This window comes from Pelodiscus sinensis, chromosome 15 (genome assembly GCF_052426305.1).
Source record: "Pelodiscus sinensis isolate ZL-2025 chromosome 15, ASM5242630v1, whole genome shotgun sequence".
In the NCBI taxonomy this organism is placed as follows: Eukaryota; Metazoa; Chordata; order Testudines; family Trionychidae; genus Pelodiscus; species Pelodiscus sinensis.
Window position 1 is genome coordinate 42,895,145 of NC_143066.1, and position 140,326 is coordinate 43,035,470.

General features: G+C 48.1%; 3 protein-coding genes across 8 annotated transcripts; 2 read left to right on the forward strand and 1 right to left on the reverse strand.

Moving 5' to 3' along the window:
• The first annotated feature begins 13,205 nt into the window (after positions 1–13,205).
• KDM8 (lysine demethylase 8 (putative)) lies at positions 13,206–32,565 on the forward strand. Of its 5 annotated transcripts, none has more exons than XR_012896225.2 (9): positions 13,207–13,366; positions 14,327–14,934; positions 18,418–18,584; positions 19,893–20,025; positions 23,043–23,084; positions 25,562–25,711; positions 25,952–26,070; positions 32,039–32,131; positions 32,227–32,271. XR_012896225.2 is itself a non-coding variant. In XM_075899954.2 (8 exons), the coding sequence occupies exons 2-8, from the start codon at positions 14,398–14,400 to the stop codon at positions 32,389–32,391; spliced, it is 1,287 nt and encodes a 428-aa protein (XP_075756069.1). In that variant the 5' UTR covers positions 13,210–13,366; positions 14,327–14,397; the 3' UTR covers positions 32,392–32,565. The 5 variants fall into 5 exon arrangements, 3 of the variants coding, with proteins under 3 accessions (XP_075756070.1, XP_075756069.1, XP_006123337.1); XR_012896226.2 differs by lacking the exon at positions 32,227–32,271 and adding an exon at positions 26,716–26,957; XM_075899954.2 differs by lacking the exon at positions 25,952–26,070 and having other exon boundaries at positions 13,210–13,366; positions 32,227–32,565.
• Positions 32,566–33,592: 1,027 nt separating this feature from the next.
• On the reverse strand, positions 33,593–80,626 carry NSMCE1 (NSE1 component of SMC5/6 complex). Of its 2 annotated transcripts, XM_075899957.2 has the most exons (8): positions 80,462–80,626; positions 75,838–75,981; positions 45,609–45,730; positions 44,165–44,242; positions 40,183–40,329; positions 36,007–36,123; positions 34,886–35,006; positions 33,593–34,428 (listed from the first exon to the last, which is right to left on the reverse strand). In XM_075899957.2, the coding sequence occupies exons 2-8, from the start codon at positions 75,953–75,955 to the stop codon at positions 34,343–34,345; spliced, it is 789 nt and encodes a 262-aa protein (XP_075756072.1). In that variant the 5' UTR covers positions 75,956–75,981; positions 80,462–80,626; the 3' UTR covers positions 33,593–34,342. The 2 variants fall into 2 exon arrangements, with proteins under 2 accessions (XP_075756072.1, XP_089625473.1); XM_089769347.1 differs by lacking the exons at positions 75,838–75,981; positions 80,462–80,626 and adding an exon at positions 66,937–68,099.
• A 2,414-nt stretch (positions 80,627–83,040) lies between these two features.
• IL4R (interleukin 4 receptor) lies at positions 83,041–107,746 on the forward strand. The gene is given in 10 exon segments (XM_014573719.4): positions 83,041–83,251; positions 95,577–95,718; positions 96,300–96,469; positions 98,924–99,081; positions 100,852–101,008; positions 101,816–101,915; positions 103,545–103,623; positions 104,215–104,300; positions 104,396–105,867; positions 105,870–107,746. Coding segments are annotated over 10 exon segments (2,559 nt in total). The 5' UTR covers positions 83,041–83,091; the 3' UTR covers positions 105,905–107,746.
• Positions 107,747–140,326: the final 32,580 nt, after the last annotated feature.

A 140,326-nucleotide genomic window follows, 5' to 3' on the forward strand; every position in this document is an offset into this window, starting at 1 on the left:
AAAAGATGGACCAGCTGCTTTGCTCAGGCAAGGACTTGAGGACCACCCTCAGGTGGTCGGCATGTACACTCCACCGTATCGCCGCCAGTAGTATACACCTTATTACCGTCAACAACCGTTCTCATATGCAACTGCTAGATTCAGGCAATTCGACCAACAATGGCCTAGGCAGCAACAACAGAGGCGAAGACCTCAAAATAAGAAGGCACCAAATCAGCAAAACAACTGGCAGTCTGCAAAACATCCCCTTTTCGGGGACCCATCTCACGAACCTTTCTTAAAGGCAGAGGTCATCCATCTGCTTAAGATTGGGGCTATAGAGAGGGGCCCAAGGAATTCCAGGGCAAAGGAGTCTATTCACGTTATTTCCTCACTGAGAAGAAAGTGGAAGGGTGGAGACCAATATTAGATCTTCGAGGACTCAATCGATACTTATGAAAACAACAGTTCAATATGGTCACACTGGCTTACATCATACCAGAGCTCAACACAGGGGATTGGTTCATGTCCCTCAACTTACAGGACACATATTTTCATGTGACCATACGTCTGGCTCACATACGTTTCTCAAGATGCCTGGTAGGTGAGGAGCATTTCCAATACAGAATTCTTCCCTTCAGCTTCTCATCGGTGCCACGAGTTTTCTCAAAAACACTAGCAGTAGTCGCAGCGTGCCTTCGCTGTCTCGGCGGCATAACTTTTCCCTAGCTGGATGACTGCCTCATCAAGGCTCCTACTATGGAAGAGGCATCACGGGCCATCAACACCACACAGGATCTATTCCACACTCTCGGTATCATGATCAATCTTGCAAAGTCGTCCATGACTCCACAGCAGTCTCTCGAGTTCATTATCACTCGACTAGATTCCACCATGACCAGAGCTTACTTGCCCCCTCCAGATTCCAACAAGCCTAGAGCTTGTGCTAATACTCTCCTTGAGTCACAAAACTTCGGTACTTACCTGCCTGAGGCTCTTGGGCCATATGGCCGCTACATATGTGGTACAACATGCAAGATTGCGTCTCAGGGGTCTTCATTATTGGTTGAATTCGATCTACTGCCCGGGCAGTCACGAACTTCACAAACTAGTTTCCGTCCTTCCCATGGTACGGGAATCCCTAAAATGGTGGAACACCACCACAAATATGTTTACCGGCATCCCCTTCCAGCGCCCACAGCCCAGCATACAAATAACAACAGACGCATCCTTACTGGGCAGGGGAGCCCACCTCGGGGACTCTTAAGTTTAAGGACATTGGTCTCCTCACGAATCTCTCCAGCACATCAACTTCCAGGTATTAAGAGCAGTATTCAATGCCTGCAAAGCTTTCCTGTCCAACATTCAAGGCCGCAACATTCAAGTTCTTTCGGACAACATGACGGCAGTATATTATATCAACCGCCAGAGCGGTGCTCGTTCACAATCCCTTTGCGCGGAAGCAACACGCTTATGGAACTGGTGCATCCGGCACAGTATTTCCATCACTGCAATGTACCTACCAGGCAAGGACAATATTATTGCCGACACTCTCAGCAGGTACCTCATCCACAAACACGAATGGAAATAGAACCATCAGATAACTCAAAAACTTTCAAAAAACGGGGACATCCCACCATAGGCTTATTCGCAACATATCACAACACAAAGTGCCCCTTCTACTGTTCAAGAACAGGCATCGGACAGAACGCTCTGGGGGATGCCTTCCTCAGAAACTGGAGCCAGCAGTTGCTCTTTGCGTTTTCCCCCAATTCCTCTGATTCCCACGGTCTTGCAGAAAATAGACAGAGACAAGGCCAAGGTCATTCTCGTAGCTCCCTTCTGGCCCCGCCAAACATGGCTCCCAACCCTCCTCGAAATGTCCATCGGTCCTCCGTACCATTTACCGGACCGACACAATCTTCTGACACAACAGCAAGGGAGAATTGTACATTCACAGATCCACAACCTACATCTCACGGCATGGCTCCTAACTGGTTGCAACACAGAAATAGCATGCTCCCAGGAGGTCAAACATGTAGTGAAGGGACTCGACACGCCGCACTTACCTGTATGAATGGCGCCGTTTCCAATCCTGGTGCCACGTCAATAACCTCGATCCCAAATCCCTTCCTCTCCAGCACGTCCTTGATTATGCCCTGCAGTTACAAAGATCAGGTTTATCACTTCCTTCAATCAAAGTCCACATTGCAGCAATCTCAACTCTTCAGCCCTTAATACAGGCTTACTCGCTATTCTCTCATCCAATGACTAAAAGACTTTTTAAGGGACTCGCAAACTTATATCCCTCACATAGAGAACCTGCAGACGTGTGGGACTTGCAGCTAGTCTTACAGTCCCCAATGGGTCCCTCCTTCGAACCAATGGTAACTTCTGACCTGCCAATGCTCACCTTGAAAGTCACCTTCCTGCTGGCTATCACCTCTGCATGGAGAGTGGGGGAGCTCACTGCTCTCTCGGTCACACCACCGTATACACCGTTCACTAACCAAGGACTGGTACTGCGCCCTCACCCCAGCTTCCCTCCCAAGGGGAGCTCGCAGTTCCACATCATGCTCCCGATCTTTCGCCCTGAGCCGCACTCGTCTCCACAGAAATCTCAGCTGCATACCCTGGATGTCTGACATGCCCTTGAGATCTGCTTGGAGAGGACACAAGCTTTCCGCAAATCACAATATTTGCTATTGTCCATGGCTCAGTGCTCCATAGGCCAACCCCTCTCAGCGCAACGTATTGTTGCCTCCTGCATCTCACGTTGCTTCTCATTATAAAATAAGACCCGGCTTGTTCACTGAGGGCGCATTCAACAAGAGCAATGGCAACTTCAACAGCCTTTATCAAAGGGTTCTCCCTACCAGACATCTGTAGAGTGGCTACATGGTCATCTAATTTCACATTCACAAAACACTGTGTTATCAACGCTTCGATTCATGACTCAGCAGTAGCCTCGGCAGTCTTGTCCGAGGCACAGAGGTCGTAACTCTGATACTCGCCTCCGTAGATCAGACTACTGCTCTGACGTCACCTAGAGTGGAGCACCCATAGGGACCACTCGAAGAAGAAGTTACTCACCTTGTGCAGTAATGATGGTTCTTCGAGATGTGTCCCTGTGGGTGCTCCACGTCCTGCCCTCCTCCCCACTTGGGAGTCTCTTTTTCTGTTTTTCAGATATTCTCCACTTAGGAGGAACTGGCAGGAGCTGGGCTGCGCATGCTCAGAGTCGGCTCGAGCGGTGCGTGCCTCCTGCTGCACATGCGCAACCTGGCCGGACCACTGCTGAAAAATCTCTGGTCTGTGGCGTGGGATGAGCCCGACACCTAGAGTGGAGAACCCACGGGGACCACTCAAAGAACCATCATTACTGCACAAGGTGAGTAACTTCTTCTATTTTCATCCATTTTAACTATTAAACACTACCAACCTGAACAAGTTGTTTTTCAAGAAAAAATGAACCTTTCAAAAGTAATTTGTAAAGGTCTGTATAACACTTCTAATAAGGACAGTTAAGCAATGTAAAAAATTGAAATTAATTGCACAATTAATTGCACTGGTAAATGGTATTCTGTTATTGTTTATTTAAATATTCTGGATGTTTGCTATATTTTCAAATATACTGTTTTCAATTGCAACACAATATAAGGTGTACAATGCTCACATTATATTTTGATTAGAAATACTTGCACTGTAAAAAACAAAATCATATTTTTTCAGTTCACCTAATACGAGTGCTGTAGTTTCATCTCTTTATCATGAAAGTTGTATTTAATGTACTAAATTAACTGCATTAGTCCTACTTCTTCTTCCATCAGTTGCTCAAACAAGTTTGCAATTAGGGTAGAGATTTAGAGGGCTTGGTGGTGGGGGTCCTGTGTGCATGGAGTTCATGGGGGAGTGAGGGAGGAGGGGTCACTGATTAGCGTGCTGCTCCCTGCCTGCCCAACCCCCATGCCTCTGGCCCACCACACAAACCCCAAGCCTCACCCCTCTCAACTACAATGCATAGCTACCTGCAGCCACAGGAAGTTTCTGGGGCTTGATATATGACTCAGACACAGATACCATGTGCAGGGAAGGGGCAACTCCATCTCTGTCCTCCTTCCCCCACCCCAGCTGGGACTAACATCCCTGGGTGGCCAAGCTTCCCAGCCTCCCCTTCTCCCAGCGACTTCCCTCTCTCCGGCTGCCTGACCACTGGAGGGGCGAGTGAGCGCTGGCTAGCGCCGTTTCTCTTTGCTTCCCCACAGAAACCATCCCCTGCAATGAAGCAAACGTATTCTGCGGAGAAGCATTTCTCTGCTACACACCAGGTGCCCAGAACTTCCACAGGAGTAAAAGCGGAACAGGTGTTCGCATGTCGCTGCTGTAGCCAGCATCGCAAGACATTCATGTGCCAGATGTGCTAAAGCAGGAGTTCTCAAACTTCATTGCACCGCAACCCCCTTCTGACAACAAAAACTGCTACCTGGGGACAGAAGCCTAAGCTACCGGAGCCCACTGCCCTGGGTTGGGGCCAAATCTTAGAGACCCCATTAAAGTAGATCCATGAGAACCATGTACTGGAGAGTCATGTGTTGCTTCATGCGTCAGCCACCATTCCAGAGGGGACAGATCTGTGCTGATGACAAGTTCTGCTCAACAGCAATCCAAAGCAGAGCAAACTGACACATTTATTTTCATGATGTGAGTCAGATGTCACCAGCAGAAGGCGGATTTTCTTTTTTGATGATTCAGGTTCTGTAAGTTCTGCATAACTGTTGCTCTTTTAAGACTTCTGCAAACATGTGCCAAACCTTATCCCTCTCAGATTTTGGAATGCACTTCCGATCTCTAAATTTTGGGTCAAGTGCTGTAGCTACTTTTTGAAATCTTACATTGGTACCTTCTTTGTGTTTAGTCAAATCTGCTGTGAAAGTGTTCTCAATAAACAAGCATGTTCTGGATCATCATGTGAGATTGCTATAACATGAGATATGTCAGGCTCTGAGTAAAACAGAACAAGAGACACACTTCTCCCCCAAGGAGCTCAGTCACAACTTGAACTAATGAATTTTTTTCAACAAGCATCTGCAGCATGGAAGCATGTCCTCTGGAATGGTGCCTGAAGCAGGAAGGGGCATATGAACGTTTACCACACCTGGCACGTAAATATCCTGCAACGCCAGCTACAAAAATGCAACGTGAATGCCTGTTTTCACTTTCAGGTGACATTGTAAATAAGAAGCAGGCAGGATGTGCTCCCAGAAATGTAAACAAAACTTGTCTGTCTTAGCAACTGACTGAACAATAAGTAGGACTTCTGACTCTAAAGCTTTGCATTCACAATAAAGAGATTACGCTATAGTACTTGTAAAAGGTGAACTGAAAAATACTATTTTACAGTGCAAATATTTGTAAGCAAAAATAATAGAGATCACTGTACACTTTGTGTTGTGTTGTAATAGAAATCAATATATTTGAAAATATAGAAAAAGATCAAAAATATTAATACATTCAAGTTAAATTAGCATTCTATTGTTTAACAGTGCAATTAATCACAATTAATTTGTAATCTTTTTTGAAGTAATTGCATGAGTTTGCTGATTATTGACAGTCCTACTTCTAATAGGCAACGCGAAAATTATGCTCCTAAATATTTCACCTAGCTTCCTGGGTAGCTGCACAATAGGAATTAATAAGCCTCTACATGGCAGGTATGAAATATCACATTCAAAAGAGCTTTTACCTTTAAAAAAAGGTCCTGATTCTCACATGTTCAACTATCAAATAACACAAGCCACAAATCCAAGATCTGTATTGACAAATAACAGCACATTTATATTGTTCTGAATACAACTTATGTATTTCTACTGCAGTTACCTGCAAATACCCTTGTACTAACTGCTAACAGGTTAATATGCAGGCTTCAGAGGGGTAGCCAAGTTAGTCTGGAACTGGAAAAACTGAAAAAACAGTGAATAGTCTTGTAGCACTTGAAAGACTAACAAAACATGTCGATGGTAGGAGCCTTCATGGGCAAAACCCACTTCTTCAGATATGTGTTGTTAGTCTTTCAGGTGCTACTAGACAATTAGTTGTTTTTTAAGTTTTTCCAGGTTAATACACTGGAGAGTTAAATATTTCATGAGAAACAGTATCAGAAATGTACAAGACAAACCCAGTAAATAACCAAATCCAAGAATATACCCTACTCCTCGGTCAGTGTGGGAAGGAAGGACTTGGACTACCAAGGGTCAAACTTAGATAAAAAGCAGGTAAGTTCCCTTCAAGCATCTACTATTGAAGTCTGGTAACATCGTTAATCCTAAATCAGACCATACAAACACGGGGAAATACTAAATGGTTATGTAAATGGTCTCAACCCCAAGTGTTGATGAGGGGGTCCGTAGCCAGCAGAAAGCTATCAACCTACATTTTCTTTAAATCTTCTAGCCTCTTCCCTTTAGCAGGAGGTGATAACCTTGATCGCATTTCTAGCAGCCCAAAATGCCCTTGTTTCACTGTGAGTGGTTTCAGATGTGTGAGAATGTGACTATACGTTTGCCAGCTTATGGCTGCCCCTGCTGCTTAGCCAAAGGGTTTAGCTTAAGAAGAGGCCTCAGACTGTCACAATGAGAGAAGGCTCATAACACAGGCAGACGGATTTTGATTCTTTGTTTTTATATCCCTGAAACTAGCTAAGTGATAAGAATACATCTAAATTCTTATTAATATAAGAATGGCCAGACTGGGTCAGACCAAAGATCCATCTAGCCCAGTATCCTGTCTTCCAATAGTGGCCAATCTCAGATGCCCCAAGGTATAGGCCTTACAGGCAGGCATGAATCTCTATATCCTAATATGCCTCTTTTATTTGCTATTTATCAATTTTTAAAAACTCATTCTCTTTTCTTAGGTTTTAAAATATTCTGTACTATCACTCCAATTTCCAAGAGTTTACAAAACTGTTTTTATCAAGGCCGTGTTCCAGTCTCCTTTGGTTTCTCTTATTTTTGGTATTTAACCTCCATTTGCCACGTGCTATCCTCGTTCAGGCCTTAACTTGTTTTATCTCATACTTACTTTTACTGTCCAGGGTCAGGCTCATTAGCAGAGCTGTATCAGTCCCAGGACTAGAACAGAATAGGGTGCCACAGGTCATCACTGAAAGATATTGACAAACCTATAGTATAGCTGTTGCAATCAGGACTGAACTGTATTTAGTTTAGGATTTTAAACTATTAAATGAATTAGCATAAACATATTTTGCCAAAGATGTTTTTAATACTTTAGTAGAGAGGTACCAGAAGATTGGAATTCAACAAATGCTGTACCTGTCTTTAAAACAAGAATGAAAAGAGATTTCTCAATTACCCTCCTGTAAGTCCTTAATGAAATGACAGAAAATAAATTGTCTTAAAAAAAATCACTGAACATCTGAAGGGTAACATTCATGAGACATAAACAGCATTGAGGGATTATAAATCTTACCAGACAAATGTGATTGCTGTTTTCTGAAAGAACTGCAAAAATTAATGGTTGAAAGGATCACAGTAGATGGAATATATTTGGATTTTAGTAAAGCATTTGAGACTGTGTCTTGTAAAATCTTACTAAAAAAAATAAGTGGCATCAGTCTGGATATTTCACAAAGACAGAAAAATGACAGAACAACTATAAACACAGGGAAATAATAAACAGTCGTGTATGAAGTATGGAACAGATATCTAGTGAGTCTACGAGGATGACAGGTAGTTCTCATTTTATTTAACATTTGCACTGATGATCTGGAAGAGGGAGAAACCAGCATATTATTAAAGTCACAGATATACTGGGACAGCTGCAAATACAACAAGGGCAGACAAAGGAACCTACTACTTTTTTCATGACCACATGATAAACAAAATCATGGCCATAGAATATTAACCTAGTTTGAGAAACAAAATGATTTTCTACCCAAAATGCTTCTCATCAAATCCAGATCACACCACAACTTGTGGCTAAGAGCTCTCTTTATATTTTGAAGAAACAATTGTCCAGATTAGAGTTTTTTTCTTTTCCAAAAAATCCTAAATCAAAGAGATACAAGGGAGATTGAGGAAAAGATGGGGGGTTTCTTGCAAACTGAATGACTTCTTTTGGGTATGTTTATATGATTTGAACTTCTATGTTGCTCTGAAGTAGTTACATGCACCTGCATTTACAGCATTACGCTCAAATTTCAGTCTGTTAATGGATATTTTACCTATTCTAATGTCTAAACAGGTTCTACTTATGCCTTTTAGGAAACATTACAATATAGAACTACCCAGAAAAAGGATAGGATGGATGATTTAACTGGGCTTGGTCCTGCCCTCCAACCCTAAGATTCTATTAATAGGTGGCTAATGAAATTCCAAGGGATATGATTGGTGTGGAGAAAGTAAATAAGGAAGCATTATTTAGTCCTGGTAACACAGGAAATAGTGCTTATGTGACGGCGCGTTGGGGGTCCCCCGTCTCCTGCACCCCGAAATGGCACAAACAGACTGCACCAGCCGGTGGAGTAGAGGAAGTTTATTGCCTCTCCAGGATACAGCACAGCACAGCACAGATGTAATCTGGTCACAGAGCTGGGCTAGGATGCCTCAGGCCCCCTTGAGATGGGGGAGACTGGGCCCCTAAACTCCAGCCCCTTTCCCTAGGCTGTCTCCTCCATGCTCCCAGCCAGCAACTAACTAACTCTCTTCCAGCCCTGCCCCCCAGCCAGGGCAGCCTCCACCTTCCTTTGTCCCTCTCCATGGGGGGTGTCTGGTTCAACCAGTTTGGCATCACCTTTGCATAGTGAGGTTTTCCCTGCTGGGTCTTGCTCCAAACAGCAGAGGTCACCACAGCCCAGCAAGTACCCCCACTACGTCACAGCTTACCAAATGAAATTAATAAGCAACAGATTAAAAACAACCAAAGGAAGCATTTTTTCACACAATGCACAATAGGGATGTATTGTGTATTTTAGTAATCGTTTTGTAATTACATAATTACTAAAATACTCCCCCAGGCCAGCAGCTCCTGGACTCACTTTCAGTGAGCCCCCTGCCAGCGTAAAAGTTGCTTTCCGCACAGACTGGCTTCTGCCTGTGGCCTCCCAGTGCTGCCTCTGATACAGAGACAGCAGCAGCAGCAACCCATCCGCAGGGGGCCTGAACTCCATGTGGGCAGAGACTGAGCTAGCATCTCACCTACCCCCCTCTACACTGCTGCCTCGTTAGAGCAGAGGTGGCCAACTTGTGGCTCTTCTGGAGTTAACATGCAGCTCCTTGCTCAGCCACTGACTCTGGGGCTGCAGCTACTGGTGCCAGCTTCCCAGTACTCAGCTCCCGGCTCCCCCTCCTGCTGTGCCCCCTCTCCTTGCTCAGGCACTGACTCTGGGGCTGCAGCTACTGGTGCCAGCTTCCCAGTACTCAGCTCCTGCCCCCCCCCCCCCCCGCTGTGCCCCCTCTCCTTGCTCAGGCACTGACTCTGGGGCTGCAGCTACTGGTGCCAGCTTCCCAGTACTCAGCTCCTGCCCCCCCCCCCCCGCTGTGCCCCCTCTCCTTGCTCAGGCACTGACTCTGGGGCTGCAGCTACTGGTGCCAGCTTCCCAGTAGTCAGCTCCTGCCCCCCCCCCCCGCTGTGCCCCCTCTCCTTGCTCAGGCACTGACTCTGGGGTGTAGCTGCTGGTGCCAGCTTCCCAGTACTCAGCTCCTGCCCCCCCCCCCGCTGTGCCCCCTCTCCTTGCTCAGGCACTGACTCTGGGGTGCAGCTACTGGTGCCAGCTTCCCAGTACTCAACTCCTGGCTCCCCCCCCCCCTGCTGTGCCCCCTCTCCTTGCTCAGGCACTGACTCTGGGGTGCAGCTGCTGGTGCCAGCTTCCCAGTACTCAGCACCTGGCTCCCCCCGCTGTGCCCCCTCTCCTTGCCAGGCACTGACTCTGGGGTGCAGCTACTGGTGCCAGCTTCCCAGTACTCAGCTCCTGCCCCCCCCCCGCTGTGCCCCCTCTCCTTGCCAGGCACTGACTCTGGGGTGCAGCTGCTGGTGCCAGCTTCCCAGTACTCAGTTCCTGGCTCCCCCCCCCCCTGCTGTGCCCCCTCTCCTTGCTCAGGCACTGACTCTGGGGTGCAGCTGCTGGTGCCAGCTTCCCAGTACTCAGCTCCTGCCCCCCCCCCCCCCCCGCTGTGCCCCCTCTCCTTGCTCAGGCACTGACTCTGGGGTGCAGCTACTGGTGCCAGCTTCCCAGTACTCAGCTCCTGCCCCCCCCCCGCTGTGCCCCCTCTCCTTGCCAGGCACTGACTCTGGGGTGCAGCTGCTGGTGCCAGCTTCCCAGTACTCAGTTCCTGGCTCCCCCCCGCTGTGCCCCCTCTCCTTGCTCAGGCACTGACTCTGGGGTGCAGCTGCTGGTGCCAGCTTCCCAGTACTCAGTTCCTGGCTCCCCCCCGCTGTGCCCCCTCTCCTTGCTCAGGCACTGACTCTGGGGTGCAGCTGCTGGTGCCAGCTTCCCAGTACTCAGCTCCTGCCCCCCCCCCCCCCGCTGTGCCCCCTCTCCTTGCTCAGGCACTGACTCTGGGGTGCAGCTACTGGTGCCAGCTTCCCAGTACTCAGCTCCTGCCCCCCCCCCCCCGCTGTGCCCCCTCTCCTTGCCAGGCACTGACTCTGGGGTGCAGCTGCTGGTGCCAGCTTCCCAGTACTCAGTTCCTGGCTCCCCCCCGCTGTGCCCCCTCTCCTTGCTCAGGCACTGACTCTGGGGTGCAGCTGCTGGTGCCAGCTTCCCAGTACTCAGTTCCTGGCTCCCCCCCGCTGTGCCCCCTCTCCTTGCTCAGGCACTGACTCTGGGGTGCAGCTGCTGGTGCCAGCTTCCCAGTACTCAGCTCCTGCCCCCCCCCCCCGCTGTGCCCCCTCTCCTTGCTCAGGCACTGACTCTGGGGTGCAGCTGCTGGTGCCAGCTTCCCAGTACTCAGCTCCTGCCCCCCCCCGCTGTGCCCCCTCTCCTTGCCAGGCACTGACTCTGGGGTGCAGCTGCTGGTGCCAGCTTCCCAGTACTCAGCTCCTGCCCCCCCCCCCCCGCTGTGCCCCCTCTCCTTGCTCAGGCACTGACTCTGGGGTGCAGCTGCTGGTGCCAGCTTCCCAGTACTCAGCTCCTGCCCCCCCCCCCCCGCTGTGCCCCCTCTCCTTGCCAGGCACTGACTCTGGGGTGCAGCTGCTGGTGCCAGCTTCCCAGTACTCAGTTCCTGGCTCCCCCCCGCTGTGCCCCCTCTCCTTGCTCAGGCACTGACTCTGGGGTGCAGCTACTGGTGCCAGCTTCCCAGTACTCAACTCCTGGCTCCCCCCCCCCCCGCTGTGCCCCCTCTCCTTGCCAGGCACTGACTCTGGGGTGCAGCTGCTGGTGCCAGCTTCCCAGTACTCAGCTCCTGCCCCCCCCCGCTGTGCCCCCTCTCCTTGCCAGGCACTGACTCTGGGGTGCAGCTGCTGGTGCCAGCTTCCCAGTACTCAGTTCCTGGCTCCCCCCCGCTGTGCCCCCTCTCCTTGCCAGGCACTGACTCTGGGGTGCAGCTACTGGTGCCAGCTTCCCAGTACTCAGCTCCTGCCCCCCCCCCCCCCGCTGTGCCCCCTCTCCTTGCTCAGGCACTGACTCTGGGGTGCAGCTACTGGTGCCAGCTTCCCAGTACTCAGCTCCTGCCCCCCCCCCCCGCTGTGCCCCTCTCCTTGCCAGGCACTGACTCTGGGGTGCAGCTGCTGGTGCCAGCTTCCCAGTACTCAGTTCCTGGCTCCCCCCCGCTGTGCCCCCTCTCCTTGCTCAGGCACTGACTCTGGGGTGCAGCTGCTGGTGCCAGCTTCCCAGTACTCAGTTCCTGGCTCCCCCCCGCTGTGCCCCCTCTCCTTGCTCAGGCACTGACTCTGGGGTGCAGCTGCTGGTGCCAGCTTCCCAGTACTCAGCTCCTGCCCCCCCCCCGCTGTGCCCCCTCTCCTTGCTCAGGCACTGACTCTGGGGTGCAGCTGCTGGTGCCAGCTTCCCAGTACTCAGTTCCTGGCTCCCCCCCGCTGTGCCCCCTCTCCTTGCTCAGGCACTGACTCTGGGGTGCAGCTACTGGTGCCAGCTTCCCAGTACTCAACTCCTGGCTCCCCCCCTCCCCCCGCTGTGCCCCCTCTCCTTGCCAGGCACTGACTCTGGGGTGCAGCTGCTGGTGCCAGCTTCCCAGTACTCAGCTCCTGCCCCCCCCCCGCTGTGCCCCCTCTCCTTGCTCAGGCACTGACTCTGGGGTGCAGCTGCTGGTGCCAGCTTCCCAGTACTCAGCTCCTGCCCCCCCCCCCCGCTGTGCCCCCTCTCCTTGCTCAGGCACTGACTCTGGGGTGCAGCTGCTGGTGCCAGCTTCCCAGTACTCAGCTCCTGCCCCCCCCCCCCGCTGTGCCCCCTCTCCTTGCTCAGGCACTGACTCTGGGGTGCAGCTGCTGGTGCCAGCTTCCCAGTACTCAGTTCCTGGCTCCCCCCCGCTGTGCCCCCTCTCCTTGCCAGGCACTGACTCTGGGGTGCAGCTGCTGGTGCCAGCTTCCCAGTACTCAGTTCCTGGCTCCCCCCCGCTGTGCCCCCTCTCCTTGCTCAGGCACTGACTCTGGGGTGCAGCTGCTGGTGCCAGCTTCCCAGTACTCAGCTCCTGCCCCCCCCCCGCTGTGCCCCCTCTCCTTGCTCAGGCACTGACTCTGGGGTGCAGCTGCTGGTGCCAGCTTCCCAGTACTCAGTTCCTGGCTCCCCCCCGCTGTGCCCCCTCTCCTTGCTCAGGCACTCCTAGGCGGGCTGCTTGCAGGCAAAGCTGCTGGGGGGGAGCCAGGACCAGGAGGGGGGGGCGCTGGGCGGGAGGGCGGCAGGGGACCGGGGGGGGGCAGCTGACGGTTCCGTGGCTCGTCGGCAATGTGCATCGCTCAGGGGGGCAGAGGCTGCAGCGCGGGAAGGGGGGGGCGGGGGGCAGCGCTCAGCCGCCCCGGGCACTAGCCCTGCCCCCCCGCACGGGCCGCAGGGGGAGTGCACGGTCCTGACCCCCGGCCTATCGGGTCACCGCTGAACAGCCCAGCCGTTAACCGGCGGAACGCTCTGTGGGAGGAGGCTGTGTAGGCCACGCCCCCGTGGGGGCGGGCGGGGCGATGGGCGGAGCCTTCCCCCAGCGCGCGGCCCGCTCGCTCCCGCCCCGGCCGCCATTTGCCTTCGCCGCGCCCAGCTCGCGGGCCCGCGGCCCAGCCCCTCACCGAGCGGCTCCGCCCACCCCGCCCCCAGCTGGGCGGGGCAGGGGCAGGGGGCGGGGCTGCGCAGGCCCAGTGGATGCGGAACTCGCGAGCGGCGGGGCCCTGCAGGCGGCGCGCGGAGGGGCGGGCCCGCGCTGAGCTCGTGAGCCGGGGGGCCAGGAGGGGGGGGCGCTGGGCGGGAGGGAGGCAGGGGGGGGCCAGGAGGGGGGGGGGCGCTGGGCGGGAGGGAGGCGGGGGGCCGGGAGGGGGGGGCGCTGGGCGGGAGGGAGGCGGGGGGCCGGGAGGGGGAGGGGGCTGGGTGGGAGGGAGGGGGCAGGGGGCCAGGGAGGCGGGGGGAGGGGGGGGGCGCTGGGTGGGAGGGAGGCGGGGGGGCCAGGAGGGGGCTGGGCGGGGGGGGAGGGGGCTGGGCGGGCGGGAGGGGGGGGCGGGGGGGGGGGGGAGGGGGCTGGGTGGGCGGGGGCGGGGGGGCTGGGCGGGAGGGGGGCGGGAGGGGGGGGCCGGGAGGGGGGGGGCTGGGCGGGAGGGCGGGGGCGGGGGGGGCCGGGAGGGGGGGGGAGGGGGGGGGGGCTGGGTGGGAGGGAGGCGGGGGGCCAGGAGGGGGCTGGGCGGGCGGGGGGGCGGGGGGCGGGCGGGGGGCGGGGGGGCAGGAGGGGGGGGGGCGCTGGGTGGGAGGGAGGGGGCAGGGGGCCCGGGGGGGGTGGGAGGGAGGGGGGGCGCCGGGGGGGCGCTGGGTGGGAGGGGGAGGCAGGGGGCCAGGAGGGGGCTGGGCGGGAGGGAGGGCAGGGGGCCAGGAGGGGGGGGGCGCTGGGTGGGAGGGGGAGGCAGGGGGCCAGGAGGGGGGGGCGCTGGGTGGGAGGGGGAGGCAGGGGGCCAGGAGGGGGCTGGGCGGGCGGGAGGGAGGCAGGGGGCCAGGAGGGGGGGGGGGGGGGCGCTGGGTGGGAGGGAGGCAGGGGACCAGGAGGGGGCTGGGAGGGAGGCAGGGGGCCAGGAGGGGTGCTTTTGGGGCAAGGAGGTGCATGGGGCTGGGACATTCTCAGTGTGACACTGACTGCGTTCCACTCTGGGCCCCTTTGGCTCTGGTAACACTTGTGTTTGCTTATAGGAGCTGCAGGGCAAAGGAACCAGCCTCTAATCCCAGCTGGCCAAAAGCAGTGGTCAGCCCTAGGGGGATTCATGTCCCAACCCAGCTCTCCTGGTGGCCTAGCCACGAGCGCCAGCCCCACTGCAAATGAAGGCCCTGCAGAGAATGCCGTGTGGGCAGACATCAGGGCCTTGCTGCCCAACACGAAGGAAGACCTGAAGTTGGACTTCAGCGAGAGAGTGGAGGAAAGTGTCATCTCATTGCTCCAGCAAGCTAGAGATCTCCTCTATGGAGCTGGAGGTCTCTGCTCTGGAAGCACAAGGGAAACCTGCTTTCGAGTCAGTGAGATCATACTAGATTACACTTGGGAAAAACTTAATATTGGGACTTGGAGAGACGTGGACAAGGACTGGCGACGCGTGTATTCTTATGGCTGCCTTTTCAAAGTGCTGTGTATGTGCAATGAGCAAGATGCCACTGCAGATACAATTCGGGTCTGTGACATGGGACTGCTGATGGGAGCGTCCATCCTGGATAACATCCTGGTTAAGGTCATTAATGTTCTACAGAAGCATCTGACACTTGGGAAAAGGTCTGCTGAAGAGGACACACAGGAGTCACGCAGAAAGGTGATCAATGTTCTTGTCCACCACTGTGCTCTCTACAGAGAGAATAGGAACTAGTGATCCTAGCAAACTATTGCACCCCAAATTTCAGGCTGGGTTAAGGAGCCACTCATCTTGAGAGGTAAATCACGTAATTGGGCCTCTCTTTCTTGGGTAGAAGTGGACATTTCAGGCAGCACAAATGAGATGAGCTTTCCAAAGGCAGAAGATACTTTTCTGCAGCCCTTCTCTTTTGTTAACATGGAATTTCTCATCCTGTTTTCTCTGTTTATTTGTAGATCTAAAGGTAGCTATTCTGTCCTATTTTGAGATCTACTTTTTACTTGTCTCTTATCCCCTGGTTTCCCAATTAATAGGAGGTCTCTGTCACACTTTTGTGGCCTCTTCCATTCAAGAATTTCAGTTTTTGCAGCCATGAAGGAATTGATCCTCACAGGCCCTATAAATAAGTAGCATAACCATCTGTGCCTCGGTTTCTTCATCTGGAAAACAGATCTATGATATGGGTTCTTGAAGCACTTAGGTGTATACTGATGAAGTTTTCTATACAGCAGGTTCTCTCTGGGCATTGCATATCACCAGGGCTCGACAAACCGTGGCGAAATCCACTCAGCAACCCCGCACCGCACATGTGCACACTGCCAGTGAATGGGGTGACCGGCTGAAATCTACTCACCATGGGCAAGTAGATACATGGATTTGTCGAGCCCTGCATATCACTGTGGACAGCGCATGGTGCACCCAGATCACTGAAAATACATTTAACACTAAAACTGAAGAGAATGCACCCTTTAATGATTTGAAAGACACTTCAGGATGTTGCAGTGCCTCAGGGTCACCATTTTCAACATCAGTTATCATTGTAGATGCAGAAGGTATAGAGGATTGGGCTGAAGCTGTAATAACCCGATGGCACACCTCCCATAGAGGCGGCAGGATGGGGATGGAGGGAGCAGCAAGCACCGGTTCCTGAGGAGATGCCTGCCTCCCCACCAAGCACCATCTGAATTAGAGGAAGCAGTGCGGGGGGACGGGAAGGGGAGGTATAGCTAAGAACTGGTGCTCACATGAGCACTGGGTCCTGCCTGCCTCCCCCACATGTAAATGAGGAACTGCTGTAAAGTTCAGCGGTTACACATTTACTAACATAAATGCACTTTAACATCCCTAGTTGGGAGTCAGGTCTGTGAGGTGTTTTTGTTTTGTTTTTTTCTGCTTCTCACTGGTGTATGACCCACTGACCAAAAAAAGGTTCCCACCTGTGCAGTAAGGGCTGCAACCTGCATGAGCTCTCAGTGCAGCTTGGGGATTTCCTGCTCATTTTACATTTTTTTTTTTTTTTTTTAATTTTTGGTGACCAGCTGAATCTCTTCCTTCTCTGCTCTTGTTCCTCTTCCATGCCCTGGTGCTGAGGGTAGCATTGATGACAGCTGGCGGACTGATCTCTGCCGACTGCAAGGAGCTGAGACACACTTTGGACTGTTTGCTTGGCAAGCAACACAAAAGGGAAGTCAACTTCCCACCACACTCACTGGTATGCCTGAAAATCACAGAACCATAGCACTGGAAGAGACCTTGAGAGGTCATCAAGTCCAGCCCCCAGTCTCATGGCAGAACCAAGCACCATCTAATGCTCTCTGACAAGTGTCTGTCTGACTTGCTCTTAAATATCTCCAGGGATGGAGATTTCACAACCTCCCTGGGCAATTTATTCCAGTGTTTAACCACCCTGACAGGCAGGAAGTTTTTCCTAATGTCCAACCTAAACCTCCCTTGCTGCAGTTTAAGCCCATTGCTTCTTGTCCCCAGCTGACCCCAGGCTGCATGCTGTGTTTCAAAGGGGCAGCACCACATGGAGCCCAGGGGCTGGCCCCAGTCTCCATGTGGGGCTGCTACTTTGACCCACCTGCTCCACTCCACCCCCTACCACCTCTCTCTGATAGAGGAAGCAAGGTGGGGGGAACAACTAGTCGACTAGTCTTTCATATTCCTAGACAAAACAAGCCCAGTTCCTTCAATTTGTTTTTTAGACCTTTAATAATTTTGGTTGCTCTTCTCTGGACTTTGATTTGTCTATATCCCTTCTGATAGATTTGTCTATATCCCTTCTGGTGCCCAGAACTGGACACAATACTCCAGTTTGAGGCCTAATCAGTGCAGAGTAGAGCGGAAGTATGACTTCTCATGTATTCCTCCCTGCACTCCTGCTAATACAGCCCAGAATTATGTTTACTTTTGTTTGTAATAGTGTCATGTAGTTGATTCATATTTAGCTCATGGTCCGCTATTACCCCTAGATACAGGTTTTATTAGTCTATAAAATGCTACTAGACCATTTGTTGTTTTTTTTCTGTAACACACTAACTCAGCTATCCCCTGAAGCTCCTTCCTAGACAGTCACTTCCCATTCTGTATTTGTGAAACTGATTGGCTTTTCTTAAGGGTTTATCTCCATTATGCCAGTGCAGCAATTGATCCACTGACCATCAAATTATGTCGTTAGGTGCAATAAATCAATTTCCCAAGCACTCTCCCCTGGACACTGGTATTCCTCCAGGACATGCCTAGTATCCCCTGTTGACCTTACCGCACATAACTAACTGGGGGTATGTCGACTTCAGCTAGATTAGATCGACGGCGGGAGTTACCGTATTTTCCGGCGTATAAGGCGACTGGGCGTATAAGACGACCCCCTATTTTTTTAGTTAAAAGATAGGTTTTCGTCTTATACCCCAGCACCCCTCCGCCTCCCCGGCTTTGCTCCCGGTGTCCCTGGTCTGCTGGAGACGGTCCCCAGCAGACCAGAGGCACCGGGAGCAAAGCCAAAGCAGCGGCGGGGTCCCGCGCCTCTGAGGCTTTCCCAGAGCAAAGCCTCAGAAGCGCGGCACCCCGCCGCTGCTTCGGCTTTGCTCCCGGTGCCTCTGGTCTGCTGGGGACCGTCTCCAGCAGACCAGGGACACCGGGAGCAAAGCCTCTGAGGACGCCCCGGCAGCGGGACAGCCTCAGCGCGCCTGGGCTGCCCCGCCGCCTGTATACCCAGCGTATAAGACGACCCCCGATTTTTGGGGGATGTTTTTTAACATCAAAAGTCGTCTTATACGCCGGAAAATACGGTAGTCTAGACTAGGACTAAGGGAAGTACTTTGCATTTATCCTTATTGAATTTCATCCTATTACCTCAGACCATTTCTCCATACTTATGGGCCCTTCTGCCCTGAGAGAAGCTAAATTTCTGGCTCCTCCAGCCATAGGTGCTTAGGCTATAAAAGGAGTTTACTTTCCACTCCTGGGTATTTTGGGAAGTTTTTGTGCTTTGGAGGTGTTCTGAGGATTTTATCCCCATTCAGCTCAACTGTAGCTTTCCTTGTTTGTTACATCTTCAGTTCCAGTGATTTCAGCTGGGAGAGACTAATGCTGTTTTTAACATACATGTTTTCTGCTGCCATAGCAAGCAGATTACTTTATGTTGTTAAATCCCTGTTACAGAAAATCCGGAATGACCAGCCTGCTGTTCCAGTGATAAAATCAGAAGAAATAATCCCACTGCTTCACTGCCCTTCTCTAGAGCATTTCAGAGACAATCACATGACTCCACAAAAGCCTGTTGTCCTGGAGGGAATTGTTGACCACTGGTCATGTATGAAGAAATGGAGGTGAGGGCAAGAGCTTAAAAACAGCTTTATCCTTTGGCCTGATTAAATGAGCCTGTTTCCTGCACCAGTTAACTCAAGCTGAGGATAACGTATGCCTCTGTAAATTACGAAATGCCAGCTCCCATGATTCCTGCTAGGAACATTATCTTGCTGAATAATTTGCTCTACTTCTGGAATAATTATATTTTGCTAACAGTACTTGGGTGTAACAGCTCCAGCTTAGAAACTTACATCCAAATAGATTTTGCTTTGCTAATGACAGAATAATGGTAATTAGATGTTGGAAAGACCTGGTCTGTCGTTCACTCTGTCTTTTGGGGGGCCTATACAGGGAAACCCTCTTTGGTGCATTTTCTGGTGCTGTACATCAAAGCTGGACATATACTGCCAAAGATTCTCAGGATTATTCATTTGAACTTGCTTCAGCCACATCTTTTCTTTCTGTAAACATTCACATGATCAAGATTTAGCGAAAAATACTTGGTGAAAGTGAATTTCAAAGTTTCATGTACAAGAATTATTGGAAATGAAATCGTTCTTTCACAAGCATAAATATTAACACTGGAAATGCTTCCAGGTTGAGCTTGTGACTTACTTGAACATTCAACTGAGCAATGCACCTAAAATTTCAGATGGCATATAGTGAACATTTGTTGCCAAAGCATGATTATAGAAAAAAATAAACACAACTCTCAAATGAATTTGAGGAAACCTTTGTCTGCTTGCTGATATTCCACAAGCATAAACAGAAGCTACTTCCACTGAATAAATTATGGTTCGTTATTCACTCTGTACTCTTTTAACTGGTGTTCTCTCCTCAAAGATGTGTTCAAATAGGAAGCAAAGGGTTTTTTTTTTTAATTGAAGAAAAATTGTGGCATTAAGATGTTTACAAACCTCACTTCTTATTCCTTTGCTGCCTGCATCCTTGGTGTCTCTGGTTGGCTGGTTTTGAGAGCCGAGGCCTTCTCCGTATATTAGTCTTGTAAATTGCTTACTAGACTTCAGGTGCTGTGTAAATAGAAAATAACGAACAACAATGTTCCAAGCAATGCAGCTTTCACCTCTCCTCTTAGGGATACTCTATCTGGAAAAGGGGTGTTTTGGGAAATGTTTACATGTCATCAGGTATATGCCCGACTGAAATGCTTCAGATTCAAAGGAAAAAAGCAGCTGCTCTGTGATACTAAAGTTCTTTGTTCACAATACCCCCTCAGAAAATGGATTTCCCATCTGACATCAAAACTAAGAAAAATAATGAAAACATTAAAGCTAAGATTGAAAATAATGGAACCTGCTTTCTTCCAGTGTGGATTATCTCCGCCAAATTGCCGGCTGCCGCACAGTCCCTGTGGAAGTGGGTTCCCGCTACACTGATGAGGAATGGTCTCAGACACTCATGACTATCAACGACTTCATTGACCAGTATATTGTTACCAAGGTCTGTTACAGTCACATTGTTTTATCTCTAGACAAAGTCTGGGATTGGACTGGGGAATTCCACCCTAGACCCATTTGCAAAGGATATTCGAACAGAATGCTGCTTGCAGAATAGTCCCAAAGTGCAAGGCTCACCCCCAAGGGAGGCACAGAGGAATGTTCATGCAGGGGCAGCTGAGGTCTGAGCTAGCCCCCTAGGGGCAAGAAGAGAGCACCACCCAGCTCTGCTTCTGGGCCCAGCCCCAGCTGCTGGCCATGGCTGCCAGCCCCATGCCTGGTCAAGGTCCCGCCCCTGCTCCCAGCCGTGTCCTTAGTCTCCTCCCCCTTATCCCCACCTCCAGGAGCCTTGACCCTGCTTCTGCTTCGGGGGGGAGGGGCAAAGAGGTGACAGGGCGCAAGGCAAAAAGTGAGTATGGGCTTTATAAACAAGACTGAATCATGATGTCTGAAATACTTTCAGGAATTGAAAGTTGCCAGTTTGCATCAGTGAATGCTTTCTCTTTTTCTGGACGTTAATGTGCAGCAACTGGAATTTAAGAGCTTTCCTAGGCACTGAGCTGGGGACTTAAGAGCACCCCTCTTCTGGAACGTGTCTGTTACTTGCCTGTTGAGCTGTTTGAGAGTGTCAATTGGACTATCAATGAACAATCTAGAACTTTGCCTGTCTAAAGGGTGAATCCCTGGCCATAGAGGGGATTTTACAGGCCAGCTGGTTTTGATCATTGCACAAATTCCATCAGGAGACTCCTCCTGTAACTGTTCTTTGTGCTCTTCGCCGCATACTTGCATAGTTGCTGCCCCTCCTTCCCATAAGTCTTGTGGGTGACTTCTGAAACTTGGAGGGTGCTAGTGTGACCAGAAAACAACTCCTCCTTTGGCCATATTCATTGGCGTTACAGACAATAAGGATGTGGCACTGGAGAGGCCTCAGATGGTTCCTGCGTGGGTCCCATCTCTGAAGCTTCCGTTACAAGTAGAACAAAGATGATAGAAAACCACTTGCCATTTTTTCCCCCTTTTTTGCTTTCCATCTTTGACACAGTCATTCTGTCTCAGATGGCGACTATATTCTACTTGCTTGACCCAGTCTAGTGCAGGCAAGGAGCCTTACACCAAACCTTATAGTCACCCCAAAGTTCCCTCTAAGATGCATGGCTACGCGCCCACACAGTATTTTCTGAGCCCTGTTCAGAGGTTCAAAGCTACCCTCCCGTGAAGGCAGGGAGTTCAGCTGACTGGTGGGGAGGGCATCTGTAAACAGCAGCTAAACGCTGCTGAAGAGCTCCCAGAGCAGAAAAGCAGCTGAGATAAGGCTGGGGGGAGGGAGTAATTAATTAATTGGCTTGGGAGAAAGTCAGAGGGGAAGGAGGCTTGGAGAGAGACTGAGGCAGAAACCCTGCAGTCTCTTCAACCCTCCTGGGCTGGGAAAGGGGAGGTAAGGGGCTGACTGCATGGGGTTGGTGGGTGCTGGCATGGGTGCAGTGAGGTGGAGGCAGTTTGTTTGGGGTGTCCTGACTCGCTGCAGTCCTGTCTGTTAGGCTGGGGTGGAGGGAGGAGGGGAAAGCAGGCTGCACTGGGGAGATGTCTAGGAGGATATTTGCATGATTACATTTCAAACAAAGTTTACATAGGTATTACTGGCCTAAGATAAGAAAGAAGAAGATACTTGTCACAGAATTTTTTTGGAGTGTTGCAGATATCTAAAACTGAACTTAATGATTTTTTAAAATCCTGCGTTACTAATTAATACTTGGTAAATTCTATTGCTTTAAGGCCGGTTCTGTGTTATGTGGTAGAGTTCTGGATCTTATGAGTCAGAAGTAGCAAATACTAGGTGTAATTATAGTTTTGTAGAATTAAACCTTATTTGCAAGCTCTTTGAAACATGCATCTGTCTACAAACCCTGAAGCCATTTGTTCTGGGGCTTCTATTCTTCCTCAAGCGGAAGAAGGCTAATTCCCTACCTTTGTAGTCACTAAGGGTACCTCACAGCAACTAGACACGGATGTCTTGTCTTAATATATTTTTCCACATTTGTATTAGTGGTGCACATCCACATACTACCTCAATATTGGTGTTACACCAATAAGAAATGTCAGCCTGCCCAAAAGAAAATGCAACCCACCCAAGGGTAGAAAATGTTAGCGGGACACTGGTCATCAGCACTGTTCCTCTACTAAGATTATGGTGCTTTGTGAGATCTGATCCAATTTCACTGCAGTCCCACAAGGCACATGAAGAAATGAGGCAATAGCTTAGATACTAAATGTCCCTGTACTGTGGCACAAGCATCTGGACCAGAAGTCTCTCAGCTGGAAGGACCATGTGACATCGTATCTCCAGCCAAAGTAGTCAATTATTATTTAGTTGACTCTAGTGCAGGGGTGGGCAAAAGGGCCAAGCAGGTGGATCTGGCCTGCGGAGGCCCTGCTGCTCCGCCAGCCCCAGGCCAATTAGGGTCTGGGGGCGGGGGAGCGCCCAAAGCTGCCTCCTGCCCTGCCAGGAGCACGTGGTGCTTTGAAGTGCCGCACGCTGCTCACAGGGTGGGGGGGGGAGAGTGGAGGAGGCTTCATGTGCTCCCCAGGCCAATCAGGGCCAGGGGGTGGGGGAATTGCATGAAGCTTCCTTCACCCTGTGAGGAGCCCATGGCATTTCAAAGTGCCACGTGTGCATCGCAGGGCGGGACGAGGCTTCTTGTGCTCACCCGCCCCCAGGCTCTGTTTGGCCTGAGGGTGGGGGAGTGTGCCAAGCCTCTTCCAGGGCACGGGTGCCTAGTGGGAAGGGGGGGCAAAGGTGCTCCCCCATCCCCAGACCAATCATGGTCTGGGGGTGGGTTGCCCCACTGCTTCCCATTTAGGCCCCACCCCTTCACTCATTTTTTAAGTGGGCCCCAGGCAAAAATTATTGCCCACCTCTGCTCTAGCAGTTAGGAATAAATTATGCCAGTAATTGACTTCACTTAAGTAACTTACATACATGTATTCTATAAATCGTTATTCTCTCTCCTGTAATTCCAGAATAACATTGGATACCTTGCCCAACACCAGCTTTTTGATCAGGTAAATCTAAAAATGAGTGTTTTTTTAGCTTGCTGTAGAGACAAGGTAATATCTTTTATTGAATCAACAATGTTGGTGATGGCTAGTCTGCACTAGAAGCACTACATCAGTGCAGCAGAGCCATAGCATGGCTGGTGAAGACACTCTCTGCCTTTCAGATAATTTCTCCAGTTTGTCCAGATCATTTTTAATTATGATCTTATCCTCCAAAGTACTTGCAGCCTCTCAGCTTGGTATCATCTGCAAACTTTATAAGCACACTCTCTATGCTAATATCTAAATTGTTGATGAAGATACTGAACAGAAGAAGTCCTAAAACAGATCTTTGTGGGACCCCACTTGTTATGCCCTTCCAGCATGACTGTGAACCAGTAATAGCTACTCTCAGAATGATTCTCCAGCCAATTATGTACCCACCTTATAGTAGCCCCATCTAGGTTGTATTTCCCTAGCTTACTAATAAGAAAGTCATGCAGGACCATATCAAATACTTTACTAAAGTTTCAGTATACAACATCCACCACTTCCCCCTTATCCACAAGACTTCTTATCCTATCAAAGAAAACTATCAGATTGGTTTGACATGAGTTGTTCTTTACAAATCCAAGCTGGCTGTTACCTGTCACCTTATTATCTTCCAGATGTTTGCAAATTCCTTAGTTATTTGCTCCATTATCTTTCCTGGCACAGAAGTTAAGCTGCCTGAGCTAACATGAGAGGTTAAGGAAAATAATTTTTCTTGCTCTTCCCTGTAACACCGTTTTAGATAGTTGAAAGCTGTAATCATGTCCCCTCTGCCTTCTCTTTTCCAGACTAAACAAACCCCGTTCTTTCAGTCTGCCCTCAGATCTTGTTTTCTAGACCTTTAATCACTTTTGTTGCTCTTCTCTGGACCTTGTCTGTAGTTGAATAGCTTTCTGCTGCTCTGCTAAGATGCATGCATTACTACCACACTGACTCATGCTTAGAATTCTCATTGCCCTGTTTTCTCTCTTTCCTCTGGATTTTGGCTTCCTTCACCTTATGCTTTCTCCACTTACATTGTAAACTCTCAGGCCAGGAACATTGTCTGTACAGTGCTCAGCGGCGTGGTGTCTTCATTGAGTGCAGCCTTTGCATGCTGTCACAATGCAAATAATTCATGAGCAGGCCTCAGCCCTTGGGTGGGCAATAATTTTTGCCTGGGGGCCACTTCTGTTTACAGATGCCCCGGAAGGGGTGGGGTTACCCACCCCCAGACTATGATTGGTCTGGGGGTGGAGGAGCCCCTCTGCCCCCCCTTCCCACTAGGCACCCATGCCCTGGAAGAGGCTTGGCACCCTCCCCCACCCTCAGGCCAGTCAGGGCCTGGGAGCGCGGGAAGCCTCCTCCCGTCCTGTGAGGAGCACGTGGCACTCTGAAGTGCCAGGGCAGGGCGAAGGAAGCTTCACGCAGCTCCCACTGGCCCTGATTGGCTTCCAAGTGCTTCCCGCGCTCCCCCCAGCCAGTTAAAGCCTGGGGCAGAGGAGTGCCCAAAGCCTTCTCCGCTCTGCTCCCGCCCTGCGAGTGGAGCCGCAGAGGGGAGAAGGCTTCGGGCGCTCCCCAGGCCCTAATTGGCTTGGGGGCGGGAGAGCAGCAGGGCCTCTGCGGGCCGGATCCACTTGGATCTGGCACACGGTGAACCTTTTGCCCACCCCTGCCTCAGCCCATGAGTAAAGATACTTGTGACAGTTATGGGAGAGGAAGGAGATGGGAACAAGGGAAGAAGGAAAACAAATAGTATCAGTAAAAAAGTCCTAAATGCCGCAGGGAAGTGGAAAGAAAAACGAAACCTTTGGGCTACATCTACACTGCAGGCTTCTTGCACAAGAACTGTTTTGTGCAAGAGTTCTTGTGCAAAAATTTTTGCACACGAGCACATCCACACTGCCATGTGCTTTTGTGGAAGAGATGTGCCTTTGCGCAAGAGCGCCCATGGCAGTGAGAACGCTCTCTTGCACAAGAAAGCTCTACTGGCCATTTTAGCCATCGGGGTTTCTTGCGCAAGAAACCCCTGTTGCCTGTCCACACTGCCCTCTTGTGGAAGAGCTCTTGCGCAAGAAGGCTTATTCCTTGTGGGGAGAGAAATAACTCTTGTGCAAGAAGCCCTGTTTTCTGACGCTTTACTGTAAATTTACTTGCGCAAGAACACACATGCAGTGTAGACACTCCAAGTTTTTGCGCAAGAACAGCTGTTCAGTGTTGCCTATTCCCAGCCTCTGAAAGACGCTAGGAACACCATTCCTGCCCATATTGGCTAATACAACAGCTGTTGATAGACCCAACCTCCATGAACTTATCTAGCTCTTTTTTGGAACCCTGTTAAGGTCCTTGTCTTCACAGCTTGGCTGTGCATTGTGTGAAGAAAAACTTCCCTTTGTTTGTTTTAAGTCTGCTGCCTGTTAATTTCATTGGGTGAAATTAATTTTATTTGTGATGTTGTTGGTTATTGGAAGTAGATCCCAGAACTGAAACAGGATATTTGCATCCCTGATTACTGCAGCTTGGGGGAAGGAGAAGAAGATGACATCACCATTAATGCTTGGTTTGGTCCAGAGGGAACAATCTCACCTCTTCATCAAGATCCACAGCAAAATTTCTTAGTCCAGGTCTGTACACTACTTTTCTAATGACTGCTTAATGCAAGTGTAACTAACGGTATAGCTAGAATGTGCATACGTCCTAGAAATGAGGGTAGCTAAAGGTTTGATTGATAAGTGGCATGTGTGAATAGCTTATTATGTCTCTGTGTTCACCACCTTTGCATCTCAACATCTGACAGCTGTGAATAAAAGTATGCTGTCAATGGCCTGCAAGGAAGGAAAGCATTATTTATCTCCATTTTACAGGTGAAGAACTAAGACACATAGAGGGGAAGTGAGTTTTCCATGGCAGAGCTGGGAAGAACTCATCAGATTCCCTCAAGCTGAGATATTATCCATAAGAGCTTCCTTATCCTCTCTACGAGGTAGAGTTTTGAGTTAATTTATAGCAATAGTGCAAATAAAACCAGCAGCCCTGATTATTTTATTAAATAGTCCACAGGTTGGCAAAAGGGCCTCCGCAGGCCGGATCTGGCCCATCAAGCGAGTTGATCCAGCCTGTGAAGGCCCTGCCGATGCCCCCGCCCCCAGGCCAATCAGGGCTTGGGGATAGGAAGATCACATGAAGTCGCCTCCCACCCTGCAAGGGGCTTAGCTGGCGGTTGACTCTAAGCATGGCGCTCCTTGCAGGGCGGGGGGCACGGAGGGAGACTTCACGTGTTTCTCTTCTCCAGGCCCTGATTGACCTGGGGCAGCACGCGAAGTCTCCCACTGCCAGAGACACAGGTACCTAGGGGGAACCGCCAGCTGTTCTCTCCAGGAGGGGAGAGAGAAGGAACAAAGACTTTGCACACTCCCCCACCCCCAGACCAATCAGGGTCTGTGGGTGGGAAAGCACAGAAGTGTCCTGGCCCCGCCCCTTCTACCTGAGGCCCTGCCCTTTCTGGGGCAGCCCGGGGCCACTTCAAAAATTTCTGAAGTGGCCCCCACTCAAAATATTGCCCACCCTGGAATAGCCCTTTGTACTTACATGAAAATTCAGTGTGTAAAGGGCGTTCTTCTCCCCGTAGGTTTATTAATGTGCCATCAGAGTCTCCAGTCCTGAACGAGCATGACACACACACGTGAAGACATACTGTGTGCCCAGAGTTTACAAATTTAAAATGTTTACCTGTGAGTTTGGAGACCAGCTGGAGACCTCAGAGTTGCTCTTTTCTCCTCTTCAACATCTGAGTCAGTGTACAAAGACAAATAACGCTATGGCTTCCAGATAACTGAGGCACTGGATATTTCTCTTCATTAATGAGAAGGGGTATGAGCCATACTTATCTAAGTCAGTTCCATTTCAATGAGAGATAGTGTTCTTTAGCACGTTTCTAAAAATGGCTGTTTAGATTTTCCATGCAGTTAAACAGCTGTCATGTTCCACTAGAGCAGGGTTTCCCATCTATGGGTCGCCATTACATTTCAAAAGGGTCCCCAAGTGTCTCCCCAGGTGGCTCTGCCCTCCCTCCTCCCCCCATTTTTGAATTGCCCTGGGTCACCAAATCTTACTGAATTGTCAAAATGGGACCCCGTCTGGAAAAGGTTGGGAACCGCTGGCCTAGAGGTAATTGCATTTTGGTAGGAAAAATTCTCTAATGTATGGCCCTTTGTGATGCATACTGGGATCTTTCTGGAGGAAAGGCTTGCATAGAGTCATGTTATGAGGAGAATCTGGATGCCTTGTCCTGCTCCAACCAGCCTTGTGCCATTTGAGCCTTGAGAAGAGAGTCTGTCTGTGAATGGGAAGTGATGTATTGTGGGCAGCAGGTGGCCTCATAACCCCAGGTTTACTTCAACTACTTCTTTTTCCCAGTATTTCCCAAGGCCTGGCTATGAGTGGTTTGGAATGGCACTGCAGATTGGTGGTGCATCCCAGCCAAGGGAGTGTGATATCAACACTTGATCAGTGAGAATGCCAGACAAGTTCCCATCGTGTGCGACACAGATACAGTAAATGAGAAGACCTGACACTCACTCACTCCATCACTTCAGATCCTTTGGAAAGTCCTGAATCATCATACCAACACTCTGGCCAAACTGTCCATGATGATATGTGGAGGCAATAACATAGTCAAGAAGGTGCCAATCCCTGGAAAGAGGGTGTCTCCAGGTGGTCCTGTATGTCTCCCTTTCTCTAAAGATAACCAGGCCATGTTCTGCACATTTGCTCAGGAGGAGGATACTGTTGGAACTTGAGATCAGAAGGAAGTCTATATCACAAGGGTAATGCATTAACCACTGTCTGTTGGATAGAGCATTGCCTTGCTAGGTCCATTGTGAATTTCCAGATTGCCTCCAAGCATCATAAGTAGGCAAAATCAATATGAAAGAAATTCATTGTTCAGTCGCTTCATGATATAGTGATTCAGGAGAAATGTCAGCAGTGTCTCCAAGAGACATTTGCCACCATGCCTACAGCTGTTGATGATGATGAACATTTCTGGAAGGGTTTAAAGGTTGCAATTCTCTCAACATATGCTGAGTCTATTGATTGTCATCTGCCATCATCAAGATTGGTTTAAGAGTGATGCTGAAATTCAGGGCCTTCTCAACCAGAAGAGAGAGAAGCTCATTGCATACAGCAAAACGAATTATCACAGCAAGAGAAGAAAGTCATACAAGCAACTTAAGGCTGAAATCCAAAGGGAAATCCACATAAAACAAGTGGTGATGAGAAAAGGCCAAGAAGATTGATGCTGATAAACATGACACAAGGAGCTTTTTTGAAGCAATAAGGCCATTTACAGTCCATGCCCCCAAGATCCTCCTCCACTCTCAGCCCAAGATGGGTCAATATATTTTAAAAACAGCAAAGCCATCAATGCCAGGAGCATTTTGAGTCACTCCTGAACCATGAGTCAATTGTCTGATCCACTATTGAATCCATATCTCAACAACATGAGACTCTCTTGCTGATCCTCCCCACCTCCTCCCTTCATCCTTGCAGCAGTAATACAAGCCATCATGCTAACTAAGAATAAGGCAACAAGACTAGATGGAGTACCAGCAAAGTTTACACATTTGGAGGTGAACTGGTAAAGAAGCTCCACAGACTTTTCTTCAAATGTACGGAATATTTGAGAGTGTTTTGTGGGTGAATCTATCTGTCCGAGTCTTTGTTTGTCAAAAATTCCTACTAAATGGTAAGAGTTAAAATCACTAAATTCGGTAGGCAGCGTCCTCTTATCATAACTTAAAGCAAGGTCAAGTTTGGTTGTGCAAGGACATGTGCATGGAATGTGGTTGTTTTTCATCCAGCAGAAAGAGATGACTGTGATATACTCCACAATGACCACGGGGGCATCAAGCAAGCATGCCCCCATCTTCCCAATAGCCCCAGAGAGTTGTGGAGCAGCTGCCAGCTGGTCCAGGAGAGAGGTTCATGCTCCCCGCCCCAGAAAATTGCAGAGCAGCTGCCACCCAGACCCCGCCACCCTACCCAGGTCCAGGACAGCAGCTGCTGGCCAAGCAGCACAGCCCCCACCAGCCTAGCAGTTGGCGGTTGAACAGCATGGCTCCAGCTGCCCCAGCCTGCCCCAGGGAACAACCAGCAGTCAGGCTGGCCTGAGGAAGCAGCAACCATATGACCCCTGACTCTTGCATCCCCCTCTCCTGAGCCTCCCAACTGCACTCCCCATAGTCCCTGCCCTGAAGGACCCAAGCAACACTGGGTAAATCTTCCAAGTCTGGTGTAGTGAGAAGATTCCAGAAGACTTGAGAAATGCCAACACTGTAACAATCTGATAGTTTGGAATGGGAAATTATCAAGGCAGGGCCTTGCTATCTACAAGAGAGACAATTCTCATCCATAACCTCTTAACCAGTTACTGCCCTTTGCTGAGGAAATATTGCTGGAATCTCAGTGCAGTTTCAACCAACATATTTGTTGCCCTCCAAATCCAGGAAAAGTTTTCTGAGCAAAATCAAGACCTGCACATGGCCTTCATCAATTTGACAAAAGCTTTCAACTCTGTCTGCTGCAAAGTCCTGTGGGAGATACTGGCCAGATTTGGCTGCCCCTCAGAATTTTAGAGATGGACCCTTTTTATCAAAACTGGGGGTAAGAAAGATTGAGTTATTGCTCCAGCCCTGTTCTCCATCTAGTTAGCAAATTTTGGTCCTCATTAAAGCCTTTCTTCCCAATGGAGTAGATAGTCAGTACAGAATGGATAGGCAGCTTTTTAGTCTTCAACATCTCCATTCCAAGCCTAACATCAACCATTAGTGATCTTCAGTATGCTGGTGACTGCCATCCTTGCACACACTGAGAATGACCTTCATCAAAGCCTAGGACTCTCTCTGAATATCAAGAGGACTAAAGTGTTCTGTTAGCCTGTCTCAAGCCTTGAACATGACCCACCACAAATCACCATTGAGAGTCAGACTTTGGAGACAGTTGAGCACTTCTGCTACCTCGGCAGCAAATTCTCCCAAAATTCAAAAATCAACAGTGAGATCCAGCACAGGGTCCAGTACACAAAGCCTTCCCTGGGGAAACTTCAAGGATCATGACCTATGGAAGGACACTGAGATCCAGTTCTCTAAGGCAACTATTATTCCTAAACTCCTTTATGGCTGTGAAACCTGAGTGACCTATCAACAGAATCAAGACCTCAGAAGTCAGGAGAGGTGCCACCAACAATGCCTGTGGAAGAACTTTGCATCGAGTGGAAAGATCGCTACTCCACCACCAGCACCAACTCTTCTGGTCTGGATGTTGTGTGTGGATGCCAGACTCTTGCCTCCCAAAACAAGTCCTCTACTCTCAGCTCACCAGGTCCAGGATCCCATGGTGGTGAAGGAAACACTACAAAGACAGATGGAAAACATATCTCAAGAAAACTGATGTGGACACAAGCTGGGAAGGACTAGCTGCCAGTGGTGATGGTGCCACATCCTCTCATCAGGCTGAGGCCCACTTTGAAGACAAGCACCTTGCCCTCGAGGCTGGAGAGAGAAGGAAGGAAAGAAGTTTTCCCGCATGCAGTTGACCTGCCAGAAAACGTCTGTACCTACTACGGGAGGATCTGTGATTCCCGGATCAGACTCCTGAGTCATGTCAGGACTCATATGTAAATCTGTGGTAGAAATCGTTCTTCAATGAGGGATCGCTGATGATAGAGACAGTTATCTATTACTAACAGAGCACAAGTGCCTTAGAGGATTGATAGCCTAGAAACTTTCATTTGGTCTGCAAGTTAATTTTTAACCTCATCTCTGCAACTCAGAGCAGTGTGGATCAGTCTCTCTCCCAATTAAATATCATGATGTAGAAAAGTAATTTAATGGCGACTGCAAAATTAGACATTGTAGAGTATGAGCAAGCTCAATACCAGCCTGCTGCTACCTGGAAAACTCCCTTTTCTCCTCTTGAATGTAGTAGTACTCAGCTCAGCAGGCACAGCTAATTCAATAACGTTTTCTATTAACCATCCTTTCAATGCAGTTTCCTTCCAGCTATGTAAAACACTTTGGAGCCTGGGTGCCATATCATTAAAAAGGAATACAAGAAGAGCTGCCTTACCTTCTTTACAAGCATCTCCCCAGTATTCTGAACATCTTACCTCAGGGATCGGCAAACTTTTTGGCTCAAGGGCCACATCTGGGTAGAACTGCATGGCGGGCCATGAATGTAGGACTGAGTTGGGATGCAGCCTCTAGCTAAGTGTTGCTTCTCAGGCAGCTCCAGGGGGCAGGGCAGTGGGGCTAAGGCAGGGTCCCTGCCTGCCCTGACTCCACATAGCTCCCAAAAGCAGTTGGATTGTCCCATCGTGGTTCCTGGGGGATGGAGATGAACTCAGCGTGCTGCTGCTATCCGCAGGCACCACTCCCACAATTCCGCTTGGCCGTAGTTCCCAGCCAATGGGAGCTATGGCGTGGCTGTGCCTGCACTGAAACCCCTCCTGATTCCCCCACCCCAGTGTCCGCAGGGACATGACAGCCACTTCCAGGGGCAGCATGGGACCAGCAGGAAGAGAGCCTGCCTTAGCCTCACTGAGCCATCAGACTAGTAATCCCACAGGCCTGATTAAAAGCGCTAATGGGCCAGATGCTGCTTACAGCCCATAATTTACCCCACCTCTTTTACCTGTGGCATGAAGCCAGGTACAAAGGCTACAACCCAATGTGATCTGTTTTATTCATTATATAGTACATTATTTGTTCCTTAGTAGCAAAAATCATGTTTTGCCCAGGATCTGGCAATCTGTTGTATTCTACTGTTAAGTGCTTGTCATGATACAGGGACAGAACATTAGACTGATCAAGTAATTAATTGAAGTTAAACACTATTTCAGCAGGTTGTGCAGATTAATGACAGATTGGAAATGTATATCCCTCTACCTGCAGGTAATTGGAAGAAAATACATCTGGCTATGTTCTCCACAGGAATCAGAAAATCTATATCCACATGAAACCCAACTTCTTCATAATACCAGCCAGGTAAATGACTGCCTGCACTCTAAACATTGATAATCTAATTTTAAATAATCAAGCCATCTTTGAATCTGAAAACAAATTGTGTGTTTTGATTTTAGGTGGATGTGGAGGAACCCGATTTAGTTAAATTCCCCAAGTTTGAACAGGTTAAATTTCAAGCTTGTATTCTGACACCAGGACAGGTTCTGTTTATTCCAGTGAAATACTGGCATTATGTACGATCTCTTGATGTCAGTTTCTCTGTCAGTTTTTGGTGGTCATAAGCCATTATTCAATGTAATGTAATATAAAAATAGCAGCATGCTGTATTCTTGATTAGTGAAAGAATGTTCAGACCTTCAACAGAGGAAGGCTTTTCATAACATGAGAATGTTCTCATTATCTTCTGCTTAAAGTGCAGAGCTGAGTTAAGAAATTAAATTTTTTCAGCTGCCCAATGGAGCGAGAAATCTAAACAAAGAATCAGAAATGAAGTAGCTGCAGCAGCCATGGTTTTGTGGCTGTTTCCAATACAAATTCCTAATAAAGAGCATCCATCGAATGATCAGCTCAAGTATACATCCCAAAGCAAGACTATATATGGGCATGATCATGATGCTGGGCTGTCCAAGTGAAACTGAAGGGAGCACGTGACCCATTGTAAGTTTACCATCCATCTGAATGTAATAGTTGCATAGTCTAGACTTCCATTGTGATGGATAATAGTGATGCAAAATTTCAGAACATAAAAAGGAGCCAAGCCATAAAGCCAGGCAACAGTCCCCTGTGCAGTAAAATCTGCTGCTAATGAGGGCTGGAAGTGCCATTCTCTGTGGATTCAGTTATCAAGCTCAGCTGGAGTACGTGTTGTGCCCTTTGCAGGGAGATGGACTATATTCCTTTCATTGCCACTAGCAACTAATTCATGACCACCCTCCCTGGTGCAGTTGGCAGGGTTTGGTGGTTCTCTCCCTTCCAACCCATTGTAAGGAAACAGACTATTCTAAAATGATTTTTTAAAATAGCTGCTGGAGAAATACATTAATATACAAAACAGGGACACTTCGGTGACTTCATCTTCTGACCTAACAAAAAGCCCATTTGCTCACAGGAAAGATGAAGCTTCATTTGCTTGATTAAAACTCTGATATGACTAATCATTGCAAATGCAGAGTTCTCTCTCTCACTCTTATGCCAACCCCAAATGCATGTTTGCTTAGAAGGAACTTTCACCATGAGCACTGGTGCACCGAACCAGGGAAGGAATCAGCATGCAGCATTTGGAATGCTCCTTCCCATTAGGCTCCCCTCTCCCACACTAGGCCATATTCTGGGATATTATGTAAAAACAATGATAACCGCAAGAACCATGAGAAAGAGGCACAGCTTCTAGTGGGCTGAAAAGACAGCCCCCATGCTTCTGTGCCTGCAGAGCTGAGAGGCTGCAGGTGCTTTGAGATCCAAGAAACGAAGATGCAGCAGAAGTGATAACTTAGCAGTATTTATTATCGCCAACAATTACCAGGGAAGTGTGGTGTTAAAAAGAGGCTCGAGATGTTCCCAGCCCTTCCAAAAGCCTGAAATGCGTTTCTGGTGCCACTTTGTCAGAGATGCAGCCATTAAGAATGGATGTATATGTAAAAGCATCCTTTGTGAGAAGGGCTGGAACGAGGTGGACATGGGGTATTCATACTGAGCCCTGCCAGAGGCACTTCATTGAACTCAACCAGAATGACAGAATGGCTGACAAACCTCAATTTTGCATATTTAAAAACAATTATAAAATCCAAGTCTAAAGAGTTGCATAGAGCTCTCCTGTCTCAGTTGCACATTCAGACCTCTGCAGATGGACCCCTGCCCAGGACACCACTTAATTTGACAGGACTGGGTGCAGTGTCATGGTCTGTCTATGTGGCTCAGCGGGCATAATGCCCCATAGACAAATTGGCAATAGAGGTGATGTCCAAACACCAACAGCCTCCACTACAGCCATGCAACATTCTTCACAGCACTGCAACTGAACAGGGCCTTTGATCAGGGAGGCTAAGGTCAGGATAGTTATTTTCAAACTTCTAGCAAGGTTTCAGCAGAGCAAAAACAAACTCTAAAGTTGACTTGGTCCCTAGGTATCCTACTTTCAGAATGACACAGTTTACACTAACACCGAACTACACTGCAATTGGGCTTGTCTGCAAGAGAGTGAAGGGAAATGGTCACTAACTGAAGCTGCTCTTTCTAACGCCTCCTTGTCCCTGAGGCTGACGGTCCTCTCCTCTCGGTGGAGGCACTTGAAGACAGCTGGGAATCTGGCCGATTTATCTCTGTGGTAAATAAAAAATGCAGTGTTAGTGACCAAATACTAGTTTGTGGTGTTACTCTGACAATACTTTCATGAGCTCCAAATTCTCACCAAATGGCTAAAACTATGTAAACTTCTGTTTGCCACTAAAAAGGTCCTATTTCACTAGTCAAATGGGGGAGTTCTGAAAATGTTCTACTTCAACATAACTGAATATTTCTAGTTTTTTTCCTCACATAACATATTGCTGGCAGCAGAGGGTGTAGTACTTGGCGTAATAGCATAACCCTGACAGCAACAGGTGCACAAAATTACTAAAGAAAGAACGACTAGGTGAAATACTTGAGTTTCCAGTGAGTAAGCAAGTTCAATCCACTGTCACCTCATTGTGACTCCAGTAACTTAAGCATCACTATTCAGTATTTCAATCTGCACCCAGTATTATTATACAAGACTTTTTAAATTGATTGGCCTATTACCTGGAATCTCATGTGGCCAAAACTCATTGCAGTGAGGACAGTGTGGTTCAGTCTGGGCTTTGAAATACTTTCCAGCACAAGGCAAGTGCATTCCAATTCCACAGGTTTCACATATTTGACTCTGAAATGAGAAATGCTGCTGTTAACAGAAAGCAGTTCTACACAATATGTCACCTTTGGAATGAGCCATAGTCTGCCTTACTGACCCACAGTAAGAGCATTAACTCAAGAATTTTCCTTCATGGCCAGTGGGGGGAACCTTGTAAACAGAAGCTGGTCCGAGTTATGGGGAAATATGTACTTGAGCTGGGAAAGGGGCATTTATTGGGATCAGGGACGTAATGTAAAAATGTAACCCTGTAACTGGTAAAAGTCCTAGTGGTTACACACACTGCGGGCTCTGCAGTACACAACTTCAATACTTATACTGCAAAGCCTCCCCAGGAGCTGCTCCCGGGGAGCCAGCATGCAACCTGCATTGGAGGATGAGCAAGGCCCCCCACAGACAGGGACTCAGCCCCTCCCTGTGGTGGGCCCTGCAGGGCTGGAGCAGCCCGCTGCCTAAGCCCCTAATGATTAACCAGAATCGGTAAGCTTACCATCTACATCCCTAGTTGGGATGATAGAAAAACATCACAGAAAGGCAGCTTGGGAGCCAAAGCATGTTGGCACAGGTGGCTGGAAAAAGGGGTGTCAGAACAGCATGCCCCTTGGAGACGATTTGGAAAGGAGAAGTAGTTGCAAGAGGTAGGGAGCAAGGAAGGGGGGGTTAGCAGCTGAGAAGAGGCTCTCAGGCCCCAGCCATTCATCAGGAGGACAAGATGGGGGTACAACTGCCCAGCTCCCCAGTGCAGTTTGTGGACTTATTCTAGAGCTCTTGACACAAGCAATTCCAGAGTGTCCACTATCTAGAATAAAGATAGATGCATGTGCCAGACTGAGCCCAGTGACATAAAATAGCTAACAGCCATGCACATGTAAGAATAGGAAAGATTTGCCCCCAGCTCAGCTGACGGGGACAGGAGCCAGCATGGTAGATGGAGGTTTCTCACTGGCTGAGCTCATGTTCTCGAAGTTCATGTAGTATTTTCCAGTGACAGCAAGCCCACCCGCTTTGTTACCTGGATGGCGAGGCTACGACAGATGTTACATTTCCTCGCCAAGTCTTGGTAGTTGTTGAGGATGTATTGCTCCATCTCCATTATGCAACGAGTATGCAAGGTGTACTCCCCATCTCGCTATGGGAACAACACCACCAACCGTGAGACTGGAATATTGTTTCTATGATTCAATCAACCTTTTTCTGACCTCTCTCTCTACCTTTTAGCAATAGCAAAGCTTGACATTCATTTCTCTTCAGCACCTGGCAGAGACCCATCACTGACTAATACAAAGGCAATTTCCTAATTCCACTCAAAGCACTGTATCTAATTAGCATAAAGTGGGAAAAAGCTCCCTTGTCTTTAATAAGTATACATACCATGAAGAATACAGGTCCCTGCAAACATTTTCCCCATCCCCCTTCAAAGACCACATAGGGGACCTTAAGCCCTGCCATCCTGCACTTACATATCAAAGAGATGCTCCTAGACAAAGGTAGGACTCCACATAACGTACACCTTTGCAACTGGACTTCTCTGGCACAGCTCTAAAATACCTGAATTACTGAGAATTATCTCATGGTAAGAAATAGTCCCAGATTTTCTCCCATGTAATAAAGGGATAGACATTCCAAGGCACAAATGGCTTCCTGACTCCCACTGACTTTCAATCAGAATTGGGCACCTACCTGCTCTTTGTGTTGGAAAGTCTCCCCTAGCTCAAAGGAGCCAGGGGCAGAGGATGGTGTAGAGATTCAAAGTGAAACACCTCCCAGAGCAGAGGGTGAGCACAGCAACTGCACCACTTATGACCATGGTCACATCTGCTTGCCAACATAAAGGGGGGGACGTCATTCCAGCCCTTCTCTGGGGGGAGGATGGGGGGCTACATCAGCAGTGGCAAAACCATTTCCCGACTTCAGTGTTTAAAAGAGAGCTGCATGTGTTTAGAGTTCTCCAAGCACAGAGAATTGGGGGAGTGTTTCAGCATGTTTCACAGTCATACCAGGGTACAAAATATATCCGAAGGACAGAATAGGTCATGTTGGTGGGGGAGACATACTATACGTGAAAGAAAATGTAGAATCAAATAAAGTAAAAATCGTAAATGAGCCAAGATGTTCTATAGAATCTCTATGGATAGTAATTCCATGCTCCAATAAGAAGAATATAGCTGTAGGGATATAATATCAATGACCTGATCAGGACAGTGATAGTGACTGTGAAATGCTAAGGGAGATTAGAGAGGCTATCAAATTAAAAACTTGGATAATAGTGGGGGATTTCAACTATCCCCATATTGACTGGGTACACGTCACCTCACGACGGGATGCAAAGATAAAATTTCTTTATACCTGAAACGACTGCTTCTTGGAGCAGCTGGTTCTAGAACCCACAAGGGGAGAAGCAATTCTTGATTTAGTCTAAAGTGGAGCACAGGATCTGGTTCATGAGGTAAATAAAACTGAACCGCTTGGAAATAGGGACCACAATGTAAGTAAATTTTAACATCCCAGTGGTGGGAAAAACCCCTCAGCAGCCCAACACTGGCATTTAATTTCAGAAAGGGGAACTACACAAAAATGAGGAAGTTATTTAAACAGAAAGTAAAAGGTACAGACTCAAAAGTAAAATCTCTGCAAGCTGCATAGAAACTTTTCAAAGACGCCATAATAGAGGCCCAACTTAAATGTATACTCCAAATTAAAAAAAACAGTAAGAGAACCCAAAAAAAGTGCCACCGTGGCTTGGCTTAACCAAGTAAAAGAAGCAGTGAAAGATAAAAAGACACCTTTTAAAAAGTGGAAGTCAAATCCTAGTGAGGAAAATAGGACCATAAACTTTGTCAAATTAAAGTGTAAAAATATAAGAAAAGCCAAAAAGGACTTTGAAGAACAACTAACCAAAACTCAAAAAGTAACAGCAAAATGTTTTTTAAGTACATCAGAAGCAGGAAGACAGCTAACCAACCAGGGGGGCTCTTGGACAATCGAGATACTAAAGGAGCCTGCAAAGATGATAAAGTCATAGCGGAGAAGCGACATGAATTCTTTGCTTCAGTCTTCATAGCTGAAGATATTGGGAGATTCCCAAACCTGAGCTATTCTTTTTAGGTGACCAATCTGAAGAATTGTCCCAGACTGAGGTGTCATTCGAGAGGAAAGAACTCAAATGGGAAACTGCTGAACCTATTAACTGTGGTTTGTAACCTATCCTTTAAATTAGTTTCCGTACCTAACAATTGGAAGATAGCTAACATGACGCCAATATTTAGAAAAGGCTCTAGCGGTGATCCTGGAAATCAGACCAGTAAAACCAGTGAGTCTAATGTCAGTACCTGGCAAATTAGCTGAAACTATAGTAAAGAATAAAATTGTCAGACACATGGAAGAATATAATTTGTTGGGGGAAAAGTCCACATGGTTTCTGTAAAGGGAAATCATGCCTTACTAATCTGCTAGATAAACTTAAAAAACAACAAATGGTCTGATAGCACTTTATAGACTAACAAAAAGTACTGCCAGACCATTTGTTGTTTTTTAAGTTTATCCTGTACAGACTAACTCAGCTACCTACTAATCTGTTAAGAGTTCTTTGAGGAGGTCAACAAATATGTGGACAAGGTGGAAAGGTGGACAAGGTGGAAAGGTGGAAAGCCTTTGACAAGTTCCTTCACCAAAGGCTCTTAAGTAAAGTAAGTAGTCTCGGGATAAGAGGGAAGATCCTTTCATGGATTGAGAACTGGTTAAAAGACAAGAAACAAAGAATAGGAATAAATGGTAAGTTTTGCAAGTGGAGAGGTGTAACTGTGGGGGCTCCCAAGGGTCTTTACTGGGACCAATCCTATTCAACTTACTATAAATGATCTGGAGAAAGGGGTAAACAGTGAAGTGGCAAAATTTGAGATACCAGACTGCTAAAGATAGCTAAGACCAAAGCAGCCTGTGAAGAGCTTCAAAAAGATCTCACCAAACTAAGTGATTGGGCAACAAAATGGCAAATGAAATTTAATGTGGATAAATGTAAAGTGATGCACATTGGAAAAAAATAATCTTAACTATATATACACAATATGGCGGGGACTAATTTGGCTATAGCTACTCAAGAGAGAGATCTTGGGAGTCATTGTGGACAGTTCTCTAAAAACATCCATTCAGTGTGCAGCGGCAGTGAAAAAAGCAAATAGAACATTAGGAGTCATTAAAAAGGGATAGAGAATAAGACAGAAAATATCTTATTGCCTCTGTATAAAACCATGGGATGCCCACATCTTGAATACTGCATCCAGATGTGGTTGCCTCAACTCAAAAAAGATATATTGGCATTGGAAAAGGTTCTGAAAAGGGGAACAAAAATGATTAGGGGTTTTGGAACAGGTCCCATATAGAGAGAGATTAAAAAGACTTCGACTTTTTAGCTTGGAAAAGAGGAGACTAAGGAGGGATATGATAGAAGTCTATAAAATGACTGGTATGGAAAAAATGAATATGGAAAGGTTATTTACTTATTCCCACAATATAAGAACTAGGGGCCACCAAATGAAACTAATGGGCAGCATGTTTAAAAAAAAGGAAGTTTTTCTTCACTCAGCACACAGTCACTCTGTGGAACTCCTTGCCAGAGGATGCGGTAAAGGCTAGAACTTTAACAGGGTTAAAAAACGAGCTAGATAGATTCATGGAGGTTAGGTCCATCAATGGCTATTTGCCAGGATGGGTAGAAATGGTGGCCCTAACCTCTGTTTGTCTGGATGTGGGTGACAGGGGAGGGATCACGTGAGGATTACCTGTTGTGATCCCTCCCTCTGGGGCATCTGGTATTGGCCACTGTCGGCAGACAGGATACTGGGCTAGATAGACCTTTGGTCTGACCCAGTATGGCCGTTCTTATGTTTGAGAGTTATACCTGTGTAACCGTACTGCCTTGAGTGAGATTCTAGATGTAACCATATTGTTTAGCTTGCAGAACCTTTGCTACTAGTGATGATATATGAGAAGAAAAGAGCTCTGGCTGATGCAGACTTGGAAACGTAGTACATTTTATATGGAATCACTGAGACAATAAGACTTGGCCCACCCAATACCATTTTTGTAGTCACTCTTTAGAGTAGGGCTGCACGTTTGGCTGTCAAAGCCATAAGAAAGAACAGTCACAGTTACTAAAATGCCCACTCTCTCTACAAGACAGAGCAATTACTTCAGAGAGCCACTTATCCTGCACCAAATTTTGCAACACTTGCTCAGCTTCCTTTTTCTTCATTTTCTTTGTTTTAAGTTGATCAGCCAAGTTTAAAATATTTGTGGAAGATGCAAAGCCACTTTCTGATAAGATGATCAAATCCATCTGCAGAAAGAAAAATACCCGTGAGAGAAAACATAGAATTGGTCAGCCACAGATCTGGGCTAAGTGCCGCGTGGATGGTTTTTTTTTTAAGCACGTAGCTTAAACATACTATAAAATGCAACATATAATGCAAATATTTCAGAAAATTAACACAATTTAGGGGCTCTTGGAAGTGTTAACCTGCCATGAGGGGATAATTCCACAACTCAGACTGCAAAAAAAGGGGGTTACAGGAAGCAATGTTGAACACCTTTTAACAAACTGCAATGATGCTGCATAATGGATGCATCCTCCACACCATCAAGGTATCTGTGTCTTGAGGAGGCTTGAGATTGGGCTTCCTTGATGAAAGAGCTTTATCCATCAGGAAGGAATTCACTCTGACTGGATTCATGTGCATAACTGAATGTACTTGGTACTCTTAGGATGAATTGGAACTCCCAGTTTTCAGAAATTCTATCTTTGCTTTAGCTTCAGTGCAAAACCTATGATGGCAACAAATCTTAAGAGCACTAGTGAAAGTAGTACACATGCACTTTTAGTACAGTATCTCTGCTCAGCGCAACTCTAGATAAGAGCTGACAGTAACCTCTGTTTTGACCTACACTGTTGACCACATCAGTGAAGATGCACCAGTCTTACACCAACAGTGAGAATACTTCTGAAAATTGTCAGTGCAAATGAGACTTTTGGACAAACTTCATATTGAGGCCCGTGAGGAATGGATGATAGGACATGAAGCAATGGGCTTAAATTGCAGCAAGGGAGGTTTAGGTTGGACATTAGGAAAAACTTCCTATCAGGGTTATTAAGCACTGGAATACATTTCCTAGAGAGGTTGTAGAATTTCCATCATTGGAGATTTTTAAGAGCAGGTTAGACAGACACCTGTCAGGTATGGTCTAGATCAGTGGTCTCCAACCTTTTTACATCCCAAGATCACTTTTTAAATCTCAGAACATCCTTCCCCCAAGACCCCACCCCTGCCTTGAAGCTCCGCCCTCTCTATTCTTCTCCTCTCCATCACTTGTTATTCCCAGCCCTTATACAGTCTACACTGCCACTTTTTTTTTTCCAATTCTTACGTAGGGAGAAGTTTTTCCAACATTTGGCCTGTCTACACTGGACCAAATGTCAGAAAAACCCCTTCTTTTGGAATCCCCCTTGTTCCTCATGGAAAGAGGAATATAGGGGTTACCGAAAGAGCATGTTTGCTCTTCCACTAAAAAAAGCAGAAGAACAAACGCATCCCTGGATGCGGAAGAGTTTTTCCAGGATATCTCTGGAATCCTGAAAAAACTCCTGCAGTCTAGCCGTACCCTCACTGGGTTGAGACAGGATGTATGAGAATGAGGGATTTGGGTGTGGGAAAGGGTGAGAAGCGCAAGCTCTGGGGGGGATTTTGGATGCAGGAGGAGGTGAAGAAGGAGATGCAGGCTCAGGGAAGGGGCTCCAGGCTGGGGAGTGTTGGGGTACTAAGCAAACCACAGGCTTGTGGCTGTGAGGGTGCAGGAATTTGGGTTGGGGTATGTGAGGGGCTCAGGGCAGGAGGTTCCAGTGTATGACAGGCTCAGACCTAGAGTCTGGGGGAGGGGCGTGCAGGAGTGTTATAATGCTGCAGCCAGATGGGGGGGTTGGCCCCAACTAGGGGTTTGTTGGCCAGGCTTCATTTTTAAATAAAATACTATGTCAAATACAAAAAGTTTCTGCATTGTCTTTATTTATGAGAAGGGAAGGGAACCTGTTTTGAGTCGGGAGGTCACTGACCCACAGAAAAGTCAGTTGGGGCCATACAAGGGAGATGCAAAAAAACCAAAAAAAAAACACCTCCTCCCAGAACCCCCCCAAGCCTCACTAATCTGGCCCCAACTATGCTGGGGGGGAGCAGGGGTACTAGTGGGTGCTGCAGCAGGGGACAGAGTGCTGGGGTGGGGGCAGGAGAGGGGACAGGGTGTTGGGGGGTAGGGGATAGGGCGTTAGGGGCATCAGAGGATGGTGCTGGGGTGGGGACAGGGCTCTGCAGCAGAGGACAAGGTGCCAGTGGGGAACAGGAGAGAGGAGTCAGGGCTCTGCAGCAGAGGACAAGGTGCCAGTGGGGAACAGGAGAGAGGGGACAGGGTTCTGCAGCAGGGGACAGGGTGCCAGTGGGAAACACGAGAGAGGGGACAGGGTTCTGCAGCAAGGGACAGGGTGTCAGTGGGGTTCTGCAGCAGGGGACAGGGTGCCAGTGGGGAACAGGAGAGAGGAGACAGGGTTCTGCAGCAGGGGACAGGGTGCCAGTGGGAAACACGAGAGAGGGGACAGGGCTCTGCAGCAAGGGACAGGGTGTCAGTGGGGTTCTGCAGCAGGGGACAGGGTGCCAGTGGGGAACAGGAGAGAGGGGACAGGGTTCTGCAGCAGGGGACAGGGTGCCAGTGGGAAACACGAGAGAGGGGACAGGGTTCTGCAGCAAGGGACAGTGTGTCAGTGGGGTTCTGCAGCAGGGGACAGGGTGCCAGTGGGGAACAGGAGAGAGGAGACAGGGTTCTGCAGCAGGGGACAGGGTGCCAGTGGGAAACACGAGAGAGGGGACAGGGCTCTGCAGCAAGGGACAGGGTGTCAGTGGGGTTCTGCAGCAGGGGACAGGGTGCAGGTGGAGGCAGGGAGTCCAAGGCACCAGCCTCCTCCCAGGACTCCTCCCACCCCTCCGCAGAGGAGGGAAGCCCCCACGCGCGCACCTCCTCCAGGGCCAATTCCCCTTCCCGCAGAGGAGGGAAGCCCCAGCGCGCGCCTCCTCTGGGGACCCCCCCACAAGTTCCGGCACACCACACCACAGTTCTGAGGAAGGGGAGCAGCCAGCACACTTCCGGAACCGGCGCACAGCTGCAGGACTTCCATCCATTTTCACTGGAGGTAGGTAGTGGGGCTTCTTAGGCATGGGAGAAATGGGGGGGGGCCCGAATGCCTCGCGATCGACTGGTCGAACCCTCGACCGGTTGGTGACCACGGGTCTAGATGATGCTTGGTCCTGCCATGAATGCACAGGATTGGACTTGATGACCTCTCGTGGTCCCTTCCAGTTCTAATATTCCATGGTCAAGGCAAGCAATGCATCAATGTGGCTGTCCATAAAGAACAGATGTATTTATAGCAGTGGGATCCCCAAAACACACACAGTCCCCAAGAGTCACAAGGACTCACTAAACTCTTTACAAACAGAACTGAGCAACACTATAACAAGAAACCAATAAAAAAAAAATCAGAATTCTTATCATGGGAAATTCTAGTGATAACACCATATACAATATCCTGCTTCATGTGAACCAATGGACACAACTGATGAGTGTAGAGTTTTGAAAACTGTTCAGGAGATGTCTGTCCATCTCGTTAGGTGGCAATGTCAATTGCTATCAATGCATATAATTCAGTGGCTAAAGCAGCAATATGCAACTCACTTCAGAGCAATCTTCATATCCAAGTACTAAATTATTAGTGTCAAGTTAAAGGGGTCCTAAAACCTTCTACTCCTGGATAGGACTGCCAAGTCATTGCTGGAAATTCTGGGACAGTGCTGCTCCAGAAAGAGGATTATTAACAAAAAACAGATCTCCCAAATCTTGGTCTGAGAAGCACTTTCTCATTATTGACTTCAATTTAACATTAATTTATCCCCTAGATGAAATGGATTTATGCCACACTTCTATTTTTTCAATTGATCTGTGGTACAACTAACAACTAGAAGCAAAAGCAATATAGTGGCTTACTCTTCAAGCAGATTTCACAGACTGCTCCTTTTAAAGAGGAGACGTCTTCTCCCCACAGTCTGATTTACTGAGTAACAAGCTAACATACTTACAGTTTTTCTGAACAATTCTAACTCATTTTCTGTATAGTCAGATGCCATCTTAGTTATTTCAGTTTCTGCCAGATTCACCTACAAAATAATACAGTTATTTAACTCAAACTGTTTGCACTTCAGAAGGGTAGCCAAGTTAGCCTGTAACTGAAAAAACAACCAATAGTCTAGCAGCACCTTAAAGATTACCAAAACACGTAGTTGGTGGTATGAGCTTTTGTGGGCACAACCCACTTCTTCAGATATCTTTGCACTGCCAGCCAGAACAAATCATGCATTATTTTAAAACAACAAGGTCACTTGTTGCAACAGCATGAAGGAACATTCATTCCTGAGTAGAAAACTTTTGATTAACAAAAACACCTCTATCCTGCCCGTATAGTACCTCCAGTACTCCTGCTGAGGGCATTTCCTGAGCAAATACTCCACACTGTGCACTAATGGAGACTAAGATATGAGTGAATTTTTCACTTATATTAAGCCAATATGTCAAATAAAGGTTTAGCTTCTAAAGTGAGTTGGAATGAAAGGTCATACAATAGAACAGCATTCAAAAATCCTGAAAATACCTAATAGCAAATAGTAACTTACTATGGTTAATAGTCGGCACTACTTCATTAAGAAAAATAACAATACCTTGTTTAGCTTTTGTACTTTCTACCATTATGTATTATTAGTCCTATAAAACAGACACCAGGAGGTGAGGCATTGGTCAGGGTTGCACAAAGCACGTGATTCCCAGATCTCTGAAATCCCCAGACAATACTCTCTCTGACATTTATAATACAGAAATTCCAGATAAATTATTTGTAAATCATTTCCTAGCAAATATTTTCCACTCAGTGAATATTTGATTAGTAGGTGCAAAAAACCCATGTTGGGGAGCTTTGAGAGTTTTCCAGCTGAAGTGGCATATAGAAGAAAAAAATCTTCCTTTTAAAAAAAATTACCTCCTAATATTTAAGCTAAATAAATCAGACACTCCTTGCTGCCATGTTCCATTCCCTTGTGTCTATCATGTTAACAGTTTATCCTCACACTTTCCTGTTCTACATGTATCTACTATAGCAGCTGTCAGCATAAGACTGAAGGAGCCCAGCCAAAACAAGACAGCACTAAGTGTGAAAGTGTACTGGCAGATATATCCTCACTTGTACGATTCTATATGTTTGCTCAAACTCAAGGATGGCATATGAAGCATAGAAATTGAAGCTGTATTTGTTAAGCACTGGCAAAAATACTGTCCCTGCCTAAAAGAGCTACCAATCTAAAAGTATTAGGAGGAATGTGCACTTTTCATTGACATGTCATGCGTGAAGGCTCATTTTATGTTAAGTATAGAGATGATTCTCCCCCATTGCTGCATTCTTGAAATGTGACATTGGTTAGTTTTAGTAGTAGTTAGAAATTATCTCCACGAGGTGGCAGCATATCACACACTTACCAATGCATAATATGTTCTCCCATCATCTTCAGACATTCCTTTCCGGATCTGCATAAACAAAGGCTGCAGATGGAGGTTAACAACACTGATGAAGTCATCCAATTTATCATGAGCGTAGTAGACTGGAAATGTTAAAAAAAAACAATCTGATTAAACAGTCATTTCCCATTTTACAGACTGAAATCCAACTCTGGGAAACAGGGCTTGTGACACCCATGCCAGGAAATTTGAACATTTATTTTACATTTATCTGGTATGTACTTGTCCTGTGCTCCTTTCATGTCACTGCTGATTACTAATGCAACACCAGCTTTCAAAAGAGTCCAGCCCTTGGGATTTCAGCAGCTATACTCAAAAACTCTTATGTTTGTTGCTTGGCTCTTTGGTTACCACAGAATTATCCATTCCAGCTGGTCAATTTGAATGGAGTTATTTAAACTGAATAAAAAGTTATCATATAGGCTAATCTCCCATGCATAATGAACAAATATATCTGTGCATGCTTCTGTTTGTGATCGCCTTGCATACCATGGATTGATAATAAATTCTGACATTTGGTGCCATATCCTATAAGAAAAAATTCAGCAGCAGAAATGAGACTGCAGACATCACTGAGACATGGAAGAAAGCAGGTAAAGCAGTCTTGGTCCCCACATGGGCACAGCACCATCTCCACACAAGGATTCTGGCAGAATTCCCACGGACTTCACTGGGAATAGGATTTCACCCTTACTGTTTAGAGGTAGCTTTCACAACTTTTTTAACCAATAAAGTTATTTCTTGCAAGATCTCTTGGAGTATTCAGAGTGTTCACTAATGGGTATTAGGCTGCCTCAATTTCAAGAGCTACCATCCATATTACAGGAGCACCTGGACGCCTCAGCTATGGCGCTAGGCCCATTGTGCTGAGTGCTGTACAAATGTGTATTCCAAAGGCAATCCCTGCCCTCGAGAACTCACAATCTAGGTTTATGACAAGGCTCCAAAGATGGATTCATGAGGTAAGAGTAAAATAAGCATGTATTTGCATTATTAATTTGCCTGACCATAATAAGGTGGCTTCATGGCAGAGGAGAGTCTTAAAGAAGGATCTCAAAGAGTAGTCGTTACAGGAATATTTGTTTGGGAAACAACCATTTGAATTTTAGATGAAAGGCTGCTTACACTAGCAAATCCTCCCACCATGGAGGGAAATAAAAATTCCCCAAAAATGTATTCCCTTCCGAATCCTGTGCTCAATAATTTTAACACATGTAAAATTAGTTTGCACACTTGCTGGTGCTGGTGTAGGAGAAATAAAGAGTATCATAAATCTGTGACAAAGGTACTAAAAGCAGCTGTAGCAAAACTCTGCTGGAAAGAGTATTAAGGTTGAAAACCAATCTAACTGAATGGACAGAAATTGATCATATTTTTGTACTGAAAACTATCTAACATTGGCAGGTCTGAGAAAAAATGTGGACAGGATTAGTTTTATATTTCCAAGATGTGGCTATTTACACATTACCTTTACCGCTCTGCTCATTGGCTGTACACTTTCCTGTATCATGTCTGTCTGTAGGTTGGAAATTCCTTGGAGCAGGGATCATGCCCTCTTTTCTCTTTGTAAAACACCTAAAATAATGGGTGCTCTTGGAAATACATTATACAGATACCTGCAGTTTCCTGGAGGTATCAAAGGGATGCATTGTGTCATCACAAAATCCAGGAAGATATAAGATGAGTATCTAAGCCAAGACCCACTTTTATTCCAAGATTAAAACTAAACCCGTTTTCCAGCCAGCTGGGTGTTTTAGATTTGTTTTAACTATATCAGTTTGGTAAAAAGTTGAAGCTTGCCAAAAATTAGTGGGGACCGTCTTTTAGTAACAATAAGTTGTCTCTTTCGTTAAGTCAGAGAACACAGTCTAATTTAATGCGTTATCAGAGATGTTGGCTAATGAATAAAGCAAAGCTGTTCACAGCATAGAAAACAAAGCTTATACTAGAACCAGATAGTGTTCTTTATCCTCTCTAGAAATGAGTCCCAGCCCTGAACACTCAGTAGATATGCACATGGTTGGACAATAATGTGTGGCAGCATTGAGAGTAAAGCTCATTATCTGCATTCATAGAAGCACATTGGAGCTTTTTCTCTGGCAGAAATTCAAGGGCAATTGACAGATCATCAGAGTAGTAACTAAATGAGATGCTGTAAACAATCTGATTTTATTTTAAGCTGGATACAAACTTATAATAATAAACAAGACCATCAGTCCCCGGCCCGATCACAAGCTGGAGGTCGCCTCTGGAACTAGGGACTTTATCTGAGGTCTCTGTGCTTCTCCCAGGAACTGTGAGTACATAGCAAACAAAATACTGCTTTATCTTTTGGTTAATGATCATTCTAACTCAGACACTGGGCTGAGTATTAATCTCCTCTTTTAGACAAGTAAAAAAGTAATAGCAAAGAATGAGAGAGATAAAGACCAGGGAGTCTTTACTACTTAGGATTGTTCTGAGAAACTACAGTTTCTTCATACAAGCCCAAACACAAATTTAGGGACCCCTTCTTTAGGACAAAAGACTGTAAACAATGTTAGTAAGGGCTAAGAAATAAGACAGTCCTTTATTTGCAGGTCTTTACTTGACATCTAAGCATATGGTTTATTACCCTATTGTGTATATTTAATCTCCAGCTATACAGATGTCAGTTATGCAGGAGAGAGAAAATTGAGATTCTACTCTGAAAAGTGACAATGTAAAAACAGCACCTTGTATCTTTGCACTTTGACACAAAAGTCATGGAGAAACAATGTAATACTCAGTCACTATTTACAGTATAACTCCACTAAGAAAAATGGCACCTATATAATAATCTTCAGTGTTCAGCACACAATTTTTTAGGGTTTAGCATTAAACAAAAATCAGAATGAACCACGAGACTATAAGATTAATTTGGATTGTAAATTCATGGTGTTCTGTTTTGATTTCACAGTAAATTAAAGGTTTCACTGAGAAACACTTAACTTCTCCATTTCATCTAATTATTCCTTAAGTGCAAACTTAAAAAAAAAAAGCTTTCATGAAAAGCTCCCCATCCTACTTTCAGTCTTGCCAAATCATGTAATCTATTACATGTCAATAAACAAACAAATCCCTAAAAACATCTGAGAGATCTGCTTGTTAGTCTGTCAGACCCATATTATTATTAGCTGCATTCACATTAAGACAGTTTCACAGGTTTCAACTGTATTTATCATATGGACTGATTCAAATGGTTATACTTGAGCACATCTTTTTCACTAGCTTTCCTGGGTTTTTCAGGTTCAGCATTTACACATGCAGAGATCAGAACAAGCCTGTGCTTTGGTTTAGTTGGTTAGGATTGGGGAGGACTGGGTATTTATTTTTTAAATGAAGAGGTTACTTACTTCGTAACAGTTGTTTTTCGAGATGTGTTGCTCATGTCCATTCTGACTAGGTGTGCGCACGACGCATGCATGGTCTCCGGAGCTTTTTCCCCTTAGCAATCTCCATAGTGCCAGCAGGGCGCCCCCTGGAGCGGTGCCAGTATACCAGTGCATATATACCCCTGCTGGCACCTCTACCTCCTCAGTTCCTTCTTGCCGACTCCTTCCAACAAGGGGAGGTGGATGAGATTTAGAATGGACATGAGCAACACATCTTGAAGAACAACAGTTACGAGGTAAGTAACCTCTTCTTCTTCGAGTGCTTGCTCATGTCCATTCTGACTAGGAGAGTCCCTAGCCATTCCCTTGGAGACGGGGTCGGAAGGTGACCTACATCTATACTTCTGCAGATTTGAGAACTGCTGCCCCCAGCACAGTGTCCTCCCTTGCCATCTGTGAAATTGCATAGTGTTCCGCGAATGTATGCACCAACGACCACGTAGCTGCTCTACAGATCTCTAAGGTAGGCACCTGTGCTAGAAATGCTGCCGATGTCGCCTGAGCCCTCATGGAGTGGGCTGTCAGCCTAGGCACCAGCTTGCCTGCACTCTCGTAGCATTCCCGGATGCAGGAAGTGATCCACAAGGATAAGCGCTGCCACTGAGATAAACAGCTGTGGTGATTTATAAAATTCCCAAGTCCTGTCTATGTAATACACTAATGCCCTCCTGCCATCCAGACAGTGCAAGGCCTGTGCCCTGGGTGTGGAGTGTGGCTTTGGGTGAAACACTGGCAAATAAATGTCATGAGAGAGGTGGAAATGCGATATTACCTTGGGTAGGAACCCTGGGTGAGGACGGAGCCTCACCTTGTTCTTAAAGAACACCGTATACGGGGGTTCAGAGGTCAGTGCTCTAAGTTCTGACACCCTTTTTGTCAAAGTGATAGCGACCAAAAAGGCTACCTTATAGGACAAATGTTTCAGAGAGCACGAGGCTAGAGGTTCGAATGGGAGCTTCATGAGGCCCTTTAGGTCCCAAAGTGGGACTGGCGGTTGTTCATATGGGAACCATCTGTCCACTCCCTTCAGGAACCGTTTGACCATTGCATTAGTGAATATGGATCTGTGTCCCTCGGTCGGGTGAAAAGCCGCTATTGCTGCCAGATGCACCCTGAGTGAGGACGTGGCAAGGCCTTGTCCCTTCAGGTGGAGGAGGTAGTCCAGGACTAGCGGGACAGCCGCTTCCCCCTGGGGAAGTACTCTATCTCCCAGCCATGATCTGAACCTTTTCCATTTAGCCTCGTACAACGTCCTGGTAGATGGCTTTCTACTTTCTATCAACACCTCCCGAACACCTCTAGAGCAGGCTTGCTCTATCTGTGACAGCCATCCAGGCGCCACGCTGCCAGGTGCAGTGATGCCAGACTCAGGTGTATCACCATCCCGTTCTCACACTACTGGGAAATTAAATCCGGTAGGAGTGGCAGCATCAGGGGCCCTTCTATTGTGAGTTCTAGGAGAGTTGCGAACCAGTGTTGACGAAGCCACTCTGGAGCTAGGAGGATTAACTGTGCTCCGTATTTCATTACCCTGATCACAACTTCATGAACCAGAGAGAACGGGGGAAATGCGTACAATAGACCCTTGGGCCACACTAGCTGTAATGTGTCCCCTTTTGACCTTAGGCCGTGGCCCATATATGAGCAATATTTTGTGCATGTCGAGTTGCTCTCCATAGCGAACAGGTCTAGGTGGGGAAACCCCCACCTGCAGAAGATGGCCTGCAATACATCCCGCCTTACTGTCCACTCGTGTGTCTGGATTGAGCGACTGAGATTGTCCGCTAACCCGTTCCTGGATCCTAGTAGGTGTGATGCCTCTAGGTGAATATTGTGGAAAATACACACCTCCCACAGCTCTAGGGCTTCCCGGCACAGGGGAGAGGAATGCGCCCCCTCTCCTCCCTCTTTCCCCCCTTCCCCTGCTTGTTTATATAGTACATGGCCGTAGCGTTGTCTGTCAACACAGCTACCACTTTGTTCTCCAGCTAAGGGAGAAACGCCCTGGATGCCAAGGAAACCGCCCTGAGCTCTTTGATATTGATGTGAAGGGATGTTTCCTGTGGTGACCACGTCCCTTGTGTCCTGAGGTTGCCCAGGTGCACTCCCTATCCTATGTCTGACACAGCCATGACTAGTCACACCGAAGGGGACTGTGTGGCAAATGGAACTCCAGTGCATACCGTGGTCTCGTTCTTCCACCAGTTTAAGGATCGTAGTATCCTTTCTGGGATAGTCACTACTGCATCCAGGAATGTCCTCAGAGGGTTGTGCACGGCCTTGAGCCACCCCGAATTAGTCTCATGCACAACCTGGCGTACTGGATTACATATGTGCACGCCGCCATATGTCCTAGGAGCCTCATGCAGGTTCTTGCCGTAATAGTAGGAAACATCTTCAGTTCTATTATCAATGATTGCATTGTACAAAACCTGCTCCTCAGCAGCGAGGCTCTTCCTGTGATCGAGTCCAGGTGGGCCCCCCCAAAGTCTATCACTTGCGTGGGGTCCAGAGATGATTTTGGTTCGTTTACTAGTAGGCCCAGGCTGCTGAACAATGATCTTGTCCATTCGACCTGGTTTTGAACCTGTTTCCTGGATGTGCCCCGTATCAACCAATCGTCTAGGTAGGGGTATAGTTGTATCCTGTGTTTTCGCATAAACGCAGCCACTACTGCCATGCACTTGGTGAACACCCTCGGGGCAGTACACAACCCGAATGGGAGCACCGTCAACTGAAAATGATCCCCTCCCACCGTGAATCTGAGGAATTTTCTGTGTACCGGGGACACTGCAATGTGGAAGTAGGCATCCTTTAGGTCGAGAGCAGCGTACCAGTCTCCCTTTTGCAGGGATGGAATGATGCAAGCTAGGGTGACCATCCTGAACTTTGTCTTTTATGTATATTCATTCAGATCCCTTAGGTCTAAAATAGGACAAAGGCCTCCCTTTGCCTTGGGGATGAGGAAATATCGGGAGTAGAAACCTCTCCCCCTGAAATCCTGTGGGACCGGTTCTATAGCTCCCAGAGGCAGAAGATTGGAGACCTCCTGTCTTAGAAGGGTTTCGTGAGAGGGGTCCCTGAAAAGGGACGGGGGGGGGCGGGGGGAAGGTGGGGTACAGAGGAAGGGTATGCGATATCCCTGTGCCACCAGATCAAGCACCCATCAGTCCGATGTGATATGCACCCAAGCATGATGGTAGAGGGAAAGGCGAGAACCAAAGGGGAGGCTGGGGGGACTGACTAGTACTCTGCTCTCGGGCATATCTTCAAAATGATGGCTTGAGTTGCTGCCCACGCAAGGGACCGAACCCCCTCTCGGCCTCAGCTCTAGGCCCCCTGCGCCTGTCCCTGAATTGATCAGGGTAACCGCTGTTACGTCCCCTGCACTGCTCTCTATCTAACCCATACCCCCTGGGGAACTGCCTCTGGTATGGTCTAGGGTTGAAGGACCTTCTTAAAGGCACAGGGGTATGTAGCCCAAGGGACTTTAAGGTTGCATTTGAGTCCTTTAGGCCATGGAGTCTCGACTCTGTTTGCGGAGAGAACAAAATTGACTCTTCAAACGGCACATCCTGAATCGTCGATTGCACCTGCGATGGGATGCCAGATACCTGGAGCCACACGATGAGCCTCATCACCACTGCAGTGGCCATGGTACGGGCCACAGAATCCGCAGCATCTAGTGCTGCCTGAAGGGTAGTGCGCGCCACCGCCTTCCCTTCTTGCATGAGGGCTCCAAACTCCTGGCGTTCTTCGAGGGGAAGACGCTCCCCGAATTTTTGCTCCAATGCCCAAGTGTTAAAGGTGTAACGGCCCAGCATCGCCTGCTGGTTCGCGATGCAAAGCTGGAGTCCTTCCATGGCATAGGTCTAGCTTCTTGGGTTCTTTTGCTTTCGGCGTCAGGCCCGGGGGCCCCTGGCCTCCTTCTGCCCCGCCACCTGCACCACTATAGACCCAGGAGTGGGGTGGGTGAAAAGATGTTCATGACCGGCCTGGGGTACGTAATAGCGCCTCTCTACCCCTTCTGCTTTGGCGGGATAGATGCAGGCATCTGCCATATAGCTTTAGAAAGCTTATCCACTGTCCTGTTTCAGGGCAGCACCACTCTCCCAGGGCCCAATGCTGACAGAATGTCGACCATGGGATCCAGGTCTTCCTGGACCTCTTCTGCCCCTACTGCCAGGTTCATCGCCAGTCTTCTCAAAAGGTCTTGGTGCACTCTGGCGTCCATAGATGGGAGCTGAGGTGATGAGTCCCCTAGCACCTCATCAGGTGAGGAAAAAGATTCCCTGGGTGGTACCTGCTCTTCTCCCCCCTCTGTTGTTCCCATAATTACGAGTGCCTGGGGTTCTGACTCCAGAGGGGCTGGCATCCTGCTCAGCAGCACTTGTACCTGGCCCACTGTGGGTGGTCTAGCTGTGGACTCCAGTCCCAGTGTGGGTGCTCTCAAGGGGGTGGCCAACGGGGCACTGGTTCTCCTGGATGACCCCATCACCGACACCTGTGGTGGAGGGCCCTGGGCCTGATGGTACGCCCAGGGCGTCCAGAATGGCCACTGTAGTTGGTACTGCCATTGGGTCTGGTGATGGTCAGCACCTCCGCTATGTCCCGACCTCATACTGGATCTGGAGCAGTGGACTGATCCGTCTGAATCCACCTTGGACTCTGATGAATAGTCCGAGGCGGACCACGGAGAGACTGTTTCACTTTGCTCCTTCCTATGTGCTGCCATGGCTGACGGCTTGCCCCTATGTGCCATTCGTGGTGCCAGGGAGGCATTTGCTGGGCTTGCCTGGAGTCCACCAGCAACTGATACGCCGGAAGAAATGTTTGCGGTGCCGTGGTTGGTTGCGGCACCGACTGGGCTATCTAGAACTGACTGGGTGCCGGGATTGGTTGCGGGGTAGGCAGGAGTATCGGGGTGCCGAATGCCGCCTGATGCGCCAGTGCCACGGGGTGGTAGAAGACGTTCTGTGCCACGGCAGTCCCCATTTGTGTCAGCCGTAGTGTTGGCTCTCCAGTCGCAAGGGAAGGTGCTGTCCCCGTGCCGCAAGGGGGGTTTGCAGCTGCTGCTTCTGAATTGGAGCTGGTGCCGTGATCGGTGTTGTGATGCTAACTCCCTGTAGGGGGAGCCTCGGTGCCACGAATAGAGCCTGGCTGCCTTGCGGAGCTCGTGCCGATAACAGCACCGGAGGCTGTATCGGGGCTGGTGCCGGTGTTTGTCCCGGGGGCGGCATCAGGGCCGGTGCCGTTGTCGGCACCAGGGATGGTATCGGGGCCGGTGCCTGGGCACACAGTGTCAGGGTTATCGCTGGTGCAGGGAGCTGAGCACATACAGCGATCAGGGCTGGTGCCGTGGTTGCTGGGGTCTGAAGACTCCACTGCCCCGCCAGTGCTGAGATCATGGGAGAAGTGCCCTGGAAGGCTACGGTCCACACCTAAAAAAAAATTAATGGAGATTGCCTATATCCTAGAACTGGAAGGGACCTTGAAAGGTCATTGATTCCAGTCCCCTGCCTTCACAGCAGGACCAAGTACCATATTCCCTGACAAATTTTTGCCCCAAATCCCTAAATGGCCTCTGCAAGGATTGAACTCACAACCCTGGGTTTAGCAGGCCAATGCTCAAATCACTGAGCTATCCTTCCCCCCACCTGTGGCACCAAACAGTCTCCCTCCTCAGCCGTGAGCTCAATCAGCTCCCTAGCTACCTCAAAGGTTTCTGGGGTGTAAGGGGGCTGCATGTCCCCCACCCTCAATTCAGGTCTTTGAGCACCCACGCTGCTTTGTTTTGGTGCCTTAGAAGTCTGGTGCCCCTGCTTCAGGCGCACCTTATGGCTCCGTCTTTCCGCAGATCTGCCCCTCGAGCCCTTGGGGCTCCGCGGTGCCGGCGACTGCATCTTATGTCGTGGTGCCTTATCTGCCCGTTGCTGTGGAGCCCCTAACAGCTCCGACGGTGCGTGTCTGGTCGATTGCGGTCTCTCCACACTTTGAGGTTGCAGAGCTACCTCCATTAGTAGGAGCTTGAGCCTAGAGTCTCTTTTCCTTTTCGTTCGAGGCTTTACTCCTCGGCAGATTAAACAGCTCTCTGCTCTGTGGGTTTCATCCAGGCACTTTAGGCATGACAAGTGTGGGTCGCCACAGGGCATAGGCTTCAAAGAGTCACTGCACGGCTTAAAGCCTTGAGATCCTGGCATCCCCTCCCCTGACGGGGAGAGTGCCACCCACTACCTATACTACTAACTACACTAATTGGATGTAAATCTAAGTATGTACAAGGTATGAAACTGCTACTGATGCGGCTAAAAGCCTCAACAACACACTCCAGCTAACCGTCACTGGCGGTAAGAAGGGACTGAAGGGTGGAGGGGCCAACAGGGGTATATATGCACCGGTATAGTGGTGCCACTCCAGGGGGCGCCCTGCTGGCGCTATGGAGATTGCTAAGAGGAAAAAGCTCCGGAGACTGTGCACGCAGCACGCGCACACCTAGTCAGAATGGACATGAGCAAGCACTTGAAGAAGAAGTATCAATATGCAGGTTGAAATTGACCCAGACAAATGTGCCCTGACATCTTACTGATCACGAGTGGACATGATTTGGGCCTACAGTATCTTAAAAACACCAACTCAGGTACTACCATTATATGCTGATGGTTTAACATTGACTGAGAGGGAACATACACCTACTCAATCCCCATTAAAAGAGGAATTAACTACTGGAACAGCTTCCCAAGGGATCTAGAAAATTCACTATGGCTTAATCAAAACTGGATGAATGTCTTCCTAGAAGATACTCTCTAGTTCAACTACAAATTATGAGGCTCAAAGAATCCATCACTGGATAGCCTGTGGTATGTAGGACACCAAAATAGATTATCACAACACTCCCACCTGGCCTTAAAAATCTGGGAATCTATCGGTAAAGGTTTGCTTTGAAAATAAAACAGTCCCTATAGAGTAATACTGTGTATCACTGATATGCAAACTGCTTGGACTGGCAGGAAGGAGGCTCCAAAAACCAATGATGGATACAATCATGAAGGGGGTGGAGGGGAGAAGCACAATTGTCCACAAAGCCACTAAACTCTCCTCTTTCCGATCCCTCCTTCAGACTCCTGTCCCAACATCTATGAAAACTGAGTCAAAGTGGATTATACAGAACTACACAAAGGCTCTCAATGCAGAATAAAGAGTACACAGGAGACTTGGGCAGAAGCTATTGCTTATTCTGGGCTATTTCCTCTTACAGACAAACCCTGAGTGAGTGCATAATCTCATTGCTGAAAACCCTGTGCTTCCTGAGCACGTCCCTACTGTTGTGACATTCTTCTTTGTGTCGTGTCTAAAATTAGAAGGCTAGTTCGGCAAGGGCAGTGTATATTTATACTTGTGAGGGGCCTAGCAAACTTCTGGATACTGTAAACTGAGATATTATCATTGTAGCACAGTGGATAGGAAGTGTTTCTTCAGAGAGATAGCTATTTGCTAATTCTACCACAGATTTTTAAAAAAATCCATAAAACTATCTGAGCATTACAGACAAGATTTTAGTATGATCAACACACTGGATCCCACACTGAAGCAGCGCTGGGACTTTTTCCTAGAAAACCACATACTTATTTTTAAAAAACCCACAAGATGACTGCAAAATGTTCCTGAAGCTGGTGATCTGAAATTCCTCTCTCTCATCATTTCTTTAATAGTACTACAGATCTCACCACAAAAAAAGCACAAAATTTGTGCCGCTTAAGAAATGTAGGGCTGTAAAGTAACACTGCTGGTCTGGAGTAAATCCTTCTGTGCCCTAGCCACCAAATCCGGTCAGATAAAATACTTTTGGCATAATTCACATGAGTCTTTCTTTAAGCCAATACATTTTCTTTTGCACATCAAATAGGAAAAAGAAGCAATTTTCTCTAATCCCTTCTCTCCTCTCTTGTCAAGGGCTCTCCACAAGTGTATTTTATTGGAGTGGGTTTTTTTTTTTTTTTTTGGAAACATAACTAATTCAGGATACACACTTTTCATAATGAATTATACAAATGTTACTCAGGATGGCTGCTTATTAGCACTTGCCATTAGCTTGAATGCAACATGAATTTGCCTCTCCAAGTGTAAAGGGAGAAAAAGAGAAGTCAAGACTCTTCTGACCTTTCAGCTTCCCTCACAGCTTAATGAGCCTAACAAAGAAAATCCTCATGACTGGCCAAATCTTAGAAAGAGCAAGGGAGAGTCAGCATTATGTACCAACAATGCACAATTATTTTGAATCAATGCCAAATCAAATACTTTAGAGCAAAGAATATGCAGTGCTGCTGGGTCAACACTCCAGCAATGAAGGGAGAAGGGTGTAAACCTCATTATTCAGTCTGTGAGCAAGAGGATGCTAATAGTGTTAGAGAGAAGATGTGCTTTTCAAGGGGTAATGAGAAACAGGGTCTTTCAAGCTGTATAAACAGAGAAAGTAAAAGGTGCCCTGATATCTGTGCCACCCACTTACTAAGGAAGCAAAGAAAGGCTGGAGATGAAAGGGGTTTCAGGGCATGTGAGAAAGCAGGGAGAAGCGAAGGAGTGATTGCTAGCTCACTGATGCAGTTCACAAAGTTGTTACTATTCTCCCTCAGGAACCCAATCGTGGGCAGGGCCCCACTGTGCCAGGTGCTGCACAAACAAAACAAAGACAGCCCTGCCTAAAAAGAGCTTAAAATCTAATTGTAAGACAATGAAAGGATAGACCAGGCATGCAAGGAAACACTGAGATAATACTGGTCAGCATGCTAGGTCCCACGCCAACAAATTCATCATTGTCCTTTTGTAGGCATCACGGCAAAGGAAAGTTTTGAAGGAGCATAAAGAGTTACAGATGTTTCTGGAGAGTTCCTCCCAAGCATGAGGGGCAGCATGGGGGAAGGGAGGGGCGGGAAGAAACACAAAGCAGGTTGATAGAAAACTTAGGAAGTGAGTGATGAAGGCTGCCTCCCAGATTTGATCACAGGCGAGGGTTGAAATCTGGATAAAAACTAGAGATGATAGGGTGGGGTTAGACCTTCAAGGGCCTTGAACATGATGAAGGGGTCAACAAAATATGTGGACAAGGGGGATCCAGTAGATATAGTATACTTAGATTTCCAGAAAGCCTTTGACAAGGTCCCTCACCAAAGGCTCTTGTGTAAATTACATGGCCATGGGATAAGAGGGAAGGTCCTTTCTTGGATTGAGAACTGGCTAAAAGACAGGAAACAAAGGGTAGGAATAAATGGTAAATTTTCAGAATAGAGAGGGGTAACTAGTGGTGTTCCCCAAGGGTCACTCCTACGACCAATCCTTTTCAACTTATTCATGTGGAGGCAGGATTCTTCCACATTCATAAATGATCTGGAGAAAGGGGTAAACAGTGAGGTGGCAAAGTTTGCAGACGCTACTAAACTGCTCAAGGTAGTTAAGACCAAAGCAGACTGTGAAGAGCTTCAAAAAGATCTCACCAAACTAAGTGACTGGGAAACATAATGGCAAATGAAATTTAATGTGGATAAATGTAAAGCAATGCACATTGAAAAAAATAATCCCAACTATACATATAGTATGATGGGGGCTAATTTAGCTACAACAAATCAGGAAAGAGATCTTGAAGTCCCTGTGGTTAGCTCTCTGAAAACTTCCATTCTGTGTGCAGCAGCAGTCAAAAAAGCAAACAGGATGTTAGGAATCATTAAAAAAGGGATAGAGAATAAAATGGAGAATATCTTATTGCCCTTATATAAATCCATGGTACACCCACATCTTGAATACTGTGTACAGATGTGGTCTCCTCACTTAAAACAATTATACTGGCATTAGAAAAGGTTCAGAAAAGAGCAACTAAAATGATGAGGGGTTTGGAACAGGTCCCATATGAAGAGAGATTAAAGAGACTGGGACTTTTCATCTTAGGAAAGAGGAGACCAGGGGGGATATGATAGAGGTATACAAAATCATGAGTGGTGTGGAGAAAGTGAATAAGGAAAAGTTAATTACTTGTTCCCATAATATAAGAAATAGGGGCCACCAAATGAAACTAATGGGCAGCAGATTTAAAACAAATAAAAGGAAGTTCTTCTTCACACAGCGCATAGTCAATCTGTGGAACTCCTTGCCTGAGGAGGTTGTGAAGGCTAGGACTATAACACGGTTTAAAAGAGAACTAGATAAATTCATGGAGGTTAAGTCCATAAACGGCTATTAGCCAGGATGGGTAAGGAATGGTGTCCCTGGCCTCTGTTTGTCAGAGGGTGGAGATGGATGGCAGGAGAGAGATCACTTGCTCATTACCTGTTCGATTCACTCCCTCTGGGACACCTGGCATTGGCCACTGTCGGCAGACAGGGTAATGGGCTGGATGGACCTTTGGTCTGACCCAGTCTGGCCGTTCTTATGTTGTGTATGAGGTGAGAGAGAAGGGCAAAAGTGTAGGGATGTAAAGGGTGGGGTCATATGGGCAAAACAACAGCCTAGGAAAGAGATCTTTGCAGCAGTGTTTGGAATGCATGTTAAGTAGGGCAAGATTTACTTTGGTAAGGCTAGAAAGAGAGATGTTACTGGAACTCTGAGATGGGATGATGAGACCTTGGCCAAGAGTTTTAGCTATGTAGATAGATAAGAAAGGTCATAGCTCAGAGATGTGATGCATAAAGAGTAAATAAGATTTAGAGAGCCCCTAAAGATGAGTCAAAGACTACAGCCAGGTTATGGGCCTGCATTACCGGCAGGATGACTGTATTGGCCACAGTGATCAAGAGAGGGGGCAGCTAGGATGAGTTGGAGAACAGCAGCTCTGTTTTAGCCAATTTGAGCTGAAATGATTGTTAGATGTCCATAAGATGTCAAAGAGACAGGATGAAATTTTAGTTTGGACAGAAGTAAAGAGGTAGATCTGTGTGTCATTAGCATAGAGATGATAGCTGAATTTGTATTTGTAGATGACATTGCACGAGAAATAAGGTGCAAAAGGAGAAGAGTAAGGGACAAACAACAAAGCCTTGTGGAACACCCATAGAAAGGAGAAGGGAAGACAAGGAGGATCTTCCAAAGAACATGCTGAAAGGGAAATTAAAGACAAAGGAGGAGAATCAGTAGAGGACAGAGGCATGGAAGCCAAAGGAGGACATGGTTTCAAGAAAAGCATGGTCAACAGGATCAAAAGCAGCTAAAGATCAAGGAAAATGAGGTTGCAGTACCGATTTTAATCCAGGGATGGGCAAAAAAGGCCTCAGTGGGCTGGATATGGTCCACCAAGCAAGTTGATCCGGCCTGCGGAGGCCCCACCATTCCCCCACTCACAGCCCAATCGGGGCCTAGGGACTTGGGAAGCACACGGCACTTATGAGTCAACCCTGGCGGTTGACTGAGCGCTGCGCACCCTTGGCAGGGAGCGAGAGACTTTGCATCTTCCTTCCCCCGGGCCAATCGGGGCTTAGGGGTAGAGGACACAAAGTCTTCTCTTGCCCTGCAAGAGACACACTGCATGTCTAAGTGCCAAATGCTCTTTGCAGGAAGGGGGCCTGACTGGCCAAGGGGTGAGGGGTAGTGCGTGAAGTCTCCTCCTACCGCCAGAGGCACCTACAGGGAACCACCAATGGGTCTGAACAGCTGGCAGTTCTCTCTCGGGGGGGAAAAGACTGCATGCTCCCCCACCCCCAGACCAATTACGGTCTGTGGGTGGGGAAGCATGGAAGTGTCCTGGCCTGCCCCTTCCATCTGAGGCCCTGTTCCTTCACATACACAATGGGAAGTGAATGCCTAGGGATCTAGGGGTCAAAGTGGACCACAAGCTAAATATGAGTCAATTGTGTGACACTGTTACAAAAAAAAAAGCAAACGTGATTCTGGGCTGCTTCATCAGGAGCACTGTGAGCAAGACGCAAGAAGTCACTCTTCCCCTCTGCTCTGTGACGATTAGGCCTAAACTGGAGTACTAGTCCAGTTCAGGGCACCACATTTCAGAAAAGATGTGGAGAAACTGGAGATGGTCCAGAGAAGAGCAACAAAAATGATTAAAAGTCTAGGAAACAAGGCCCATTAGGGAAGACTGAAAGAAATGGGTTTGTTTTGTTTGGAAAAGAGAAGATTGAGAGGGGACAAGATAGCAGCTTTCAAATACCCAAAAGGGTGTCACGTGGAGAGGGAAAAAAATATTCTCCTTAACTCCAGATGACAGGACAAGAAGCAACGGGCTTAAATTGCAACAAGGGAAGTTTTTTAAGGAAAAAGTTCCTATTGATCAAGGTGGTTAAACACTGGAATAAACTGCTCAGGGAGGTTGTAGAATCCCCATCACTGGAGATATTTAAAAGCACCTTAGATAGACATCTATCAGTAATGATCTAGATGGTGCTTGATCCTTCTGGGAGGGTAGGGGACTGGACTTGATGACCTCTCGAGGTCCCTTCGACTTCTAGTATTCAATTATTCTAATTGGAAGGCATGGAATGCATTGTCCTAGGGGATATGGATTCCCTGACCACCACTTCCAAGAGGAGGAGGTTGGTGGTGGTGGTCGGGGACTCCCTCCTAAAGGGGGGTGGAGTCATCCATCTACCATCCAGAGTGGGAAATTCAAGTGCAGTGCCTACCTGGAGCTAGAATTCAGGACGTGATGGAGTGTCTGCCACGACTTACCAAGTCCTCAGACTGCTAGCCCTTCCTACTTCTCCATGTGGGCCCCAATGATATTGCCAAGAATGACCCTGAGCAGGTCACTGCAGACTATGTGTCTGGGAGAAGGATAAAGGAGTGTTAGGCACAAGTCATGTTCTCACATACTCCATGTTGAAGGAAAAGGACTAGATAGGGGCCATCAAACTGTGGAAGTAAATGTGTGGTTGCACAGTTGGCATTGGAGAGAGGGCTTTGATTCTTTTGACTATGGGATATTGTTCCATAAAGAAGGGTTGCTAGAAATAGATGAGACCCACGTAAAGAGAGGGAAGAAAATGTTCACAGGCAGGCTTGGTCACCTAATGTGGAGGGCTTTTTACTAGGTTCACCAAGAGATGAAGACCTAAGTCCTCAGGGAATTGAGATACTGGGAGGAAACACAAAGAGGAGAGTGCAACAGGAGAGACTTCCTGATTTATAGTGAAAGAGTAGGGCCATTGCTAGTTATCTTCAGTGTCTGTACACAAACACAAGAAGCCTAGAAACAAGCAAGAAGAACTGGAAGTCCTGGCACAGTCAAGAAATAATGATCCCGTTGAAATAACTGAAATTTGGCAGAAACTTACTGGAGCACTGTCATGGATGGGTATAAATTGCTCAGGAAGGACAGGTGGGGGAGAAAAGGTAGACGAGTTGCACTGTATGTCAGAGAGCAGTAGGATTGCTTATGGTTCCAGTATGAAACTGGAAAAAAGCCTGGGAGTCTTGGGGTTCAGTTTAGAGAGGGTGATGTCATGTTGGAGGCGTTACAGACCAGTGTTTTTCAACCTTGTTTTATAAAATACCCCTTTTTCAAAAAAAAATTATAAGTACCCCCAGTATCTACAGTTTTCAGACACACACATTTTTTTTCTACCATTGCAACACATTTGTTTAAACAACTTAATTGTAACTGAGCGGGCGATGAAATTTTTGGGTATAAAAAGTACAAAAATAATACAGCGCTATGAAACTTAAAACAAAAATTCCATTTTCTCCAAATTTCAGTTGTGTTGACGTACCCCCCCAGACTTCTCTCGAGTACCCCTACGGGTACTAGCACCACTGGTTGAGAAACACAGTTATAGATCACCAGATGAGGCAGTCGAGGCTTTCTTTAGACAACTAACATAGGCTTCCACATTGCAGGCTGGTTTTCATGGGGGGGCACTTTAATCACCCTCACGTGCTGAGAGAGCAGTACAGCAGTGCAAAGACAAGCCGGGAAGTTTTTGGAGAGTGCTGGGGACAATGCCTGCTGCAACTGTTGGAGAAAACAACCAAAGGCCATTCTTCTCTTGACCTACTGCTCACAAACAGGGAAGAATTGGTAGAGGAAGTAAAATGGGTGGCAACCTGGGCAGCAGTGACCATGAGTCACTGGATCCTGACAAGTCATGAGTCATGAGTTCAGGATCCTGACAAAAGGAAGAAGAGGGCAGTGGGATATGGCTCCTGGACTTCAGAAAAGCAGATTTTGACTCCCTCAGGATATGTCTACATTAGCCCCCTAGTTCGAACTAGGGAGGCTAATGAGGGTGACCGAAATTGCAAATGAAGCGCAGGATTTAAATATCCCGCGCTTCATTAGCATGTTCCCGGGCGGTCACCATTTTGGAAATTGACCAGCCCGGAGTAACTGCCCACGTCTACAGGCGGTAGTGAAATGGGAGTTTGAAGTAAAGCCCTTAATTCGAATTAGCTGGTAAACCTCATTGCAGGAGGAATAACAGCTAATTCGAGTTAGGGCTTTACTTCAAACTCCCGTTTCACTGCCGCCTGTAGACGTGGGCAGTTATTCCTGGCTGGTCAATTTCCAAAATGGTGACCGCCCGGGAACTTGCTAATGAAGCGCGGGATATTTAAATCCTGCGCTTCATTTGCAATTTCGATCGCCCTCATTAGCCCCCCTAGTTCGAACTAGGGGGCTAGTGTAGACATACCCTCAGACAACTGATGGGTAGCCTGTCCTAGGAGGCTGGTCTATACTAGAGAGTTATTTTGAAATAATTCGCATTTCAAAATAACAAGCGGAACATCCGCAGTACCAAGCCCATTATTTTGAAATAACAAGCTAGATATTTTGAAATAACAACTCCTGCTTTTCATGAGGAATAACACTTATTTTGAACAGTTATTTCGGGAGTTATTTTGAAATAATTTCCTAGTGTAGACATGCTCAGAGAGAAAGGAGTCCACAAAAGCTGGCTGAATGTAAAAGAAGCTTTATTGAGGGTTCAGAAACAAAACATCCTGATGTGCAGGTGACAAGCTTGACCTAACAGAGAAATCTTTGGTTACTTTAATCTCAAAAAGGAAACATACACAAATGGAAACTAATTAGGGAGGAATATACAAAAATTGTTCAAGCATGCAAGGTATAATTAGGAAGGCCAAAACAAAACTGGAGTTGCAGCTAGCAAGGACAAAAAGAAGGGTTTCTTCAGGTATGTTAGCAATACAAAAAAGATCTGGGAAAGTGTGGGACCCTTATTGAATAGGAGAGGCAGCCTAGACACAGATGATGTGGAAAAACCTGAAGTATTAAATGCATTTTTTGCCTTGATCTTCACAGACAAGGTCAGTTCCCAGATTGCTGCATTGGACAGCACAATATGGGGGGAAGGTGAGCAGCCCTCAGTGGTGAAAGAGAAGTTTAAGAACTATTTAGAAAAGCTGGACATACACAAATCCATGGGCTGGATGCAATGAATCTGAGGTTGCTGAGAGAACTGGCTAATGTAATTGCAGAGCCATTGGCCATTATCTTGAAAACTTGTGGAGAGTGGGGGCAGTCCCAGATGACTGGAAAAAGGCAAATGTAGTGCCAGTCTTTAAAAAAGGAAAAATGAGTCCAGGGAACTACAAACAGATCAACCTCACCAGGTGAGAGACAGGGTCCAATGTGACCTAGACAAATTGGAGGATTGGGCCAAAAGAAATCTGATGAGGTTCAGCAAGGACAAGTACAGAGTCCTGTACTTGGGACGGAAGAATCCCAAGCATTGGTACAAGCTGGGAACCAATTGGCAGTAGGATTCCCAGCAGTTGTACAGAAAAGGACTTGGGGATTACAGTGGATGAGCAGCTGGATGAGAGTCAGCAGGATGCCCTTGTAGCCAAAAAGGCTAACGGCATATTGGGCTGCATTAATAAGAGCACTGCTAGCAAATAAAGGGAAGTGATCATTCCCCTCTATTTGGCACTAGTAAGGACACATCTGAACTAGTATGTATGTCCACTTTGGGGCCCCCACTACAGAAAGGATGTGGACAAATTGGACAAAGTCTAGTGGAGGGCAATGAAAATAATTAGGGAGCTGAAGCACATGAATTGTGCAGAGGGAATTCTGCAGGAACTGGGCTTCTTTAGTCTGCAGAAGCGAAGAGTGAGGGGGAGTTGATAGCAGCCTTTAACTTCCTGAAGGGGAGTTCCAAAGAGGATGGTGATGGCTGTTCTCAGTGGGGGCAGATGGCAGACAAGGAGCAATGGGTTCAAGTTGCAGTGGGGGAGGTCTAGGTTAGATATTAGGAAACACTTTCCCTAGGTGCGTAGGGAAGCACTGGGCTGGGTTCCCTAGGCAGGGGGTAGAATCTCCATCCCTAGAGGTGTTTTAGTCCTGGCTTGACAAAGCCCTGGCTGGGATGATTGAGCTGGGGTTGGTCCTGCTTTGAAGAGAGGATTGGACTCAATGACTTTCTGAGGTGTCTTCCAACTTTAATCTTCTATGATTCTATGAACTCCAAACAGTGATTGTAGTCAGTGCACTTAATGAACTTATAAATTAAACAGAAATGGGGCAGTAGTTGAAGAGCCAAGTAGGATCAAGAGTGAGTTAAAACAATGGTTCTGAACTAGGAGTACATGTACCCCTGGGGAACATCAACTCATCTAGATATCTGCCTAGTTTTACAACTGGCTATGTAAAAACCACTAGCGAAGTCAGTACAAACTAGCATTTCATACAGACACTGACTTATTTATAATGCTCTATATACTTTACACTGAAATGTAATATTTATATCCCAATTGATTTTATTTTATAGTTATATGGTAAAAATGAGAAAGTAAGCAATTTGTCAGCAATAGTGTTCTGTATTTTTATGTCTGGTTTTGTAAGCAACTAGTTTTTAAGTGAGGCAAAACTCAAGTAACACAAGACCAAGACCTGGGGTACTGTGCAAGGGGCACAGGAGTCTGAACAGGTTAAAATGCCCCAGCCCAAAATCCGGAACCAGCAGGTGGGAGGATCACCATTCTTTTCAGAAAAGAAAGCTTTTTCACCTCAGTCTCCTACCAAAGCAAGGAGAAGGGTTTGTGCTAGGGTCAACACATGCATTACTCACAGGCTGACAATGCAAAGACAGGCCTTTAGATTTTTTAAAAGAGGAGAGAGTATAGAAGAGGTGACAGGGAGAGCCCTGTGCAGGGGGGCCTAGCAGGACTGCAGCAGCCCTCCACGTGCAGCGGGCAGGGGCTGCTCCCTGGGTACCAGTTAACTGTGATCAGGTAATATCTCTAATTACAACAACTCGGTTCCTCAATACAATTCTCTGCAGACATAGACATGGAGAGGTTCACTCTTCAGCTTAATTTAATTGCATTATGCTAATTCTATAGCACACTAACTTTGAATTGATCAATAGGATATTATGCTGCTACACTTTAACTATACCAAGTGCATCTGGACACACTGCCTCAACAAAGTACTCCATACCCAGGAATATAAAGTTGAATAATTTTAACTATAACTTTGAAGAACTACATTAAATTCTACACTTTCTCGTTTCGTACACATCAGTAATACTACAATAAATAAATTATATACAGACTGGGTCTATTTATATGGTATTAGAGAACAAAGAAAAGCATGATGTATTTACCCTTGGAAGGAAAGGTCTGTCAGGTGGCTATGTTTGCTTAAGAAATTAACATACAGAAAGTAAAAACATGTTTAATTCAATTAATCAAGTTCAAGATCCTTTTGTACACCAAATCTCCTAATTTGGCACATGGCCTTTAAGGTAAAGTATTAATTGTGGTTATAACATTTAAAAGTCCCACACGGCATCTGAGTAATTTCACAACCTTTTTGCAACCCACACTGGCGCTCTCTCTCTCTCTCTCTCTCTCTATATATATATATATATATATACACACACACACACAGGGCTCGACAAATAATGTAATCTACTCACCCGTGGCGAGTAGATTACAACCCGGAAGAGCTGGCACAGAGAGGTCTGCGCATGCGCAGAACCACGCGAAACCACGTGGCTGGAGAGTGGGGCTCGTCGAGCCGTGTGTGTGTGTGTGTGTGTGTGTGTGTGTGTGTGTGTGTGTGTGTGTGTGTGTGTGTGTGTGTGTGTGTGTGTGTGTGTGTGTGTGTGTAGAGAGAGAGACTGAATACATTGTACTTTGAAGGTGGGAGTTTTACGGTGTACTACTTGTTTTCAGAAAGTCTTACTAACAGGTGACCATTTCTGATAAATTATTTACCTCACTTTTACTGCAGGTAGCTCACTGGCTGTACAGACTAGAAATACACTTCAAGACCAGAAGGTACCATAGAGATGATCTAGTGCTGTGGTTCTCAACTGGTGGTCCACGGTGACTTTTTCGGTGGTACACAAGAACATTGTCCAAAGTCACATGGCATGAGCAGGCGCCGCCATTAGGCTGTTTTACACCGTGTTCACAAGCACACGGCGTGTCATCCACAGCGTCACCTAGGATACAACTGCGTTGTGTTGCCAGTAACTTCCGTCTGAGGCTCTAAGCGTCAGTGTAGCTACTGCCATCATGCTGAGCAGTTGCTGTGTCGTTCGTCCTGTGCTACATGTGCTGGAGGTGGTCCAAAAAATGTTTTGATTGGCCTGGTGGTCCACGGACTGAAACGAGTTGAGAACCACTGATCTAGTGTGACCCTATGTACATTGCAAGCCACAAAACCTCACCCACCTACTCCTCTAATAGTCCCATAACCTCCTGAGCACTTCAGTAACTTAGTCAATCCTAATTTAAAGACTTCAAGTTATGAAGACTGCCATTTTATTTTTTTTAAACCAGCAAGTGACTCATGCCCCATGCTACAGAGGAGGGTAGAAACCCCCCAGCGTCTCTACCAATCTGGTAAGGTGGAAATTCCTTTCTAATCCCAAATATCCATACGTTAGAGCCTGAACGTGTTGGCAAGACCGTGTTGGCAAGCTGCAGATGGGCCACTTGCCATTGTAGGCAATCTCATACCATTCCCTCCATAAACTTGTGTAACTTAGACTATGTCTATATTGCAGTCTTCTTCCGCAAAAGCTTATGCAAATGAAGCACAGAGTAGAATACCACCACACTTCATTTGCATAATTAATGAGAGGCCGCTTTTTGCACAAGAGACTTTCATGCAAAAAAGAGCTGTGTAGACCACTCCTTTTGGCGTAAAACCCCTCTCTTGCGCAAGAGCCGTTCTTCCTGAAAAAATGAGGAGGGCTTTTGCATAAAAAGGAGCTGTCTACACAGCTCCTTTCTGCGCAAAAGCCTCTTGTGTAAAAACAGCTGCTAATTAATTATGCAAATGAAGTGCAGCGATATTCTTCTCTGCGCTTTATTTGCATAAGCTTTTGAGTAAGAAGACTGCAGTATATGACGTAGCCTCTGTTGGGTTTTTGCTCCAATGGAAGACTGTTCCAGAATTGCACTTCCCTGATGATTAGAAGCCTTCATTTAACTTCAAGCCTAAATTTCTGGATGGTCAATTTCTATCCACGAGAGCCAACATTGGTGCTTAACTTACAATGCTAGGGAGGGAGAAGAGTTATTTATCCCTCTGATGTATTTCTAAAGAGTAGGGACATAAAATCCCATTTAAAAAGTTAACTGGTTAAACTACATGTCTAACCGGTTAATTGGACCACTGCACCATGCCACAGGCAGGGGGCCCCTGGAACGGCCCCCTACCCACGGCACAGTGGGTCCAGCCAGCGTGCTCTGGCTGGGCTGGACAGAGCCTGCTGCACTGTAACGCACCGCGGGGCTGCTCCAGCCCGGCCAGGCATCAGTTAACCTATTAACCCAGTAAGCATGCCAGTAAGGCAATGTGTACAGGGTAACTGGCTACCCCTTTACATGTCTAATAGAGAGCAATCAAATCACCCCCTCAGCCTTCATCTTGTTAGTCTAAACAAGCCAAGTTCCTTAAATCTCCTCTAATAAGGTAGATTCTCCATTCCTCTGATCATTGTTAGCCCTTCTCTCCACCTTGTTCCAGTGTGAATCCCTCTTTCTTGAACATAGGAGATCAAAACTGCACATGGTATTCTAGATGAGGTCCCTCCCATGCTTTGTGTAGTGGCAATGGCACTTACTTATCTCTCTGGGTATGTCTACACTACAGTGTTATTTCGAAATATCTTATTTTGAAATAGTTAATTCAAAATAACACATCTACACACAAAATGCATTTCAAAATAGCACATCCACACTGAGTGGACACTGAATTGCATCGCAGGCCAGCCAGTACCAGGTCCAGCAGGGCATCAGGTCAGGAGTTACTTTGTGTGGCTGCTGCCTGAGGCTATCTGAGGCTTGTGCTTAAATGGACCCACCCCGAGCAGCCAGTTCTCAGGTTTCCCTGCTTGCTTGCCTACCTCGATGAGGGAAAGCAAAGCATTTGTGTCTCTGCATGCTCTGGTTGCCCTCACTCAGGACACCACAGCACTCTGCAACATGGAGACAGAGCTGCCCTTGGTCACTCCGGTGCTTCTCGTGAAAGCATTGATGCGAGCCTGGCTGCACTTTCCATCGGGGGGCTGTCGGTATCCAGGAGGCCCTGCGGGAGAGCTTCCACCTTGAGGAACACTAAGAGCCTCCCTGGTCTGCCCCACTGGGGGCATGTGCTTCATTCCTCCCCCACATCGTTCCACTTACCCTCCCAGCCCCCCTTCCTGATGTCAAATAAAATTCACTTATTTTCATGAACGCAAACTCTCTTTACAGTAGACTTCCGATAATCTGGAACCTTTGGGACCTAGGTGGTGCCGGATTATCAGATATGCCGGAGTATCAGGAGGTACTATAAGATGGTTATTTATATACTGTATACAGTATATACTGTATATAAAGTGTTCTTAACCCTTTTTATTGTACATACTGTATACAATATACTGTAATGTTTTAGTTTTTTTAACCCTTTTTTACCCTTTTTGCTCAGTTCAGCTGCTGCCACTGTTACGTGACTCATTTTTTGCCAAAGCTCACTCACTAGGCTCTTGCCATTTTGATGCCGGACTATCAGGAGTGCCGAGCTATTGGATGCCGGACTATTGGAGTTTTACTGTATTTAACAAAACTGGAGGGGAGGAGGGATGAAACTGGTGAGACTGGAGGAAGGAGGAGGGAGAGGAGAGGGGAAACCTGGGAGGTGGAAGGGGGAAGCAAGGGGAAGAAGAGGGAGGGGAAGCTCAGGGCTCAGGGTTGGGGGTCTCGCCGGACCAACTTGATTTTCATGCGAACCTGCTCCTGGGTTCGCATGTGGCCTTTGGTGGCCAGGCTGGCAGCTATCCTGCCATAAACGGCCGCATTCCTCTGTCTAGTGCGGAGTTCATGGATGTTGGGGGCATACCCCCAAACCTAAGTAAGGTCCACCCTGATCTCCACCCTGGACCAGGAAGGCGCCCGCCTTCTCCAGGCTCTGGTAGGCTCCTGGGAGCTAGCAGACTGCTCCTGGGGAGCGGTGGAGGGCTGACTGCCAGTGGCTTGCTGGCTCATGTTTTGGGGCCACTGAGTCAGGAGCAGTGACTGCTGGCTCTGGGCTGGCAGGCTTGGAGCTGGCACAGGCACTGTGGCCAGAGTCAACCCCTTTAAGGGCTCCGGGGAGGGAGAGGAGTGTTCTTGTTTCAGGCTGGAGTGGCCACCAGGGCACCCTGGGAAGGCTGGACCCCCTGTTTTGAAATAAGTGTCTACACAGCACTTTTTTCAAATTAGCTATTTCGAATTTGGCGTTATTCCTCGTAGAATGTGGTTTACCAAATATGAAATAAGTGCTCCGCTATTTCGAAATAGCGGTTTGGCTGTGTAGACGCTAGTAAAGTTAATTCAAAATAACGGCTGTTATTTTGAATTAACATTGATGTGTAGACATACCCTTAGGGAAAAACCGGAAATGAGACCAAGCCCTAAAGTTTGCTAAGTTCAGCTGGACTCTATAGCTTCTACCCCCCATTCAGAGGGGTTTTAATATGCCCAGTGGGCTTTCCTAGGCTCGTTCAGATTAAGGAACAAAAATAAATAGTGGTATCTCCCAAATGCCCCTGTGGTGCCAAAATTAAATGCAGTCCACAGTAGACTGAGCAGTTCTGTGATCTCTCCTCCTTTCTCAGATAAGAAATGGGAGTGCTAACAATGGTGATAATTCAGTTATCATTGGGCATTTGAGTTGTGGCTTCTGGACTAAGGATGTTAAGGACTAGTCAACTATCCAATAAGCAAATACCTCAGAAAAAGGCAGCAAAGGGCTTGGAAAGAAGGAGTACTGCAAAGTGGCAGCGCCACACAGAGCCTGGGGTCAGCTGGGGACTCCCTAGCTGATCCCAGGCTCCATGCAGCATTTCCACAGAACCCAGAGTCAGCTGGGGAGTCCAAGACTCCAGATGGCGCTGCTGCTTTGAAACACTGCAGTGGCGTTTCAAAGGGGCAGTGTCACACGGTGCCCGGGGTCAGCTCTATGTGGCGATGCCATTTTGAAACGGCATCCAAAGGAGGAGTGCTGAAATGCCTATCGACTAGTTGATGGAAATTCCATCGACTACTCAACTAGTAAATTAACCGATATTTAACATCCTTATTCTGGACATGAGGACACAGAATGGAATGGTTTTTACTTTGGAAGTGGATTAAGCTAAATCACAAAATAGCACACTTAGTGCAGAGTAACTCCCAAAGGAGAGTTAGCAAGCTTTAGAATTCATACACCAGCTGATTCTTCAACAGCTCCTCCATAGACCAACCCATAGCCCGCACTGAGATGAAAGGGACAGTTCACCCTCAGAGCCAGTGGTGGGCAACCAGCACCCTACTGGGAGGTTGGGAGTATGATGGGCTCAGGACACAGATTTGTATGTGTGGATGGTGTAGGAGTGTTGTGGCAGAAGACTGGGGACGTGAGGGTGCAGGAGTTTGATGCTGTGTGGGGCTCAGGGCAGGGGATTTAGATGTATGAGGGTTGAGCTGTGGGGGGTGCAGGAATGTTGTGGTGCTGCAGCTAGATGGGGGCTTGTTGGGCAGGCTTCATTTTTAAATAAAATATTATTTCCAACACAAAACGTTTCAGCATTGTCTTTATTTATGGGAGGAGCAGGGAACCTGTTTTAGGGCAGGAGCCACTGACCCACAGAAAAATCAGTCGAGGACCACACAAGTGAGATGCAAAAAAACAACCTCTCCAAAACCCCCCAAGCCTCACTGATGTGGCCCCAAATGAGACGTCACTCCCCTGGCACTCCAGCTCCAGGACTAAGGTTCAAGGTTCCAAAGTTAGTGGAATTTGTGGGCCCCTCTACACTCTGAGATGGAACCAAAAATGAGGGATCCAGTGCGCAGGACAGGGCTGGCAGTGAGTGGGATAGGGATGGGGGTGCAGAATCTGGGTGGAAAATAGAGTATAGAAGCAAGCTGGGGGTAGATGTCTGGCCAGGAAGGAGAGGAAAGGACCAGGGTGCTGGATGGTGTCTGGCTGGGGGTAGAGACAGGGTGATGGGGCAGGGTGCTGATGGGGGTCTGGCCAGGCACCAAGGTGCTGGTGGAAGTTTCGGCATGGTGCTAGTGGGGGCCAGACCAGAAGCAGGGTGCTGGTAAGGATCTGGCCAGGGAGCAGTGTCCTGGTGGAGGCCTGAGCATGAGGCAGGTTGCTGGTGGGGCTCTGGGCAGGGTACTCATGGAGGTCTGGGCAGGGAGAGAGGGCCAGGGTGCTGGTGAAGGTCTGGCCAGGGGGAAGGGACAGCAACAGCTCAGCTGGTACTTGGGGTCCTGTGGCTGTGCACCAAATCCAGAGTCTCAGGAAGCACACGTGCTGCTCCACTCCTTCCTACAACAGCAGGTGCACTTTCTGAAAAGTCGGATCTGCCGTGCAGCTGCAGGACTCCCCCACTGCAGCAAGGCAGGCAGGCAGCACAGGAAAGCAAGTCTCGTGGCTGCGCGCCAGAGCTGGAGTTTCAAGAAGTGTGCCGGCTGTTTTGGGGAGGGCAGGAGCGGCGCACGTACTTCCTGAGACACCGGATCTGGCACGCAGCTGCGGGACAACCTCCTACCGCAAGAAGTCAGCACTATCTCCATTTTCGCAGGAGGTTGTAGTGCTAGCACAGACACCTTCTTGCACGTAGGATTACAAAGGAGGACTGGAAACACCTTGAAATTGATTGGTCATGCCCCCACAATCGACCAATCGATCATGATCAAAGGGTTGGTGACCACGGGTCTAGATCATCCCTGACAGGTGTCTGTCTAACCTGCTCTTAAATATCTTCAGAGATGGAGGGAAAGCCTTCAGGCAGCACAGTCTTTTTCCTGGAGCGGGGGAAGAGAGGGAGAGGGAGCTCAGTCCTCCCACCCTCCATGCAGCGGGGATCCCAGCACAGCTGTAGCACCAGGTCAGGCTTCCCGCTGGCAGGGTGCGGGCGGGTGGGGGTGTACAAACCCCGACCTTCCCCGCAAGACCAAACTCTGCCTCTTCCCCAGCAGGCTGGGGAGAGGTGTGGGAGAGAGAGAGTGGCAGCACATGGGGGGGGGGGGCGGCAGCAGAGCCTGAGCGCGCCCTGGTTGGGGGGGCAGCGACCCTGAGCATGCCCTGATGAGGGGGGGGAGCACAGCCCAAGCACGCCCCATGGGGGCAGCAGAGCCCGAGCACGCCCCGAGTGGGAGGGGGCAGCAGAGCCCGACCTGAGTTCCATGCAGGCAGCAGTTTAAAAATGCCGAGGTCCGAGAGCGGCTACTTGGCACCTCAGACCTGGCCACCCCCTCCCAGCAGCAGCGGCCACTGTAAAAGCTGCCGCTTGCACATGTGGAGGAGGAGGCTGCACAGCACCGGAGGCCCCGTGGGACAGGGGCCGTCCTGCAGAGTGGGGAGAAGGGGGTGGGGCAGCCATAGTGGGTGGTGGAGCAGCCAAAGCTGCGTGCCCCCAGATGCCCGCCCCTGCCAGCAAAGATCCAATGGGAGCTGCCTACAGGCTATGCAGAGGGCAGGGGACTAGAATTTTTTCGTGGAACCCTGGGGATCCGTGGAGTGTCATTTGGGAAACACTGAGCTAGAGGATTTACCCAGCATCGCTCAGGTCCTTAACTGAAATCTACTTTTTTTCATTTAAATCGTTGCTGTGGGATGGGTCTGGGATGAGGGGTTCAGTATGCAGGCTGCCCTGGGAAGAGAGGACAATCCCCGCAGCTTGAGGCCAGATAAGCAGGCCCCGTTGGAGAAAGGGTGCATGTCCCCTGGCGAAGGCAGACATACACACAAACACTCTCAAATATATTGTAGATAAAGGTCTTGTGACCTTTGATGCTTTCAATGTTTGTTTTGTAAGCAGCAATTTAGTTTTCATTTTATCTGACTGTATCATTTACTGCTAAAAATTACTAATTAACTAAAAATGTTACTCATTTCAGTTTAATTTCAGTCTGTGTCCACATTTTCAAAATTAGTGAAGGTATTAATATAGATAGAAAGCAGTCCTCTCTGAAGCATCATAACTGAATTGATTACACATTCCTAAACCATTAAAGCCTAAAAAAGAACTTCAAATTAAACAGAAAGCATACAACCAAAATTCTTGTTTTATAATGTGCAGAGTTTGCTATTGTGTATAGAGGGACTCAATCTTACTAAATATGTATGTAATTAAACCTGTTGAAGGAAACAGCCTTAAAAGGTACTAACCCTCTCCCCCCAAACCAGCTAATTTTACACTGCCAAAAAGGCATTTCTTGTTATGACTGTCAACTGCAAAGATGAATAAAGTTTTAAATATACAATTCTAAGGACTATTTTTGTAGAAGCCTTTCATATGTTTTGATGAGGTTTAAATTGGTTTAACCCTTAATTTCATTTTCTTAGGCTGGTCACACTATTAACACTATTTTAATATAACTTTCAATGGGGCATGAGATAGCCAAGAATGTAGCTATTTGTAAACTGAGGCTGATGCACATCTGTTACATGATCAGATTTAACATTGCAATCTTGACATAGTGGCATGTTACTTCATGCAGGAAGAACCTATTCAGTTTCCCATTTAAAATGCACACTTCACTCTAAAATATTTCTGCCTGCATATTACCCCTCACTACTATAATTCAAAGAAAACGTCCTTTTCATTCAGCTATTACTGTGTGTATTTACAGTCAGTTTTGTTGTTTCTCCTGCAATAATCCTTCAATCAGATCTGTTCAAGTGAACCTCTGCTTCTCACGCAGAGCTGTAAAGTCTAGGATTAGAGTTTTAAAACAAGGTCACTTCTGCCTGTCTCACTGTTTTCTCTCCAGGTATGAGAGAGATCTCATTATTAAATGAGCCAGCATCAGTGATAACCTCAATGTCCTGACCAACATTTTTGTAAGTAAAATGTCTTGGTAACGCTAGGCATGCACTACTGCTGAGCACACAATTTGCCTACAAACGTTGCCTAACTTATGGCTCTAGAACAATGGGTCTCAAACTTTTTTTTATAAAGTACCCCCTTTAAAAATATACATATAAGTACCCCCAGTATCTACAGTTTTCAGACATACATTTTTTTTTCTATCATTGCAACACATTTATTTAAACAACTTAATCATAGCTGGGTGGGCGATGAAATTTGTGTGTGTAAAAAGTACAAAAATAATAAAGCGCTGTAAAACTTAAAACAAAAACATCAGTTCTCCAAATTTTAGTTTTGTTGACTACCCCCCAGACTTCTCTGGAGTACCCCTAAGGGTACTCGTGCCACTGATTGAGAAACACTGCTCTAGAAAGCACTTTGGGATGCTCTGAATATAAAGGATGCAATAGAAACTCCAAGTTTATTGTTCTCTCGTCCACTATAATGTTGCTTTTCTCAGGAAATGAGACTAACCTTTATGGATTTCACAGCAGTCTTTATGTAATGTTCTAGCCACGGAGCCTTCCATTATTCCATGAGACATCAGCACTTGCAGGAACCGTCGATGACCATCAGTCATCTGGGCAGCCATTGAAATGTTACACTAGGTTCAGAAAGCTGCAGAATGAATAAGATGGAATTAGATGCACGCATTCAAGCAAAATCTTTATCTATACACACAGGGCTCGAAGAGCCAGGCTCGGGCGATCTGAGCATGCACAGAACGATCTGCGCATGCGCAGCTCACCGGACAGCATGGCTGGTGAGCTTGGCTCGCTGCGGCTCAGTAAGCCCTGTATACACACATTTGTAAATACCTTCTACAAAACTGATCCAGATCTGATATTGAAGAAAGAAAAATAAGTTCCCAACAGCACAAATTATTTTGATCTTTATATAAGATTCAAATGTGCCCACAGAAGGTACCCATGGATGTCCCACATCTAGCTTTAGTTAGTTGTAATCCTATCTCTTCCCTTCTGGAAAAGGTGAACACATCAGTGAGACAGGAAATTATATTAGGGCAAATAAGCATTTTCATCAAATTTTAGCTCTGAATGCACACAAGCCTTACTGTTGCTGTTCTAGAGTATTTATTAGGAAGACACTATTGCCACTTCACAGGACTCTTTCAGATACAAAATACAATGTCGCATGCATGATGCCATTGCACTAGCTACATAAAATACAGTGGAGTCCGGATTAACGGACACCCAGTAATCCAACACTCCACTTTAACTGACCCCGGGAACTGCAGGGTCAGGTACAGCGCGGGCCGGGAGAACAGCCCCGCTTGCTCTCTAGGAGCAGCTGCTGCTGCTCCTGCTGGGGACGAAGCGGCCCCGGCAGGAGCAGCAGCAGCAGCAGCTTCTCCTAGAGAGCAACAGCACAGCTGATGCTGCTCCTGCGGGGGAGGTCCCTGGCAGGAGCAGCATCAGCTGTTCCATTGCTCTCTACAGTAGAATCCATATCATCCGACATATTCGGTAATCCGACCATGTGTGGTCCCATTTAGGTCGGATTATAGGGACTCTATTGTAGTGGTATTACAGTGCTTGATGCCTCCATTTCCCCATCTACAAAATGGGGAAATGATGATGACAGCCTTTGAAAAGCACATAGAGATTTAGTTGGGAATGGTCCTGCTTTGAGCAGGGTCTTGAACTGAATGGCCTTCTGAGGTTTCTTCCAATCCTAATCTTCTATGATAGCTACTGTAGAAAAGCACTATATAAAAGTGAGATATTATTGTTACAATAAACTAGCTTGTAGTTTTGTGAATTCGTTTTACTGGTCATTTTATCTGAATATTATTTGTCACTGGTCCCCATGTTTTATAAAAGTTGGCTTATGAACATGAATAATAACTCAAAGATGCTTTAGGCAAAAGCTGCATTTAACATTTTTAAAGTTACGATCTGCTGAACATGTATATTCTATTTCTGTATATGTATCATTCTTATATGTAAAATTAGAAATATGAAATGCAAGTCTGTTTATAATTTTAAATGTGCTAATGGGGGCCATTACTGATACTCCGAAAAGATAATAGCCTAGTACTCAAGGTAACAGTCTGTAAATCTGTAAATGATTTTGTTTGTCCCTTAAGCCCAAACTGTGGTGGGTCCCAGAAAGACACGTGACCATGCCACATGGTACTGAAAACGGTCTTGCGTGAGCTATTTTTCCATGGGGATAGGGAGACTAAACAAAGGATTCCTGCCCTCGGGAAAGTCTATATAAGGGATGGAAAGCAATCAGGGCTTTTGACTTCAGCTGGCTTTTCAAATTGCCTCCCCACTTTAAGTGCATACACTGAAGAAACTTGAAAACAAAGAACTCTAAAAACACAAGGAGCTGTAGACCCAGGCCAAAGGGGAAAAAATCAACTATGCCTTGAAGCATTTTACTTGAAACAGGGACAAGGGGTAAGGAATGTATTTTGTAACAACTTATCTTTGTGTATTAGTATTAGCTGGTATGTTGTGTGTATTTTGGGTTAGTAACTTTCTTGATCTGTTTTCACTTGCAATCACTTAAATCCTACTTTTTATACTTAAAAACACTTTTGTTTATTATCAAGCCTAGTATAAATAACTGTTACCTGGGCGGGGAGCAACCATTGTCCATATCTATCTTTCACTGATAAAAAGAGTGAATTTACAAGCTTTCTCCGTATAAATATTTACAGAGTAAGATTTTTTGGGGGGTTTAGTCCTCTTTGAGGCTGTGTCCCTGGATGTTGTGAATGGCCTTATAGCGGAGACCTTCCAGAGCTGAACTGGTTTGGTATCTGTGTTGCTCTGTTAGGGGCTGTTACCCCAATCACTCGAAGAACCCCCAACTCTGTGCCTTGGCTGGGGAAGACAAGAGCTTCTAGCCCTGCAGGTCACAGTGATGAGGTGCCCCACAGCATGACCGGCACACTGGGTGACAACTTACACTGACAAACTGCTTACTTTCTCATTTTTACCATATAATTCTATCAACTGGAATATAAATATTGTACTTTCATTTCAGTATGTAGAGCATTATAAAACAAGTCACTGCCTGTATGAAATTTTAGTTTGAAAATTTTTTAGTTTAAAAAGCATTTACTCAGATAAATGTGTAATCGGGGGGGAGGGGTGACAGGTGGAAGCCAGTACGCACCAGTTGCCAGCTTTTAAGCTTGCTCCCCAGTTACCAGCTCCCACGGAGCTGCCAGCCCATCCCTGTACTATCACTGGATCAGAGGCATCTTTCCTGGGAACCAGTACTCTCCGGGAGCCAGCTTAAATGTCAGTTCCCTGTGCACACTGGCTCCCCACAGCCCTGCCTCCCGGGGGAGGCATGCATAACCATTTACACATTCAGACTATCACATCCCTAGTTTGTACTGATTTTGCAAGTGCTTTTTATATTGCCTAGTGTAAAACTAGGCAATATTTAAATGGGTTGATGTACCCCATGGAAGACTTCTGTACATCCTTAGGGGTACATATACCCCCGACTGAGAACTACTACCTTAAGCCCTTCTGTGTAGCGGGCAACTCCGCTCATATTTGCCAGTCATACCAGCACACAAGAAAAGATTAAAATCCTAAACTGCTTTATTTTTCTCAGCATTGGCACGAAGAGTATTTTTCTGCTTCCTGGACAAATGTTGCCACAGGAAACTGCTACAAAACTGAAGTAGCCTTGCACTAGGAACAGAACTTGTATCTTCTCTATTCACACCACAGATGTAAGAGCTCAGATACTCTCCACACTCTCAAAGCTATCACAGAGGGGATAAAATGAGGAGCACAGTCTTCACAAGGGTGTTAGGTACTTGACTCAAAGGAAATACACAAAAGATTTACAAGGTTTATGGGGCTTGTTCTCTTTTTAAAGTAAACTGTCCAAAAGATACTGCAGCCCTCTCTATACAAAGCCTCATCTGCCCATTGGCCCCTGACAACATGCCATGATAATCCCCTGAAGATCCTTTCAATCTCATGATCTCTGGCCTCTTGACTGATTAGGTCACCCACTAAAAGCCAGGTGTGACATAGTTGCTTGCAATGCTAGAAATGAGCTGTGGACCACCAAATTCATGTCACACAGTTCAAAAGAGCGCTCAGAGGGAGGTGACTGTCGGCCACTAGTACCCAGGGTTGCAGTGTCACTAAGAGGGCAGGGAACCAGCATCAGGTACTCATGAGACATGGGGACGTCCCCTTGCCACTTAGCATGTCGGGTCTCACACATTGGTACCCTGGCTTTAAACTGTAAAGGAGAGAATGAATATTTCACCAGGACCCCACCCTCACTACACAGCCTATCCAGTCCCCACCCTGCCCCGTCCCACTCCACCCCCCTACCCTGCCCTATCCCCTCCCGCCCCCGCCCCACTCCTCCCCCCCACCCTGCCTCCTGCCCCATCCCCTCCCGCCCCCGCCCCACTCCTCCCCCCCCCTGCCCCACCCTGCCCCCGCCCCCTCCTCCCCCCACCCCCCCACCCTCCCCTCCCGCCCCCGCCCCACTCCTCCCCCCCCACCCTGCCCTATCCCCTCCCGCCCCCGCCCCACTCCCTCCCCCCCCACCCTGCCCTATCCCCTCCCGCCCCCCCCTCCCCCCCGCCCCACTCCTCCCCCCCCACCCTGCCCTATCCCCTCCCGCCCCCGCCCCACCCCTCCCCCCCCACCCTGCCCTATCTCCTCCCGCCCCCGCCCCACCCCTCCCCCTCCCCTGCACCCCCCCACCCCCGCCCCATCCCCTCCCGCCCCCGCCCCACCCCTCCTCCCCCCCCACCCTGCCATATCCCCTCCCGCCCCCGCCCCACTCCTCCCCCCCACCCTCCCCCCCACCCTGCCCCATCCCCTCCCGCCCCCGCCCCACTCCTCCCCCCCACCCTGCCCTATCCCCTCCCGCCCCCGCCCCACTCCTCCCCCCCCCCCCACCCTGCCCCATCCCCTCCCGCCCCCGCCCCACTCCTCCCCCCCCCCCCCACCCTGCCCTATCCCCTCCCCCCCCGCCCCACCCCTCCCCCCCCACCCTGCCCTATCCCGCCCCGCCCCGCGCTCCCAGCCTGCTCCCCTCCACCCCAATGATTTGCTCTTCCCCCTCCACCTACCGCGCACCCGCCTGGCCTCGCTCCCCGCCGTCGCTCCTGATTGGCTCTTCCTTTGCAGCGCGGGACTCGAGAATGCGGCGCTCGCCGCTGCCGCCTCACATCGATGAGCTCGGCAGCCCCGATTCCGCCTTGCGGCCGCGCGCCGCCAGCCCGCCCCTCCCCCACCCCGCACTTCTCCCTCAGCGCTTCAGCACCGCGCGCCGCCCCGCCCCGCCCCGCCGCCCCCCCGCCCGCCCCTCCCCCACAGCCCCCCCCCCGCCGCTCCCCCACTGTCCCCCCCCCCCTCCCCCACTGCCCCGCCCGCCCCCCCGCGCCGCCCCTCCCCCACTGCCCCGACCCGCCCCCGCGCCACCCTACCTGCACTGCCCCTCCCCCACTTCTCGACCCCCCCCCACACACACACTGCCCGACAGCCCCCTCCTCCCCACACCACACCACCTGCACTGTCCCAACAGCCCCAGCGCCGCCCCTCCCCCATTGCCCAACCCCCCGCACCACCCCACCTGCACTGCCCCCCCCGCCGCCCCACCTGCACTGTTCCTCCCCCACTGCCCCCACACTCTCCACTCTGCCCAACTTGCACTGCCCCCACACCACCCGCTCTGCCCCTCCCCCACTTCTCGACCCCCCCCCCACACACACACACACTGCCCGACAGCCCCCTCCTCCCCACACCACACCACCTGCACTGCCCCAACAGCCCCAGCGCAGCCCCTCCCCCACTGCCCAAACCACCCACCCCTCCCCCCCCCCCGTGCCACCCCACCTGCACTGCTCCTCCCCCACTGCCCCCACACTCTCCACTCTGCCCAACTTGCACTGCCCCCACACCACCCGCTCTGCCCCTCCCCCACTGACCTGACAGCCCACACGCCGCCCAACCCACACTGCCACTGCCCCAAAACCCCCAGGCTATCCAACTCGCACTGCCACTCCCTCTGCTCTGTCCTACCTGCACTGCCCTGACTCCCCCCCATTGCCCCCCCGCGCCTCTACTCCCCCACTGCCCCAACCACCCCCACGCCACCCAACCTGTGCTGCCCCTGGACAAAGTGGGTCTATGCCCACAAAAGCTTGTTCTCCAATACATCTGTTAGTCTGTAAGGTGCTACAGGACTCCTTGTCGCTTTTGCAGATCCAGACTAACATGGCTACCCCTCTGATACAAAACATATAGCCAAGGGAGGTGGTGAAATCTCCCTCTCTGGAGATATTTAAGAACAGGTTAGATAGACATCTGTCAGGGATGGTGTAGGTGGAGCTTGGTCCTGCCTTGAGGGCGGGGGGCTGGACTCGATGACCTCTCGAGGTCCCTTCCAGTCCTATTATTCTATGATTCTATATAGATGGTATCATGAGCGTTCGTGGGCACAGCCCACTTCTTCAGATGACTGAAGAAGTGGGCTGTGCCCACAAACGCTCATGATATCATCTATATGCTTTGTTAGTCTATAGTAGTGGTCACCAAACAGTAGATCAGGATCTACTGGTAGATCTTGGAGCTTCTGACAGCTGATCCTGACTGGTTTGGCCAAGAGGCTATCAAGTGCCAGCACTTTAGCTGCTCCTCCTCCCGCTGTGCATCTCCAGCCCTTTGCCTTGGAGCTGTTCCCCCAAGAGCCTCCTGCTTGCTGGGCAGGGCAGGGAGAGAAAAGAGCGGTGTTGATGTCAAGGTGTCCGCTTCTTGTACCCTGTATCCTATCTCTACAGAGCGGAGATGGGGCACAACAGGATTAGATATGGAACAAGTTTGTTGCCTGTTTTTGGGAGTGGTGCAGGGCTAGGATGGGGTGAACTTGCCTTAGCCCCATTGCACCCAGGAGCCATGTGAGGTAAGCAGTGTTCAGCTGGAGTCCATATCCTGATCCCCTACCCAAGTCATGAACTGCCTCTTATACCTCAAGCCCCTGCCTGAGCCCTCCTACATCCAAAAACATTTTCCCAGAGCCTGCACCTAGAACCCCCTCCTGCAGCTCAACTGTCTGCCCCAAGCTTAGCTCAGAGCCCCTCACACTGTAAATCCCTTAACCCGCAACCAGAACCTGCACCCCAACACTCTGCCCCATAGTGAGTGAGGATGGGGGAGGATGGAGTGAGCAGGGGCGGAGCCTCAGAGAGAGGTGGGGTGAGGCTATTTGGGTTTGAGGTAGATCTTGGCTTGTGCTTAAATTCAGAAAGAGATCTTGTGCTTAAAAAGGTTGGAGACCACTGACTCCATAAAGTGCTACCAGACCAGTTTTTGTTTTTTAAATTTATGAAAATATAGGGTTAGTGTCTAGGGCTCTGGTTGAAATGCCAAAGGCCTGCAACCTGCTGTTTAAAATCACAAAACATGTCTACTTGGCTAGGGCCATGCTTGTGAAAGGGAAGGAAAGAGGGACTGATAGCATTGGTGAGAACTGAGTCCCACGTGGGGAGAGGAGACTAAAAGAGAAGGAAGCTGCCTGCTTCGTGGGTGTTTCCATTGAGTCACAAATTATTTCCTTCTGCCTGCTCTGTGCTGTCATTGCTGGGAACCCGGGGGTAGGACTGTACCATGAAAAAGAAGAAAGCATTTGTTTGCCAAAGGTAAATGAGTGGGCTGGGAATGCAAATTCCATTCTGCTTAGTAGGGTGTGTGTAATAAGGAAATGTGCAATAATGTTTACCCATTGAAAGAAACAAGTTTGTACAGCGCCTGCTGTGAAAATGAAGAGCGGAGCAGAACAGTGCTGCCCACTCACAGGCTTGGGACAAAGTTACCTGATAGCAAAATTCGCTCTCCAGCCCTGAAAATGAAGATTGGATCAGGCAAGTTATACTAACGAGGTTCCACCCCCACCTCACTCTGTCTCTCACTGTCTTATGTAGCCGAAGAAACTTTTTACCCTTATCTGATTACTTGCTAAGGAATTGTGTTGTGAACTGTATGTTTTACTGGCTTGACTTGTATTTACGTTTATCTTTGCTGAAAGTATAAAAGCTATTCTGTTTTTCTCCTACATGTTGAATGCCCAAACTTCCTGCTCTGGTAATTGGAGGAGTCATAACATTGGTCTTTCTTATCGGGACTATGATCCATATGCTGTAGCTGAAATTGTTTGAAAAAGGTTTCATTAAAGTCATTCACTTGTTAGAATTGATATGAGTAGCACGAAAGAATTAATAGAATTCTAGTTACTTTTGCTCAGTGTCCCCTTATCTTTCCTGGAGACTAATACAGCAGTACTTATCACATCTGAGACCAGAAGACATATTCGAATATGAAGGTGTAAATGTGGAAGAGCAGTTTTAGGTGACTTACTGTGGAACATTCATGTTGTCTAACTGCTAAAAACATCTCTCAGATATTAATGAAATTCAGCTTTATCTCCAGCTGCTGTCAGAATTAAACTATGTAAAAAGGAAGTTTAGAGGCTAGACTTCATGCATCAGTACGAACTTTGTTGGCAGAAACTCATTTTTCTTTCTTATGGTTATTTAACCCAGAAAAGCTCATTTAAATCTTTTCTATTCCATATCAAAATTGAAAATTCAAGAAGATATTTGTCACCATGAAAACCTGCTGAGAGATCCCCTCCCTGCATGTTCCCATATATGAGACCACTCTACCCAGGGGCCTGAGTATTCATCAATCATAGAATTTGCTGTAGATTTCACCACATGTTGCAGAATTGTTTCCAGAATTTCAGATTTCACTATTTAAAGAATGACATTTCTAGTTCTTATGGTTGTGAGGGAAGTGTGAATGGATGCCTGTATAAGTCTGCAAAGAGCCAGCAACAATAGCTCCAACAGGAGTGAATTGTCTTTGTTATTTTAGTCAGGGACCTTTGGAGTCCGATGTTGTACAGAAATGGAATATAATATTTGTCATGCCATCTGGAGTGGTTCATGACCATGAGTGTCTACCTCAAAGTAGAATAGTGATAGAAATGTAGCCGTGTTAGTCTGGGGTAGCTGAAGCAAAATGCAGGACAATGTAGCACTTTAAAGACTAACAAGATGGTTTATTAGATGATGAGCTTTCGTGAGCCAGACCCACTTCCTCAGATCAAAGTACACTGTCAAAAAGCAAGACAGGCACCCCAAACTGGAGGTATGGTCTGTAATGAGATTTCGCTAACTCCGTAACAAATGTCAACTCCCGACGCACCAGAACAGTCTTACCATAGAATCACAGAAAATCCCTTTGAGCATGCCAGTCTGTCTTGCCCCCAAGGTAAGCTTAACTATGTGCTAAATGGCTGATTTGATCCAAAGATCACACAATATTCAGATTGCTTCCAGTCCTGAGAGTGGTCATTTACCCCTGGTCAGGTGGTACCTCAGATCTTACACTGAAGACAATGTTTGTGGCTAATCCCATAGTATAAACTTAATAAACTAAGGATTTATTAACTAGGAAAAAGAAATGAGAGTTATTTACACGTTAAATTAGACTACGTATACTCATAAGAGTTACAATATGTGGTTCCAAAATGTGACAGAGTAGTAGTAATCTGTCAGCACTAAGGGCACGTCTACACAGCAGTGCAAAAGTCAAATTAAGTTACGTCACTTCAGTTATACAAATTGCGTAACTGAAGGTGAAATAGCTTAATTCGGCTTTTAGCGCTGCCTACACAGCAAGAAGTTGAAGGAAGAGCACTCTTCCTTCAACTTCTCTTACTCCTCATGAAATCAGGGTTACAGGAGTCAGAGTAAGAAGTCCTCCATTTCAACATTATTTTGAAATAATGGCTTGCTGTGTAGATACGCACTAGGTTATTTTGAAATAACATCAGTTATTTTGAAATAACGCTGCTGTGTAGACACAGCCTAAATATCTTTTAGGTCTAACCTAGGCTGAGCCTGTGGATTTTAGCTTTTGTTTCCTAGCTCCATCCTGTGAGATTCCAAACATCAAAGAGAAGGACAGTTTTCATGATATATGTCTTTATTTCTCTTTTCTAAAATTAAAATCGATGGGGCGAGCTTGTCTGTACATCGCCTATGTAGGGCAGTTAGCAAAGTCTAGCATCATGATTAAAGCAAAGACTTTGTCACCGGTATTTTTAATAAAAGTCGTGGGAAGAATGGGGGTATTAAACAATAAATTATGGTCTAGATCTCTGGTCTTGATCCTGTCATGAGACAGAGGACTGGACTCAGTGACCTCTTGAGGTCCCTTCCGTTTCTAATGTTCTATGAGTCTATGGAAGCTCGAGGCCTGCTGTTTGGGCTAATAGCGAAAGCTCTGCTGCCCAACGCTGAAATGATGGAGGTCACATAAATCACAGAATCCATGATCAACTCGTTGCCTTAATCATGTTTTTTTACAAGGACACACTTAGTTCTGATAGTCTTCCCGTCTGGGCAAGGTAGGCAGTCCTCCTCCCTGTGCTCCCAAGTTCAGAGCAGCTATTTTTGTCTTACATATTACAGCAAAGGGTACAAACTTTGTAAGTAAAATCAATGGATGTAGCTACATACAAGTGTGTTAGAGTCAAAAAATAAGTACATCCTTATAAATGTAACTATTGGCTTAAACAGTACTAACATACAGGTGAGCTGGTCTAGTTTCCAGCTATGAATTTGTCAGTGCTTAGCTGGTGCCTAAAGCCTTTGTAAGAAATGATACCTGTTATACCAGTACAGATACCTGGCTTTTCCAAGATATTACAAAATTCAACATTTTTGCTGTGTAACAAGAATGTTCAACTTTGAGCCATAGTCATATCTGTGTGTGAGTGGGGGAAGGATAGGAATGAAGGGTATGTCATGGAGATACAGAATTCAGGAATTTTTGCTGGAGAATTTGGTCCAAATGTGCCATGGATTATATTGGGTCCTGCTTATTCCTATCATTTATTGCTATAATCTGCTGTTAGAGTCCCTGACAGTTGCCAGTCATTAGAATTCTATTGCTATAGACCTGAAATTATTTTATAAATTGTATAGTTGGTAAAAAAAAATAAAAGCAAATAATGGAACTGGTGAAAAGTAAAGACAAATGTGAAACACTTTCAATTTCTTCTAGACCTAGGTCATCTGAAAAAATACCTTGGTACTTGCAGACAAGGCTAGTGAGTGGGTCATAGGGCCAAATGACGTAACATGACCTTTGCCTTTTCCTCTTCCCTTTGGTGAACAGTCCTCTTGGAATGAACAAATGTGATTATATCTTAAATAAAACAGCAACAATGACCTGTTTAGGTTTTACTGAAAAGAAACTGTCCTCTTCTGATTAAAAGTTTTTTCCCCTGTTTATTGGAGAGCTTTGTCTCGATGAGTCTTGTCATCTGTGGGGGACAACGCTTCATTTTATGTAATTAAGCACTTTGATGCTGGCAGGTAGATCATGTAAAATAGCATGTGCAGTAAACAGCCAAAGTGCTGCTAGCTAGACAAGGAGAGTGGCACCGATGAAGCCAGAAGGAATGGTTCATTTACAAAAGCATATACAAATAAGGTGGTTTCTCATTCTGAAGTGAAAGGCCTTCCTTATGCAGTGGCCAAACTTAAAATGAGAAGGGAACTGTTTTTATTTATAGATCATCATGGATGTGCACAACAGATCATCTTATAAATATTTCTGAAAATGTGTTTGTCTCGAAAGATCTCCGAAACGGTAAGAGCTAGAAACACCAAATTTTGCACAGATACTACTGATTTCCTAACGTAAATCACTGGATTGGTTATATCTTGAAATCGGTTCCCCCCAGAGTCCCAGTTGGGCCTCCAGAGCCTCAATTGGGCTACTAATTAACTTTTAGTAGTGCCTGATCATAGGCATTTGCTGGACTCATCTGTTAAGCATGTCTCATAAATTGCAACTACAAGATCCTTTCCCTATGATAACCGAAAAAGTACTAGTTACGTTAATTTCTTAAATTAATATATAAGGGAAATGTATTTCCAATAAAATATGCTATGTTAATGTCATTGACGTAGTTCATTCATCACACCTTTTACTATATTTTCCCTGGGCGACGCCAGGTATTTCTTCTAGTATAAAATAAAACATGGTCATTGCCTTGTGACCCTACAATCTAAGGCCTTGATTCCGCATCTAACCTTGTGCAAGTAGAAAAACTAACACAAGTGGGATTAATGGGATGATGAAAATAAGGAAGAGTCGAAGGGAGTACTTTATGGTCTAAACATACAACTTGGGCCCAGGAAATTCCAAGTTCTACTCCTGTCTCTGAAACTGATTTTCTCATTGGTCTTTGACAAGTCCTCTTACCTCTGTGTGTCTTATTTCTGTCAAATATAAAATGAGAATTATAATATTTGTGTTTATCAGGGTGTTTTGAAGTAAGGACATTTTGAAGATTTGAACTTTAAGTATTAATTGTATTGTATTTGTTGTTACGAAAAACTTTACAGGATACATGTAGGATAACTTTTGATATTTCAACAATCTTCCTAGTTCCTGGGTGTATCATTTAATAATCTACTGCTTTTATTGGAAAGAAAATATAATTTTTGCTGTTTTGAATAATACATACATCCTCCTCTCCCTCCCTCCCCCCAATATATGTATATGTATACATTTAGGGAAGAGGGAGATGTTTTTACATTGAGCTCCCTTGATTTGTATATACACTTATGTGATGTGGAATTCTGTGCCAAATCTTGTAAGGGTTTCTTGGAACACTAGTCATGAGACACTATTACTCATCAGTTGACTGGAAATCAACCATTTCCCCTCTTGAGAAATCCAGACAATGAAGGACTGATTTTTGTATCTTTGGAGAGTTTGTTCTTATTTTTCAGATGCAGAAAATTTTGTTCAAATCCAAAGGCAGCTATGTCCTTTTGTAAATATTTGTTACTCTTTGGTCAGTGATTTTTTGTTTGTTCCCGAATGCTGATAACTCTGTTCTCAGGAAGTGTGTGAGATAAATAGAAATGCTTTGCACTTTATAGTGGGATCAGCAGTGACTGCTTAGTTAAGGTTGCTTAAGAGTTTCCATCCTAACTCCTTCTCAATCACTCATAACTTGCTGAAGTCGTAACCTTTAAGATTAAAACATTTTTTATTTTTCATTTAAGGGAAAGGAAAACAATACACATTTTTTTTAAATTTTGAATAGCTCAACAACTAAAACAGCTTGGGATAAGGGAATAGCACAATGGAATCTGCCTTACAGTGGAATGTAGCTTCATTACAGAAGTCCTTTGAAATGTAGTGAAGCAATTCAGCTCCTTTCACTTCATTTCACTATCACTAGGGTTTTGTATATGTGTTGATATCTACACACACAAAACCCAAGACACTGTCTTTTGTATTCCCATAATTTACAACCAGTGTATGAGCAACTCGGCTTGCAACTCTTGATAAAAGGCAAGCCTTGGAGGAACATGGCTGCAGGCATTATTGGACCACAGCCTGTATAATTGCACATACATTGACACTTCCAAAAATGAAAGGCCATAGTATTTCCAATTTCTGCCACTGCAGACTTGTGGCGCTTGTAGCCAGTTCTTGTTTTATGCTGTTGATGAAATTCACACCCAGCGAAGGTACAGAGAGGGTACTAACCTGTCAACTGCAAATATTGCTCTCAGGTCTCCTCTACTTTAATGTCAAAGTAATCCTGCACAGAAAAATCTCTCCCACCATAGGAAATATTTAAAAACCCCTCTTTGCACTAGCACATCACAGAGAGAAAAAGGGACACTTTTCTCAGCAATGGGCTTTGTGATTGTCAACAGAGGAACTGCCTCACACAGGGAAAAAAAATATAAGAACATAGGAAATGCAATGCCGAATCAACCTTCTAGTTCTCAGCAGAGAAAGGGGCTTTCACTGGTGTTCAGCTGACATAATGCTGAACAAGTCTTGTATCTGCCTATGCTGCTTGCAGTCATGTTCAACAGTGTATTAGTTAACATAAATCCTCAAAGCTGTGTTCTCACTGTGTAATTTTCTAGTGGAGATTACTGTGTAATTTCCAAAACAGTATGTTTCACTATGTGGCTGTGATGGGTTCAGAGACTTCTTACTCTGACTCCTGTAACCCTCATTTTACGAGGATAAAAGGAAGTTGGAGGAATAGTGCTGTTACTCGGACTTCCTGCTCTGCAGACAGCGCCAAAAGCTGAAATAAGCTGTTTCGACTTAAGCTACGCAATTGGTGTAGCTCATTTCAGATTTAGCCCTGCTGTGTAGATGTACCCTAAGAGAACTTGTTACAAATCCTAATTTCTTACCCTAGTTCTTATTGCAAGTAAAGTCCTTCTCAGACTTCAGGTGTCCTTTCAGACAGGGCCAGCAGTTCTCCAACACTGTGGTTTCCAGGTGTTCCCATGCATGCCTTGGTGTGAGGAGTCTGTCTGTAGAGCCAGCTGGAGATCATCATTGTTTATTTCTCATGTATCATACAGAATTTCTCTAGGGCAGGAAGCCATTGTTCAATTCCCTACCACCTCTTGTGCAAAAGTACAAAATTCAATATGGATTCCAAAATCAGGTGACAAGGACTCGTGTCTTTGTAGCACATCTGCAGGAAAACACTTCTCCATTAGACTCTCACTAATGGGCTATTAGCTCTGTGTCTGGCTTCTTCATTGTTGTTCCTGATGGCCTGGAAATAGGCTTTTCCCAACATGAACACATTGATGATAAAAATACACTCAGTATTCCTACTTTCAGATACGGAAGTGGTACATGCATACAAATAGACTATGTACATTCTGAGGATTACTAGCTTTCCAATGATATGTTACAGGAAATATTTTGCATACAGCATATTTGAGTTAGGCATATTCATATCCCCACGCATATTTCCATAAAGAATATGAAATACACCATCACAGTTTCTTTAAATAGTTTCTTTAAATATTTTAAGGGACTTTGTCAAAGGATTTTTGAAAGTCCAAATAAATTATCATTTGTTTCAGTTTTTCCTACTATGTACTTGACATGCCCACAGAATCCTGGTGCCTTAGAGGCACCATTTTCTTTTTCAAAAGCTGTACTGATTTGTCCCTGTCTTAGGACATCATAGAAGTGTTTTATAACTCTAAATGACTGTTAGAGTTTGCCTGGTACGTATGTAAGGGTCAGTGGTATGTAATTCCCAGCATCTCTCTAGAGCCTATTTTAAAGGTTGGTATTATATTTGCTAGTCTTTAGTTTGCTGTGAGCGTAGCCAATTTTAGTGAGGAATTGCAGGTTTTAGCAGGTCAGCTGCTTCAGTTTTTCTTAAACTCCTTCAGGAGTCTGAGTTGAACCACCCTGGTGACTTGTTGCTCTTAAATGTTTCAGTTTGTTCCCATATATCCTCTTTTGGCATCTCAGTTTCTGGCAGTTCCTCATCCTTAGTACTGAAAAGAATAGGTCTGTTGTAGGTATCTCTCCAATGTTGAAGACTTTTGCAAAGAACTCCTTCAACTCATTTGTAGTATACATATTGGTCTTAATTTGTTTCCTTTACTCCCGGTCAAAGCTTAAGGAGATTCAGAATACACTGGATACGCTAGCACAGAGGTGGCCAACCAGTTAGACATGAAGAGCCAAAAGAGTTGTGGATAGTAGTGCAAAGAACCACACATCCCTCACCCAGAGCCAGGCGCCCCCAGATCCCTCTCCCAACACAATGCCCACCCCCTCCTCCAGAGCCAGGCACCCCCAAGTCTCTCTCATTCTAACCCAATGCCTACATCTTACCGGAGCTGCCACCAACACAGCCACACACTTCTCCCTCCAGGAACTGGGGCATGTGCACAAAGTGGGCATGCGGCTCCGAACGAGCCATAACCCTGAGAGCTGCATTTCTGTGAGCAAAGAGACGCATGTGGTTCAAGAGCCACAGGTTGGCTACCCCTGCACTAGCATCTGCCACTGGGGGCAATATGCAGGATGAAGGATAAAAAGATCTGTGTCCTTTGACCAGTTTACACACTAATCTAAGCTTTTCTATATTGGCAGGATCTCGGCACAGCTTTTCCCATAGAAACTAACCTGTGCTAATGATGGCTGCCAGCCTAAAGGTTGCATTGCTTGCCTTATGGACCCTTTTCTTTTCATGTGCTACATATCACAGTAAGTTTACTAATGCTTTAACTTAATTCATTTAACAGTAATTTATCAACAGCATTTTAAAGTGAGTAGGAACAATTAGTAAGCAACATTTTTACCACAGTTCAGTAGCCATTATAATATGTAAGATTAATATTTGCAAACACATTTATATGTTAAAATATAGTCTCCGTTCTTGTCTATTTTTCCATTAATATTTTCAATATGCAAAGAAAAACACTTAAGAATTAATAAAGAGCTGAAACAGATGTTTGGAAAGACTGTCTTTCTATTCCTGTTATTGCAACTGGCTTTCTAATATATCTAATTTGTTGATAGAGCTCACATTGCTGTAGTCTACATTCTCTCTGGCACATTAAAGACTAAGATTTATTTTGGCATAGGTTCCAGACCGTGAAAATTTATGCCCAAATAAATTTGTTAGTCTTTAAGGTGCCACAGGTCTCCTTGGCTATGTCAACACTGCAGTTATTTCGGAATAAGCTATTCTGGAAGAAATACTCAAAAATAGCTTATTTCAAAATAGAGCATCTACACTGCAGGGAAGCCTGGAAATTAGTCCAAAGCAGGCTCCCCATATGTGGACATGCTACCTCAATGTAGAGCCCCAGGAAGCACTGGGGAGTAATTACTTTGAATGGCTTTGGGGAGGAGATATTCTGAAATAGCAGCAGTGGAGCATCCACACTACTGCTATTCCAAAATAACTATTTTGGAAGAGGCATTATTCCTCGTGGAATGAGGTTTACAAATACCAAAATAAGCCACCCATTATTTCAAAATTATTTCAAAATAATAGGCTAGCTGTGAAGATGCTTGCATAGTTATTTCAGAATAATGGACAAAATAACATTGCTGTGCACACGTACCCCTTGGGTATAAAAGGTAGATTTATAAGATTGCAATTGCCAGTATCCCTCCTTTACTCTTTTCAGAAACAGTCCTTTTCTTCTAATGCAGTCTTTTGTTAGCACTTCAGTTATCCATGGTTTACAAAAACAAACAGCTGGTGTTTCAAAACTTGCATTAGCTAATTTCCTGACTATTCATAGTTCCAGTTCTAATTTGAGTGATTATCAGTGGGATTTTGCACTAAAATTAAATAGGCGAAGACTGAAACCCCTAGGTGTATAGTAATCGGACTCCAAAATTTTCTTATCCATTTTTTGTTACTGTTGGTTTTATAGGCTTGTTCCTTCCTTATGAATGTTAAGCTGTTTTAAGCTTCTTTGTTTTATTTTTCTTGTTGAAGATAAAAAAAAGTTCAGTGTCTCAGTTCCCCTTTTTAACTATACAAATTGAAAGTAAACTCTGTATTGTATGTGGTCTCAAAAGGAAATTCTCAGAGATCTGAGATTTTAAAAAGCTGCTAGAGATGAAAAAGGGGGATAGTAAAAGAAATACAGAGCATGTTAAAAGTTTCAGGGACAAGATAAGGGAAGTAAAAGGCCAAGTGAATTAAATCTGCTAGTCAAAATAGCTTAGGACAATAGAGCATTTTACTTCTTAAGGCAGAAAGTAAGTCAATTCAAAATTAATGCTGATTTTAAAATGGCAGATTCACTGAACTCTTCAAATTTGCCTTTAAGAGGCCCCAGTTCTCCCCCTTCCCCCATTCCCCTCAGCTGCCGGGGAGGACCCAGGGCAGCCCCAGCTCTTCTCCCTCCCCGTCCGTCACCCCGTGCACTGGGGAGGATCCAAGGCAGCCCCAACTCTTGGGGCCCCACCAGCCCCTTCCCCTCCCTCCTGACTGGCGGGAGAAGCCAAGGCTGCTCCTGGCCAGTCTCTTCCCTCCTTCCCTCCCCCTGCCACTGCTGGGGAGGGCTGGGCTTAGGCCGCAACAGCTATGGCTCTCCCACAGCTCGCTGGGGAGGGGAGGGGAGCGGAAGGAGAGGGCCAGGGCCGCAGACAACCCCAGCTCTCGATGTGGGCCCTGGGCCAGGCCAGGCTGGGACTGGGTGGGTCCTGGTTGCTGTGGATGCAGAGTGACATGATGACATCACTCTGTTGTCCCCCCAGAAATTTTTATATATATACATAGAGAGAGAGAGAGAGAGAGAGAGAGAGAGAGAGAGAGAGAGAGAGAAATGGTTCCTTTGAACTTCAGTTCTTACTAAAGCAAATGGGATTACTCAAGTGAATAAGGAGTGCTTGGTGATTTAAGACTAGAAGGACTTGGGCATTTAAAAGAGGAAGTGAAAGTAACAGATGCATGGATTTTAATGAGGATGAAAGACCATAAACAAATGCTAGTGATAAGTAGTAAAGTACTTGGTTGGCTCAAGTTTTTAATTAAGTACCACAGGGCTCAGTATTAGAGCCAGTCTTATTTACCATCTTCATTAATTCTCTTGAAGGAGCGAACAGCATTTTCGTAACGTTTTCAGATTATACCTAATAGACAGTAGGTGGAAATACCTGTAACAAACCCGTGAAGATTAGAAACATGGGCAAGAAGTTACCAAGTGAAACTCATCTGGGAGAAAATGCAAGATAACGTGGGCGAAGTAATCCAAGCCCAGACGCCGAATGGGAGAGAAGAGCCTGGGAAGCGTTGGTGGCTGAAAGAATTTAAGGGGTGGGACTTGCCAGCAAATTAATCTTCACTTTGCAGTGTTGTATGACAACAGGAAAAGAACCAACTGAATTTTGGGCTGTGTGTACAGAATCATCACATACTGGAGCAGAGGAGATCTCTCTCTATCCAATGCTTGTGTAACATCAGCTGGAGTACTGCCATCAGGCTCTGTCCTGGGAAACTTACTGCCATAAAGAAAGATGTTGACAAATTTGGCAGAGTTCTGACAGCAGCAACAAAAAATGATGTGGATGATACTGATGTGAAATGGACTAGAAGAGTTGGTTCTGCATATCTTGTATGAGAGAGGACTGAGAGGATATGACAGGAGTCTACAAATACCCAAAGGGTCAAGCACCCAAGAGGGAGAGGAATTATCTAGGATGAGAAAAGTGGGTGGCATGTACTGACATTTGGGTTTTTTTTTAAAGTTCTCCTCATGTTTTAGAATTTCTGGGCGTGTTGTTAGCTTTTATAGCTATGAGACCTTATTGTCACACATCCCCTTCCACCCCGTTTCCTTCTGCTGTACCCCCTCATATGGATTCTTGTTCCCAAGTAAATTGTAAGTTCTTTGGAATAGGGACCAGGTCTTGCTGGGTATGTTTACTCTGCAATTAAATATGTGTGGCTGGCCCATTCCAACTGACTCAGGTTCATGTGGCTCAGGCTAAGTGTCTATTTAATTGTGGTGTAGGTGTTTGAGCTCACCCTAGAGCCCAGGGCTTTCAGATCCTGTGAGTGAGGAGAGCCCCACCCAAACCTGAACATCTGTACCACAACTAAACAGACCCTTAGCCTGAGCCCAAGTCAGGTGGTAAAATCTAGCTCTGGGTGTTAAACTGCAGTGTAGACATACCCACTGTATTTGTGCGACATCTAGCACAACATGATCCTGACTGGGGCCTTTGGGCCCTACTGCAATACAAATTAATAATAAATACGCAAAGAAATAGTAGGCATAACTAGGAACAAGAGGATAAAATATCAGAAGAAAACTTCTTAACAGGGAAGTTGATTAGGCTATGGAGAAGACTGTCGGAGAGACTGAGGGAAATCCGCCTACTTAGGATGGTTGATGATTGAACAAAACACTAGAAAATGTTCTGTACATAGGAACCTTAATCTAATTCCTAGGAGAATGCCTGATGAATCATTTTGGTTGCTAATATCTATGACTCTGTTATTCTCTCATCAAGTGGTAATCCCCTTTACACAAAATTTGTGAAAAACTAATTTCCTAATGATAATATTCCATGGCCTAAGAATAGGTGTGCTGAGAGCTCTTATGGGTCTTTGTCCCATAGAATTTCAAGGTGCACCTTGGAGAGAGCTGAGCTTAGAGGAAACTCTTCACATTTAAACTGAATAAGTCCAAAGATTGCGCTTTCACGCTCCCTTTCAGAGATGTAATTGTTCTATTTCCGAAGAAGAATTTTACACTTCTGAGCACTAGACCTTGTTTTGGCTGATTTAATTTTCTGTTGCTGTCACTGCTCAGTGTTGTCTTGATTTGTCCTTAGTTATGGCAACAGGGAACCCACAGATGTTTGAGTGCGTCACTGACTATCACAGGGAGCTCGTTTGTCACTGGGAAGTGGCTGCACAAATGAACTGCTCCAAGGAATTCAAGCTTCATTACAGGATGGAAGAGTTCTCAGCACTGTAAGTGTTTAATGCTGTATTCTGGGTTCATTGTTAAAATGTTAAATATGCTGCCGTTATTAAAAGTCCTACTCCTCCATGGCCATGGGGGGGTCTGGAGCACAGCAGAATCAGAGTGGGCCTGGGCATAATGCTGGGGGTCCTAATCACCTGGCTGCATCAGAGACAGCATATTGGTGACCAAAAGCCTTTAAGTCTGGACAAAGAACAGGGGTCTTCTAACGTGTTCAAAGTGATGCCATTTGCATGTCTCTGGGGAGAACCTATATCAGCTGAAAAGGGCAAGCTTTTGTTGCAGGAGCACCAGCTGATTATAGGTTCTCCCCAGAGACATGCAAGGGGTGAGGAGTGGATCCTCACTGTGTGAACTTTGCAGACTAGGCTGCAGCTTTCTCAATTGAGTTTTTCACTGGGGGACACACAGATAGCTTTTGCACCGAATGCTTTCTGGAACTAAGTGTATGTATCTCAGATTCAGTTTGCATGCTGTGGAGCCTTCTCTGATGACTCTGAATGGGGCTTAATTTTGAATAGTGTGCTTAATTCTATGTAAACATCACATCCATTTTGGTATCTTTCAGGTATAACACATGCATCCCTGAGAATGAAAAAAGCAGGAGCATGAACTTCACTTCCAGCTGCACTTGTGTAATTCTGCCTGAATTTTTCGCAGCAGGCCTCTCATATCATATAGTGCTGCAGGACAGTAAGACAGTGCTATGGAATGACACTGTAATGCCAGCAAATAATAGTGAGCTATACTGCAGTTTGTTACAGTTTTGTCATTGATCTGTCCAATTCCACATCCCCAGCTAACTACCTCACCCAGTCAGCACCTTCTTATCCTCTGAGAGAAATGCACTTGTAGTGGGTTCTTCATGTGGCAACAGAAGCCAGGCATGAAGAATGAGATGTCATTGCCCATTTCTGAGAAAAGGACAAAGGACCATAGCTGAGATTCTTAGTCCACAACCCACCACCCTGAGTGTTTGGTGGGCTGAATAGAATTCTTAGTAATCATTCTGTGTAGATTGCAACAGCCTTTGGTAAAATAGTTAATGTTTCTCATGTCATAGGAGACATGTCAACTTAGATATATCTGTTACACACATGTGCCCACACTTTCCTGGTATTAAAATAGCTTGTATGGATACATTGCTCAAGTGCTAGGAGAAATATTTTGAGAAGCCTGTGTAGTGATTAACATGTGGCAGTGATCCAGGCTCTTCTTTGATGTAACTGGTGCTCACTACAGGATGACTATAAACCTGTGCTTTAGGACCCCATCCCCAAAGCACAGGCACCAGGGAGAGGTTGGCCAGGCAGATTCCACCAGCAACATCCCCATCTCCAGTGCACAAGCTAGAAAGGAACCCTTTGCATTTTCTCCGTGTTGAGAGCAAGTCACAGATAAGCATTTGAGACCTACAATTAAATCCGTTGACTCAAAAATCCAATTTCAGAATATGATCTGAAGAAATGGGTCTGCCCCACGAAAGCTCATCACCTAATAAACTCTCTTGTTCATCTTTAAAGTGCTACATATTTTTTCCTTTTGTATTTCCATGAGAAGTATTTTAAAGCTTCTCTGGTTTTGACTTTTACATCCCTGTGCCAGAGCATAGGGAAACAAAGCTGAATGCACTGCCCATATCTGTAACTACAGTGTGATGGGCTGGATCGTAGACATGCTTTTGGGGTGCTGATCAAGCCATTGATGTCTGCCTTCCTATATTCTGGGGCACCCTGCCACCGTATCCTGCTTGGCCAGAAGCTCTGGTTTCCCTCAGCCAAGGCCAGAGTTGGGGTTACCACCCCTCAGCAGAGCTACGCAGACTCTGAACCAGGTCAGCTCTGGGAGAGCTCAGCTATAAAGGCTCAGCACCCAGGAATGCAGACCACAAAGAGGACCAAAGCCCCAAATAAATTCACCTTTATCTTATGTATAAATTTTATACTGAGTAAGCTCATAAGATCATCTCCATTTATCAATACTAAAATGAAAGGAAAACTATGTAGCACTTTAAAGACTAAAAAGATGGTTTAATAGGTGATGAGCGAAAGCGAAACCATCTTATTAGTCTTTAAAGTACTACATAATTTTTCCTTTTGTTTTAGCAAGATCGGACTAACACGGCTACCTCTCTATTCCCTTTTATCAATGACAGAGAGAAATGCACAATGGTTGCTTCCCCCAATAATAATTATTTATACTGGACTTGATAGTAAACAAAAGTATTTTATTAAGTACAAAAGTAGGATTTAAGGGACTGCAAGAGAAAACAGATCAAAGTGAGTTACTAAGTTAAAATAAACAAAAGATGCCAGCTAATTCTAATCCACTGAGAAATTTCTTATATGCAATTTCTTATCCTAAACAGTTACTCTGTTGTGGGTCTACAGTTTTTTTCTGAGTTCTTTGTTGACAGGTTTCTTCATGTGTATCCTGTTATGGCGGGCCAGGCAGTTTCAAAGGCCAGCTGAAGCCAAACATCTAATTGCTTTCCATTTCTCAACCAGACTTTCCCCGAGGGTGGGAATCCTTTGTTTAGTACCCTTCCTCCCCATAGAAAAGTACCACATTTAATTCCAGTGCCAGGTGGCAGGGTCACATGTCCTTCTGGGGCCAATCACAGTTTGGGTTTATAGGACAAACAAAGCTATTCCAGGTCATTGGTTTGAGTACTGAACAGTTATGTTCCCAAAGTATCCCTAATGACCCTGAGTAGCACATTCAGAATTAAAACCAGATTCACACTTTATATTTCTAACTTCACATAAAGAATAATACATGCACAAAAATAAGATATACACATTCTGCATATTGTAACTTTAAAATTGATTATATCAGTGGTTCCCAGCCTATGGTCCATGGACCCCTGTACCGCAAAAGGTCCATGGAAAGTTAAAAATAAGGATCAGACCCACTGCAGTGGGCTGGATCCTTACATTTATTTTCTTTTTCTTTTCTCCCCCAGGAAAGGGAGTCCATGAAATTTTAATAGATTGAAAAGGGGCCTATATGCTCAAAAAGTTTGGGAACCATTGAGTTATATGATGAATTTTGCATAAGGAGACTTCAAATTGTGAAAATTGGTTTATGAATATGCATAAAGCATGTGGCTGCCCTGTAACATACAGCATGATCTGTAGCTGAATAGACCTCTTCTGTCTGTTCCTTGGAGTCAATGTTTCCCTCTTACAGTTAAACCAAAGCCCCCAAGAAATCTTACCGTGAATAAGAGTGAAAATGATAACGTCTACGTTGTGAGTTGGACTGAGAGTTACAGCAAAGGGGACAGGCTCCATGGAGAGGAAGTAACCTATGAAGTCAAATACTGGAACAAGCAGAATCCAGAAGAGGTAGGGAACTGTGATTTTCTTTGCTCATTTTAACTGGTATCCTGGGTGCAAAAAGTCCTTTATAAACCTTGAGGAGTTTTCAGTCAGGTACTTAATAATGGTGATGAGGTTGTAGAATCTCCATCACTGGAAAAAGTTAAGAGCAGGCTGGATAGACATCTCTCAGGGATGATCTAGAAGGTGCTTGGCCCTGCTGTGAGGGCAGGGGATTGGACTTGATGACCCCCAAGGTCTCTTCCTTTTCTAGTGTTCTGTGATTCTATGACATTGCTGGGTGACATTCCACCATCATTCATGCATAAGGGACAGCAAGCACTGTGAGCAGGGGTAACGTTGCTCCAGTGACATCAACAGGAGTAGAAGGGGGATATAAAGGGTGGTATTCTTTTGACCTTCACCTACAGAATAACTTCTCCCCATTTGAGTCTCCGAATTGAGATGCCTCTCAAATAGATTGTGCTGATATTCAGATTATGATTATTCTTGCCCTGAGGGCTCCATTGGGCTTGGGTCCCATTGGTGCGATTTGAATCTTCCTGTAGGCTCTGCTGTGCTCCTCAAGCATGGCTTCCCTTCCTGTATGACAAAGCATACCATAGAACTGTTTGTGCGCAGTTGCCACACAAGTCATTAGTGCACAACAGACTGGTGACATGAGCTTCACCCCTTGGCTTGCTGTGTGCTGATGTCCCATGCAGACCAGCCCCTTTAAAATGAAAGCTAAGATTCTGTAATATAGGATAGCAGGTTTGGAGAGGTGCCAGTACCCGGTACTATTGTGCACTGCCCCACTTTGAGCCCTGAGCACCACTGGATTGATACTGCCTTAAATTAGTCTTTAATAACAAACTCAACACACTGAAGTTCAAAAGCCATAGGATGCTTCTCAGAATAAATCAGCCATGTTCTGTGTTTTGTGTAGAGCTGCAGTTCTCAAAGTTCTTTGCACCTTGACCTCGGGAGGGGGGTCAAAGGATGAGCTTTCCTGAGCCCCGGCCCCACTGCTCTGGGCACAGAGGCCAAAGCTGAAGCCCAAGGGCTTCTGCCCTCAGTGGAGGCATGTACCTTAGCCCTGGGCAGTGGGTCTTGAGCATCACACTTGCTGGGGTCCAGAGCCAAACCCAGCCTCCGTGACTCTATTAAAATAGGTTTGTAACCCCCAGTTTAAATCATTCCCGATTTTAAAAACATTGTGTCCCAAAAATACATAGAATCCACATTAGGGATATGGATGGTTGAGTGGTAGCCTGGCTGGAGTGGAGCAGCCCCCTGCCCAGCTCGATGTGGGGAGGGCCGGGCCTGGCCACAGTAGTCCGCTGTGTCCCGAGCATCCCCAACCCACCAAGGGTCCAGCCTGGCCCAGGTAGTCCACGGAGCAGCACACTCTTCTGGGCTGGAGGATGGGGAATAGCTCCAGCCTGGCCAGAGCAGCCCAGCATGCCATGGGCAGGGGGCCACTCCAGCCCTGCCAGCCTGCTATATCACACATGCCCCTGTTTAAGCAGTTAACCAGTAAAACGTTGGAACGGTTAACTAGTTAAATGGGGTGTTACATCCCTAAGACATGACATTGTGCAGCAAAGAAGTTTATTTCTCTTCAAATAGATCCTGAGCCTTTTTGGTTTATCAGCAGGTATCAATTAATTGGTCACAGCAGTGAAGTCTGTAAACCGCATTCCCAGGAACTGAATGTCATACTTAATACTGTCTAGGAAACTAAACATGTATTCCATACAGAGGCTAAGTTGTGTTACTTCTCCTCTTATTCAGAAGTTTATAGAACCGCTTTCCTACCAAACAACAAGCTTTGACATTCTTGCAACGCAGTTGAGGCGAGGGTATGACTACCTTGTAAGTGTACGGTGCCTTTATCCAGAGTATCCCAGTCTCTGGAGTGAATGGAGCAATGTAGCTGAATTCCACAATAGTAAGTATCAGTAACTGTTGCAATTCAGCAGAAGAATTTTACAGGGTTTTAAAGCACAAGGTATACATTCTACTGTTTCTTCTGCCTTTCTGTATCAATTAGAGAGCGATAGTGAGTCCCAGGGCTACTAATGCAATCATCATTGTCCTCAGCCTTATAGTTGGTGTAAACCAAACACTAAAGGCTCCAAAGTGATCAAAAAGCATATTACCGATAGGGCAACTCTCTGCTCCTTCCAACAATGACTACTAACCAGGATGGGCAGGCAGAAAACCATGGTCTGAATGGCTCAGGATGGACAACAGAGGATGGATCCCCTGATGTATCTGTTCTGTTCATTCCCTGGCATTGGTCACAGTCAGAAGACAGGATACTGGGTTATTTGGACCTTTGGTCTGAACCTGTATGGATGGTGTGTTCTAGAATGCCTCACATACCATAGCTCTAGATCAGTGGTGTTCAACCTTTTTTAATTTGCAACCCTCCAGGACCGGGAAAAATTTTTTTGTTGCATCCCCTTTAATTTAAAGTTCCAGTCCGCTCCCCTGCCACTTCCTCTGCCCCCGCCACACGTGCATTGGGCATCGAGCCAGGAAAACAAAATAGCAGATGGCCTGGCGCTGCGACCCCCCAGGAAGACAGCCACAACCCCCTTGGGTTGTGCACTGCTGCTCTAGATACCTGTGCACATTTTAATACATATATGGACTTTGCTTTAAACCACTGAAGTGGCATTATTTCAAGGAGTACAGAAGATCATTGATATGACAATGTTTATTGACTGTACTTTTATTTCTGACTATATAGATTATGAAGAAACTTTAGAAGATAGTCTGCAGAAGATTGTTCCCATATCCTGCATGCTGATCACAGCTCTGATTTTAATTTGTTACTTCTGTTTTGCCACGTATGTATCCTACTGCACCAGAGTTACAGAGATGCAGATAGCCAAATGCTAGGTTTCATATAGCGTAATGGCATCAGTAGCATAACACTAGTTTTAATAATAGTAGAATTCTTTGTAATCATGAAGGACCTTTTATCTGAAGATCTATAAGGAACCTCTTTACAAACATGAATTAATTAATTTTCACATGACCTCTGAACCAAGGACATAAAGAGATTAGATTACACAGCACTTTTCTCCACTGAGCCATTTGTATAATAGTGCTAGGACTTCACTGGAACCTTCTGAGGCTTAATTAATGAGAAGACTGAGAGGGGACATGATAGCAGTTTTCAAGTATATAAAAGGGTGTTACAAGGAGGAGGGAGAAATATTGTTGTTTTTGACTTCTGATAATAGCACAAGAAGCAATGGGCTTAAATTGCAGCAAGGGAGGTTTAGGTTGGACATTAGGAAAAATTTCCTGCCTGTCAGGGTGGTCAAACACTGGAATAAATTGACTAGGGAGGTTGTGGAATCTTCATCCTTGGAGATATTTAAGAGCAGGTTAGACAAACATGAAAACATCTGTCAGGGATGGTCTAGATCAGGGCTACTCAACATGCGGTCCATGGGTTGCATGCAGCCTGTGGCCCATTTGTTTGCAGTCCGTGGTGCGGCTTGGGTTTACATGGGGCTCAACACGCAGCTTGCGGGTGGGAATCAAAACGAAAAAGTAGTCAATATAATGGTCTTCTGTTGAGATGAGATTTAGTAGTTAAATTCCTGGACTGTCATTGCTCATGAAAAGTGCTGTCATATGGGTGGAAATTGGGTAAATATTGCATTTTATTAATATCAGCAGAACTGACTTAAATGGGGCCTGTGAGCTGTGTAGTCTTGCCTTAATCTTTGTATTCATGCCTGTCAGTGTGAAAGAAGCTCTTTGCATATATTTGCATATATATTTGCATGTATATGCAACTACACTTAAGTTGCGGCCCTCCATATGTGCTCAGAGTATCATTGTGACTTCCAAAGTTGAGTAGCTCTAGTCTAGATGGTGCTTGGTCCTGCCATGAGGGCAGGGGACTGGACTCGATGACCTCTCAAAGTCTCTTCCAGTTCTAGAGTTCTATGATTCTATGAATAGACCGGGGTATAGTTTATGGCAGAATTTTTTATTTTTGAGAAGTAATTTGCTAAAGTTGGGTCACCATTAAGAGATTTTCCTGTTTTTCTCACAACCTCAAATAATATTCTGACTATGCGATGATGCTCATGCCAGTTAAACAGAAATATAGGCATGAACTTTTACACTAATGTTGATGTAAAGTATTGTTTATATCAGTGGTTCCCAAACTTTTCAGCATCACACCCCCTTTTTGATTTTTGAGAAACCCTCATGCTCCCTCTCCCAAAAAAATAGCAGCAAAACTTGGGGTGGGATTGATGGGGGGTGGCTGGGTCGCCTCACGCCCCCTCCAGAAGGGCACCCCGCCCAGTTTGGGAACCCATGGTATAGACAGACACAGAATAAGCACTTCCTGTGGAGCTCACAGACTGCTTGAGCAGAGGGGGCTGGGATAGTGAAACTGAGCAATTGGGGCCAAACTCAGCTAAGAGTAAGCAATGATTCTTGCTTTGCAGAGTTAAGAAGGAATGGTGGGATCGGATCCCAAATCCAGCGAAGAGCCATCTGGTTGTAAAGAATGTCAAGGCGGCTCAGGTATATGATTTTAACATTTTATAAAAAGCTTATTTAACATTTGTTTAAAAATGGAAGACGTAATTGTGACGGCGCGTCAGGTTTTCCCGTCTCCTGCACCACCGTAATGGCACGGACAGACTCCGCCAGCCAGTAGAACAGAGGGAGTTTATTGCTTCTCCAGGATACAGCACAGATGTAATCTGGTTACAGGGCAGGCCTAGGATGCCTCAGCCCCGCTTGAGATGGGGGAGACTGGGCCCCTAAATTCCAGCCCCTTTCCCTAGGCTGTCTCCTCCATGCTCCCAGACAGAAACTAAAACTCTCTTCTAGCCCTGCCCCCAGCCAGGGGCGGCATTCCACCTTCCTTTGTTTTTCTCCCTGGGGGGTAGCTGGTCGGACAGGTTGAGAGACCCTGGCCTAGTGGCTCATCCCCTGTCCTGCTGGGCCGTGCTACAGACAGCAGCCAGTGGGGATCACCCACAGCCCCAGCATAGCAACCAGCAAGGTACCCCCCACTACGTCACAGTAATATATTCTGATGCTGATTGTAACAGAGTAATATCAAGTTTAATTCAACCACACCCTAAATCTGTTTTATGCCTCTGTTAGTTTTCAGTCTGGAGGAAAATGATGTCCATTGATGAAATTAAGGCACCTTTCCATGACGGGAAACAGACTCATATGGAAAACCAGCGGTAGGAAAAATAAAAACATTTCTCTGGTTTACAGCATAAAATATTTTGCTAACAAGTTAGCATTAATTGTGCCTTCCTTTTGACCCCCTCAACAGATGCTGTAAAATCTGTCTTGCAAAATATGCTGAACACCAAAGCTTGATGGGGGGAAATTATGTAAAAAGTGGTGAGAAACCCTGCAGTTGTCGGAATAAATGTGGAAAGTGGCTCCCAGAAAAGCATGAGGCTGTTCTAATTCCAGAGATCATTTTGGTCGAAGATTCTCTTGAAGTTTGTGAGTATTCAGCAAACCCTGAAATTGAGAGCCATGAGGACGACCCAGCTCAGATCCCCGTGTGTCAGCCTTGGGAGACCAGTGCTAATAGCTTTACAGAACACACTCAACACAATGATGCACTTGCAAATATGTTTATTAGGATTCTAAAATGTGGAACCAATACACATGACACTGAACTCCCAGATTTTATAGAAGAGCATAAAGCCATTGGGGACTCTGAATCAGCAAATTCTTCACTGCAGACACCAAAAGAAAATGTAGTCCAGGATCAACAGTCATGTGATACTTCACACACTTGCTCCTTTTCCTCTACAACCTCTCAGGATGACTACAAGTGTGGGGCAGCTAGCACAAAGTCAGTGCAATCGGAAGAATCTTTTGAATCTGGTTATCAAAGTTCTAATACAGATACTGCTTTTCCTGAGGAAAAGAATCTTCCAGATATGTTGCATCAAAGCCATTTTCTTTGCGGTTCTGAAACTCAGCATGACGTGTTGATTAAAAAATCACCAAATGCTCCTTCCTCTGAGATCATCAAAGACGGAATAAATAGTACAGCATATAAGAGCTTCAGCAGCCTCATGACTCAGTCCACGGGGTCTTGTAGCCCAGAATATAAGAGCTTCAGCAGCCTCATGACTCAGTCCACAGGGTCTTGTAGCCCAGAATATAAGAGCTTCAGCAGCCTCATGTCTCAGTCCATGGGGTCTTGTAGCCCAGAATATAAGAGCTTCAGCAGCCTCGTGTCTCAGTCCACGGGGTCTTGTAGCCCAGAATATAAGAGCTTCAGCAGCCTTGTGTCTCAGGCTGTGCTTAGCAGTAGCCTGACTCAGTGTTTGGAAAACCCAAGCTCTTCACTGTCCTTAACAGAGTTTTCAGAGAGTCAAGTACTTCCCTGCAGCAAACAAGGCCATCGACCTCTGGGCCATCCAAGCAGTTACACCAGCCATCAAACTGACTGCACTGAGTCTGCTTGTCAAACCACCTGTTCAGGAGACATAGACTTTCCATGGTTTTCTTTCTATGGTCACGAGAAAGTTTCGTTTTTCCTGCCAGAGAAAGAATTACACAAGCAAATAACATGTCAAAATGTTCCAGAAAAAGCAGTTGCAATTTCCTGTCTCTCTGTACCTAATCCATCTAGTTATCAGCCTTTTGCTCTTGCACACAATAATACGTACTGTGACCATAACAACGAGATTAGTTCTGAGTCACCTTATAAACCCTTTATCAGCCTTCTAAACAACAATCTCAAAGGAACACTTTCAGCTATCTCTGTGTGTGACTCTGACATGAGATAGACTTGTCAGACTTTCTATACCATTGACTCAGATGTTACCACAGACTTTGCCTTTTGTCTGAGTTCAGAAGAGGATCTCACACAAAACAGCAGTGACAGCCCTTAGATTATTGGATATAATGAACCTTGTAGTGATAGTGAAAATGTAGGCACCATGGGAGTGAAAAAGTTACTTTGGTGTTTAGATTCCAGCTCTCAGGGGAAGACTGGGAGGACCATAAAGGAGACAAAAATGGTACTTCTGCCTGTGCAGAGGAACGGACACAAGAGAGTAATAATAACATGCCATGTCTGCTTTTGCTATGTCATCTGAGGACATCTGTAAATGCAGAAGAAAGTGCAGCACAAGTACAGAGTATTGTGAACCTGGGAAGTGGCTGTGCAGTTAATTTATCAAGAGTTACTGAACCACAGCTTTACTGTATCTAACCCATCCTCGGAAAGAAATCAAACCTCAGAGCCCCTGAGCTCAGCTGAGTTGCCATTGGGTGGATCCTTTGTGGAAAGCTGCTGTTCAGGAATCTGTTGTTCTCATTCTTGCTCCATTCTGGGGGAGGGATTGAACATGTCACTTTTCATGGGAGTCACTAAGGCTGGTTGGTCCTAGACCACTAGCCCTTAAACAGACACGTTGCCCTTTTATAGAAGTCTCTATGTCGGCCCCCTCATGGCTGCATGCAAAGGTCAGCACTATCTAGGCCTCAGTAACTGCATTTACGAGGGTCAGTTTCTGATCTGTTACCTTAGTGGGACTCTGTAATACCGCTGTGGAAGTCAGTGGAGTTACTCCAGACAGGTATCCATGTAACTGAGATCAGGCATTTTTAAGCTGTGTGCGCCCCACACGCCTGGCTAGTTGAGGATCAAACTCCCTAAGCTGCATGTGTTTTCCACCAGACACCTGTATGTGTCCAGGATGTAGGCTAGAAAGGGTTGCAGCTGGGGTCATATGACCCTTGGGGGATATACATCCAAAGGATTCCTCTCAGACTCAGAACTACTTGAGCACAGTAGTATATACTCTGAGGCTACGTCTAGACTGCATCCCTCTGTCGACAGAGGGATGCAAATCAAGCACCTTGAAATTGCTAATGAAGCAGGGATTTAAATATCCTGTGCCTCATTAACATAAATATGGCTGCTGCTTTTTTTCCAAAACGGAGTTTTTTTTAAAAAAAGGCAGTCTAGACACGGATCTTTCTAAAATAAAGCCTTTTTCAACAGATCCTGTATACCTCAAAAAATGAGGTTTATGGGATCTGTCAAAAAAGGCTTTATTTTCGACAGATCTGCATCTAGACTGCCGTTTTTTCGAAAACTCCATTTTGAAAAAGCAGCGGCCATGTTTATGCTAATGAGACAAGGGATAATTAAATATCTGCTTCATTAGCAATTTTGATATGCCTAATCTACATCTGTCGACAGAGAGATGTAGTCTAGACACACCCTGACATTGGAAATCTCACTGTAAAGCGATGAGTCCATATTTTTTACATTTCAAGCCAGCTCATATTATTCTGAAATCCCTGTTCCCGTTTTAGCTGTAAACAAAGAGGCCTAGGCCAGTTCGGAGAACACTGTTCAGCTACTGCGTTGACATCTTCTATAAACCAGCTTTGTACTGCAGCGCTATCTACTGAACTTGGAGGGGCAGGTAGATAAGGGGGTTTGTGCCCCATGTAGACTTTTGTGGCCATTCAGTAGGGATGCATAACCTCTGGAATATGCTACCATAAGGTGCGCATGTTGAAGGCAGGAGTTTGCCTTTGGACATTGGATCTTACAGCGCTATAATAAGGATGTTGATAAATGAAAACACATTGTTCATTGTTAACATGTTGATTAACACATTAAAGATTTTTATCAGAATTATCAGGTTAAGAGTATTTTTCATTCAAAACTCTTTCATTGAATTTCTTTGCTTTGGTCTTCACAGCTGAGGATATCGGGGAAATTCCCAAGCCTGAGCTATTCATTTTAGTTGACAAATCTGAGGAATTGTCCCAGATTGAGGTGTCATTAGAAGGGGTTTGAGAACACATTGATAAACTTAACATTAACAAGTCACTGGGACCAGACGGCATTCACCCAAGAGTTCTGAAAGAACTCAAATGAGTAATTGTGGAACTGTTAACTGTGGCTTGTAAACTACCCTTTAAATCTGCTTCTGTACCTAATGACTAGAAGATAGCTAATGTGACACCAATATTTTTAAATGATTCTAGAGGTGATCCTGGCAATTACAGTCCAGTAAGTCTAATGTCTATACTGGGCAAATTAGTTGAAACTATAGTAAAGAAGCGGCGAGGAGTCCTGTGGCACCTTATAGACTAACCGAAGTGTAGGAGCATAAGCTTTCGTGGGCAAAGACCCACTTCGTCAGATGCATGTAGTGGAAATTTCCAGAGGCAGGTATAAATATGCAGGCCAGGATCAGGCTGGAGATGACGAGGTGGATCCAATTAAGGAGGATGAGGCCCACTTCTAGCAGCTGATCTGGAGGTATGAATTCCAAGAGAGCAGAAGCTGCTTTTGTAGTTAGCGAGCCATTTACAGTCTTTGTTTAATCCAGAGTAGATTGTGTCAAACTTGAAGATGAACTGTAGCTCAGCAGTTTCTCTTTGAAGTCTGGTCCTGAAGTTTTTTTGCTGCAGGATGGCTACCTTGAGATCTGCTGTTGTGTGTCCAGGAAGTAAAGAATGGAAATTAGTAAATATAGTAAAGAAAAAATTGTCAGACACATGGATGAACGTAATTTTTGGGGGAAAAGTCAACATGGTTTCTGTAAAGGGAAATCCTGCCTCACTAATCTGCTAGAGTTCTTTGAGGGGGGGTCAACAAATGTGGACAATGGGGATTCAGTGGATATGGTGTATTAGTATTTCCAGAAAGCCTTTGACAAGGCCCCTCACCAAAGGCTCTTAAGTAAAGTAAGTTGTCATGGGATAAGAGGGAAGGTCCTTTCATGGATTGAGAACTGGTTATAAGACAGGAAACAAAGGGTAGGAATAAATGGTCAGTTTTCAGAGTGAAGAGGTAACTAGTGGAATCCCCCAAGGGTCTTTACTGGGACCAATCCTATTCAACCTATTTATAAATCATCTGGAGAAAGGGGTAAACAATGAAGTGGCAAAATTTGCAGACAATATTGAACTGCTCGAGATAGTTAAGATAGCAGACTGAAGAGCTTCAAAAAGTCCTCACCAAACTAAGGGACTGGGCAACAAAATGTCAAATGAAATGTAATGTTGATAATTTTTTCCAATGTGCATTACTTTAAATGTATCCCAGCTGTACATACAAAATGATGGGGACTAATTTAGCTATAACTGCTCAAAAGAGAGATCTTTTGTGAGAGTCATTGTGGATAGTTCTCTGAAAACATCCGCTCAATGTGCAGCAGCAGTCAAAAAAGCAAATAGAATGTTAGGAGTCATTTATAAAGGGATAGAGAATAAGAAAAAGAATATCTTATTGCCTCTATATAAAACCATGGAACACCCACATCTTGAATACTGCATACAGATGTGGTTGCCTCATCTCAAAAAAGATATAATGGCATTGGAAAAAGTTCAGAAAAGGGCAACAAAAATGATTAGGGATTTGGAACGGGTCCCTCATGAAGAGACATTAAAAAGACTTGGGAGTTTTCAGCTTAGAAAAGAGGAGAGTAAGAGGGATATGACAGAGGTCTATAAAATCATGACTGCTGTAGAAAAAGTGAATAAGGAAAAGTTCTTTGAGAAAGATGTCTCTGTGGGTGCTCCACAGCAGGTGTTGGTGCATCCAAGTGCTACAGACCAGAAAATTGCGCATGCCTGGCCCCTTTCCCTCAGTTCCTTCTTATCATCCCCGTCTTAAGATGGAGCTCAGCTGTGCTCTTCGTCCAGTGTTGTTCTCTATATATAAGCATAGGCGTGCACAGCACATTTCATTAGGGTGTGCACCCAAAGAATTTTTTAAAAATGTACTTTGACTCCCATTAGCCACACCCTGACCCTGTTAACCATACCCCTGACCACCATTGGCCACACCTCGGGAGGTAACACTCTCTGGGCAAGATGGACACATGACCAAAAGGTGTCATGTGACACCCCCCCCCCCAAGGACTTTTCCCACTATCCTCCTACCAATAGGAATTAGTTTGCTCCCCCCCCACCTCCCCTCATGCAACTATCCTGCAGTTGCATTGCATTACCCCAATGCGTGTGACATTAACTCGAGGACGGAGAGGATGGGAGGGGGGGGGTGTTCCCTCTAAGAGTTTCCTCCCATGAGCAGAATGAATTTTGTGTTGTGCACCAGTACTGAGTTCATGTGGCACCCAAGTTATTAATAAATATTTTATAAACCTCGACCTTTCCCCTCTGCTGCCATGTCTCCTCCCCTTGCTCCATCAGCTCCCCAGGTGCCTGCTGCCCCCCAACTCCTCACCCTCCTCTGCTGTCCTGACTCCTGCCCTTCTCACAGCCCTCAGCCCTCCTGCGACCTGCCCCCCCACCAGCCCTTCTCTCCCCCCTGTGCCTACTCCTCCAATAGCCCCACTCTGATTGTGTGAGCTACCCCTCCTCATCCCCTCTCCTAACACCTCCCTCTACACACCTGCCCTGCCTCTCACCCCTCTGGTGCTGGTCCCTTCCCTGCAGGTGTCTGCCCTTCTGCTTCACCCCCAGAAACCCCTAGCACCTGCACCTTCCCTTAGCCCTGCACCCTCCTGGTGCCTCCCCCTTCCCTCACTGTTCCTGCCCCCTTTTTCCCTGATGCCCACCCCCTCACCACCCTCTGCCCCAATTCCGCTCATGAGCCTGTGTCCTCACATGCCTTGCTCTATCTCTGCCTTCCTCATGCCCACCCCTCCTTTCAAGCCTTCTCCCAGCACCTCCCCCTCCCTCTCTGTAACCCCCAATGTCCTTCCCCTCTCCTCTCCCAGCATCACCCTGTCCCAGCATCACTGACACTTCCCCTCCTGCCCTTTTCCTCATTGTCTCCACTTGGCCCCCTGGCATTTATCTCTCTGCTACCCTGTCCCTTGGTGCCTTCCCCTTTCTTCTCCTGACCTTCTCCCCTCCCCTCAGCACAAGCCCCTTCCTTTCCTGCCCCTTCCTCTTATTTTTCCCTCCTCCCTTCCCCTTCCCTTCCTTACCTTCGGCTTCTGCCTTCCAATTCGTGGGGCTGGAGTCAGAGCTGGCCAGGACCTAGCCAGGTCACCCTGCGGTGCTGATGGGCCGGGCAGGGGCATCCCTGGGGTGCCTTGGGGGTGGGGAGGGCAAGCGGTGCTGTCAGGCTGGGCAGGGGCATCCCCGGGGCATCTCGGAGGGGAGGTGCTGCCGGGCTGGGAGGGCAGCGCCTCAGGGGGGCCACGCGGTGCTGCCAGGCTGGGCAGGGGTTCCCACGGGTGCATAAGCGGCGGGGCTGCGGGGCCCGGAGCGCAAAAATGGCTTGGGCCAGCCAGCGTTTGTAGTCGGGCCTCAGCTGCTTGTGGAGCTGGGCCGCATGGTTTGCAAGTCCCAGGCTGTGACATCACGCCACAGCCGGGCGTCTCTCCTCTTACCTGTTGCGCAGCGTTTCAGCATGCCAGGCATGCACTCTCTGCCCCACAGTGCCCCGTAGATGGTCGCCGGGAATTTAAAGTGAGGGTTTGCAGCGCTCCATCACAAATCCCTCTCCTCCTCCTCCTCCAGCAGCAGCTAGCCGGCCCGAGACATTAGGGTGTGCCTGGGCACACCCGGCACACCCTGTGCACACATCTATGTATATGAGTAGTTCATTTCCCCCCATTTCCTATCCAAATTCATCTTCTTTAAAAAAAAATAAAGAGAGAGAGAGAGAGGAATTGGAAAAAAACCTGTTACGCAAGTTCTTTTTCCTTCGTCGGTCCGACCTTTACCCTCATAGGAGAGAAATGCCTGGATCACCAGGATTTAAGTGTTGCACTGCATATAATGATGCTATGCCCGTCTCTGACAGACACTCCAAGTGTGTCAAATGTCTAGGCGAGAGCCATGTGCAGCAAGACTGTCAGCACTGTGCTAAGATGAAGACACATACGTGCAGGGATAAAGAACTCCATCTTAAATGCAAATGCTTGAAAAGGCACAGCATCTTGCCTCTGACTTGGGCACCCAACGGCCTGAAAAGCAGAAATCTGATCAGGGAAAAATATCCCGAGACGCATGCCTGCTCTCTACCTCATAAATCGCAGTCGCCTAAGCGGTACATTACAAAGAAGTTGTCACCGAGAGTTGAGGCTGTGCTGCGCCTCAGCGTGTACGATGTGCCAGGTGTCTCTGGCACCCAGCGTGGTACCACAAAACAGTGTGCAGAAGCCCTGCACTGAGGCTACAGCCTTGACGTGCCTACTTCAAGAAGCTCGGCACCCACTATGGCACCAGACAAACAGAAGGCTGAGCCAGCTGAACCAAGAATACATCTCTCAGCACCACAACCTTCAGCAGCACCAGACCTTGGTACTGTCAAGCCAGTCACTGGTGTCACAACCATAGCTGCACAGCAACCGTTAGCAGTACTGACGGGTTTGCAGACACCATCAGTGCCATCTCTAGCATCATCACTTATGGCATCATTCACACCGGCACCGAGGTACCTTCATCATGGGGACCTTACCATTTCTTCCACCCTCAACTCTGCATCACCAACCCGTTTCTCCTACACTCCTATCGATCAATGAGGATGATGCAGAGGAGCTATCCTCCTCACCCCCACTCTCACCCATCACCAAGGCCTCGGTACCATCCTCGCACAGAGTGCAGCGGCGGTCAAAAAGGCAAATAGGATGCGAGGAATTATTAGGAAAGGGATAGAAAATAAGACCCAGAATATCTTACTGCCCCTGTATAAAGCTATGGTACGCCCACATCTTGAATACTGTGTACAGATGTGGTCTCCTCACCTCAAAAAAGATATTTTGGCCTTGGAAAGGGTTCAGAAAAGGGCAACGAAAATGATTAGGGGTTTGGAACAGGTCCCATATGAAGAGAAGCTAAAGCGACTGGGACTTTTCAGTTTAGAAAAGAGGAGACTGAGAAGGGATATGATAGAGGTCTGTAAAATCATGAGTGGTGTGGAGAGGGCTGATAAAGAAAAGTTATTTATTAGTTCCCTAAATAGAAGAACTAGAGAACACCAAATGAAATTAATGGGGAGCAGGTTTAAAACTAATAAAAGAAAGTTCTTCTTCACACAGCGTGTAGTCAACCTGTGGAACTCCTTGCCAGAGGAGGCTGTGAAGGCTAGGACTATAACACGGTTTAAAAGAGAACTAGATAAATTCATGGAGGTTAAGTCCATAAACGGCCAGGATGGGTAAGGAATGGTGTCCCTGGCCAGGGGTGTTGGAACAAGGGAAAAACTCTTTGGTTGTCTGTCTGTGTGTGGGGAAGAGTTTCTTCCTTTATCTGAGGAGGGTGCCCCACAGGCTGTGATGGCTGAGAGCAGGGCGGTTGTCCCAGAGTTGGGTCTGGATACAGAGAAGGCCCAGGAAGGGGGTGGCCCAAAGTTTGTGTCTGCTGGGGAGAAGAATGCAGTGACTCAGTAGATCCAGTCAGTGTTTTGCCAGAACCCCAGAGATCAGACAGTGGTGACCGTGATATTGTGCCTGATGCTGCTGTGTTGCTGGAAGAGGGGGGAGTGACTCTGTGGGACCAGGGTGACCTCTTAGTCCAGGCACAAGGAGAGAATGAGGGCCTGTTAACTCTGGAGTCTAATGATGATGTGCAGTTTACAGCCATCTAGAGAGCTGCAAAGGGAGAGTAGGTGCCTCTGACCCTGTCTCTTGTGGGTCTGTCTGTGTGCCTGAGAGGGGATTGTTTGTGAATCCACCAGAGGGGCCAGAGATGATTCAGGGAGTAAGGGAATTGCAGGAGGAGTTGGTTGTGACTCAGCAGGGCAAGGCTGCTGCAGAGCCAGGGAAGGGTGAACTGCTGCTTAAGGAAGCTCATAGGGAGGAGAGTCCTGGCAGTGCTTGTAGCAAGCAGTTTGCTGTGACTGAGAGAGGTGACAATGCTTGGCTTGGAGAAGGCATTCAGGAGAAAGCTCTGCCTGTAAAAGGCAGCAGCTTCTTGTGTGAGGCACTTGTTTCGGTGCCTGAGGGACAGAATTTGTCTGTTAACAGTGACTCCACTGACTTGGATATAGACAAATTCAGTGTGGATGGTTGTGGAGAGGTCTCAGAGGGACAGAGGGTTGTTCCAGATGAGGCAGGAATCGCCAGAGAATTGGAGCAGTCTGATGAACAAGTGACTGTGGGTGACCAGCTTGCTGGGAAGCCAGTGTGTGTGGGACAGGATTGTTCCCAGGTGGATGAGGAGAGTGGGAAGTTAGTGTCTCCGATTCAGGAGAAGGGCTGGGTAGCTAAGTATGCAGAGCAGAACAGCTGTGTGGTCACTCTCCCTAGGATGCAGGAGATGGCAGTTATGCTCCCATCTCTGGACACTGTGGACACTCATACTCAATCAGGGAAGTTGATATCTGGCTCCATGTGGAAACAGAGGTTGGAGGTGGACAGAGGAGAGACTTGGGAGTCTACAGCTCACTGCTGTTACCCCACTGAGTAGGGGAAGGGGGAGAATTCCAGGGCCATTGTTAGCCAGGGAGTCACACCCAGCCAGCCCTTTGTCTTAGTCAGGCCAGAGGTTTCAGGCCTGGAGCCCAGAGGACAAGGGGGAGGGGCAGGACTTGCTTTGGCCAAGAAGATTTGCAGTTTAAACCTGACAGGCCAAAACTGCAATGGTGTGGGGCCAGAGAAGGGGCCTGATGGAGAATGTCAGTATACACCTGAGATAGGATTGTTCTTGTTACTGATGTTAATTCTCCATGTTCTGAGTGTCCTTAGCTTCTGACGGCCAGAACCTGGGAGTGAATTATAGATCACTCGATGATTACCTGTTCTAGTCATGCCTTCTGGGGCACCCAGCAGTCACTGCCAGAAGGCAGGATATGGGGCCAGATGGCCCATTGGTCTGACCCAGTATGGCCGTTCTTATGATATTGAAAAGCATATATTGCATGAAAAGCAGCTCATCTGCTTTGTTTTTTTCAGGCAGAATACAACATAAGCTATTATTCAGGTGATACAACAGCCCAGTTTCCATCTTTGGCATCAAGAATCTGTTGGGCTGTAGCAGGAGTAGTCAATAGGTGGCCCATGGGCCAAATCTGGGCCACCAGATGCTTTGGAATAGACCTCAGATTCTTCTTCTTTACTTATTATTCTATGTTATTATTTTCTCTGGAGTCTGGACCTTGACTATACCATTATCAAGAAATGTGTACAAAAATGATTGACTAGCTATGACGGGGCAGCGCAGCCCGCACTCTCACGGCAAGCGGCAGAGAGCCGGCACCACGGCTCTGATCAGCTGATCGACGGCCAGCGCTGTGCGATGCATCTGAAGTACGGCCGGTGCTGCGCAGCGTGTCGGGTCACTGGCATCCTGAAGAGGACCGTAGGGAGGTGGGCTGGGCTCCCGCGGGAAGTGACAGACCCCTACGTCACTCCGAGGGGAGGAGTGATATGGAGGCAGCAAATAGAAAAGAGGGAGGGCCCCACCGGGAGGGAGGCTGGCGGCAGGATGCCAAGAGTCCCCATGGGCATGAGATAACATCCCAGGAGAACTCAGGAGACCCCAGGAACACGGAGCACTGAGGTGATAGAATCATAGGATCATAGAACACTAGGACTGGAAGGGACCTCAAGAGGTCATCGAGTCCAGTCCCCTGCTCCCATGGCAGGACCAAGCACTGTCTAGACCAGTGGTCCCCAACTTGGTGCCCACAGGCACCATGGTGCCCGTCGGGGCATTTATGTGCACCTGCCAAAACATCTGGGCTGCCCCCCCCCCCCCAGTGCATGGCACATGCGCGGTGCCAGCCCCAGGCGCAGGGCGCGTGGGCGGCCCCTGCCCCGGGCATGTGGCGCATGCGTGGCCCCACCCCCGGAAGCATGGCACGTGAGCGGCCCCACCCCTGGATACCCAGCGCATGAGCAGCCCCGCCCCCAGGTGCCCAGCAGCCACGAAAGGTTGGTGACCATTGATCTAGACCATCCCTGATAGACATTTATCTAACCTACTCTTAAATATCTCCAGAGATGGGGATTCCACAACCTCCCTGGGCAATTTATTCCAGTGTTTGACTACCCTGACAGTTAGGAACTTTCCTCCCTTGCTGCAGTTTAAGCCCATTGCTGCTTGTTCTATCCCCAGAGGCCAAGATGAACAAGTTTTCTTCCTCCTTATGACACCCTTTTAGATACCTGAAAACAACTATCATGTCCCCCCTCAGTCTACTCTTTTCTAAACTAAAGAAACCCAATTCCTTCAGCCTTCCTTCATAGGTCATGTTCTCTAGACCTTTCATCATTCTTGTTGCTCTTCTCTGGACCCTCTCCAATTTCTCCACATCTTTCTTAAAATGCGGTGCCCAGAACTGGACACAATACTCCAACTGAGGCCTAATCAGCACAGAGTAGAGCGGAAGAATGACTTCTCATGTCTTGCTCACAACACTCCTGTTAATACATCCCAGAATCATGTTTGCTTTCTTTGCAACAGCATCACCCTGCTGACTCATATTCAGCTTGTGGTCCACTATAACTCCTAGATCCCTTTCTGCTGTACTCCTTCCCAGACCGTCGCTTCCCATTCTGTAGGTATGAAACTGATTGTTCCTTCCTAAATGGAGCACTTGGCATTTGTCTTTATTAAACTTCATCCTATTTACCTCAGACCATTTCTCCTATTTGTCCAGGTCATTTTGAATTATGACTCTAACCTCCAGATTAGTTGCAACCCCTCCCAACTTGGTATCATCTGCAAACTTAATAAGCGTACTTTCTATGCCAATATCTAAATCATTGATGAAGATATTGAACAGAGCTGGTCCCAAAACAGACCCCTGTGGAACCCCACTTGTTCTGCCTTTCCAGCAGGATTGTGAACCATTAATAACTACTCTCTGAGTACGGTTATCCAGCCAGTTATGCACCCACCTTATAGTGGCCCCATCTAAGTTGTACTTGCCTAGTTTATTGATAAGAATATCATGCAAGACCGTATCAAATGCCTTACTAAAGTCTAGGTATACCACATCCACCGCTTCTCCCTTATCCACAAGACTCGTTATCCTATCACAGAAAGCTATCAGATTGGTTTGACATGATTTGTTCTTTACAAATCCATGCTGGCTGTTCCCTATCACCTTGCCACTTTCCAAGTGTTTACAGATGATTTCATTAATTACTTGCTCCATTATCTTCCCTGGCACAGAAGTTAAACTAACTGGTCTGTAGTTTCCTGGGTTGTTCTTCTTTCCCTTTTTATAGATGGGGACTATATTTGCCCTTTTCCAGTCCTCTGGAATCTCTCCTGTCTCCCATGATTTTCCAAAGATGATAGCTAGAGGCTCAGATACCTCCTCTATCAGCTCCTTGAGTATTCTAGGATGCATTTCATCAGGCCCTGGTGACTTGCAGGCATCTAACTTTTCTAGGTGATTTTTTACTTTTTTTTTATTTTACCTTGTAAAACTACCCCCTTCCCACTCGCATTCACTATGCTAGCCATTCCTACAGACTTCTCAGTGAAGACCAAAACAAAGATGTCATTGAGCATCTCTGCCATTCCCAAGTTTCCTGTTACTGTTTCTCCCTCCTCACTGACCAGTGGGCCTACTCTCTCCTTGGTCTTCCTCTTGCTTCTAATGTAGTTATAAAAAGTCGTTTTGTTTCTGAAGGGTATGCATGTGTTCATTTTAAACACAATGTGGTTTGGAAAGTAGCTATGCATAAAGAAGCATGCTGTGGCTCACCACCCTAGGAACGGTCTAGAAAACGCCAAGGGGAGGGGGATGAACTCAACATGTGGAGTGGAGAAGTACAAGCATGTGACAAACAAAGCCATACATGGAAAGGTTGAATATGATTGGTTTGGAAGTTTGTGTTATGTAACCTGTTATGTAACTGCCATGTGCCATTAAACAGCAAGGGGAGGGGCTCCTTGCTCGAGGGGCTCTGGCTGGTTTTTGTACCAGGGGCTCTTCCTTTGCGCACATTGAGTAAAGTCTTGTTGAATTGAATTGAATTGAATTGAAGTATCGAAGACCCTTGATTCTGCCCAGCACCTGACTCTCTGGGAACCACAAAATCCCAACAGTTTCCTTTTATTCCCGTAGCTAGTTTGAGCTCATTCTGTGTCTTTGCCTTTCTAATCTTGCCCCTGCATTCCTGTGCTGTTTGCCTATATTCTTCTTTTGTAATTTGTCCTACTTTCCATTTTTTATAGGACTCCTTTTTTATTTTTAGATCATTCAAGATCTCGTGGTTAAGCCAAGGTGGTCTTTTGCCATGTTTTCTCTTTCTGACACATCGGAATAGCTTGCTTTTGGGCCCTTAACAATGTCCCTTTGAAAAACTGCCAACTCTCCTCAGTTGTTTTTCCCCTCAGTCTCGATTCCCATGGGACCTTACCTATCAGCTCTCTGAGCTTACCAAAATCTGCCTTCCTGAAATCCATTGTCTCTATTTTGCTGTTCTTCCTTCTACGCTTCCTTAGAATTGTGAACTCTGTGATTTCATGATCACTTTCACCCAAGCTGCCTTCCACTTTCAAATTCTCAACCAGCTCCTCCCTATTTGTTAAAATCAAATCTAGAACAGCTTCCCCCCGGTAGCTTTTTCAACCTTCTGAAATAAAAAGTTGTCTTCAATGCAGTCCAAGAACTTATTGGATAGCCTGTGCCCCGCTGTGTTATTTCCCCAACATATATCTGGAGAGTTGAAGTCCCTCGTCACCCCAAATCTTAGGCTTTGGATGATTTTGTTAGTTGTTTAAAAAAAGCCTCATTCACCTCTTCCACCTGGGTAGGTGTCCTGTAGTAGACTCCTACCATGACATCACCCTTGTTTTTAACCCCTTTTAGCCTAACCCAGAGACTCCCAACACTTCCGTCTCCTATGTCCATCTCCACCTCACTCCAAGTGTGTTCATTTTTAATGTATAAGGCAACACCTCCTCCCTTTTTTCCTGTCTGTCCTTCCTGAGCAAGCCGTACCCTTCCGTACAAACATTCCAATCGTGTGTATTATCCCACCAAGTTTCTGGGATGCCAACAACGTCATAATTGTACTTATTGATTAGCACTCCCAGTTCTTCCTGCTTATTTCCCATACTCCTTGCATTTGTATATAGGCATCTAAGATCCTGATTTGACCTTATGGGGGAAGGAAGAAGCCCAGGGCAGGTGTAGGAACCCGAGGACTGGCGAGTTGCGGCCCCACCAGTCTAGACAAGGATGAACGGATGCCTTGTCTTAGGGCCCTGGGCTGGGGCTCAGAGAGTGGGTGGGCCCGGGCCCCCCTTTCCCCACCCCAGGGTGATTACTAAAACTGAGGATTGGGCCGGGGTTGTCCGGCGATAACGTAAGATCCCCGGAGGGTGGTCTTACTATGGTGTTGTCGGAAGTGGGCTCTCTGGCGGGACCAGAGAAATCTGGGGATCGCCCCCGAAGTAAGGCACCCGACATAAAGTGGGTGGTCCAAAGGGGCGACCCTGGACACTAGCCCTGGGCTATATTGTCATAAAGGCTTATCTGGGGGCTCTCTGGTCCTCCTAGTGTCTCTACTGGATTTGCACCTGGCACTCTTCTTCTCCTTGTGGTTTTGTAGCTCAGGCACCCCAAGCAGTTTGGTTGCAGGAACATAAAACAAGAGACAAGCTGACCCAGCAGGGATGGTCTAGACCAGTGTTTCCCAATTGTATTTGGCCACAGAACCCCTAGGATTGCCTAAAAACACCAAGGCCCCACCACATTTCATCGAGGCACCCCCCCCCAAAACAGCCCTGCCGCTGCGTTTCATCGAGGAACCATCCCCCCCAAAACAGCCCTGCCGCCGCGTTTCATCGAGGAACCCTCCCCCCCAAAACAGCCCTGCCGCCGCGTTTCATCGAGGAACCATCCCCCCCAAAACAGCCCTGCCGCTGCGTTTCATCGAGGAACCATCCCCTCCAAAACAGCCCTGCCGCCGCGTTTCATCGAGGAACCATCCCCCCCAAAACAGCCCTGCCGCCGCGTTTCATCGAGGAACCCCCCCAAAACAGCCCTGCCGCCGCGTTTCATCGAGGAACCCCCCCCAAAACAGCCCTGCCGCCGCGTTTCATCGAGGAACCATCCCCCCCAAAACAGCCCTGCCGCCGCGTTTCATCGAGGAACCCTCCCAAAACAGCCCTGCCGCCGCGTTTCATCGAGGAACCCTCCCCCCCAAAACAGCCCTGCCGCCGCGTTTCATCGAGGAACCATCCCCCCCAAAACAGCCCTGCCGCCGCGTTTCATCGAGGAACCCTCCCAAAACAGCCCTGCCGCCGCGTTTCATCGAGGAACCCCTCCAAAACAGCCCTGCCGCCGCGTTTCATCGAGGAACCCTCCCCCCCAAAAACAGCCCTGCCGCCGCGTTTCATCGAGGAACCCCCCCAAAACAGCCCTGCCGCCGCGTTTCATCGAGGAACCCTCCCCCCCAAAACAGCCCTGCCGCCGCGTTTCATCAAGGAACCCCTCCAAAACAGCCCTGCCGCCGCGTTTCATCGAGGAACCCCCCCAAAACAGCCCTGCCGCCGCGTTTCATCAAGGAACCCCCCCAAAACAGCCCTGCCGTCGCGTTTCATCGAGGAACCCCCCCCAAAACAGCCCTGCCGCCGCGTTTCATCGAGGAACCCCCCCAAAACAGCCCTGCCGCCGCGTTTCATCGAGGAACCATCCCCCCCAAAACAGCCCTGCCGCCGCGTTTCATCGAGGAACCCCCCCCAAAACAGCCCTGCCGCCGCGTTTCATCGAGGAACCCTCCCCCCCAAAACAGCCCTGCCGCCGCGTTTCATCGAGGAACCCCCCCAAAACAGCCCTGCCGCTGCGTTTCATCGAGGAACCCCCCCCAAAAACAGCCCTGCCGCCGCGTTTCATCGAGGAACCCCCCCAAAACAGCCCTGCCGCCGCGTTTCATCGAGGAACCCCCCCAAAACAGCCCTGCCTCCGCGTTTCATCGAGGAACCCCCCCCAAAACAGCCCTGCCGCCGCGTTTCATCGAGGAACCCTCTCCCCCAAAACAGCCCTGCCGCCGCGTTTCATCGAGGAACCCCCCCAAAACAGCCCTGCCGCCGCGTTTCATCGAGGAACCCCCCCCAAAACAGCCCTGCCCCTGCGTTTCATCGAGGAACCCCCCCAAAACAGCCCTGCCTCCGCGTTTCATCGAGGAACCCCCCCCAAAACAGCCCTGCCGCCGCGTTTCATCGAGGAACCCCCCCAAAAAACAGCCCTGCCGCCGCGTTTCATCGAGGAACCCTCTCCCCCAAAACAGCCCTGCCGCCGCGTTTCATCGAGGAACCCCCCCAAAACAGCCCTGCCTCCGCGTTTCATCGAGGAACCCCCCCCCCAAAACAGCCCTGCCGCCGCGTTTCATCGAGGAACCCCCCCCAAACAGCCCTGCCTCCGCGTTTCATCGAGGAACCCCCCCCAAAACAGCCCTGCCGCCGCGTTTCATCGAGGAACCCCCCCAAAAAACAGCCCTGCCGCCGCGTTTCATCGAGGAACCCCCCCCAAAACAGCCCTGCCGCCGCGTTTCATCGAGGAACCCCCCCAAAACAGCCCTGCCGCCGCGTTTCATCGAGGAACCCCCCCCAAAACAGCCCTGCCGCCGCGTTTCATCGAGGAACCCCCCCCAAAACAGCCCTGCCTCCGCGTTTCATCGAGGAACCCCCCCAAAACAGCCCTGCCGCCGCGTTTCATCGAGGAACCCCCCCCCCAAACAGCCCTGCCGCCGCGTTTCATCGAGGAACCCCCCCAAAACAGCCCTGCCGCCGCGTTTCATCGAGGAACCCCCCCCCAAACAGCCCTGCCGCCGCGTTTCATCGAGGAACCCTCCCCCCCAAAACAGCCCTGCCGCCGCGTTTCATCGAGGAACCCTCCCCCCCAAAACAGCCCTGCCGCCGCGTTTCATCGAGGAACCCCCCCAAAACAGCCCTGCCGCCGCGTTTCATCGAGGAACCCCCCCCCAAAAACAGCCCTGCCGCCGCGTTTCATCGAGGAACCCCCCCCCAAACAGCCCTGCCGCCGCGTTTCATCGAGGAACCCCCCCCAAAACAGCCCTGCCGCTGCGTTTCATCGAGGAACCCCCCCAAAACAGCCCTGCCGCCGCGTTTCATCGAGGAACCCCCCCCAAAACAGCCCTGCCTCCGCGTTTCATCGAGGAACCCCCCCAAAACAGCCCTGCCGCCGCGTTTCATCGAGGAACCCTCTCCCCCAAAACAGCCCTGCCGCCGCGTTTCATCGAGGAACCCCCCCAAAACAGCCCTGCCGCCGCGTTTCATCGAGGAACCCCCCCCAAAACAGCCCTGCCCCTGCGTTTCATCGAGGAACCCCCCCAAAACAGCCCTGCCTCCGCGTTTCATCGAGGAACCCCCCCCAAAACAGCCCTGCCGCCGCGTTTCATCGAGGAACCCCCCCCAAAACAGCCCTGCCTCCGCGTTTCATCGAGGAACCCCCCCCCAAAACAGCCCTGCCGCCGCGTTTCATCGAGGAACCCCCCCCAAACAGCCCTGCCGCTGCGTTTCATCGAGGAACCCCCCCCCCAAAACAGCCCTGCCGTCGCGTTTCATCGAGGAACCCCCCCAAAACAGCCCTGCCGCCGCGTTTCATCGAGGAACCCCCCCCAAACAGCCCTGCCGCCGCGTTTCATCGAGGAACCCCCCCCAAAACAGCCCTGCCGCCGCGTTTCATCGAGGAACCCCCCCAAAACAGCCCTGCCGCCGCGTTTCATCGAGGAACCCCCCCCAAACAGCCCTGCCGCCGCGTTTCATCGAGGAACCCCCCCCAAAACAGCCCTGCCGCCGCATTTCATCGAGGAACCCCCCCAAAACAGCCCTGCCGTCGCGTTTCATCGAGGAACCCCCCCAAAACAGCCCTGCCGCCGCGTTTCATCGAGGAACCCCCCCCAAACAGCCCTGCCGCCGCGTTTCATCGAGGAACCCCCCCCAAAACAGCCCTGCCGCCGCGTTTCATCGAGGAACCCCCCCAAAACAGCCCTGCCGCCGCGTTTCATCGAGGAACCCCCCCCAAACAGCCCTGCCGCCGCGTTTCATCGAGGAACCCCCCCCCAAAACAGCCCTGCCGCCGCATTTCATCGAGGAACCCCCCCAAAACAGCCCTGCCGTCGCGTTTCATCGAGGAACCCCCCCAAAACAGCCCTGCCGCCGCGTTTCATCGAGGAACCCCCCCCAAACAGCCCTGCCGCCGCGTTTCATCGAGGAACCCCTCCCAAAACAGCCCTGCCGCCGCGTTTCATCGAGGAACCCCCCCCAAAACAGTCCTGCCGCCGCGTTTCATCGAGGAACCCCCCCAAAACAGCCCTGCCGCCGCGTTTCATCGAGGAACCCCCCCAAAACAGCCCTGCCGCCGCGTTTCATCGAGGAACCCCCCCCAAACAGCCCTGCCGCCGCGTTTCATCGAGGAACCCCCCCAAAACAGCCCTGCCGCCGCGTTTCATCGAGGAACCCTCTCCCCCAAAACAGCCCTGCCGCCGCGTTTCATCGAGGAACCCCCCCAAAACAGCCCTGCCGCCGCGTTTCATCGAGGAACCCCCCCCAAAACAGCCCTGCCGCCGCGTTTCATCGAGGAACCCCCCCCAAACAGCCCTGCCGCCGCGTTTCATCGAGGAACCCCCCCAAAACAGCCCTGCCGCCGCGTTTCATCGAGGAACCCCCCCCAAAACAGCCCTGCCTCCGCGTTTCATCGAGGAACCCCCCCAAAACAGCCCTGCCGCCGCGTTTCATCGAGGAACCCCTGCCCAAAACAGCCCTGCCGCCGCGTTTCATCGAGGAACCCCCCCCAAACAGCCCTGCCGCCGCGTTTCATCGAGGAACCCCCCCCAAAACAGCCCTGCCGCCGCGTTTCATCGAGGAACCCCCCCCAAAACAGCCCTGCCGCCGCGTTTCATCGAGGAACCCCCCCAAAACAGCCCTGCCGCCGCGTTTCATCGAGGAACCCCCCCCAAAACAGCCCTGCCTCCGCGTTTCATCGAGGAACCCCCCCAAAACAGCCTTGCCGCTGCGTTTCATCAAGGAACCCCCCCCAAAACAGCCCTGCCTCCGCGTTTCATCGAGGAACCCCCCCAAAACAGCCCTGCCGCTGCGTTTCATCGAGGAACCCCCCCCAAAACAGCCCTGCCCCTGCGTTTCATCGAGGAACCCCCCCAAAACAGCCCTGCCTCCGCGTTTCATCGAGGAACCCCCCCAAAAAACAGCCCTGCCGCCGCGTTTCGTCAAGCAAAACAAAAAACCCCGCCACGAGTCCTGCTGCTCTGTCTCCTGGAACGGTGGCAGGGGCGTTCTGGCTCCTCAGGGAACACTTGCTTTTGCTTCGCGCGGAGAACCAGTTGGGAAACACTGCTCTAGACCGGGCTTGGTGCTGCCGCGAGGTCCATTCCAGTTCTAGTGCTCTATGATTCCATGTCGTCCTTCAGCCTGTTCTGCATAATGTGAACTGGGACACCCCGCTATTTAAAACCTGTAAATGTGCCTCTTCTCTTTGCCTGCCATACAGCATCATGTCCTTCTGCAGAGTCCCCCAGGGCAGATGATAATGCCCAGCACTAGTCGAGCACTTTACAGACAGTAACGGGCCGGTGCTCATACAGACGCCTCTCCTTAGAGGTCAGGCCATACTATTAGCCCCATTTTACACATGGGAAAACTGAGTCACAAAGTGGTAAAATTACTTGCCCTGGGCCATACCTAGCGAGCACTTGGCTGAGCTGTGCTTGGCTGCTGCAGGTGCACTGTGCTGGGACAGGATTCTGGTTTCACACCTGTCTCTGTGCAGAGTGGCATTTCCCAGGGACTTTCTGTGCCTCTGCGGAGCTCAGGATCCCACCCTTAGTGCCACTGCCCTGGGCTGAGTGACAATGGCAGAGAAGTGCTGAGTAACAACTAGGAAGGGTACAGCACAAATCCAGGACCACAGCTGGGCAGAACAGCAAGGCCAAACTCGCCGTCAGGCGCAGGAGTTGCCGGGGGTTTCTAGTCAGTGCCTAAACTGCCAGTGAGGTTGATTTCTTTGCTTGTTGCACTTCCTTGCTCAGTCGCAAGCAGAGGACAGAACAGCCCTAACGCCATCTCATTAGCAGAGTGAGGTGTGAGATAAGCTGTAGGACAGGGTGTTGTTCACAGATCTGTACTTTGTCCATCACGCCCTCTTCTAGCTGCATGGAGCAGGCAGGGGTGTGGCCTGGACGGGGTGGGAAGCTGGCAAGTCCTGTCTGAACAGCAGCCAGCCTTGGGTGGGGCTCTAGTTGGACTCTGTCTGGACGTGTCTGGCACAGGCAGCACCTCTCTGAAGCCCTGATCAGAGACTCACAGAAGATTAGGGTTAGAAGAGCCTTCAGGCGGCCAGCTAGTCCAATCCCCTGCTCGAAGCAGGGCCTGCCCAAGCCAATCAGGCCTTCACACTGCTTTGCAAATATTTAAACTAGCTCGGGAAAGTTGATATAACAGAGGTGAGGAGCCTGAGGGGAGGGAGCCGCACGCCTGCCGCTGGTGCCCAAGCCTGCCCTCCGCCGGCCTTAGTGAGCGACTGTCCTCGCTGCTCCCCGCACTGCCAAGCTCCCCGCGCTGTTCATTGCAGCCCCGGGGAAGAGGCGTCGGTCTCTCATCTCTTCCCTCCCACAGTCCCTTAAAACCTTCTCCTGGATGAAAGGTTCTCCCCTGCAAAGTTTGGTTGCGGTAGCTCTTATAGTGTCCAAGTTCTTAGCGCACAAACATAGAGACATTCTCCTTCGTATGTGATGCAGTGGAGCAATCGCAGCCAGGCTGCAAGGTCACTGACTGGGTCTGTCTGGATGAACTGGACCCATGTCCACAAGAAGAGTCACTCAAGCAATACTCATGGCACTGGAGGAAATTGCGAGTGACCAAGACAGGCATCAAATCAAGGCAGAGCAGCTCCCTTCGCCAACAGGCACGTGGCTTTGGAAACACCCCCAGGAAGGTCTCAGACTAAGCACTAGCATCCCGCTGGGGTAGCAGGCAGGATTCAGGGCTTCCTGTCTCTGACCTCCACGCACACGACTCCTGGGGGGGGGGTTAAATCCCATTGCAAGTACATAAAATCAGTTCCTCTCCATTTGAATTGAGCTCCACTGGTTGCAAAAACTCTTAAACAAGTTTGAGGCTCCACCCCTGAGCTGCCCTGCTTCAGTGAAATGACTGCCTCTTCTGCAGGCAGACCAAGCTGAGGAATAACTGTGTGATGCTGCAGAGGAGAGGTGGCTTTGCAAGACAACAAGGTACCATGACAGTGATGGAAAGGGGTCAGGACAAGAGACCAAGCCAGCCCTTCCCCCTTTCTCGCCCCCGTGCAGAGGAGTCACTTCCCTAAAGCCAAGCAAGTTCATGGTTAGCACAAGACTGCAGGGTACAGGCCACAGAAGTCGCACAAGATAAGACCCTGGCTGTATGGCAGCAAGCAGCCTAGCGTGCCAGGCTCAGTGTGCACCACTTCACACCCTCTGGCACAGGCGGGCAAGTGGGAACTTGGTCTGACGTTCTTGCTATGAACTCTCTGGCCTGCCTTGCACGCGTGGGTTTGGCTGTTTGCCTGCTCAAGTCAGGCCACTCCCACTGTGGGTTGCCACAGCTTCCCCTCCCTTCCGTTGCCACGCACTGTAGTGACGGGGGCTTCTCGCTGCACGCCCCCGCGTAAGGGAATGGCCCGTCTGAGCCTGCTAATTGCTTGGGGAGACTATCCAGTGGGTTATACCCACCCTGGGGAGGTGGGGGGCAGGGCTCCTGGGGCCTGAAACAAATGGCATTACTGACTTGCAGGGACCAGCCTGTACTGGAAAAGACAAAAGAGCAAAGCTGAGTGTGGCTTTCAGAGGGGGTTCAGCAAACCTGCGCTAACCCTGCGACGCTGAACTCTGCCCTTGTGAAGCAGCACGGGGCCCCTGCCTTGCTGAGCCCCGCTGGAGTGTGACTCTGCATTGTGCTTTCCCTGTCCGCGGTCTAGTTCATTCCTGCTTTGAGAGGCCTTTGTTTCTTAGAGCCAATGTCCTCTGGACTCAGGGCTCCTCCCAAAGCCATTATTCCATTGGACTTCTCCTTCAGCTCTTCCCCTCCACAGTGTCTCGGCCTTTAAGTGAAGTAGGCGCCTGAGGAGCTGGAGAAAACGGGCTCATTCCCAGTTGCTGCTCCTGGGCAGGAGCGGGTCTCTCAACCTGCTTTGCCAGGTCCTGTTGGCCGTGTGATGGTGCTGTCTCTACAAACGTACGTGCCGTGCCAGCCGTGCTCAGGACTCAGTGTCCGTCATCAGAAATTCACTTCTGTGCCAAACGTCCGCCAGCGGAAGGCTCCTTAGTCACGGCCCATTCGCGATTATTCCTGGAAAAACATACTGACTTGAGAGAGCTGGCTGGCATAAACAAAGGACGTGTCCTCACCGGCCCATTGACCCCATGGGAACCGCGCAACTGGTGTGCTCTTTTACCTAGTACTGGAGCCATCTGGAGTCTGCGCAACCGCCTTCGTGCTGCGGAAGAGACGGGGCTTTGTTAAATGAAGTGAGAGTGGATTCTTTGAGGCTGCTGGATACAGTGTTGCCCACGGTTAGCACACAGGGTCCCCTGCTTGGAGCAAGCAGGCGTAGAAGGGACTTTGCATTGTTTTCAAGGTGTTCATAATTCACTACGACAGACTGCTGCCTACACTGGAGCCTACTCCAGACTGTCTGTCAGGGTCCTGCTCTAGATCCTGTAACAAGGAGAGAGGGAAGATCTGTAATAACTTCTGGTTGCCTGGAGAATGCTCATGTACAGTCGACGTTCTACAACGTCTGAGCTGGTGTGAAAAGGGCAAGGCTCTCGCTGCTTCTCAGACTGTCCTTCTAAACTCTCAGCTGTTACAGAGACTCCCCAAAAGAAATGCCGTTCATCAGACTGGCGGTTCTCCGACAACAGTGCACCCTACAAATTACTACACTGCCCCAGGAGGGGAGACCAAAGACTGAGCCTGCTTGAGCCCCACCTCCCAACCCTGCCCCCCCGGGTGGGGGTGGAGCTAGAGCCCAAGGACTTCTGCCCTGGGCAAGGGACATGTCACCTTAGGCCTGGGTGGTGAGGGTTGGGCTTCAGACTTGCTCGTGCCCAGGGCCACCGCTGGCCCTGGCCACTCCATTAAAAGGGGATTGTGACCCGCTTTGGGGTCCCAACCCCCAGTTTGAGAACCGCTACATTAGACTGAAGACGTCCGGGGACGTTCTTGTCCCTGCTTTCCACACCCAGCACACTGATCCTTCACCTGGCCTTAGCCGTGCCCAGCCCAGGCACGAATTTCTTCATGAAATGGTCGTGCCCCCGGAAGTCTGCGGAATTGTGGATGATCTGGGCTTTGTGACAGGGAGGACAAGCTGCCCATTAATAGCACGGTTCCTCTGGGACTGTAATTTTAATTCCTGTCCCTTGACTCATTCTAATCTCTTCCTTCAGCCAAAGGCATGGATCAGGTTCTGCAGGCTGCCATGCTCTATGCCAGATTTTCCTCTCTCAAACTAGTCCATCAACTTCAGAAATGCTGCCGACTCACAACATTTATCCAATTTGCTGTCTGCTTTTGTGCTGTGGACAGAGCGTGACTGAAGAGCCTTGTAGCTGATTGAATCCAACACCTGAATTCTCCACCAAGGGACTCAGTAGCCCTTTGACAAGACATGAGTGATCTGCCTCAGAGCGTTGCTACGGGAGAACTCTACAAGCTGAGAACCAGCAGGCATGGTGGTGAATGTGGCCTGAAAACAGAGATCTAAGGCGCCAGGGAAGGGAGATTCTGGATCTGAAAGTTTGCTTCCCAAATACTTGTGCTTCACCGAGCAGAGTTTGGTTTCTTTGCTTTCCACTTGGGATGCCTGTTGCAGTGTTGTGCCCATTAATTTTGCTGGTGAAACTTTGCCGGAAACTAGTTTCCATTGGAAGGGATGGAGTAGTAAAGTGGATCTCTCTGCTGATAAAGAAATTCACCCCTTTCCCAAAGGGTACTAAATCCTTTGTCTGACCACAGGCGACCTTTTGTTCCTCCTTCTGAAATTACTGTCCCCACCTAACCAAGAGCCCTTCCACCGTGTAGGGTGTTGCACCACAACATGTTCCTCCCTGGGTCTCTCCATTTCACTCCAAAGATTGCAGGAGGCTGAGTGTCACTGGCCATGACTCAATTTTCCTCTGACCAGAATTAAATGCAGATTTAATCCAAAAGACTCAGTTCTTTGCTCCAGGTGCCCCGCCACAAGGCCACACAGGCACGGAGAGATGATCGAATGAGGAGCCTTTGGCTTCCCCTGTTCTGTTCACTGGGGTTTCTTATTTTTGACCTATGCCCCCTGAATGAATAGGGCTTTTCAGATCCCGTGCTCCCATCGGGGGTTTCTCCCCGACAGATTTTGTCCTCAGACAAACCTTTCTAGCGTGGGCGTTGCAGAATTAACAGCTGGAGATGGTCACGTTTTGAAGGCATGGGGATTGCACATGGGGCAGGTGTTCCCAGCTTCTTCCAGGGAACAATATTGCTGCAACGCTCCAGTACACGTGCACACGCTCTTGTGGTCGCTGAGGGACTGTTCTCCCACCTCTGCGGATTGCTCAGCTCACATTTCCTGCTCTGCAGCATGCCCAGCCTTACGCCGGTCCCTCCCCACCTCACAGGCTGTGCAGAAGCCCCGGCTCACTGCACTGTGGAGGCAGGGAGGGAACAGGGTGGAAGCTGGGCGTGAACTTGCTGGCCCTGAGCATGTGGCAGGAGAACAGACAAGCCGTCTGAATGCCAGTGGCAGGGTCTTGACTTCTCAAAGCAGATTTTGCAGAAGAAAGGAAAGAGACGAAGCAGATACAGGGAGGGACGCACCTCCGGACACTGCAGGCATCCTTGCTCTGCTCTTCCTGGGTGTCACTGCTCTGCTTCTCCCGGGTGACAGGACCTGACCCTGACAGAGGAGGCGCTGTCTGCACCTGCCCTGCTCTTGCTGTCTCTCGTCCAAAAACTGCCCCTATCTTTCAGGCCAGGCCTGTGATCTGCCAGGGAGGGGGCAGGGCAGAGGACAGGAGCCGATTTTCACAGCCATCCGTCGCCTGCACTGTGCCGCTCTCTCCCTCTCACAAGGGTTCGTGGTTTCCTTCCCCACGCTTAGAGCACTGGCCTGAGGGATGCTGTGTAAAGGCAGCGGTGGTGGCTGGACACACTAAGTGAACCTGCCTCTCCCAGGCCTGGCCAGGCAGGTGTTTTAACAGAGGGCCCGTTCCTCCACCGTGTCTGAGCAGCTCCTGTTTACAGACTGTGCTGGGGCAGGAGCCAGGCCGAGTGGAAGCGTCCCACCGTGCGCACCGCTGTGCAGAAAAGCAACAGCTGTGGTGCTGACGGCTGGGGCTCGTTAAGCGGAAGCCACAACTTGGGCAGTGGATTCTCCCAGCTGTCTCCTCCTTGCTGCAAGGGGAAGTGTGGCTTGCCGGGCCCCCATCTGGCCTGGGAGCTGCCGGGGCAATAGCCCTGCTGGCCATTCTTTCAGGTAAGAAACGGGCCGCTGGTGCCACCCTCCGCCTTGTCGCTAAAGAGGCGATGATCTATTGCCGCCCCATTTCTGTGTCACCTGGCGTGAGCCTCCTTGCACAGACCTGCCAGGCCTCTGCAAAGCAGGGTAGCTGCCTGGGGCCACATGCCCAACCCCTCGCTCCTTCTGGGCTCTCCGGCACGCGTCGCCAGGCTCCAGGGGAGCCCGCAGGGTTTGCTCCCCAGGCCGGAAGGTGACTGAGCCCGTGACTCACGTGCAGTGGGACTTTCCCACGTGTTGCCCTTTCCCCAGCTCTCGGCTTGGGGGAATTTACTGTGGGCTGGGTGATCGGTGGAGGCAGCGTCTCATCACCTCAGGCGTGGTGGGGCTGGCTTGTAACAAGCTGCCCACGGACATGCCGTCAGGAAAGCACACAGGAGCCAGTTGTGAGCAGAATTTCCATACTTGGCTCAATAGTGGGACCAAGTCCTGGCTCCCGGTGCATGGCCATGCAGCAATTCACCACCATAGCAGAGCCAGCCTCCCACCCTGCCAGCCCTCCGGCCCGGCATTAGACCCGCCCCCGCAGAGCTGGCCAGCTCCGATTCCTCCCAGCAGAGGGCACCAGGAGACTGCATCTCTAGCCGGCTCAGTCTGTTGTCCAAGCCTTTGGAGAGATGCCCTGGGGCTCTGGGTGCAGGTCTCAGCATCGCAGAAGGTCCGGGGCCCGTGCTGGGGTGGGCCAAGTGAGGAGAACATGCCCCATTCTCTGCAGCACAGAGGGAAGGCGTCACGTAGGGCGACAGGCTCAGGGAGCGAGTGTCTTGTTTGGGCTCAGAGTGGCCCAATCCTGAGAGGTGCTGGGCACTCGCCCCACTCCTGCTCAGGCCAGACTCCCCTCCCACCCTGGTTCTTATTGTGTCTCAAAGTCCCCCAGCTCGGAAGTGGCTGGCTCCTGGGGCTTGGAGGGTCTCGCACTTGCACCGGGACCTGCAGCATCCCTGTGCATGGTTGCTAGCTGCAAAGGGAGCTGCCCCCACCTCCTAGCTGTCTGTCACTTTCCATTTCTGTCTGCACGGCTGGGATGGGGAGGGGAGGGGAAGTGAAAGTGGTGCTGGATGGAGCCACTATTGTCCCAGCCACAAACCAGCAAAGAGCCCAGCCAAGCCTCTTCCCTGTTCCACTAGGCCCGTGCTCGTCGCCCACGCCAGTGCGGCCTGTATCCACTGCTGGCCCTGCGGGGGGGGGGGGGGGCTTGTCCTCAGGCTGGGACGGGGTTGGGGCTCCCTGCACCACACAGCGACATGTTCCACTGATCTCACAGGCTTGTCGTTCAGCCTTTTGCCCATTCTACCTTCCCCGGCCCTGAGGCAGCTGCAGCTGCGTGGATGGGACTGGATTCTGTGGCTCAGTGCGATGCGCTTCCCCGAGCCCAAGTCCTCCAAACCTGCTCCTCTCCAGCCACAGCCAATTACTCACTTCAGAAATCGGTGCTGTCTGGGGAGCTTCGAGAGCGGCAGCAGATGCAGCGAATGGCTGTCACCCGGCTGCCCTGCCGTGACCTGCCTCACGATCCACTGGCCTCCCCGCCAGTTCTGTGCAGGGCGGCAGGGAAGCCACTGCAGGCTCAGCATAAACTGGCCTTCATGTGACTGCACAGGCCCCCTCCTTTGGGCGTCTGCCCCTCAGAGGAGTCCAGTGGGGCGGTGGGGAGCACTGAGCACCGGCGTAAGGGGCCCAGCCAGCCCGGCTCTCCCCAGTCCCTTCCCGTTCCACCCGGTGTGTGTGCCCCTCCTTTCGCCCCGAGCTCTTGCAGGTGGTATCCCATGTTTTGCAGAGTCTGTGTGGTCCAGGTCGCTTTGCTATTAGAAGGTTTGTTTGTCACAAGCTCCCGTCTGCAAGGGCGTCACTGCCAGAGGTAGGCCTCGTTCTCCATGCTTCAAGCCCAGTCTCTCTTGTGGCAAACCTGTGCTGCTTAGTGACCGTCCGGGGGACAGTGCAGTATCTACAGGGGCTTAAGCACTGATGCAAAAGGACAGGGTGGCCCGACGTCACTGCCTGCTATCGGTGTAGGCTCTGCACGCTCCGTCTGAGCGCCAAAGGCCTCCACGTGACTCCTCTGGCCGGCCGGCGCCAGAGGCAGAGCGGTTTCACCAGTGCCACAGAAGAGGTGCTGCAAGTCTTCAAAGACTCGACCCTGGACATATCAACACCTGTGGGGAAGAGGCTGAGCTCTACCAGGGACTCAGGGATGCCCTCAGAAAGGAGGCGCTTGCCCAGGAGTCTTCTGACTCCAGACCCAAGTTCAGGCTTGTTGGAGGCCGGCTCCATTCCTGTCCCCTCAGGCCTGCCGTGACAGGAGCAGAAAGCTGCCCGGCTCCCTCTGCTCCTGGGGCAGCAGCAGCTGTGAGCACGTTGCTGAATCTCTTGGTCCCACCTTTCTGGGAAGTCAACCTGGCCTGGGCACCGCCGGTAACAACGCTCCCAGCTCCCCGGGGGATCGCCGGGCCCTGCGGTGATGTACAGCTAACGCTAGACCCTCTGTGCTGCTGGCGGGTACAGACTCCTCTGGATTCCCGGGTCTCAGCCTGGGCACACCTGGCAGCCTGTGAAAGAGCCTGCCCCCCGGCCCCAGGTTTCAGGCTCAGTTCCAGAATGGCGCGTACCATGGCGACCCAACCTCCCTGCTTGTCGGAGAGCAGCGCCGCGTCGGGAGCCCTTCTGGAACCCGTGAGAGTCCCCCCAGGCAAGTGTGTCTCCACGTCCTGCTCGCTCTGCTGGGCATCAGGAACGTGGAAGCCATTCACACCCCTCGGGATCTAGCCCAGGACCCGTCTCCCAAGCTACCCACCGCGGCACTGGAACAGGATCTGCCCCGAGAGCCTCACCCTGAGGCAGCCGCATGGTGGAGTCTGTGTCCCTGCCCCTGGCGGTTACACAGCCTCTCAGGCGTTCTTAGAAGGGGGGCTTTGGCTCTGGACATCCCGCCCGAGGAAGGACAGGAAAAGTCCCATAGGCCTGTGCACAATTTGACTTAGCTGTTCTGCTGAGGATCGGTCTGCTTATTCGCAAGGTTATTCCAGAACCGAGCAGCGTTCTCAGCAGACCCCAGTGAACCTCCTGGGCTCCTGTAACGGGCGTAAAGGAGAGCTGCCTGGGCTTACCAATAGCTGGGATTGTGAAATCCTCGTTTCCCTATTGCTCTGCCATTGTGGCCCCGCTTCCCTGTTTGTCTGTCTGTAGGATCTCAGGTTCTTCAATGGCTTCTGTCTGGTGTGTAGTTACTGTTGCTGGGTGCAGCTCCGATAAGGCGATGGGATAGGAGCGGTGAGATCATCCTGTCATAGTCTGCTGGGACTGGTTAGTAACATTTCAATACAATCGCTGCCTGAGGTAGCTAAGCAGGACTCGAGTCACTGTATAAACTGGGATCCAAAGGAAGGTTTTTAGGAATCCACTGCAGGGCACAGCCCCAAGATCAGAGCAGCCAGACCTCACCCCTGTGCCAATGACACCTCACAGAAATTGGAGTCACCCAGGGGGCCTGATCCTGACCAGCCATCAAGAAAAGTTCATCTGTCTTCCTGGGAGTAGTGACTCTTGTCTGCGTGGCGTGTGCATTCTGCTTTTGGGGATTATAGGATTCTGTCTCCCTGTGGAACTGGAATCTAGTCTTAGCAAAGCTAATGTGTCCCTCCGGTAAGTCCCTATTGCACCTTTCTATGCAGGTGGCATTTCTGGTGGCTCTTAAGTTGGCCAGGAAATTTAGGGCAGTAGCATCTGAGCCATTGTAAACAGTTTTCTTTGCAGATAAAGTTTATCTTCGTCCTCAGCCAAGGTTTCTTACTAAGATAGTTTCCAGTTTTCATATTAACAGAGCGATCTCCTTACCAATCACCTTTCCAAACCCTCATGGACATCAGGGTGAAGAAATGCTTCACACTTGGACATTAGAAGGGCATTAGCTTTTTTGCTGGATTGGGAAAAGCCTTTTACGGCTTTGGTGCAACTGTTTATCACACTTGCAAAAACAATGAATAGCTGTCCAGTGGCTACTCTAAGGACCTCATCTTACATTTCCAGTTGTCTTCACTATTGCAACCTATTGGCTAATGTGACACATCCAGATTGGGCGCTAGATCTTCAACCAGCTCCTAAGCAGCTTTTGTGGACTTTCTAGCTACACCGTCATATTTGACATTTGGAAAGTGGCAGCTTGGTCTTCAGGACATTTGTTTGCCTCTGACTATACAATCCGCCAACAATCAAATTTTAACAAGTGGTCCTCCAATCCCTGTTTAATTAGCGTCCGAATCCACTTCAGTTTGGACCCCAGCTACACTGAAATGGAGAAGTGCAGTCACCCCAAGAAGAAAGCTGGCTACTAACCTTTCCATAAGTGTTCTGCAAGAAGGGCTGCATGTGTCCATTCTGTGACTCACCCTCCTTCCCCTCTCTGTCCCTGTCTATCCAGCAGGAAGAAACCGTGTGGAATTGGGGCAGCTCTCCCCATTCATGCCTGCTTAGGGTGCACAAGGAACCAGATATCAACTTCCCTGATTGAGTATGAGTGTCCACCGTGTCCAGAGATGGGAGCGTAACTGCCATCGCCTGCATCCTAGGGAGAGTGACCACACAGCTGTTCTGCTCTGCATACTTAGCTACACAGTCCTTCCCCTGAATCGGAGACACTAACTTCCCACTCTCCTCCTTCACCTTGGAATAATCCTGTCCCATACACACTGGCTGTGTCTACACTGGCACCCCTTTCCGGAAAAGGGCTTATTTTCCGCAAGATCCCGTCTAGACTGGCGCTTTTCTCCGGCAAAACCCCGAGCCAAAAAAAAGCGGCAGCCATGTTCATGCAAATGCCGCGGGGGATATTTAAATCCCCCGCGGCATTTGCAATTCCGAAGTGTCTCATTAGCATCCCTTTTCCGGAAAGGGGTGCCAGTGTAGACACAGCCCTTGACTTCCCAGCAAGCTGGTCACACACAGTCCGTTGTTCATCAGACTGCTCCAATTCTCTGGCGGTTCCTGCCTCATCTGGAACAACCCTCAGTCCCTCTGAGACCTCCTTATAATCATCCACACTGGGTTTCTCTAAACCCAATTCAATGGAGTCACTGCTAACAAACAAATTCTGTCCATCAGGCACTGACACAAGTGCCTCACACACCAAGCTGCTGCCCTTTACAGGCAGAGCTTTCTCCTGAATGCCTTCTCCAAGCCAGGCATCGTCACCTCTCTCAGTCACAGCGAACTGCTTGCTACAAGCACTGCCAGGACTCTCTTCCCTATGAGCTTCGTTAAGCAACAGTTCACCCTTCTCTGGCTCTGCAGCAGCCTTGCCCTGCTGAGTCACAACCAACTCCTCCTGCGATTCCCTTACTCTCTGGGTCATCTCTGGCCCCTCAGGTGGATTCACAGTCAATCCCGTCTCAGGCACACAGACAGACTCACAAGATACAGGGTCAGAGGCACCTTCTCTCCCTTTGCAGCTCTCTAGATGGCTGTAAACTTCCACACCATCATTACGCTCCAGGGTTTACATGCTCTCATTCTCCCCTTGTGCCCTGGCTACGGGGGTCACCCTGGTGCCACAGAGTTGCTCCCCCATCCTCCAGCAACACAGCAGCACCAAGTACAACGTCAGTGCCACAACTGTCTGATCTCTGGGGCCCAGGCCAGACACTGCCTGGATCTACCCAAGTCACAGCCTCCTTCTCCCCAGCAGAAACAAAACTTGGGCCACCCCCTTCCTGGGCCATAGCCATATCCAGACCCAACTCTGGGACAGCAGCCCTGTTCTCAGCCATCACAGCCTGTGGGGCATCTTCCTCAGACACAGGGAGAAACTCTTCCCCACACACAGACAGACAATCAGAGACAGTTTCTCCCTTGTTCCAACACCCCTGGCTAATTTCAGGCATACAGGTAGACACTGAGACAGCTTCCTTTACTGCCCCACTGCTACTTCCACCAGCCAAATCGCCAGCTTGCACACACTGTGCTTCACACCACTCCTTTTCACCTTGTACAGGTCCAATTCCACAAACCTCACCAGCCACCAACACCTCAACTAAAACTTCACTCTGGCCAGCCACTCCAGGCTGCCTCAGAGAAACATTTCCCTGATTTCTGGGCCCTTCCTGCCCTGGTTCTCTGAGGCATCAGACAGGCCCTCACTCCCAGGCTCACTGCCCCCTGCACAGACACAGCCATCTGCCACAGGCACACATGTAGAGACACTTTCCCCTTGGTTACAGTGAGACTGACCAGCCCCAGAAAACGTTCTCTAATTTCTGGGCTTTTTCCGCCCTGGTGTTGATTTCAGCCTCGCCTTTGAGGCACTAGACAGGTCCTTAGAAGCCTCACTCGCAGATTCACGGCTACCTGCCACAGGCAAACATTTAGAGACACTTTTCTTTTGGTTACAATAAGATTGACTAGCCCCAGAAAGCTTCCCAGAGTTACCTGTACCCCCCTCACAAAACCCATACATGCTTCGGGGCTGTGTTACAACATTACCCCACATGCCCACACGGTCATACACCGAACTTTCAGGAGGACACAGTTCCTTTTGTGCTTCAATTCTTTTGGGTTGAAGTTCAAATCCGGCAGCTTTTTCCCAGCCTTGATTGATTTGTCTGTCCAACTCTTCCATTCTCTCTGCATGTTCTGCCATCTCCTCTGCATATCTTGCCCGCTCTCGCTCCATCTCCTGCCTTAGTCCAGCAATTTCTTCGACTAGCTTCCAATCTCTTTCAGCCATATCTTCGGCTTCTAACATACATTCCAGTTCTGATTTAGAGGCTCTTTCTCTAAACATAATGCCTCTCTCCCAGCACAAAAGTCTCAGAGCCCTTTTGTCCAGACTCTCATATAGTTGCTGGCTCATTGCAGGGGCTCTTTAACCAACCCAACTCTCAACACCAACAATCAAATTTAGACAGCGTGGGGTCTTGATCCAAACCTCAGTTGACCAAGATCTGCAGATCCTGCCGACTATGCCACTGTGACGGACCAGGCTGGTCTGGGCACAGCTGAGGGCGTCTGCTCAGGGCGAATTGCTCAAATCCGGGGTTCCTTACAGCCCCCAGACTGGTGACCTCTCTGAACAGGCCACACACCAGTCCCACCGAGCGCTTCAGCTGCCTGCCTGAAGCCTCCCGAGCAAAACCCCTCCGACAGCGATTAAGCAATGTTCTGATGTTGAGACTGCGGGGCTGTGGTGTAGCCCCCTAGGGAAAGGCTGGGGGCCCCATGTCGGGGGGCAAAGCTCCAGCAGACATGCTGAAGACCCATCCTGCTCTGGGAGGCTGGGATCCAACAGGTCTCCTCCGTCCCACTTCGGAGTGAGTGGGCCGCACAGCCGGGCTGCGCAGAAGGCTGCCTCGGCCTGTGTCTGAAGAAGGGCGAGGTTTCTCTGCTCTGAAGGAGCCGGCATGACCTGGATCGGGCAGCAGCAGGCATCATGCTGCACTGCCCATGGGCTTCGCTCACCAGCAGCATCCTGATGGGACAGCAGCTGCCTGCGTCAGACCAGGACCAGACTGAGATGTGCTGGGCCCTAAGCTAGGTCAAGTGTAAGAGACCTGTGGTGTTACCAAAACAATGTGTATTATTCTACCAGAAAGGACAGTGGAAATAGAAAGAATCAGGTACATAAGAACATAAGAACGGCCGTACTGGGTCAGACCAAAGGTCCAACTAGCCCAGTAGCCTGTCTACCGACAGTGGCCAGCACCAGGTGCCCCAGAGAGGGAGGACTGAAGACAATGATCAAGCGATTTGTCTCCTGCCATCCCTCTCCAGCCTCTGACAGACAGAGGCCAAGGACACCATTTTATCCCCTGGCTAATAGCCTTTTATGGACCTAACCTCCATGAATTTATCCAGCTTCTCTTTAAACTCTGTTATAGTCCTAGCCTTCACAGCCTCCTCTGGCAAGGAGTTCCACAGGTTGATAACACGCTGTGTGAAGAAGAACTTTCTTTTATTAGTTTTAAACCTGCTACCCATTAATTTCATTTGGTGTCCTCTAGTTCTTCTATTATGGGAACTAATAAATAACTTTTCTTTATCAGCCCTCTCCACACCACTCATGATTTTATAGACCTCTATCATATCCCCCCTCAGTCTCCTCTTTTCTAAACTGAAAAGTCCCAGTCGCTTTAACCTCTCCTCATATGGGACCCGTTCCAAACCCCTAATCATTTTAGTTGCCCTTTTCTGAACCCTTTCCAAGGCCAAAATATCTTTTTTGAGGTGAGGAGACCACATCTGTACACAGTATTCAAGATGTGGGCGTACCATAGCTTTATACAGGGGCAGTAAGATATTCTGGGTCTTATTTTCTATCCCTTTCCTAATAATTCCTAGCATCCTATTTGCCTTTTTGACCGCCGCTGCACTCTGTGTGGAAGTTTTCAGAGAACTATCCATGATAACTCCAAGATCTCTTTCCTGATTTGTCGTAGCCAATTTAGCCCCCATCATACTGTACGTATAGTTGGGGTTATTTTTCCCGATGTGCATTACTTTACACTTATCCACATTAAATTTCATTTGCCGTTTTGTTGCCCAATCACTCAGTTTGGTGAGATCTTCTTGGAGTCCCTCACAGTCTGCTTCTGTCTTGACTATCCTAAACAGTTTGGTATCATCTGCAAACTTTACTACCTCACTGCTTACCCCTTTCTCCAGATCATTTATGAATAAGTTGAAAAGGATTGGTCCCAGGACTGACCCTCGGGGTACACCACTAGTTACCCCTCTCCAAACTGAAAATTTACCATTTATTCCTACCCTTTGTTTCCTGTCTTTTAACCAGTTCTCAATCCAAGAAAGGACCTTCCCTCTTATCCCATGGCCATGTAATTTACACAAGAACCTTTGGTGAGGGACCTTGTCAAAGGCTTTCTGAAAATCCAGGTTATACTATATCTACTGGATCCCCCTTGTCTGCATGTTTGTTAACCCCTTCAAAGAACTCTAAGGGTATGTCTACACTACCCCGCTAGTTCGAACTTGCGGGGTAATGTATGCATACCGCACTTGCTAATGAAGCCCGGGATTTGAATTTCCCGGGCTTCATTAGCATAAGCGGGGAGCCGCCATTTTTAAATCCCCGCTGCTTCGAACCCCGTGCAGCGCGGCTACATGGGGCTCGAACTAGGTAGTTCGGACTAGGGTGCCTATTCCGAACTACCGGTACACCTCGTTTCATGAGGAGTAACAGTAGTTCGGAATAGGCACCCTAGTCCGAACTACCTAGTTCGAGCCCCGTGTAGCCGCGCTGCACGGGGTTCGAAGCAGCGGGGATTTAAAAATGGCGGCTCCCCGCTTATGCTAATGAAGCCCGGGAAATTCAAATCCCGGGCTTCATTAACAAGTGCGGTATGCCTACATTACCCCGCTAGTTCAAACTAGCGGGGTAGTGTAGACATACCCTAACAGATTAGTAAGACAGGATTTCCCTTTACAGAAGCCATGTTGACTTTTGTCCAACAAATTATGTTCTTCTACATGCTTCACAATTTTATTCTTTACTATTGTTTTGACTAATTTGCCCGGTACTGAAGTTAGGTCTTCTATTTTCATCTATACTGGTGCATCGGCAAGGATCCAGCTAAACACCAGCCATTCTTTAGTACTTAGAGACCCTCATCATCTGAGGCCCTAAGTGGTAGCTTAGCTTGTGCATAAATCCAGCCCTGCCTCCAGTGGGGCAACTGGGATAACCCTGAGCCAGGCCAGGGGGTTTCTGTTCCATATGGGCCTGGGGACAATCATTCAGTCGTGCCTGTTTCTGTTTACTAGTTGGTGACACGGTGCTTTCCTAAGAGAAAATGAAAGTGT

What these genes read in the sequence shown, in the direction of transcription:
- KDM8 (XM_075899954.2), top strand. Translation starts at nt 14,398, where the DNA reads ATGTCCCAACCCAGCTCTCCTGGTGGCCTAGCCACGAGCGCCAGCCCC. An exon ending in TCATGTATGAAGAAATGGAG is followed by an intron (nt 18,585 to 19,892) that starts GTGAGGGCAAGA and finishes GCTTTCTTCCAG; the next exon opens with TGTGGATTATCTCCGCCAAA. An exon ending in ACCAGTATATTGTTACCAAG is followed by an intron (nt 20,026 to 23,042) that starts GTCTGTTACAGT and finishes CTGTAATTCCAG; the next exon opens with AATAACATTGGATACCTTGC.
- NSMCE1 (XM_089769347.1), bottom strand. Translation starts at nt 67,150, where the DNA reads ATGTATTCAGTCTCTCTCTCTACACACACACACACACACACACACACA. An exon ending in GGAGAACATATTATGCATTG is followed by an intron (nt 44,243 to 45,608) that starts GTAAGTGTGTGA and finishes ATTATTTTGTAG; the next exon opens with GTGAATCTGGCAGAAACTGA. An exon ending in TTGGCCACATGAGATTCCAG is followed by an intron (nt 34,429 to 34,885) that starts GTAATAGGCCAA and finishes TATTTACCACAG; the next exon opens with AGATAAATCGGCCAGATTCC.